General features: G+C 33.5%; 7 protein-coding genes and 1 long non-coding RNA gene across 17 annotated transcripts; 2 read left to right on the top strand and 6 right to left on the bottom strand.

The window, feature by feature from the left end:
- The first annotated feature begins 4,419 nt into the window (after positions 1-4,419).
- LOC123693808 (galectin-4-like) lies at positions 4,420-16,458 on the top strand. 4 transcript variants are annotated; one of them, XM_045639033.1, is made up of 8 exons: positions 4,435-4,537; positions 4,591-4,796; positions 10,568-10,677; positions 10,998-11,144; positions 11,416-11,635; positions 12,883-13,004; positions 14,862-15,066; positions 15,670-16,458. In XM_045639033.1, the coding sequence occupies exons 2-8, from the start codon at positions 4,683-4,685 to the stop codon at positions 15,865-15,867; spliced, it is 1,116 nt and encodes a 371-aa protein (XP_045494989.1). In that variant the 5' UTR covers positions 4,435-4,537; positions 4,591-4,682; the 3' UTR covers positions 15,868-16,458. The 4 variants fall into 4 exon arrangements, with proteins under 4 accessions (XP_045494988.1, XP_045494989.1, XP_045494991.1 ...); XM_045639032.1 differs by having other exon boundaries at positions 4,420-4,796; XM_045639035.1 differs by lacking the exons at positions 4,435-4,537; positions 4,591-4,796 and adding an exon at positions 7,025-7,293.
- Positions 16,459-20,696: 4,238 nt separating this feature from the next.
- On the bottom strand, positions 20,697-22,247 carry LOC123693821 (trypsin, alkaline B-like). The gene is made up of 4 exons (XM_045639057.1): positions 22,089-22,247; positions 21,740-21,908; positions 21,308-21,563; positions 20,697-21,118 (listed from the first exon to the last, which is right to left on the bottom strand). Exons 1-4 carry the CDS (start codon positions 22,132-22,134, stop codon positions 20,792-20,794), a joined length of 798 nt encoding a protein of 265 aa, XP_045495013.1. The 5' UTR covers positions 22,135-22,247; the 3' UTR covers positions 20,697-20,791.
- Positions 22,248-22,483: 236 nt separating this feature from the next.
- LOC123693797 (signal-induced proliferation-associated 1-like protein 1) lies at positions 22,484-36,358 on the bottom strand. Its single transcript, XM_045639015.1, has 15 exons — positions 35,335-36,358; positions 33,385-33,618; positions 32,968-33,253; positions 32,282-32,882; positions 32,007-32,142; positions 31,635-31,753; positions 30,813-30,945; positions 30,269-30,436; positions 29,700-29,869; positions 29,060-29,189; positions 28,590-28,708; positions 28,170-28,349; positions 27,877-27,972; positions 27,179-27,334; positions 22,484-25,641 (listed from the first exon to the last, which is right to left on the bottom strand). The coding sequence occupies exons 1-15, from the start codon at positions 35,978-35,980 to the stop codon at positions 25,531-25,533; spliced, it is 3,285 nt and encodes a 1,094-aa protein (XP_045494971.1). The 5' UTR covers positions 35,981-36,358; the 3' UTR covers positions 22,484-25,530.
- A 1,153-nt stretch (positions 36,359-37,511) lies between these two features.
- LOC123693697 (cilia- and flagella-associated protein 44) lies at positions 37,512-54,871 on the bottom strand. Its single transcript, XM_045638892.1, has 42 exons — positions 54,838-54,871; positions 54,448-54,637; positions 53,554-53,700; positions 53,320-53,483; positions 53,057-53,187; positions 52,704-52,808; positions 52,355-52,504; positions 52,178-52,237; positions 51,845-52,087; positions 51,354-51,530; positions 50,961-51,152; positions 50,749-50,891; positions 50,426-50,559; positions 49,967-50,147; positions 49,557-49,722; positions 49,153-49,256; positions 48,877-48,982; positions 48,629-48,801; positions 48,209-48,418; positions 48,019-48,129; positions 47,886-47,924; positions 47,582-47,750; positions 47,222-47,395; positions 46,941-47,138; positions 46,733-46,865; positions 46,557-46,656; positions 46,384-46,486; positions 45,979-46,098; positions 45,628-45,826; positions 45,201-45,360; positions 44,899-45,037; positions 44,503-44,705; positions 43,772-44,000; positions 43,172-43,276; positions 42,892-42,999; positions 42,566-42,720; positions 42,103-42,249; positions 41,727-41,868; positions 41,256-41,412; positions 40,557-40,670; positions 40,272-40,408; positions 37,512-37,670 (listed from the first exon to the last, which is right to left on the bottom strand). The coding sequence occupies exons 1-42, from the start codon at positions 54,869-54,871 to the stop codon at positions 37,617-37,619; spliced, it is 6,006 nt and encodes a 2,001-aa protein (XP_045494848.1). The 3' UTR covers positions 37,512-37,616.
- A 1,004-nt stretch (positions 54,872-55,875) lies between these two features.
- Positions 55,876-57,341, top strand: LOC123693824 (electron transfer flavoprotein regulatory factor 1). The gene is made up of 2 exons (XM_045639062.1): positions 55,876-56,171; positions 56,275-57,341. Exons 1-2 carry the CDS (start codon positions 56,127-56,129, stop codon positions 56,482-56,484), a joined length of 255 nt encoding a protein of 84 aa, XP_045495018.1. The 5' UTR covers positions 55,876-56,126; the 3' UTR covers positions 56,485-57,341.
- LOC123693806 (synaptotagmin 1-like) lies at positions 57,221-74,228 on the bottom strand. 7 transcript variants are annotated; one of them, XM_045639026.1, is made up of 11 exons: positions 74,093-74,228; positions 68,675-68,758; positions 67,163-67,318; positions 66,935-67,077; positions 66,415-66,513; positions 65,935-66,129; positions 65,634-65,810; positions 62,285-62,402; positions 61,554-61,687; positions 60,010-60,215; positions 57,221-59,656 (listed from the first exon to the last, which is right to left on the bottom strand). In XM_045639026.1, the coding sequence occupies exons 2-10, from the start codon at positions 68,751-68,753 to the stop codon at positions 60,021-60,023; spliced, it is 1,296 nt and encodes a 431-aa protein (XP_045494982.1). In that variant the 5' UTR covers positions 68,754-68,758; positions 74,093-74,228; the 3' UTR covers positions 57,221-59,656; positions 60,010-60,020. The 7 variants fall into 7 exon arrangements, with proteins under 7 accessions (XP_045494982.1, XP_045494983.1, XP_045494981.1 ...); XM_045639027.1 differs by having other exon boundaries at positions 68,675-68,755; XM_045639025.1 differs by lacking the exon at positions 74,093-74,228 and adding an exon at positions 69,937-70,224 and having other exon boundaries at positions 68,675-68,755.
- Positions 74,229-86,462: 12,234 nt separating this feature from the next.
- Positions 86,463-87,575, bottom strand: LOC123693696. The gene has a single exon (XM_045638891.1). It carries the CDS (start codon positions 87,573-87,575, stop codon positions 86,463-86,465), a length of 1,113 nt encoding a protein of 370 aa, XP_045494847.1.
- Positions 87,576-102,356: 14,781 nt separating this feature from the next.
- Positions 102,357-103,200, bottom strand: LOC123693841. The gene is made up of 2 exons (XR_006751722.1): positions 103,003-103,200; positions 102,357-102,751 (listed from the first exon to the last, which is right to left on the bottom strand). It is a non-coding gene; the product is annotated as an uncharacterized LOC123693841 (long non-coding RNA).
- Between the last annotated feature and the right edge of the window lie 18,696 nt (positions 103,201-121,896).

Genomic DNA, 121,896 nt, shown 5'->3' with positions numbered 1-121,896 from the left:
TTTTTCTTTAAAAACGCATGTATATTAAGTATGTATTTCAATAATAGTTTCTCATCTATGAGAACTGTCATTTAATCAACCGTTTAATTTTCACATAGTTGACAATTAAAGTAACTTAGGTGTAAAAAATTTCAAAATAAAAATTCACTTTCTTTAATCAAATGTATTTATTATATACAGAAACAAAAAAAAACGTAAGCGTAAGATTGCACAATTCTTCTAGAGTATCCATCTTGATAACTCGCAGGCTCGAAGTGCAGTGAACACAATATAGCAAATTGTGGCGGCGTCCAATCTACTCATGTCTCATGTTTTATACCCATTTTTTATTTAGCTCTGGAAATCTAAAACAAAATGAATTTATTAATAAGCTAAAAGAGAAATTAATAAACAACAAACTAAAACTAAAACACATAAGTCTAATAAAACAATCACGTGGTATTTTTTATTTTCCTGCGGTAAAAAATTTACATCTATTATTTGCAACAACAACTACATATAAATCTGATATAAGAAACAAAATAAATAAATCAACGTTAATATGAAATAGATTTTTGTCATAAATCGATAATATACGCTAATGTGTTACAACACTACGGTGGTAAACAAAATGCCAAACGTGATATTATTGTGACATTTTTTAAAAATTATTTCATTATTTTGTATTCCACAACCCCATAAAGTGGGTGAATGTTACAGTTACAACATAAAATTACAAAAAAGCGCTTGATAAAACCTTCAAATAGGTTTAAAACATAAATATTTATCAATTTGCTGAAAATCACTTACCGATGGAAAGATATTTTTACATTGTTTTTATCCAAAACTCCCATTCGACTAGTGATAGCCGGTAGCTAAACATACAATAGTTATTTTAGCACACTGACAAATAAAAAGAAACACTGTACACTTTATATTTTCTAAAAATTTCGTTAAAAACACTTGACACACTGAGCCCACCAGCTGGTTGGAAAACATACTGACTGCCGGCGCGCTACGTTTGAAGACAATGCAGATACTCTATCGCTATCTCAATCTGGCTTATGCTGTTATTGACTAAGAGTAAGTAGATTAGAAAATATGTATTTTGTTCTGTCTCAATATAAGAACTCTATAGGTTTATTGCTCTGAGATTAAAATATATTCTGTTTTTTTGTTTACCGGTGCGGGGTGGGTGCGGGAGTTGAGGGGTGCCGCGCCGCAACTATCCGCACACCACGACATAAAGTAAGTTCTTCGTTTTATGAAAGCGATTTAATCACGATTTAATTTATTATATAAAAAAAAAATTTTGTTTGTAAAGTAGGTTTACGATGGAGATGTTTACAATGATCTAAGTTACGTGATAACATAATGCAGTGGCAGCGCTCAAGATGAGACGGGAGGTCGGTCCGTCTCTCTCTCGTTATAACTGCGATCGCGCTCGTGAGGTTTTGGTGTGATACAAGTTTCTGAACATGTCACCCGACTAAAACGATTTTAAAGACGTTATCACGTCAAAAGTCGTGTGGCACTCGGGGACTGCCGCGGCCGCGGTAAAACTATTGCATAGCATGCCTTCAAGCCACACATCCGTGCCCGTCGGAGTGAGGAGCGCGAGGTTTTTTTTCGTTATGGTTCTGGATTCGGTCCCCGCGCTCAATACCCGCGATAGAAGCTATCATGGGCGTAGCTAGCCATGGGCTCAAGGTGGGGCAACAATAAAAAAATAATATTGGCACGGCCGGCGGCTGTGCCGCCGGCATTTGCGAAGGCATTTGCGAAGGCATTTGCGAAGGCATTTGCGAAGGCATTTGCGAAGGCATTTGCGAAGGCATTTGCGATGGCATCTTCTTTACCTTGAAAACTTGTTTATAACACTCACTTTATTCTGTGTAATATTTTCTGAAAGTTTTTTTTTTGTAACATAGAAGCCTCAGCTATTTTCTTTTTTCGTGTGCAATTCGTTATTCGAATTATTCTTATTCAAAACACCTTATTGTTCACCTACCACATCACGAAATAGATCCAAAATGTGTCCCTATCTTCAGCCGTTTGGTCGCTGGGCGTATGACAATTATTTGTTAATCAGTCATTGTAGAGGTAAATAATACTAATGTTTTGGTCTCATTTTCTGTGTCGACTGTCGACTTTCGAGAATCGAGTGTGAATTATTTTCTTACGGATTAGTAGTTAGTACCTGGATAATTCAATTTTTAGATTTGGTTGGGTACCTTCCAGGTCAAAGCCTGGGTGGGGCAAGCGCCCCACCCTGCCCCACCGTGGCTACGCCCATGGAAGCTATTCAATAGCTTAACATAATGTTGTATTGTTGTACAATATTTGCTTCTAAATTTATTAATCTATTGAATAGTAGTATTAAATTTTAAAAAAAAGTTGAATTCCAATTATCTATAATTAATAAATAAATAGAGCATTAGCAAATTAATTCGATTAACCAATTTAAAATAATTTGCGATCGCAAAAGTTTTGCATTTGCTTCGCGATGATTTTGTCGATCGAATAATTTTACGTGAGTCTGGCTAACGAAAGATGACACTGGCTTTTTCACACTAAAACCCACGGAGATATATACATCTAAAACCCACAATCTGTGCTAAGACCTGTAACCTGTGTTGATGATATGCCAAAGTGAAAATTATTTCTGCGATTTTAGTGATTTTTAGTTGAAAACAATATGACGAAAACATAGAAAAGCTACTTACTTCCGCAGCAGATGCGCTTCGATAAAGGCATCTAAAATGATATTCATATGTATATTTCTACTGGAATCTAGGTACCGTCATAATATAAGGAAGTTATTTCTGAATTTCCCTCATCTAAGGGCTTTTTCAATTTATGCGTTTCGTAACGGACCGCTGCCGCACGTTTTCCGTGCCGCTAGTTATAACCCGCTGCCGTGCCGTTGCAGTACGTTAGCAGTCCGTTACCAAACGCTTAAATTGAAAGCGTATCTGACTGCCGTGCATTTGTATGCTAATGCTGTTTTAAATTTATTTGACACCAGTTAAGCCATGGACTCTTGGACAAATACTGGTTTGCCTGATTTATTAAAAGTTAGAAGATCGCTTTTTTGTGTCTGATATGTATGTTGTTTTGTCTAATAAATAATTTACATTTTGTATTAAAATTACAATTGATATTATTGCGCTAGGCTAGCTAAATACACTGTAATTTTAAAACCACAATATTTTTTTAAAATTTTGCCGATATATCGACATATCAATAATTTTTCCGTGATATATCAATGCCAATATAAGTAAAAAAAAAATATTTTATTTAAAAAAAAGCGTGGGGTGCTTCGATATTATCGAAATGATAATCACTCTATGTCTATCTTATGTCTATCATATCTCTCATTATTATCTATAACCATTGACACCATGCACCCCACGCTTTTTTTTTAAATAAAATATATTTTTTTTACTCACACTAAGTATTATTAATTTATATTCATTGAAATTTTTAACACTATTTTCTTAATTTAAATTCATTTAAATTTATTTTCTATTTTTTAGTTCGGTTTTCTATAAAAAGCGTGTTTTTTTGTTTTTTTAAACTATTATTTATTTTAAAATATATCGATGTATCCACGATGTATCGATATATCGATATTAAAGGGAAACTTTTATTAAATCGTCTCAAACTCAGGTCTCAAACTTTTTGGTCTGTGTAGCGCATGTCACGTGACGCACGATACGTACGATAATTATCGTACAAATACGATAATTTTTAGTTAAATGTCTATATCTAGTGTGAAAAAAAGTTTCACTTTTACTGTGGTTTCATAAAACCACAAAACATTTTTTTTTTCATTTTCGACATCCTTAAACTGAACACGTGGGATTTGCGACGTTGCCGTCCTGCTGTCGAGCGTTCGCGGTACGGACGCCGCGCTGTTGCCGCACCGTGCATTTTGTATGAAAACCTTGATGAAAACAAACGACCGGCCGTGCGCCGTACGACAAACGCACCGCTTCGGCACTGTAGCGGTCCGATACGAAACGCATAAATTGAAAGAGCAGGCAATCATCTTATAAATCGTCAAATTTTGATGGCAGTGTTTGTTGGTGAATTTTTAATATTTTACTTGAATTATTATAATTTTACTTAAATCTACTATCTGTTTAGAATTTACGTAATTATACATTTAGGCAATATTATAAGAAAATTTGAAAGTGTAAGTGCATCGTCCACCCATTAAGTTTCATAAAAATTAGAAAATCAGGTTTAAAACACCTTTTTTAATTAGGTTATGTCGCAATTTTTATCAGTGTCATAAATGCCTAAAAATCCCCGTTTTGATAAAATTACAAGTCTGTGTCATGAGGTGTCAAGCAACACTTATTGCAACACTTGGTTACAAGTGACATTTATTGGTGACGTTAATTTGACAGTGACATTCCCTTCAGAAAATAGAAATTAGTGATAATAATAATTATTATTGATATAATGATAACAATACAATACAAATATTGCATGAATAATGAATTCAACCTGTAAATAAAACGATAAAATAATAAGATAAAAATAACGTTAAAATTTGTCAATGTGATATTTCTAAGACTTAAAAAGTACTACTATTACTAGTACTTATTACCGAAGGATTTCTTCGTGCGTCGTACTTTGTAATTTATGTTATAATGTACTCACTATAATTATAAATATAATTTCTTATAAATATGCCGATAGACATAAAATGTGTTAATTGCATAAACATGGACAGTGTAGAGGAAGGACAAGTTCCAAAGGAATTCATTGAGTATGATTTTGCAGAAGACGCTCTCGATTTTGAGGTGAGAATTTAGACTTAAATACAATTAATAGAAGATAAATTGGATACATCTAGTACTGAAATCTTAAACAAATTTAATTTTTTTTAAGTAGTAGGTATAATATACAATGTTTGTTTGTATTATGTAGGAGTGTGCTACATTGCATTCGCCATTTTTCTAATTACGAAAAATTTCCATCGTCCGCCCATTAAAAACTAGCTTTAAAAACGAGTTTTTAACTTTTATTTGCATATTACCTACTATGTAATTTATTTTGACTAGTCATATACTACACAGGCTGCATCATTAGCAATTTTTTTAATAGTTTTGATTATTCTTTATCACTGTCTGTGCAATAAACACCTATTAATAATTCCCATTTTTAACCGACTTCAAAAAAAGGAGGAGGTTATCAATTCGGCCGGTATGTTTTTTTTTTTTTTTACGTGATACGATTTACGTGATTTTTTTTTTGTTTGATGCGGGATGGTGTCGAATTGGTCCCATAAAAATTTTATTCTGATAGGCCCAGTAGTTTTTATTTTATGGGCATTTTTGCAAGTGCAAGTTTGAAGTCAGTTGTTTTTAACGCAGTTATCTCTTGTGTTTAAACTACTTAATGCAGGAAACCTAAATTGCATTGACAGTTAGTAAAACTAAATTATTTATTCTTGTCAATCCTTTTATTTACTCTTATGTAAGTTGTACCAAAATGTTTTTTTATATTAAATTATTAAAAATTGTATTGAGTGTTGAATAATCAATTGAAATTTTTGAAAATGGCAAGAACATAAAATAGTTCATAATATGGAAGTGATGGATTTAATAGAAAGTGCTCTTAAACTGGAAATCTTGTATTAAATAAGCAAGTATATTGACTATTGACCTTGTATAGTTATTTTTTACAAAACATAATATACTGTACAAAGTTGGCACCCCTGTTCACCATTACCTACCCTGACTATATTGAAAAATGTCCACGCATATAAAAAAGTTTCTAAGAAAATCAATTGTTTATTAAAATTTAAAGAAAATTTTCATGATATACCTAATCAATCATAAATTCTCGTAGTCATTACAGAGATTTTGATACTATATGCCTGATTTATTTATTTAAGTTTAGGCATATTATATCATATTATTAAATGGTGTATTTATTCATATACCTATTTACAGGTTGATCAATCTTATTTAGGTTAATGCTATGAGTATTGTAACTGCGTGTAATTCCAAAGTTAATAAATGTGGTTTCAATAATTCAAATTAGATATTTTTCTTGTAAATTTAAATCATGTTCACATATCAATGTTACTGCATGTTATAACAAAATATATTTTTCTGGATATCCATACATATGTACTATATTGTATACATATGTATATTTTCTTAAAACAAAATTATTTTGTATGTTATCTTACATTGTATGGAAACTCATCAAGTGTGTAATAAGAAGAGAAGACCAGGCATTCTTAAATATTTTTTTAAGCCGTAATAAATAACTAAATCTCGTATGTCTCAATTCTTATTTCGCTTATAACTAAAGTAATAATTGATCTAGATAAAAAATATCTTGGGATTGGATAGTAAACTATATTTTCTTACTGTTAACATTTATTTTAGACATAAAGGCCAAGTAAATCTTAAAAGCTACTAAACTTAAAAAAATACTTTTAAAAATGTAATAATCCTTAAAAAAGGCATAATTTTTGAATAAAAAAATGAATCGAGCGGAAATGTTATAATTACGTATCTGTCTTGTACATGGAAAGAAAAAGACCTAATAAATCATATACTAAAGTTCCATTTTGATTGTAAGTGTGACTGTTTTAGAATATTTATGTACACATAAAATTTAGGGAGCCTCCTCTTAAATAGATATCGAAATAATAAAAACTACCTACCTATGAGAAATTTGACAAGACATTTATAATCAATATAATCTATATTTAAAATAAAAAAATCTACCTATGTCTTCAATAAACGATTTGATTATGAAATTGATTATGAAAGTTATTAATTATTTTTTATTATATAAAGATAATTTTGAAGTTAAATGCGTACAAAAAAAATCACTCACATTTCGCTAGTTATGCCCTCTATGTTCCTCATGAACATTAAAAATTATAAAAAAGAATTTTAAGAAGTAAGGGCGTGCCGCGGTGTTTACGTATTTGGTTTACGAGGCAACATAGTTTGGTAAACAGGCGGTAATTCAGGCACCTCGCGTCGTAAACGCTACCTTATACCTATAACAAACTTCAATGATACACTGAATGTCGCGGGCCACGGACGTAACTAGGGCACCAACTAATAGTAGCATCGTCGATCAGATATATTTTCGTACGAATGCGGTGCTCTGATTTATATCGTGATCAGTGGTTTTTGACTACAAGTTTTCGTGTACACCGCCCTCGTCATGGTCTGCTGTGCTAAATGTGGTTGTGGTGCGATTTGCCGTCGATTGTTTTGCCGATCGCGTTCTCCTGATAGTGATGAAGAAAATATACCAGTCTCTCCGGTAATTGTACGATGTTTGTATCCATTGCACTGTCACTGAAATCTTGTATCACCCACTCACTATTAACTTATTGTTTAATGTGTGAGTCGTGTAAAGTTTAGGTACGTAAAAACACGAATAAATAATTTATCTACACACACTACTTATGTACATAATAGTAATATAGCACCTACAACGAAGCAATAAGTTTTTAACATTATTTCTTCTCAATGCTATTTATTTCTAACACTGCTGATGTCATTCATATTTTATAACTCACTGAGCTTTATAAGTCCGTTCGCGTTAAGAAAATAGTGAGTCATCGTTGTCCGCCGGCTGAAAACTGAAGAATCTAGCGATACTGATTAGTGATTTAAGTAATTTTAAGACATTTTTTTTTCCATTAATAATAATTTAATGTTTAAAAAAATGTTTGTACTTTTTCTCCACTGTGAATACACCCTCACCTGTAGTTGCACTGATGACTCACTATTTTCTTAACGCGAACGGACTTATAATATGCACACTATACACATTACACACCACATCACAGAAACACTTCTAACAGATTAACGTTTGCGATATGTATGATATAAATAAAGCAACGTAAACATTGAACAAAATAATAATTACTGTATCAAGGAAACTAATCTTGAACAAGTGCACAATAGATGAGATTTGTTAATTAACTCTGTTCTATATACACTACCTAGTACCTACCTACGTGGAAATACGAAATTTTTGTGTGAAATACTGTACCTAATTAGTACAACTAATGCTACAAGAAAATAAAATAAAATGAGGGTATTTTTCAAAACAGTATCTCTTGCAAACCCGCCTTGCGATCTTGACTTTATTTCATATTAATGATTCGTCCCGCAAATTATCGTTAGTCAATGTACCTTTCGTGTCATGATGTAAACTGGAAGAATTAAAATAGGTAGTTATAATATTTGGATAAGATGTATCATGGCAGTAATTATTTTAGTTGTTACAACGCCGTATCCCGACTTTTCTCAGCACCAGTGAATCCATTGTCAAAGGTATTTCTAAGATATATATATGCATTTCCTTATTTATGAAGTTATATCAATAGGTATGTATCAAGATAAAAGTAAAACACCAAATTCTAAGATCCGGTGATATTCTTCAAACTATTTTTCATATAACTTTCTAGGTAATAAAGCACATACCTACCTACCTAATTAGTAAAAAGTACTAATTCGTCATATTGACCAATTTTTTCGGACGTAGATCTAAAAGGTCAAAAAATGTGATAAAATATATTTTCGGCGCTTTAAGTTCTAAAAGCTCAAAATTATGAATCCACCCATTACAAGCGTCGATAATATGTAGGTACTAGGCACCTAACAACCCCATAGCACGCAATCACGGACCTTGCGAGTTGCGTGTTGACTCCTTGACTGTTTAGTACTTTAGTACAACACAAATATCGACAAATAATTTACCGTAGCATGGAAGTTGAAACAAGGACCAAAAATAGTATTTTAGGGTTTTGGGTTAGGTACTAGAATCGAATGGAGGAAAATTCAGTTGACTTAAATGAGTCTGTAGCTTATTAAAACTTCTATGCGTGTACCTGTATGTTTACAAATGATATTATGTCTTATATTTATTGTGTTTGTATTTATCCAGTCTGAACGTCTTTGTATGATCAAGTTTACTCGATATTTTTCTTTTGTTCCAAGTTTGCATTGCATTGTAAAATATTCACGGGCTACTGAGAACGGCCGCGGCCCCGACATCAATTAATTTCATACTTAGTTTTGATGACCTCATGCTTATGACAAATTTAAAGTCGTCGTTGATACTTACGTGGATTGAATTTAATAAAGGTTAGGAATTGCAAGTACATGACGCGAATGGAACGCCTTATTAGAAACATGCCAAATTAGACGATAGGTTCTTAAAATCTAAAACCTAACTTAGTACGTCCTAGTAATTTAGTAGATAGATGTGATGAATAAATGAAACCCGGTTTTTATCGCTTTGTAATAATATATCTGGGGGCACGGTAGTGCCCCCGCCAAGACGAGCCAAGCGAACAAGCGAAGCGCACGGGCACTACCTACCTTTTCTCGAAGCGCTTCGACGTTTTTTTGAACCCTCATAACTTGGGTTTGGATTATGCTAGATCAACAAAATTTTCGGGATATATTGTTAATAGCGGACTTATTGAACATATTAAGTTTTAATTACATTAGCTTGTATACTTCAGATTTTATTTATATCTAAAAAACGCTAATTTCGTCACTGACTCACTGATGATCATCAAAATTCTTAAGGTATTTCCTAATGTCCTAGAAAGCTGAAATTTTGTATGTAAGCTAGTATTAGCACACAAACAACAAAAAAATTATAAAACTTGTAACTTTCATCGCCCAACCCCTTAAACTAGGGGATGGGAGTTTGTATGAGACCTGTAATTTTAAATTAAATTTTGATGACGCTAGAGGTCTAATCTAATAATCTAAAACTTGGTTCCCCTAGATATATATCTATAGGTACTCCTTGTTAAAAAAAAATAAAATTTAATCGACATATAAAATTTTGTTACAAACAACTTACAAAAAGAAATGAAATCCCACCAAAAACATTTTCATGTAAAATGTTGCCAAGACGAGCCCATATGACTCGCACTGACAAAAAGTTATCAGATCTCATGTAGAGCCAAGCTTCTGACACTACACGCCCTAACTCTACAAGGCCTAACTTCACAAACTCTACACCTTAGACAAAATATGTGGCTTGGCCGTTCGTTACTTCAAGAACTATTGTATAACACAAAAGTAATGAACAGTGAATTAATTTTTCACCTTACGCCGATGTGAATGTAGCGAAATGGCCAAGCCACATATTTTGACTAAGGTGTAGAGTTTGTGAAGTTAGGCCTTGTAGAGTTAGGGCGTGTAGTGTCAGAAGCTTGGCTCTACATGAGATCTGATAACTTTTTGTCAGTGCGAGTCATATGGGCTCGTCTTGGCAACATTTTACATGAAAATGTTTTTGGTGGGATTAAGATTATCTAGAATCAATCAACATAACGGTGATAAAGCGAAGGAGCGTTTGTTATTGCTCGCGATTACCAATTACCATTCTTTATGTTTCTTTGACCATGAAAAAACTATATAGAAGACTGTCTCGTAAACGTCAATACTGGATTTTCTTTATTATCACGGGTAAATGCCTTGGTAAATGCATATATATTTTGCTCAATGTAATTGCAACGAAACACGAATAATGTAGGTATAATGTAAGTAATATTTTGTTACAGATTCAGTTAGCAGAGGCGCGTGAAGTAAAATTTACACACACGTTAGTAGAGCCTTTATCGATTGGATCTCACGTTGTGTGCACGGGCACACCCTCTGACGATTTACCATGGTAGGTAAGACATATTTTGTCTTTACTGAATTTTATACATAAGTCAATTATTATTGGGCTTGACAACATAAATATGATTTTATAATTAAAATAATTTATATACTTAGTTACCTATATTTTATTTATGTTCTGCCGAGTGTAAGATTGTCTCTATTCTTTTTCGTATTTGTTTTGAGTAAAACTATAAAATTACCCAGTCATTAGCAGATAAGAATGCATAGGTATTTCGTGGCAGGTCTTTATCGTAAATTCCATTTAATCCATTTAATCAATGTTATGTTGCTGCGCCCTGTGAATTTATGAAGTAATGTTTGAATAAGGTTTGCCGTGAACATTGGGTGCGGGGATGCCGAATCGGGTCGAGGAGACGTAGCCATCCACTTTAACGTTCGCCTGCCACAATGCTACGTCGTGAGGAACACAAAGCGCCACGACAAGTGGGGACTCGAGGAAACCACTGCTTATCGGTGAATAAACAGTTTTATCGAATGGCTGTTAAACGGTTCTAGCTCAAGCTCTTAAGCACAATGTAATCGTGAATGACTTAAGGGTTTATCCAATGTGGAACACCAAGCGAAAAATAAACAATGAATTATATAGAAAGGAATTTTACCAAAGTTAATTTTAAAGTCATTGTTTTATATTGCTTAATTATTCTAGAAATGTAAAGGTACCTACCTAATTTGCAAAATGTTTCACACGTATTTGAAATCTCATTGGAAACAATTTCATTTTCAGATTATTCCCATTCAAAGCGGACGCGCTATTCACGATCGAGATTCTAGTGGATGAAAAGGAAACATTGTGGGCAGTGAATGGGGAGCATTATTGCAGTTACGAACATAGAAACCCGAGCCCACTTATAGCGAGTTGGGTACAAGTGACGGGCATTAGAGATGCGACGTTAAGCGTCATGAAGACTGATATTTACCCGACGTTAGCGTCGCCGGTGTTAGAAGTGAGTTTAATGTTCTTCAAACTAGCGGCACGCCCTAATTACGTTCGTTTATCGCTTAGTTATTAGTATTCCGGCGAGAGTAGTAAACCTTTCAAATTGGTCTATTCTTGGTGTTTTTCTTACTATATTATAGTGAACAAATTTTATTTTATACTAGCTTCCGCCCGCGACTCCGTCCGCGCGGATGTCGGTCTTCGCGTGGATGGTTTATTTCTCCATTTTGAGTAGGTACCTCTGACAATAAAATCTTATAAATATCTATTGGACCCAATTCCCAAATACGGCTAGGCCTATAATAATACGCAACGTGTGTTCGCGGTTCTACGGAACAACGTCTATGGATAAAACTGAAAAATTAAGATTAATTTTTTTCTACGTATTTTTCCAGGATAAAAAGTATCCTATTTTACGCCCAGGATAATAAGGTATAATTATACCAAGTTTCATCGAAATCGAACCGCTAGTTTTCACGTGATGCCTTCACATACAGACAGACAGACAGACAGACAGACAGACAAAAATTTTTTTAATCACATATTTGGGTTTGGTATCGATCCAGTAACACCCCCTGCTATTTATTTTTTCAATATTTTCAATGTACAGAATTGACCCTTCTACAGATTTATTATATGTATAGATTTTTAATATGCAAGGGAGTGTTAATGACTGATGTATCTACGTTTTTTATTATAATTAAAATTTTATTAAATACTAGCTTTCCGCCAGCTGCTTCGCCCGCGTTGTCAAAGAAAAACCCGCATAGTTCCCGTTCCCGTGGGATTACCGGGATAAAACCTATCCTTTGTCTTTCCTCAGGTCTCAAGCTATCTCTGTACCAAATTTGAAGTAAATCCATGCATTACTTTTTTTTTTAGCCCGGAAGAACAGATAAAAATTCTAAAAACAATTTTTTTTGCTTTGCTATTTTTATAGTAGATAACGCCCCATGTGTTCTTTTTAAAATTATTCAATGTACAGTTTTGACATTACTTCGATTTGATTATATGTATTGATAAAATATACTTAATACATATTCCTTTTATAAAAAACTAGTGGTCCGCCCCGGCTTCGCCCGTGGTACATATTTCGCAATAAAAGGTAGCCTATGTCCTTTCTCGGGTATCAAAATATCTCCATACCAAATTTCATGCAAATTGGTTCAATAGTTTAGGCGTGATTGAGTAACAGACAGACCGACAGACAGACAGAGTTACTTTCGCATTTATAATATTAAGTATGGATTTCAGGTACCAGTAAGAGATTATTTCAAAGGTCCTGCTAAAGGCGAGGAACCAACTTGGCATTCCAATATCATAGCTGCATTACCGTTTGGTATTCCAGATGCTCACCAATTGGTTATTCATGGAAGGTAATATAATATTAATATTATTGAGTACACCATTGCATTATTGAAACAAGGTTTTATATTAAATCAAACCTTCATGGTGATGTTTTGGGTTAATAAGATTAAGATAAGATTGGTTACGCCCTTTACTCTGTACTTCTAAGCGATATACTTTTCCATGCATTCGGTAACCAATTTCAAATGTAGGACACATGCAAATCTAAAGTTGTATTGCCATATTCTTATGTTTATTTTACTCTTTTTGACGTTCATTAACCTGATTTATATTAATAAATTCTTGATTTAGTGTTTATAGGAGAAAATTTACATTAAATGTCAACTGGCGGTTGCCCGCGATTTCGTCCGCATATGCGTTTACATGCGGCATATCACGCGGCGTCTATACGCGCGCGCATTGACAAATGCTTCATTTTTATACCTTAGAATGTCATTGCGTTCAGTTTGTTTATATAATAATGGCCATATCGTAGATTTGCTCACTTCATGAAATGATCGATCATTTCATGAAATGGTTGAATGTCGTGATGTTGTTTAAGCAGATCAATGATAAGAAATCCTTTCTCGATATGGGCAAATAAACGCGCGGTTTTTTCATGAAATGGTCAAAATTATTTTGTTAAAATTATTAATAAAGTAGTTATAGTAATCATTGGTAGAGGCGCTGCAAGCGCTGTGTTTATGTGTGAAGATGGCAGCGGCAGGGAAAATTTTATTTATCGCAGTAAAAAACGTCATAATTCATTCAATTAAAATATGAAGAAAGTCCTAGCAAAAAAAATACGACGAAAATGTTCGAGTACTATGGGAACCGCAGATATTATGTTCAAGAAAAAATGCGTCTAAAGTCTATATATTTATTACTAGATTTCCGCCCGCAGCTTCGCCCGCGCAGTTAAAGAAAAACCCGCATAGTTCCCGTTACCGTGGGATTTCCGGGATTGCGTCATTTTCCCGGGATAAAAAGTAGCCTATGTCCTTTCTCGGGTATCAAAATGTCTCCATACCAAATTTCATGAAAATTGGTTCAGTAGTTAAGGCGTGATTGAGTAACAGACAGACAGACAGACAGACAGACAGAGTTACTTTCGCATTTATAATATTAGTATGTAAGTATGTATTTATTATTTATACATAATATCCTACCTTCGTATGTATATCCTACTAAATTATTATATTTGTTTGTTTTCTAAAAATAGATGACGCGTAACTTGACATGTTTGATACCTATTAAAAATAATATTCAATCTGTGTATTCAATTTTGTTTCAAATAATAGTTTATATGGGTAAAATTATTTGTTTAATTATTATGTTACGTACTACACTTAGTATAAGTTTATTACAAAAATTTGATTAATTCTATTTGTTTCAGCCGCTGACTTAAATGACATTAAACAAGTTCTTAAAATATTCTGAAATTATTAAATACTAGCTTTCCGCCCGCGGCTTTGCCCGCGTTTTGAAAGAAAGGATTTCCGGGATAAAACCTATCCTATGTCCTTTCTCGGGTATCAAAATATCTCTATACCAAATTTTATGCAAATTGGTTCAGTAGTTAAGGCGTGATTGAGTAACAGACAGACAGTACCTTGACTTTTGCATTTATAATATTAGTATGGATTTTATGAATTCCCTATATTTTATATGATCTGGCCAAATGTGGATTGCAAAATCGTGAAACATTGTCGATTTAACGATCTGGTCAAACTAAGTTGGCCACGTCATGAAATGCGCCCATTTCATGAAATGATCAATCATTTCATTCATTTCACAAGCAAAACGCAGCAATTACACTCGTGGCGTTTTAACGCGACGCGATAGAGTGTGTGTCTTTAAATAATATAAAATATAAAAATTGGCAGACTACGTCCAATGCTACACTCGTTCATCCTCGACCTGATGGACTACACGCGCGAGTGGCCGCGCCCCAACATCCAGCTGCACGTGAGCCTGCGCGCGCACGCCGACTCGCACCTCGACCGGCAGCTCGTCGTGCTCAACGCGTGGCTCGGCGCCTGGGGGCCCGAGCGCAGGCAGCGCACCGCCCGGCTCGTGCCCGGCACTAAGGTGTGTGTAGTGTGTGGTCTACACGCCGACTCGCACCTCGACCGGCAGCTCGTCGTGCTCAACGCGTGGCTCGGCGCCTGGGGGCCCGAGCGCAGGCAGCGCACCGCCCGGCTCGTGCCCGGCACTAAGGTGTGTGTAGTGTGTGGTCTACACGCCGACTCGCACCTCGACCGGCAGCTCGTCGTGCTCAACGCGTGGCTCGGCGCCTGGGGGCCCGAGCGCAGGCAGCGCACCGCCCGGCTCGTGCCCGGCACTAAGGTACAACTAAGAATAGGAACGAATGGATGCCATCTTGTGACGTCATGGTTAGAAATTTAAACCAATTGATGATCTTAGTTCAGCTATAACATTTGTTGATGTTAATGTCAGGTAAGCTAAAATAGACCATTCTTGATATTGAGAAGTATTGTTTGACTACAATTAAATTTATAATAACACGATTTATATTTACTGTTCATTAGATTGTTAAAAAATATCAATTTCCAACTTAGTTTTGAAATACGTTTATACATTTAAAAAAAAATACCTGACGAAATACTGACATGCCATGAATTTAACAAACAATTTTGGGCCCTATTTTCATACAAAAAATCTCGTTTTCAGTCAACATTCCGCATAGTCCGAGGGCCGACTGAATGGTCCATATTTGCGGATGACATTCTCATCGGTGAGTTGGAGTATCGAGCAGCGGCGGCTGGTGTCAAAGCGCTAAGAATTCGGGGAGACCTTTACCCAGATGAGATTTATATTTGTCCCTCCACTAACTCTCCCATAGGAGAAGAAAAATGCAACGGTCCATAGATTTAAGGCAGTGATAACCTTAGCCTTGACTGAATGAAATTTTATTAGATGTTTTTTTTAAAGTAAGACGGTCAATTACAGTTGATTATGCTTTTATGTGTTTGTTCAATTAATGAATTAGATCTCTGATAAAAAAGACTATTGACCTTAAGACGACATGCTAAAATTGATATTCGAATATTATATTAAGGTTCTTATGATTGAAATTATATCAAAGATATTTATTCCTGTGTAATTAATGCTGGTGATGTTTTAAAGTCGTTATATATAGATTAATTTATATTTATTGTATCTTATTTATATGAAATGCTTAATTATTATTAGAGATGTGATTACAAGATGTTGCTAATAAAATTAAGGAATTGTGATATTATATTGTTGAAACAGATTTTACAAACTTATAAAGTGCCATTGAAATCGAGTACAGAAAGCATTTATATTGTTGCAAGTTATTTAATGTATTTATTAAGTGATATTTTTTGTTTAAATGACTTTGTATAGACTAAGACGAATGTTAAATTTAAACTTATTATAAGATGTAATCATTGAACTGTTATTAACATGGTCGAAATAAAGGCTATGATTGTAAAATATTTCGTTTTATTTAATAATCCTAGTCCATATCGATGGCTTACAGCCAAAAAGGGATAAGCGCCATTTTTTGGAGAACGGACTTATATATACCGCTGAATTGCTCTTTTTTTTCTGCGTCGTTTGGTCTAGTTCACACATCTCTAGGTTAAACTTTAAGTCGGTTAGGCGGTAGTAAAATCAAAGACTAAGGCCAAATTTCTTCGTCTTAAACGACAGATTTTTTTGTGTGGAATGCATTTTGGTAGTTAATCAAAAATATTTCAATACAAACAACCTTTATACTTTTTGGGCTTTCTGTAAATTTTTAATATTTTAACGTTAAACCATTTTGCCTGAAGGCAAGTATAAAAAAATATGCGTTTAAGATAATTTGCTTCGCTGTAATTTTTTGTTAAATTTCATTTAGTACTTTACGCTCGTGCCTTCAAAAAACAAAATTGTCGTTTGATATAGAAAGGCAACATTTTTGAGACTTAATTTGGTGTTTAGCAGTTTTTTTCCGGTTAGTCTTTAAACACTTAAATGGCGGATACTACATTTGTCCCTATAAATATTTAATAATAGTTTGTCGCTTATACTTTTTTTCCCTCCCGGAACAGAAGAAATTTTGACGCTTAGGATAAAATAGCAGAAATGAAAAATACGTTTATGCTAATTTGTTTTCATCCTATCTGTCGTTTATCTGTCTAAAAACAGTTTGGAATGGTGGTTATCGGTATCGTTTCCCCAAACCTACGAGCCCAAGCGGCTTCGCGATGAGAAGACTGATTTCATTAATCTTAATTAATGTTAAGAAAACTTTGTTTGTTGAAAAGTTGCAGTTCTTTTTTTTAAATTTTTGTAATGTTTTCTATGAGAAATACCTACACAGAACAAAATTAAATATACATAAAAATTACAAAACGTTGAATTCTATTTAAAAAATCTAGTTATATTGGTGCACTTGGCGATAGACTATCGCGACTTCCTTCGGGAACAAGGGCGTTTTGGTCCCTCGCCAAGGCCATCCAAGGTAACTTTTGTCGTTAATCCTTTCCACCTTTGCACAAGGACGAAGACTCTCTGGCCCATTCCGCTAAAGAGAAAGCCGAACTCTTGGGCGCTCTCTTTGCTAGGAACTCGACTCTTGATGACAGGGGAATGACACCGCCGACCATCCCGCGGTGCAACCATTCAATGGCGGATATACGCTTCACACAACGTGGCGTTCGAAACGCTCTCTTTTCCCTTGACATCCATAAGTCGACTGGGCCGGATGGAGTCTCCCCTATTGTGCTTAGGACATGTGCTCCTGAGTTGGCACCGGTTGTAACGCGTCTTTTTCGGCTCTCTTACGCCAAAGGCATTGTCCCGAATTCGTGGAAGACTGCTCTTGTCCACCCAATCCCAAAAAAAGGCGATCGCTCAAATCCGTCTAACTACAGACCGATCGCCATCACTTCTTTACTCTCCAAAATAATGGAATGGATTCCATTATTTTATAATAATGGATTATTAACTGCCAGCTCATGAGGTATCTGGAGGAGAACCAGTTGTTAAGCGACCGGCAATACGGTTTCCGTAGTGGTCGCTCGACTGTTGATCTTTTGGTGTACCTCACTCACAGATGGGCGGAGGCGGTTGAGAGTAAAGGGGAGGCATTGGCTGTAAGTTTGGATGTAGCGAAAGCCTTCGATCGGGTCTGGCACAAGGCACTTCTAGCGAAATTACCATCTTTCGGACTTCCTGCAAGGTTATGCGATTGGGTTGCCAGCTTCCTGGAAGAGAGGAGCATTAAGGTCGTTATCGACGGTTCTTGCTCTAAGCCTCTTCATGTGAACGCTGGTGTCCCACAAGGCTGCGTGCTATCTCCTACACTGTTCCTTCTGCATATCAATGATTTGTTACAAATCAGTAACATTCATTGCTATGCAGACGACAGTACGGGGGATGCTCTTTATCCCGGCCGTGCAAACACCTCAAAGGAAAGCCTCAATGAGAGTCGAAACAAACTTGTGTCTGAAGTCGAGTCTTCTCTCCAAGAAGTCTCGGAGTGGGGCGAACTTAATCTTGTCGAGTTCAATCCCCTAAAGACACAGGTTTGCGCGTTTACCGCTAAAAAGACCCCATTTGTCGTAGAACCTCGGTTTAAGAGTACTCCCCTTAGTATATCGCCGAAAATCGGAATCCTCGGAGTTGAAATCTCGAGTGACGTTCAATTCCGCAGTCATTTGGAAGCGAAAGCTAAATTAGCCTCGAAAAAACTTGGTGTGCTCAGTAGATCGAGACAGTACTTCAAGCCGGCCCACCGACTTCAGCTGTACAAGGCTCAGGTGCGACCGCATATGGAGTACTGTTCTCATCTCTGGGCCGGAGCCCCACAGTATCAACTCCTTCCACTTGACCGTATCCAACGTCGAGCAGCTCGAATTGTCGATGACCGTAGGCTTTCCGATAGGCTCGATCCACTGTCAGTGCGGAGAGACGTTGCGTCTCTCTGTATACTGTACAGAATCTACTACGGGGAGTGCTCTGAGGAATTGTTCCACCTTATACCAGCCGCACAGTTCCACCACCGGACCACACGCCGTAAAAACCAGTTCCATCCGCACCATCTGGATGGTTGGCGCTCCACCACTGTCCGCTTTACCCGTAACTTCCTTCCGCGTACGGTGAAACTGTGGAACGATCTGCCACCTGCGGTGTTCCCGAACAACTACGACATTGGGGCCTTCAAGAAAAGAGCTTATTTGTACATTAAAGGCCGGCAAAGCACCTGTAACACTCCTTGTGTTACAAGTGTTTATGGGCGGTGGTGACCACTTAACATCAGGTGGCCCACCTGCTCCTTTGCATGCTCTGACATAAAAAAAAAAAATTACCTTTGTTATTTTTAAGTTAATTTGAGCTCGGCTATGTAAGAGCTATTCGTCGGAGATGCTTTTTTATTTTGTTTTTGATTTTGTGATGCTTATGTTATGTGCTATTAATACGTCAAATAAAGACTGATTTGATAAATATTGATGTCTTCTAATTATTTACATCCCTAAAGCAAAATTTGGGGCAAAGCAAGTTTCAGTATCTTATGCAAAATATTTCCGTTAAAAAATTTAACTTTATACAGTTTTGCATACTGTTAATTTTTATTCGGTAGCTCCTTACACAGTATTTACCTATATTTTTTCCCTAAAACTTTTGCTTGTGACATTTTTCTTCGATGTATATAACATTTAAATTAGAATTACGTCATTTATGCTCAAGCAAAAAATTCAAGTATTTACACTTATGCCATTTTTCCTGTTTACAAAATAAAAACCATTTGAGGATAAGCGACAGTAAATTGTATTTTGCGCTATATAATGGAAAAATAAAAACTTCATTTAATAAGTACTAAATTCAATGCTATATTGTATACATCTCCAGCTTTTTGGGGTCTATACAATTTTTTTTATGAATTTTTTTTTTGTATTTTTCACTTTAAACCACTCTCATGAACAATTTTATAGGTGGCGGTTATCCTTTATTGGCTGTAAAGCATCGATATTATCCAGTTAAAGCGGTGCATTTACATCAAACGAGCGAATGCTCATACTAACAAGTATGTAACACCGCTATGTAAAATTATTCTAGTGTAAACCGACGTAGAGCATTCTTTCATTGTTCTTAGTGCGTTCGAAAATATTCTATGCTATGTTCCAACTATGTTCTAATCCAAATGTCATAGCGATATCGTATTCATGATGTGGCCTATATAGTTTGAGGAGATCGAATTTTTTAAATATTTATACGATCTGGCCAAATATGGATGGCAAAATCGTGAAACATTGACGATTTAACGATCTGATCAAACTATGTTGGCCACATCATGAAATGCGCAAATCTACGATATGGCCACGACATATAATAAAATCGTAGGAAAGTCAAAACGTTACATTGAATATTTTTTTAAAAGAGTAGGTACTTGGGGCGTAATATACAATAGGTAGATACCAAAGCCAAGAATATACTTTTTAGAATTTTAGTCTGTTTGTCTGTATGTACGTCCGGGCTAATAAGTTTATTAAATATAAAAAATTAAAAGTTTTCGTTTACACTAAAGGATCACGAAAGAATGCCCTCTAGCCTATGATCGTTTGATGTAAATGCACCGTAAGAGATATAGGTAGGTACATAACGAATTTTATTTCGACCTTTATAATAATGTTAAAGACGTGTGTGATAGATCTAATTAGGTAATTAAAATGAAACTCCACAAATGAAAACAACGTATTTATTTTCGCATACACCTTTAACAATTTCACCTATCTTATTGAGTAGGTAGTAATACCTATATAATTGAGGAAAGTTCCATCTATTTAGCGTTCGCGACAATCCAGTCCGTGAATGCAGATACACGAGTATTAACACCAGGGTACTGTGGATGAGCGCAGCCGTATCCCCAAGACGTGATTCCAACAATAACATTTTTATCATGCACCAAAGGCCCTCCCGAGTCTCCTTGACACGCATCTTTACCACCTTCGTCCAGAACGCCGACACACAACATGCCATCTGTAATTACGGGCCAATTTTCGTTCCCCGGCTGTGACTGCAGTGACGCGTACCTTTCAGCACAAATTTCTTGATTAATTACGTTCACATCGACGTGTTGCAGTTCTTCTGCCGGCTCTCCACCGGACTGTGTATTAGAAAAAAAAATTGTGAGCTTGTTTTTTGTATGTGCAATAAACGTACATAATAATTTGTATAGATTTTTATTGTAGAAAGAGCGACATATAAGCTGAGAAAAAATTACTCGTTTACTTGATTTTTTTGCGCATAGAAAATTATTCACTAGCTGGTCTAATATACTCTAGTATTCACTTACCCAAAGAGTACCCCATCCCACGGCATAAGTAACGGTTCCATCAGGAAGATTATAATTAGGACCAGCTATACGCGCTACAGATACTTTACTCGAAAGTATAGAACCGCTCTGTAATTTGACGATCGCTACGTCATTGTCCAGTGATAAACTATCATATTGAGGATGCCATATCAACTCAGCAACTTTGTACGTAGCACCGCCACTTGAAGCCATTGACGTCCCAAGAACAACTCGCCATGACGATGGACTGTCTAAGCTAAAATACATATTTTCAAGTTTTAGCTGGCCCGTGTCACAGATGTGGGAACGCTGATGATGATGTACGACAACTTTAAATGTGTTGTTAATTATAATGTAATGTAATATCAATAAGATACCTATACTTATATTAAAATCTGTAAGGTAATAAGATAAGAAGATTCAACAACATACTAGTAGCAATGCGCAGCAGATAGTATGGCTTTCGTAGTGATCAGCGACCCTCCACAGGACTGGTACCACCAAATACCCCAAAGACCATATTGCATGTTACTCATGAAGGGATATTCTTCAACAGAGGTTGTGTTGCCACCGACGATACGCATTGAACGTCGGGGCACAGCTGAAATATCCAAATTTAATGTTCATTGTTCTTTTTTTACTCTTATTAAATAATCTACATTGAAGTCGAAAATGAAATGTTATCTCAAGGTTATGTAGTAAATTCAACTTGTTAATTTTTGTTAACGAAATGTGAATTATTTCATTTACTAAAGTAAGTGTAACAAAAATAAATCATTACCCACTGCAGCAGCTGCTGTAGACAACAATAATATTGCAACTCGCATTGTAGTGACTTTCAAAATAATGTTGTTGAATGAGAAATGCTTGTTTATATCTAATTACCATATCTTTATAATTGTATTGAAGTGCCACTTGGAATACATTATTTTAAACCGCACTCAAAACTTTAATGTCGTAGAAGACTATCATCTAATCAGTGCTTTGTTATAACAAGTATACTATATTGAATTTTCTGACACTCAATTTCAAGGTAAGGATATTTTATTACATCTGTAAATTATAATGTTGTCGAATTTCAGAGACAAACGGTGAAACTAAGCAGAAATAATTAAAATACAATTTTAAAATATGTGTCTAAAGGAATAAATAGAAGGATTAAAAATGATACGATTCTTTGGTATATACTTTATTAAACTGGAATGTCCTAAAATAAATGTACAAAATACTTATCTAAGGATACCTTGCAGTAACATTAAAATGAAAACTGCCGAGAGTGTGATAAATATAAAGAAAATCCTCAAAAATTATGGCGGTAAACTACACTTTGGTAATTAATCAATTAATAATACGACAATATGCGTACATAAATCATATTTTACAATTTGTTAATGTGGTCAGCTTTGTGACAGGTGGGATATACAATCAAAATACAAATAGTTACAATTTACGATAACAATGTTAAGTTTCACAATTTCTATAAGTATAGGCGACACTGAATATAAAGTTTCGTTGTTTGTCAATTTATAACTAATTTCGCAAACACAAGCCTACATTTAACACGATGTCTCATTATTCAAAATCTAAGTATCTACTTAACATAGCATATTAAGTGCTTTTATTGAAATACTGCTTACAACTAGTTAGCTTTGCTGACGGTCCTAACATTACAAAATTGAAATGAATTTAATATAAATGTCAATGATCAATGACCCGGTGTTTCTTTTTTTTCTGGTTTGTTTTTAATTTGGAAAAAAAAAACATATTATATTGCCTTTATAACTTCATTATGTTCAGTATTAACTGATTATTAAAATTATTTCCTCTAAACGAAGGGTTTATACACAACTCTTGGAATCAGTTTCGAGATGTCTCTTTACAGTTATAATGTATTTTTAAACATTTATTTATTTAAAATCTGTAAATGACACACGTTTAAGAAAACAAAAACAATAAATGTTAATTTTTTAAATACAGAAAAGAAATACGTTATGGCCAATTTTTGAATCTAAGTATAATGGTAATCAATTTGTTAAAGTACGAAATTAATTAAGATTTTCTATTATTTCAAAACATAAACAGGTCTATTTGGTAATAATGTTTAACAATTAGCGAACAAACTTTATAAAAATATTGTAGACAAAATGTCTCATAAACGAAAACTTACTACAACTTAACTAACACTGTTAAATACAGCAATTCGTTCGATAATTCGACAAAAATAAATACGTAATACGGCGGATTGATTAAAATAATTAAAAATAAATATAATAACATATTCACTACTTAAGAATTCATTGTTCATGTGGCTTAAACTAATAAAGCTCTCGTTTTTCTATAAAATCTAAGCTTGAGATTCCTTTATATACAAATTAATAATCAATAAAAATGCTGATTGAAAAAAAAAAATAATTATAAAGTATAAGTTTGCATGTACGCTCATTAAAAATAAATCGTGGATCGGAATTATAACTTGAATAAGTCGCAAATAATTTGATTACTCATCTACGTGAATTAAATAAATAATTGGGACTTTTTAATATTTTTGTAATAAAATGACAAAGGCCCTCGTGTACTTATTGATGTTTCCTGTACGTTATCTTTCGACATTAAACTTAAATAAAGTAAACTTAAAATAGGAAAGTGAATAATTGTGTGCGTCAGTCTGTTTATATTATATTTTATTAGTTGTGTATTAGAGAGTGCATAATAAATTGTCGAACTTCGCCAAATAAATCGTTTCTATAGAACATGACATTAAAGTCGTAACACGTTATACTATCTTATATCTAATAATAATAATGTATATAACCACAGTTATAACACGCGCTAATTAACTTCATTTATTTAACATCATGAATACGTAATGAAACAAAAACAGCAACTATAATCATTAGAATAATATAATGTTTACAATAATTAGGCAATAACAAACTTTATACCTACAATACTATCATAAAATGTTACTTAAAGTACGCCAACACAATCGCTTCGCCAGAAGCCGAAGAAAGGCACAAAATTCATAAGATACAGCGCGAATATCCGTTATTCGTCTTTTCATAAGAAATTATTCTTTGGAAATACCATGTATCACTCATTTTCGCTTTACAGATTAAATCAACTTACTTTTATGAAGGCAACGTTGGATAACAATTAGGTGCAAAAAGCAATTAAATTATAATAATTATACTATTATAGTAAGTCTGTGAATTACACGAATCTGCAGTGATTGAACGTTAAATATTAAGTTTAATTTATGGAACATTATTTTTAACTTCATATGCTTACATGTGTTTTGTATTAACCATTTGATGTATTATGTAATATGTGTATATTGGTGCTGCCAAATGACTACATTATAGAGTAAATGCTAATTTAAATTGCACTATAGATTGATCTTAATTATTGTTAAATGTAAGTATAGTTCTAATAGATTAGCAATGCATTGTAATATTTTAAATTATAATTATAATATGATAATAGAACCTGCCGAATTGAAAATTGTTATTCATAGGAACTTATTGTATATTACGAATAATTATAGTAATCAATTTAGACGAAATAATAATTCATGTGACGAACAATTGTGGAACGCTAAAATACAAATTGACATATTTATGGAGAAAACCAAGTCGTCTTTCCATATATCCTAAAATAATAATTCAAAGTATGGACGGAACGTTGTGCTTCCATGTATCGTTGCCAATGAAATATTCTTATTAATACATACAATATAAGCTGACATAACCTGTTCAATTGATAAGGATAATGGCCCCGATTCTGACAACAAATAATTGACAAAACTTTCGTTGTATTATACGAATCATTTGAAAACTATCTACTTAAATAGATAAATCCAGAAAAGCTGTAAAAAGGGCACATTAAAGGCATAATATATATTAAATACAAATTAAATTACATTTATCACACATAGCGTGATTTCCTTATTGTTGTCAATCACAAGCAAATAAGCAATACATAATAAGCATAACATCACAGATACATGTATATCACAACTTAGTAGTATCAGAATCGGGCACATTGTCATAATTTATCAAAACATCTACATAAAAATGTAAACAAAAGTGTGCAATAAACTGCGAAAACTATGTAAATAGCTGTTAAAATTGTATGACGTATATGTAACTGGCAAAACGGAGTATTTTCTTAATTTTATTCTACTGGTAATAATTACCCGTTATGTGTATATGTTGTTAAGGCTATTATTGTTTATCGACTGTTCGTTTAAGCCATTGTGTAAAGTGCCGCAGTTGCCATACTGCACGCGCCGATTCTTCGCGCAAGCGAGCGTTGTGACGTCGGAGACGTTTGACCTGAAAACGTACAACAATATTATACGAAATTAATTAACACTACGATTTTTGGGTCCAGGGAAGATTGTGTAAGTTAAGCTTGGTAGAACAGTAGTTTACTACACGCACGCACAATATTATATAAATAATTGAGCTTTACAAATGCAATGCAGAAGGATCCGGATTGAAGATCGTACATTTTCTCAATACAAATGTAGAGCAAAATCAATGTAGAGCAGAGTTTGAATAACAGATTAAAACTCGTACATAATATTATCCTTTATAGAAATGTAGAGCAAAGCCGATGTAAAGCGAAGTTTGCATAACAGATCGTTATTTTCGCTATACAAATGTAGAACAAATACTAGAGTTGCGTTCACATCAGCTCTACATAGCGCACGTAACTTTCGCTATACAAATGTAGAACAAATACTAGAGTTGCGTTCACATCTCTACAAAGCGCACGTAACTTTCGCTATACAAATGTAGAACAAATACTAGAGTTGCGTTCACATCTCTACAAAGCGCACGTAACTTTCGCTATACAAATGTAGAGCAAATACTAGAGTTGCGTTCACATCAGCTCTACATAGCGCACGTAACTTTCGCTATACAAATGTAGAACAAATACTAGAGTTGCGTTCACATCTCTACAAAGCGCACGTAACTTTCGCTATACAAATGTAGAGCAAATACTAGAGTTGCGTTCACATCAGCTCTACATAGCGCACGTAACTTTCGCTATACAAATGTAGAACAAATACTAGAGTTGCGTTCACATCTCTACAAAGCGCACGTAACTTTCGCTATACAAATGTAGAGCAAATACTAGAGTTGCGTTCACATCAGCTCTACATAGCGCACGTAACTTTCGCTATACAAATGTAGAACAAATACTAGAGTTGCGTTCACATCTCTACAAAGCGCACGTAACTTTCGCTATACAAATGTAGAGCAAATACTAGAGTTGCGTTCACATCAGCTCTACATAGCGCACGTAACTTTCGCTATACAAATGTAGAACAAATACTAGAGTTGCGTTCACAGCTCTACAAAGCGCACGTAACTTTTGCTATACAAATGTAGAGCAAATACTAGAGTTGCGTTCACATCAGCTCTACATAGCGCACGTAACTTTCGCTATACAAATGTAGAACAAATACTAGAGTTGCGTTCACATCTCTACAAAGCGCACGTAACTTTCACTATACAAATGTAGAGCGAAACCTAGAGTTGCGTTCACATCTCTACATAGCGCACGTAACTTTCGCTATACAAATGTAGAGCGAAACCTAGAGTTGCGTTCACATCTCTACATAGCGCACGTAACTTTCGCTATACAAATGTAGAGCGAAACCTAGAGTTGCGTTCACATCTCTACAAAGCGCACGTAACTTTCACTATACAAATGTAGAGCGAAACCTAGAGTTGCGTTCACATCTCTACATAGCGCACGTAACTTTCGCTATACAAATGTAGAGCGAAACCTAGTAACTTTCACTATACAAATGTAGAGCAATATCTAGAGCCGAGATCAAACATCTCTACATAGAGCTACCTCCTCCTCCAGCTGGTGGTGATGTCGTTGCGCGCACACAGCGTCCGCTTCAAGCGCTGCCACTCGTTCTGCGAGCCCGCAACCACATGTACTCGCTTCGACCGTTGGTTTGGTTGTACTGCTGGTAGCTGCCAAGGGTGTTACACGCTCGTTCGACTGAAAATCATTAAAGGGAAATATTGCAACGAAGTTCCTTATCGCGCGTTGTGAAACGGAAAAAATTCTTACGATAAGTTGTCACGACATTTTTTGCTAGAGTTGTAAGTCGTGCGGCGTACGCGTGGTTCTCTGTCTGTCTCTCTCTAACTTAACACTTCGTTCCATCCGGATGTCCCTTAACATCGCTAAAGTTTTTTTATTATATTGTCTCAAACTTTTTCGTCTGTGTGTTGTAAACGCGTGACGGTCTGTCGCGGAGTAAGGATAAAGTAAATCGGGGCCAATATATCGGCGCCCATACTTGTCTAGTTGAAGAGGCGATAGTAGTGTTTGTTTCAATGAATAAACAAGTCAAGCGATGATATTCTTCATTTTTTTAGAGACAATCATAAACGTTGTTACTCCTGTTGTTTTTTAAGGAATTAACATTTATTTATTAGACCGTTAGATCTGTTATGTCTTCTTACATTGTCAACACAACCATTATTATGCTTTCTATAAATAGTAATATTTGATAAAAATAAATAATGATTACTTACAGGTCTTTCGTTCCACTCCCGCGTTGAATCGTTCGGCAGTGGCTCTAGAGGTGATTCTGAGCTGTCCAAGGATGGGTATTGATGCTCTTCACAAATCTGAAGAATAGATGTATAACATTGATATTATATTGATTTTAATGAAATAGGTTTTTATAGGCATTATGTGCGTTCATAATTTAACTTCACAAACAATTTTAAAAACAGACGTATGCAGCCTACAATTGAATGGTAGGGGATTCCCCCCCCCGCAGCACTACTCGTACGACATTATACACCTATCTATAGCACTATACCTGTAACATGGCTCTAGTGGCGGTGTGTACTAGAGCTGCCCAATCAAGCGCAGACGCATCGGGCAAGGGTAGGGGATTCCCCCCCGCAGCACTACTCGTACGACTTTGTGCCGCGGACGCACTCGCACTGTTCGATTTCGACTCGCCCAACTCGGCGTCCATCAGACGCATTAGTTCTTCCTGAAGAAATAGTAAAATAATATTTATTATAATATAGTAAGATCTGTTTTTACATTACTTCCTTCCTTTTGCTTCTCGAAGTGTTATGGTTAACGTATCTCTCAGTTTAAAATATTTTTTTTTAAATTTAGGTCAAAAAATATCAACTTACTTTCTAAATGTGACATTATCAGTATGTAACTATGTATTGAAGTTATTAAAAATACTAATAATGAAACTATAAAAGCTGTATGTACGTACGGTAAGTGATGACGTGTTAGCAGACGCCCGTGGACGACGCGAATGTCTCGGCGAGTCGTCTTGCGAGCGACGACGCACCGCCTCGCCGCCGGGCGACGCTGCACTGCGACCTGAACCACCTGTAGGAACGATTTTTTATTTAAACTTATGAATAATATAATTTTACTGATATTATTAATCCAACAGTAAGTATCGATTCTTATTGGTTTCAGTATTTTATAAATATTCATGTTAAGTAATTAAAAAAAAAAAAAAAAAAAAAAAATTACACGCTCATCTATTCAGAATAAAATATTACTTATTGAGATTTCAATTAGACAATCAACTATTACTCTATTGGAATTAGCTCTAAGAATTGAACCACGACTCAGATCATAAAATTCCTGTGCTACATTCTCACAGGTTTTTAAAAGAATTCACACCAATTCAATTCAAATAGAAGCATTATAAATAAGTAGTATAAAGCTTACCAGTGCCATAACCCGATGTATCGGAGCGTGGCGGGGAGGCAGCCCGGCGGCGGCCCGGCTGCTGCGCCCACGCCTCGCCCGCGTACGTCTGGCACTCGCACCGACCGCTCGTTGCGAACGTTAGCGTCACCTGGAAGAGCACAATTTCTATATAATATATTTGATTATATTTCTTTTTTTAAGCTATTGCATAGCTTCTATCGAATCGAGAAATTCCGTAACGAAAAAACCTCACGCTCCCCACTCCAACGGGCACGGAGGTGTGGCTTGAAGGCATGCTATGCAACAGCTTTACCGCGGCAGTCCCCGAGTGCCACACGTCTTTTTTAATATCAGTTGAACAATCACGTGTCATTTTAATCTATTTATTTCAAAAATAATTTGTTTATAAACGCGCACGATACGTATAATAAATTCATATACTATTAATGTGCAGTTCAATAAGATATTACGCGTCTTCATTCAAGTCTGGTTACAGGTGGCAATCTAACGTGTAAATGTGGGAAATGTCTGTCTGTCATCTTCAGCGTGTCATCATTAGATCATGCGGCAGAACGAAGCTGCCTTCCACCACTGTGAAAAGACCGTCAAATTGCACGTGGCAACCTGACGTGTAGCAGTATTCTCTGTCTATACTCACGGTAACAGGATCGGACGTCTTCAGCAGGTCCACCAGGTGATCGTGCGGTAGGGCGACGACAGCAGCGCGGCACACTTCGAGCAGACGAGCCCCACGCCTCACCCCAGCACGCGCCGCTGGCCCACCGCCTTCTACCGCTGTTACTAACCCATCCGGTTGCACGTGGAAACCTGAGAGGAAAATGTTTGAGTGACATTATATTCAATTTTTTTATAACTAAACAATCATTTACGCACAATAAACAACTAGATTCAAAAACACTTAAATATTGACCGAAGCCAAATTCTGCCGACTCATTCATCCGGTAGTTTTCAAATGAGCGATACGAGACTTTGAAAACTAGTTTTGTTCCCGCGACTACGAACGCGTAGGTGCGTCATTAATAAAAAGAACGTGTGTGCCAAGCACGCGTGTTAGAAGTGAAACTTCTTTGGAAAGATTCAAGGATGTAACAATCGTCACCTTACTTCATGACGTGACGGTATTCCTATGACACAACCTTGAAATTTCAATTGCGCCTACAGAAATTGCACTTCAAAAATTATTTTAGTAAAATTGTATTCACTCACCAAGTTGCGACGACGCACCCCTCTCAAGCGTGATCTCAGAGAGCGCGTGTGCGTGCGCGGGCGCTACACTGGCGAGTCGCCGCAACAACACATCCGTGCCGTTGCGTACGCGCACGCTTTCCCCGCGGTGGTAGTATATACGCGTCCATTCGCCCGTCACTATCCAACCTGTAATATAAAATTAATTAAATTATTATATATTTTAGTCATTTACATTTTTTACTACAGTTTTAATATCTATTTAATATAATTTATAATCATTGAATATGACGTGTATGTATATATTATGTAATTAAATGTACCTATGCGTAAAAATCACGAAAGTGTCTTTGCCCTGTAATCAACAATACCAGTATATAAAAAAACCCAGTTGTATTTTTAGTATGTATGTAATATTTTAAACCAATTTATAATAATTATAAAGAGAAAAGTTATATAATTGTTTTGATATTTGGAATATAATGTTTATCATGTTTTATAGCAATAATAGACAAATTGTATCAATAATATTAATAATAATATTATATTTAATTACAAAACTTACCCAGCAAAGTATTAGTTGGCACTGCTAAAACAATCTGTCTCGAATGTTCTTCGACAAAGACTATCGTATCAGCCGACACGCCCATTATGCATTCAAGCAACGTGCCACCCGATCCTTCATCTTGTACTTGTACCTAAAAAGTTAAATGGTTCGAATTTTAAATCGACTATTCACATACCAAAATAATAAAAAAAAAAAAACACAAATAAAATTACATGACAATCTTAAATCTTAACTCCTTAAATATAATTTTTTGGTTTAAATTTAAAACAAATAGAAACGCATAATTTTTTTTTAATTTGCACTTTAATTGATAAAATAAAATTATTCGTACGACTTCAGCTGTACAAATCATTATATGTAATTTGTTTGTCCAGTACCCGTATTAATAATTATAAATTACTAGCGGTCCGCCCCGGCTTCGCCCGTGGTACATTTTTACGTTTTCTCTCCATAAGAACCATCCTCGTACTTCAAGAAATGTAATAAAAAAAGAATTAACGAAATCGGTTCAGTTGTTCTCGAGTTATGCGCTTACCAACACATTTTGCGATTCATTTTTATATTATAGACTAGAATGCCGCCCGCGGCTTCCAAGTTACCATCCATACGTGTGCTATATTTCATTGTAATCGGTTCAGTAGTATTTGCGGGAAAGAGTAACAAACACACATCCTCACAAACTTTCGCATTTATAATACATATTAGTAGGATATGTACGGTAACCATATTAATAATTATAAATTGTTTGTACAGTATAGACTCAGCCTCAATACCACTTACAAATTACATCTATGTATTTATAAATAAAGAATGACTTACATGAAAACATAGAGCACCACCAACCAGTACATCATTGGTACAGTCTTCTAGTTTTTGGATTAATGCATTGTTACTGCTTGAATTATTGCTACTCTTCATTAATAGTGATGAAAATATTGCTGAAAAACAAGTTTGAAACATTAATTATAATTAATAACGAAAAAAGGAAAACCCGCATAGTTCCCGTTCCCTTGGGATTTCCGGGATAAAACCAATCCTATGTGTAAATCCAAGTTACACTCTATATGTGTGCTAAATTTCATTGTAATCGGTTCAGTAGAATTTTCATGAAAGAGTAACAAGCACACACACATCCTCACAAACTTTCGCATTTGTAATATTCAGTAGGAAGTAGGATAGGATTTGACTTACAAAATTTTTGACCCGTTTCCACCGTTGTGGCAGTGACGTAATTCTTAGCTAAATCTTTCAGGTACTCTTGTCGCGTCCGTGTTGCCATTGTACTAAACTTAGGTGACTGTATTGCTGCATTTTCACCATTTATTATCTGAAAATGTTGAAAAGTTTTATTTAATGACAAACAATAATAAAAAAGGGTTGTGATAAATAATATCAAATTCAAATTAAATTTGCCTATTCATATTTATTTCTTAATGTTTAGGTTATAGTTACATAAAATATCTCACCTTACTAAGTAACAAATCAGTAAACGCTTCACCCTTCGGGTAAACAGCGCCATCTTTAATCGGCGGTCCAAACAAAGGCACTTCTTTAGCCCGACTCACGGCTATACTATAATGCGTGTTCTCAGAACATGGATCAATTACTCTAACAACAACAAAAACGTGTTGGAATTGAGATCGTATATTGCGCGGTGTGAACGGTGCCGCGCCCGGCTCTTGGAAGACAATAGTAACTATATCGTTGCCTATGTGCCGCTTCCTCAATAACTGCTGCCGGTTATTTGGTGTATATGGAAGCATTGTCGACACATGAAACATTATTTCGCACCCTTGATACGTCGTATAAACAGAATACAGCCCGGTAGAGTCGGTGCGATTATCCAAACCAGCTTTATACTTGTCGAAATCCTTTAATCTCACAGTTTGTCCAAGCATTTGAAGAAATTCTACAAAAGCCGGACCAGCTTCTTGATTGTTATACATTTCTTCCTCTGTGGATTGACCACTTTTGCAGTACATAACACCAACTTTATAATGTCTGGTAACACGTTGTTCATCTAATCGTAACAATTGTTCTTCTGTAGCGGTATTTGTAACACCGAGTCTGAAAGGAAATATTATTTAGGTATTGTATTTTGATTATTAGATAAAGTCAATATGTATAACAAATGTAATTTTAAATTGAATACCTCAAACAATTAAGCTGCATTTCAGGGGCGACATAATCTAAAACTTCTTTCGTATTATAAGTGGCACTGTTATTACTGGGTTTCAGAATAGGTAAAGCATCTTCCAAGACAGATCCTCGCAAGGTTAATAACTCAGATGTTCTAATAATGAGTCTATATTGCCAAGCAAGCTGGGATGCAGGTGCGGACGCATCGCCTCCTCCCCGACGTAATTCAACTCTTTCCTTTTTGATAGAAATAGCAATAGGACCAAGATTTTCATCCATACCAAACCAGTTCTGATGAGCTAAAATTATTGAATGATTTAAAATGTATAATTGTGTTCATTATTTTTAAATTATTGAAAAAGTAAAAATATACTGTTGTACAACAATTATCAGTTGTAGTATATAAACAAATACGAATTAAAATACTTACGTTGAGTGTAGAAATAGTTCCTATAGTACAGTGCACCAAGATCTTGACTTTCGACGGGTAGAGGGGATACGGACTTTGCAAATGGACAACCGTGTCGCCAATGCGTGTGGCCTGGAGGAAACTCTAGCACTGAAAATCCGTATGCGGCTCGAGGTCGATGCCATCCACCATATTGACCGGGAATTCCGCCCCGAGCAGTGCGATGGCATAATGATACACACCTCTCTTCTTCCCCTATAAGTTTAATTTAGTTATTTAAAATTCAAATAAAACAGGTTTTATTTCACACTGATAGAATGAACTTCTTGATTATAAACACTTCATACAAAGAGGAGTGATGAAAGCTTTAAAAATTTAGGGGAAGGCTTTAAAACATATTAACTAATTGCTATACAGACAGAATTCAATTAAAATTTTCTTAGTATCAAGTTGTATAGAGGATCTTTTCATTTGTAATCCCATGATGCGAATACAGTAGAATGCCAATTATTATCCGAATGCCTATTAATAACTCAGGCCCCGGAACCACAGACACAATAGAAAATCTATTGTGTCTGGGACCGATCAGGCCGCTTGGGGCTCAATGGGTTAAGCAAATCACTAAGTATCCGAAATTGTTCCTAAGCTCAATATAAAAAATTTAAAACTAAATAATTGTTATTTTGATTTGTTTTAACATGTCGGCATCCAGATATATTTCAACTGACATGGTTTTTTTCTTACTAATATTGACCTCAGTAAGAGTATTTAGTAGTTATTGTAGAACTTTGTTAAACTTTACGAAGTTTATTCAACATGTGATAGTTAGTTCATTTTTCTTATGTCTTATTATCCGAATTTTTGATTACCGGAATTGAATCTGGTCCCAATTAATACGGATAATCGGCGTTCTACTGTAGGTCTAGGTGTGATGCAATATGATGATGTCCAACTTTGATATTACTGTTACTTCAAATGGATGTGCATATTCATTTTTTACTTTATATTTATTGTACTAGGATTTCGATACTTTATTTAGATTCATATTTATATTAATGTCTACATCACAAATTTATCTGTTTTCAATATTTTAATTACCAGCCCTTATCTTGGGTGATACAACCAAGTATTGAAAGCCAAACTGATAAGATTTTGAAATCAATATAATCTGTAATGTATGTAAGAACTATCTAAGATAGATAGATTTTGATATTGTTTTATTAGACTACTAAATGACGAAGAAAGATTTAATGTATGATGAATAATATTGTGTAAATTGGCTTATTATTAATATGCAATAAACAATCACGACTTAATTTCATATAATAGTTATTAGTTTAATGTAATATATACTTTTAAATGTTTTATTATTAAATTAATAAATTAAAACAAAATCTTTTACTTTATACAAGGCATGTAACAGCGGTGATATTTTATGTGGTAATTTTAAATTGGAATACACTATGATAATTTTTTATGTCAACATAATATTTTGTATGAGAAAATGGTTATATCCAATATTGATTTTATCTTAAGTTGGATGAAGATAATTTCAAAACTAATACAAGAAAAGAAACCTGTATAAAAAAATACTATTTCCTTAGAACATTTTTTAATCTCTAATGTTGTTTGTCTTTATAAACTGATAAAAACTGTCTTATACAAAATATCTTCAATAACAATTTCCTGCTGATTATAATTTCTAAAATAGACTTAATATTATATTACAGATATGAATGACTTGATAAGCGTAGATTAACATTTTCTATGCATGACTAGCTCTCCAACAATTATGTATGCAATAAAAACTGTCATGCAAAGTAATAATTTAAAAATGAAAGTAATGACAACCATTAATAAATTTAACTACTTTTAATTATTGTGTTGTAGCAATGCTGAATGGAAAATGTTTAGACGAGCTAATCTAAATTTAAATTAATTTTTAATGCAAATATTAAGTATAAAACTTACCTCCTAGTTCATTCCTGAAGAATGGACAGCTTTCAAGTAACTCATTGGAACGGCCATCTCCAGTGTCTGGTACAGTGTCTTCACCAGGAGGCAAACCACGGGTGGCCAAGAGGGATGCCGCTGATGCTCCAGTTGTTGTATTTCTCCGTCGACTCAACAAAGCGCCGCGTATTTCCGCTGCATAACTCAAATTTGCCATAAGAGATTGGCAGTCATAATGTGCAAATTGTTTTCTTTTGTTAACCTCAGCAATATTGGAAATAGAGCTATCGTCATTGGAATGGCGAGATATAAGGGGTGCATTTCCGCCCCATAGTTTGTTAAGTTTAAGTCGAGGCTTAGGACTTACACTCGCGCGCGGCGTTGGGCCATCAGCATGATCACTAGTTAAGATCTCTGAGAAACGGTCCGTGACGCGAGTTAGACTCGACGGCTTCTCTCCACTGGATACACCACTGTAGTTGTGCACCATAGTGGGCAACCGTTCGTTTGCACCGCCGATCACATCAATGGAACCGTGGCTCCCGTATTCACGTCGAAGACCATTTCCTGATGGATGTTCAGCGTATATCAAGTCAAGGCTAGAATTACTGCGATACATAACATCCTTAACTTCTTTCCTTCTTTGATGATCCGGAGCGTACATTGCATTCTTTTGATAGTAGCAATCCGTAATATTATATTTTCACCTATTGTCTTATCTCATCGATGAAAATAAATTTTATTTTCATTTATAACCCAAAATGAATTTATAAATAGATGTTTATTTACAAATATATTTAGCTTCGACGAATAACTCTGGCCGTTTTTACAGTTATTTGTAAAGTAGCACAACACACAGATCAAGTAAAGTTTACGTTATTATTGTGAATTGTCCATTAAAGGGTAAAAATGCTTTTGGGACTACAATTCAAATCACTTTATAACCTTTTCCGTACACAAAATAAGTACATTTTTATGGAAACTTATAAAATACATAATGCAGTTAGTGCAGATTTAAAGAAAAATGCACAAGAAAATTGACAATGACTGTATGACTGCAAACTGCAAATGCCAAATACAGGAAATACCACAGATTAATAACACATGACATACATAACAGGTAAATAATATTGCTAGCACATGGCTACCACAGAATATAACAATATTTCATGAAAGTCAAAGTAAAACGGACTGTAAGGCCGCGTTTCCATCTGCAAGAAAACTTCCGCAAGAAATGTCCGACAGTCTGTCTGACAGCAACTTGCAAGTCTAAGGCCGGGTTTCCACTTGCAAGTAGGCTTGCAAATTGCTGTCAGACAGACTGTCGGACAATTCTCGCAGAAGTCTTGCATGAGGTACTTGCAATATCGTTTACATATCCTGCAATTTATTGCTGCAATGTCATGCGAGAAGCTCGCGGATCATGCTATCGCAACTTATCGCGGAGGTGTTTACATACAGATCTTGACAAGTGACGGGATAGGAATTACTGTCACAATTTTTCTATTTTATTTTGTGAAAAAATGTCGTCAAGATGCGCACGTGTAGCAGCTAAATTAACAATTTACTGTCGAAAAAAAAAAGATCAATTTGGGTTCGAGACTGGATTTCTAGGAAACATGAGGCTGGTACTTACCATAATTATTTATTGCGCGAAATACAACTGGAAGATGGTCATTAAAAACAAATATAAGTACCTATTTATATTAAAAAAAAAAATCAACTTGTAATAAATAAAATTGTTATATTGCTATACTATGATTTATAATGTGTATTAGATAATTAATATAAAATGATCTAATGAACTAATGTAAATAATATATTGTTTAAATAATAACTTACGTAAATTAGATAAATTATAAAATTAATTAAGCATAATAAAAATAATCACTATATTCCATCTTAAGATCTCATAAAATCCTATTGACTTTATAGTTTTTCCACAAGAGCATTCATGACTTTGTCATCGACTATTTTAAAATAAACAAAATAAAAGCCGTGCGGGCGATACTTGCAGCTTGCTGCGAGATATACGGAACTATACCGACAGCAGCGAGATTACACTTGCAAGCTGCTGTCAGACAGACTGTCGGACAGTTCTTGCGGAAGTAAGGTTTTTAATCAGTTTGGGGATCTAAGGTTTGGGGTAATAAGAAAACTTTTTTTAAGTAATTGAATTATTTAATGATGCAGACGACTTAATGGATAAAACAATAAGTAGGAAAATGAAATTTTAGCAGTCATTGCTTTCAGCTTTCTCCCATATAATTATATTGAAATCAATTCAGCATAAATTATCCTTATTTTGTATCACTGCGTCCAGTCGACGGATCTTTCGTCGATGCTATAGATTTCTGTAAATGGATAAAAAACTTTAAATGTAGGTATGGTTAAAAAAAAGCGAAGTCTCATGACCCCTATTTGGGTACGGGGCAGATACATTATACATCTGTTTCACTGATCGATTTTCTTTAGGGACAAGTTGGTTAATCAGCCTTCTGTGTCCTGCCAGACCGGCATTTTTTTTTCTTCGTCTCCACCGGGAATCGAACCCAGGGGTGCTTCGCTCACGCGTCAACCACTGTACCAAACAGGCGGTCACAAATGTATGGTTAATTGTCTATGTAATTACATAAACTTACATTATATTATATTACACAACGCAATATTATTCCGTTCATCATATCAACATCACTACGTCATAGTATAAAACAAAGTCGCTTTCTCTGTCCCTATGTCCCTTTGTGTTTAAAACTTTAAAACTAGGTACGCAACGGATTTTGATGCGGTTTTTTTAATAGATAGCTAGTGATTCAAGAAGAAGATTTTGGTATATAATTTATTAGGTTTTAGACAAAGCGGGCGAAGCCGCGGGCGGTAAGCTAGTATATAATAATTTATAAAGACGTACGTTACATATTATAATATAAAAAATATTTTTCTGATATACTCTGTAGAGCTGTGTGTATTTTTTTCACATTTTTGTGTATATTTATACTTTGCTTTTCCTCTTTTAGTTCTCGTAATGCCTTGTTTATGCCTCCTGTTTTCGATATGTGGTGTTTTATACGTTCAAATCTTCTGTCAGCTTTGTCTTGTTTAATTTTACGGTTAACTACGAGTTAATTACGAGAACTAAAAGAGGAAAAGGTTTGGATTCCAAAAATGAAAAACAAATTAAACAAACAAATCACAAAGAGACAACCAGTCCTCAAGATTGCTACAGACTTTTATCGCACTCTATACTCTACCAAAGAGATCCAATTAAATTGTAACTTAAGCCTCGAAGACTGTACAGAAGATATCCCACAAATTCTCGAAAGCGAAGTCCAACAAGCAGTAAAATCCCAGAAAAATGATAAAGCACCAGGATTAGACAACATCACTAACGAAATGATGAAAGCTACACTACCGGAAACGTTAAAAAGACTGACTAAGCTCTTCAATACCATCCTGAACACTGAATTCATCCCCATACAGTGGACAACAACTACCATTACTCTCATTCACAAAAAAGGAGACAGATCCGAAATAGGTAACTATCGCCCAATTAGCCTGATGTCGAACGTATATAAAGTTTTCTCAAAAATACTGCTTAACCGTATCACTAAAAAGCTCGACGAAGAACAACCGAGGGAACAGGCAGGGTTTAGAGCAGGATACTCTACATCGGATCATATTCATGTGGTGAAACAGTTGATTGAGAAAAGCCATGAATACAACTATCGACTTTACATGGCATTTGTAGACTACAACAAGGCATTTGATTCACTGGAACACCAATCTATATGGGAAGCTTTGAAGAATCAAGGAATAAACAATAAATACATAAGGATCATAAAGAATATATACAAAAACAGCACAGGTAGAGTAAAATTGGAAACCGAAGGTGAAGTATTCCCTATAAATCGAGGCGTGAGACAGGGAGACCCACTCTCACCAAAACTTTTTTCCTCAGTATTAGAGGGAATCTTTAGAAAATTAGACTGGGATAACTTCGGCATAAACATTAATGGGACAAATCTGAATCATCTCAGATTTGCTGATGATATAATACTCATATCAGATAACCCTGGAAACCTTCAAACCATGCTTCTTCAACTGGCACAAGAAAGCAAAAAAGTGGGACTATCGATTAACTATGAAAAAACCAAAATCATAGCAAATAGAGCGCGAACCCCAATTAAAATAGAAGATAAGTTAATCGAATATGTCAATTCTTATATTTATTTAGGTCAAATAATAGCTTTCAGCGACCAAATGGAACATGAAATTGAGAGACGGGTTGCCCATTCTTGGAAGAGATACTGGTCGCTGAAAGAAATATTTAAAAATACACAATACAATATCACAATCAAAAGAAGACTATTCAATACCTGCATTTTGCCAATACTCACCTATGGTTGCCAAACTTGGGCTAAAACAAAAAAACATGACACAAAATTGGTAACATGCCAACGAGCTATGGAGAGGAGCATACTAGGTTATACAAAAAAACATAGAAAAAGAGCTTTAGATATAAGAAAAATAACAAAAATAGAAGATGTTGTAAAAAAGACAAGGATTCTTAAATGGAGGTGGGTAGGGCATATGCTCAGAGAAAAGGGAAACCGATGGACAAGGGTCATTACTGAATGGACTCCCAGAGCAGATGCTAAAAGGAAAAGAGGAAGACAAAGAAAAAGGTGGTCAGATGAGATAAGGAGAGTGGCGGGGCCGCTATGGCTACGGAAGGCGAAAGAACGTGGCGAGTGGAAGAAGTTGGAAGAGGCCTTTGTGTCACAAGGACACGCCAGCACCCACATATAAATTTAATTTTAGTTTTAAGTAAAAATGTAACCTGTAATATTGGCAATAAAGGCTATAAATAAAATACTTTGCTTTGTCCTTTTTTGTTCATTGCGTATGTGTTGCATACTTTTTAGTTTATGCGGGTAAGTATTTATTTAGCTTACCGCATCATCCATTGCTTTTTGAACATCCCGTTCTATTTGCTTCGCTTCTTCACTTCCAACTAATTGAGCTTTAAGACAGTCTATTGCAATTTTAACAACATGTTCTAAATCTTCATTCGGCAGGTGAACACCACAGTCTATGCAAAATTAAATTTTTAAGTTTAATGTTCTCAAAAGTTTATAGAGTAATAAATAGGTAATGTAAAAATAAATAAGATAGGTACACATATCCTGCAGCTTTGTTTCATTATAATTATGATAATATTAAGGCAGAACATTTTGTACCTTTTATATCATCAATCACATCAGTAATAATAATGCTGTCGATAGATTCAGTAGACAGAGGATTATCTTCATCAATTAGAGAATTTACGAGCGACGTCATTGTTTCTTCAGTACCTAAAGAAAAAGGTACATTATGGTTTATTTCTTAATTCTGTAGAAGTCATATTTGTGTCAAAAGTAAGGTACTAAAACATTAGTGAAAAGAAAAACAAAATTAAGTTAACGTTAAACCACAACCCGGACACTCCATACAAAATTATCGTTTTGACCTCAGTTTTGACAGTCACACTGTAGAGACTGCAAATGTGTGTGTTAACGCTTTATGGTTGGCACATTTGTGACTAGCGTAAAAAAATTCGCGCTTTTCTGATGAAATACATCCGTAAACAGCACAATATCTAATCATTTTCTACGAAAAACGATAATCACAAATACAAAATAATAAATTTACTTTAAGTCAATTTGATTAATGTTGTCAATCTTCGTTGCGTATCGTCCTTTCAGAAAAATACGGACCATTTTTAGGCTGATCGTGCGGGGTGAGGTATGTGTTTAATTTTGGCGGGTGGCGGAGAGTGTCCGTTCTGTAGCGTTTACCTACTATTATGTATTCTGTGGTTAAACCGCAAGTGCTCTCAAAGTAAGGAATACCTGCGCTGTTTTTTTTTATAATCTAATTAATTATTACTAAGCCTTTACCTAAATCATCAAGTTCTGTAGTATGCAACAAGGCAGCGAGAGCTGGTCCAAGCCGCTCATGTAAGTGCTTTCTCAGTCCCGACACGTCTTTCAAAGCCGCTTCCAAAGATTCCATTATTTTATGAGATTGCTGATCTGTGCCTTCCATGGCTTCGACCTGAGCAAAATATACTTCAAGTATGTAAATGACTAGAAACACCAATAGAAATACACGAAACACCAATTTCAGTCGGGGAGTCTTCCTGGTACTGGTTATAAAATAAACATATTATCCACTTAGGAAAAAAGATCGGGACCAAAGCTAGTCGTAAGAAGTACATAGAGATAAAGTGATGTTTCTAAATTATTATAAAACATCATCGGAAAATACACACTATTCTAAGATTCGTTCAAAATACAGTGAAGTCGTATCATTCACATATTATTGAAAAACATAAAACAATCATATTAAGAATAATATTATTGTCTCACGTGTTGCCGTATCAGTCGATCAGCTAACGCCGCTAAAGCGTCGAAAGCTCTCGTCTGTTTCTTATACATGCTGGGGTCGCCTCCATACTTCAACAACCATTTGCGCACTAAACTATCCACAACTTCGAAACGAGATTTTGCCCTGGATAAAGAAAATTAACTCTTCTCAAACAACACGTTTTTTATATTATGAAAGAGCAAGTTGCTTTGGGAAATAAGAATTAATTAAAGCGTTACAATCATAAATCAATTTCAAGTCTGACAAATTGTTACTATACCACCTAGGTTGGGATGCATTGCTGGTACTTTCCACTTTCCAGGATAAGGGTATACCTATTGTAAACATTATAATAATTATAGCGTAATAAAATTTTACCCAGAAATAACATCAGCCAATTCAGCAGTGAGTTCCCGGAGTAATTCATCAGCATCATCACGGGTTACCCTCATAGAGTCCAAGCAATCGTATAGCAGTTTCATCACATTGACATCGTATACAAGTTGAACTGAGCCTAGTGGAGTACTGCAAGTAATGGTAATATAATATTATGTATTCATTGAGAAGATTATATGGAAAATATTTCAGAAGTCTATGAGTAGGACGTGTCCACGTAAGAATTTACGATACAATTACTGTAAAGGAATTTTCCACCGTTCTGAAATATTTTATTCGATACATAATTTATTATTATCATCTAATTTTATATATCTACTTAGCTACCACAGAACTTTAAAATAATAAATCGTTGTAGAATGAGAAATGAATGTTTTAGAAGTTGTCCTAAGAATTTCATCTTGTAAATTCAACAAATTGTTTCAAAGAAGTTACTAGTATTTACATTGGAAAGTATTTCTTGCGCAGCTGTCTCGATGTATGTGGAACTTGAAATAGATATATTTGTGATCGATCAGAAGGCGGCGGGCTGACTGTCTCCATCGGAGGACGATATGACAGCGGCTTGAGACGAAGACTTTGAATTTCTTCACGTAGTGCCTGTATGTAATGTGTCACTTTAAAAAGTTACACTATTTATATTTTGATTACATAGAAACACAATTTGGAATACGTATGAAACTTTTACAAAGCGACGGAGCGATTTGGTATATGGATTTCAGAAACAATATTATCAAATGTTACAGGATCTCACTATTTAGATCATGTTACCTTAATCTGTTGTTCCTGTTGTGATCTTATAATACGAAGTCGAACTACATCGCGTTGATATTGCTCTTGCTCGTAGCCACCCGCCATTACCGAAGGATCCTTTTGAGGCTTGAATGCAATAAGAAATTCAAGTTATATTTCTCTATATGTAAGTATATTTATTTTATTTTGTAATTATCATTTAAACAACTACATTATCTTCGCTTTGGTCTTCATTTTAAATATTACCTACTTATATATCAGCTTAATAGCTTAATTGATTATACTAAGTTGGAAATACCTTTTGTGGTAAGACATCAGCTTGCAAGGCAGCAGCAAGGCGGAGACGATCTGAATATTTTTCCAATGTAGTGAGATATTTTTTCTCCAATGTACCGTGACGTTCCTAATTAAATAAACCAAACATTCCTTTTAACTATTGAGTAGTAAGTAGGTACCAATAAAGGCATCTATAATTACTTTTATAATTCTAAATCGACTGAGAAGTTAGAACAAAAGGATCATATTGTATTTGACCTTTCTTGTGTTTAAAATAAACAGAATCAAAGAAGACACCAGAAATACGGAGGAAAAATTGCAATCCCGTTTGCAATCCCGTTTGCAATGCAAAGCCTTCATCCATACTAATATTATAAATGCGAAAGTACTATGTCTGTCTGTCTGTTACTCAATCACGCCCTAACTACTGAACCAATTTGAATGAAATTTGGTATATAGATATTTTGATACCCGAGAAAGCTACTTTTTACCCCGGGAAATAGGATAGGTTTTATCCCGGAAATCCCACGGGAACGGGAACTTTGCGGGTTTTTCTTTGACTGCGCCGGCGAAGCTGCGGTTGGAAAGCTAGTAATCAATAAATTTTCTACATTTTTCTTACCCTCCACGACCTAAGTTGCATCATAATCTGTGGCAACGTGCCAAGAGTTGCCGAGAACTTGTGTCTCCTTGCCATTTGTCGCAACAAATCGTCAAGGGTGCGATCCACTCGGCGTGGCTTGCCGAGCTTACGAGTAAGTACGTCACGCATTTTGGCCCGTAACTCCTCCGCTTGCGCCTCCATTTCGCGCAAGTCAATGTTCATGCGGAATAAGTGCGTTTTGTTTACTCTGAATAAGATGTCAAGTTAGTACCTAATAGTTATGTAAGTTGTAGGAAATCGTAGTGAAAATTTTAAGTCTATTAATTCTAACGTAATGGTAAAAAAAAGACGGGTTGTACTCCGGGAGTGCCGGCAGAAGTGAAAACGCGCGTAGTAGAGAGGGGATAGCTGTCTAATCTCCATCCGTCTTACGCTTTTTCGATCAGGTCACGTGTCCTGACGCGAGTTTAAGATTTTATACCCATTACAGAAAAGGTGCTCAACGCCGCAGAAGTTTTCATTTCAAAAATTTAAGAAAATAAAATAATCTTTTATAGTGAAACTTCTTTAGGCGTTGAGAATAAAAGCTCCCGTCATGGCAATACAGTCAGCGTAAGGCGACGATTTAGGTATCTGAGTCTTACCAAAGAAGTTTCACTTCTGACATGTGTGCTAGGCACACACGCTCTTTTTTTAATTGAACGAAATTCTAAATATAAAGTACGTTGTCAAATAAGAAAAATAATTACTTGTGCCTTTGCTTCTGCTGCTTTATTTCATCGTGCAACTCAAGCACTCTTTTGCGCAAACGCGCCAACAATTGTTCGGGGAATACCACAGTTTGTGACAGTCCATCAGGACCGGTACATCCACGTAGAGCAGATGCTCTTATTTGATCGTAACGTAATATCACTACTTGGTCAACTTCATTCATGCAACTTTGTTTTTCCATCTTGAATTTAATAAAATATAAAAAAAAAATACTTTTAGTGACAATAATATCTACTTATGTTGATGAAAAAAATTGTGTTAAATACATGAAAACAACTTTTCCGTATGCGATGATAATTATTTTGGACGTTAATTTCTTAGTTTGCTGTTATGATAACTTAGCTTTGTTTTAGTTGAAAAGAAACTAAACTTACCATAAATTCGCGTAAATCATTTTTCCTTTTCTCAAGCTGAACCGAAAACTTGCGCTTCACTTTATTATGTGCATCAATATCTTTACGTAGAAGATCAACTAAATGGTCTTGTTCAATAATATCTTGTTCATGTTTATGTCTAAAAATAATGACGAAATTTAGTAAGGTAAGTAAATAAATTGCATAATACTGCCTAATTTTTTGAAAATTTTCATTACTTGCATGTTATTGTCATATCAGTCATAGTAGTATCACGATAATTAAATATTTATGTCAAACTATTTCATATCCTTATATTGTACCTAGTATTCCGCAATTCATATGTTTTATTGTACACGTCAACGTCACACCCTTCTGGGCAGATATTGGGATCAAGGCGAATGGGCCCTATGTCCCGACTGTCTAAGCTTCCTTCATCTTCTTCCTCACTTGATGATGACGACGACTCAGATTCCGAGGATTCTGTATATAATAATAAAGCCAAATTATATCTGGAGTAAATATTGCTACCGACTCGGTCTGAATTGCACCAAGGGAAAAACGTTAAAAGTATAACAAGTCTATGTGGAACTTTCTAGAGGCAAAAGTTATTTCAAAATCAATAGTTTCGAATTTAGCACAGACGAACAAAAATCTATTGTATAAATTATACAGTACTGTATTAAGTATAGAATAGTGACCATTACATACATATAACAAGAAGCCATGAAAATAATAGAACAAACTTACCGTCATCGTCCCTTTCACGTGGTGGACGATATTTCTTCTTGAAGATCCTTCGCAAAAAGTCTGCAAACTTATTGTCTTGTACTAGCCTCTTGAATTGCCTTTGTAGATCTTGACAAGCCGCATCCAAACGTTCCTTTTCAGCTTCATGTTCTTCTATCCGGTGTTCACAGTCTGCAATTTGGTCTTGGACACTGCGGACCTAAACATTATAATTAGGTATCGAGTATAATCATAGCATTACCCTATATTGAGTCCAAATCAATTTGTCCAAGGTATACCTATGAACTTTGTGGATGAAATAATATTTTTTTTTATTATTAGCTTATTCATAGAATTAATGTTTTAAATTACCTGCATCAGTTTTGCATAAACACGTTCAGCCAAGCGATCTTCATGTGCCTCAAATCGATTTAATACATTCATCTCTCTGTGCAGTTGATACAAATGCAGTTCCAATAATTGATTCTTTTCCTAAAGATGGCGATGGCAATCATCTTTAATATATATAAATCTCGTGTCACAATGTTTGTCCTCAATTGACTCCTAAACCACTTAACCGATTATAATAAAATTCGCACACCATGTGCAGTTCGATCCAACTTGAGAGATAGGACAGTTTAAAGCACAAAGCGGGCGAAGCCGCGGGCGGAAAGCTAGTAATATAATAAAGACATAAAGAATGAGTATAAAGACTATTTAATTATTTTATGGTTATTCAAATACTAAAATAAATGGAAAAGATTGATACCATCATACCTGAACACGAATCCTTTCTCTTTGCAGTTGTCGTAGTCGAGAGTCAAACTGTTGGACAGAAACTTCTGCATCCGCAAGAAGCATATCTTGTTCATACAGATGGCTGTGGAAAACATATTTCATACAATTATATCTTATTAATAATGTTTAAATGCTATCAGTTTATATCGTACCGTTCTATACGTCTTTCACGTATTTCAGCTTCAATCGGAAAGGACTCTTGATCTGGCCTAGCTTTAAGTATCTCCCAAGATGCAGCAAGCGGACGTGATTCTACAAAATAATTACAGCATTTACATATTAACAGATCTATTAAAATCTATATTTAGAAGTTTACAATCATAGCTACCAGATAATGGAACAAAACGTGGAACACGTGGCGGGCGAATTCTTTGCTGAGGATATAATGTTGATTTTCTCCTTTCACTTGTTTTTCTTGATGGTGCTGTTCTTGGAACTCCTTTTATAGCAACGGGCTTAATCTGTAAGTTTTTTAATTCCACAGAAATTATAAAGAGTTCGTATTCTTAATGCTACCTTTTAACCTTTTTTATTACCTCCAAATTTTTCTCTGGAAACTCCAAATCATCATCTATTTGAGGTATTGGTGGAGGAGGTTTGGCTAATTTCGGTGGGATTTCAACTCTTATTTCAGTTAATCTTTCCCCAATATCTTTCATACGTTTTACAAGTTTTAGTTTGTGCTCTCGCAGTTGTAGTACTTTTTCGTTGAAAGCACGTTTAGTATCGTAGATCTAGGAATAATTATTGTAATTTTATAATTTAAAGGATTGTCTCGTAAATAATATTTATTTTAAATAATCGAGTTTATCCTTACTTCTTTTCTAACAAGACAAACTCGTAATTGAGTGTTGTGTCCAGGTGGTGCTACGTAATCCGGTTGTGTTTTTAGTAAGCGGTTTCCAATTGTCGCTTCAGCTTCTTTGAGAGCTTCTGCTGCTCCAGGTGGCATTGCATTTGGATCCGGTTTTCGAGATAGATGTTCTTGCCACTAATTGTTAAATCAATATTATTTATATAGTAATCATAAAATAAGATTTGTAGTATCTTAATTAAATATAACATTCGTAATTAAATTAAGTATCTGTCTAGGGAAGGATATCAATAGAATTTCATTCCCTAAACGTATAACAAAAATGTGATGTTTAATGGTCACCATATTTAAGTTTATATTTACTTCAATAAATTGAAGATGATGTCTGTTCAGACGGATATGATAATTCCGAAGAGCTTTCTTCAATGGATGAGGTGGTTTTGGCGGAAGGCCAAGCAGAAATGATGCAACCCTTGGTGGACCCCATGATGATTTTCTAGCAGCCGCTCTTCGCGCGGTTGATTCTGCACGACTAAATACAAATTTAACAATTAATAAACTACTAAAAATTTAAGGACAGATAAAGTTTTTTTTAGCAGCGTGAAGTAAAGTTTTAGAACGTAAAGCAATCAAGTCATATGCTCCTAAGTTCTAATAAGATACTTACTTTAAAGTAGCCTCTGCTAATGCTAGTAAATTAATATCCCTTTATGTCAGCATGAAAATAATTAAAAATTATTTGGGAAATAAAATATGTAAAAGTTTAAACATCAAATGTTAAAATTTATATTTCTTATTACCGTCCCCGTAAAGCTGCCTCTGCCATTTTCTGATGAACTTCTTCTAATTGGTTATAGAAGGCTTGCGATAGATTCTTTTGCCTCAACGGCCTGATCATAACTTCTGGATCCCTATGATGGGAAGTATTTGATTTTATTATAAACACAACAGAGATTTAAATAAAATATACGCGAAATTTTGTCCACTTACCTGATACATTTCAGAGTAAAGGGAAATACGTCTAGCTGTATGATATTCCTGGAATACATTTTATGCAATCCAAGATCTGAGGCTTCAAGCTGGTGCGCTAACTTTCGTTTAGTTAACGCCTTACACTCATCTAACTCTTGTTCTTGTACTTGTAATGGCCGAGGATCTAGGGTTACGTCGATTTGTTGCGAGTATGGGAGCGCTCGGTTTCTGTATTATGTATATAGAAATCATTAAAAAAATATATTATCTAATTATATAAAACTCATTGACTGATGGACAAAGTGATCTATCAACGCACAACCCAAACCACTGAACGGATCGGGCTGAAATTTGACAATTATAAGATTCCAAATCATAGTTATAGTAAAAACATTAAATTCGATTTCAATTTTTTTTATAAAAATATTTAATACAAACGCTTTTATTATTTTGCTATATTCAGCAGAAATTTCCGCAAGTTGGTCACGCACTCTCTTCTTATGCGCATTAGCAATAGCCATCATTTTATCATATTCTTCCTTTTGTTTCAATTGTTCATGAGACATAAGTTCTCCATCTAGTGTACTAGGTTCTCGAACTCTTTCCACTTTCTACAATCAAAACACATCTTATTTAATACCGTTCATATTTAACCTAAAAATATTTATTTAAAAAAAGTATTTTACTGGTATTTCCGAAAGTTTACGTCGTGGAGACGACGGAACGAGATTCTCTTCAAAATTAACAATATACGAGAAAATATTTCCATCTGCACCGCTTGTATAAAATCGCCTGAAAATTAACAATATACGAGAAAATATTTCCATCTGCACCGCTTGTATAAAATCGCCTGAGAATTTTATAAAACGCAACATATTATACATTTAAAGTTTATTAAAAAAAGACAAAGTAATTTTGTACAATTTTAATAAAATGTATACGTTTAAATTAAATACGCTTACTTTCCATCTGAACTGAATTCTAAGCATGTAACAGCTCCTGTATAACGGTCATGCATCGGTAAATAATAACAGTCATGAAAATCAATGCGAGGCGTAGGTTGAGGCTGAAATAGTTTAATTAATACTTTAATGAAAATATATTAAACAGCAAAAAAACGATAAGAAAAACACCAATTTATAATTTGCCAATTTGAATGTGTGCGATAGGTTTTTTACTATAAGGCTCATACTACTGAAATTAGTTTTGTAAGTAGGTAAGCGCTAGAGGCGTTGCAGTAATTTTTCATACAATGTTTTTACGACTGTGACGAATAAGATCACTGTAAACTCATGTTAGGCCTTCAGGAAGCATCATTGAAAGTAAAAAGATCTTCATCCGAAACATATATTTTTAATGATATTACCTCTTCTTTCGCTAAACGCCTGCCTTTCAGTTTTTTCAATAATTTCTGTTGCGCCATTATCCATATCATGTGATGTTGTTCAGGAGAATCCTCCTCTTCGGTGGGCATTCGGACAACTCTTATATAGCCAGTGTTAGTACCCACAATCAAATAACGATTATCGCAACTGTAAAGTTAATTTATATCCGTTTATTTTATTTATTTATTTATGTGTGTGTAAATTTGTGTGAACAAAAATAATGTAAATTATTGTTCCAACGGAAAGCAACATAATTAGTGACATATTGACTTTAATATATTTTGTTTTTCTCTCGGCTCAAACCGAGCCGAAAACCAGCGAAAATGCAAGTAGAATTCTGTTAAAAAGTTATTTTTGTTTTCGAATAAAATTTATCAATACAGCAACTTACACAAACTTTAGAGACGTCAAATCATCACACCATGCACCAGGAAAAGGGCCGTATTTCAAAATTTTATTATTTCCAGGTTTAACCAAAAACAGTGCCCCGGTACCACGCTGCACAACCCAGATACCTTCCTCACAGTACTGCGCCCATGTGATCGTAGTTCCTAACATGCTTTCACTTTCCACTATAAATAAGGAGTTATTTTAAAATATACCGAGAAATAGATTTTTCAATTATTGTATATACTTAAGAAATTGACAATATTCTGATGCCATCCTTGCTCAATCTTTACATTAATCTGATTTAATTTACAGTTCTTCAAATATATGAATCTGCGTATTGCGCACCTACATTACTTGAAAAGAAAGAACAAGAGCCTATACTTTATAAATCTTTCTCAGTTTTATGAAAAAGTTAGCATCCTAAATAATATTATCTACTATACATATGCAATATGCATACTTAATTGTATCTCTCCCAGCCACTCTTCTTCTTCATCGTCGTCTTTCTCTTTTTCAGCTTCTTCCTTAGCTTTAATTGCTTCTTCATCGATACTTGCTAAATCTTCTTCCGTTGGAAAAGGTCGATTTCGCATACTGATGATTGAACAAAAATACTTATGTAGTTAAGTCACGTCTGTTTTATAGAAAATTACCTTTATAAGTAATGTATGTAATTACTAATTTTCTATTGATTCGGAATGTCGAGACGAATCGACAATAAATTCAGTATAGCTGTTATTGTTGTCTTAATTCGCAACTGAATAGATACAAGCTTCAACTTACAAATGTTTCTTCACGAGTATCTCTTTGTATGACACGAAATCCAATTTGAATGTTGTTATCTGTGAATAATCACGAATAGGTACGTCCGGTAATAATGCTTCCATAATAAATCCTACTTGTCCACACAAAAGTATCACACGTTCCTGTAAAAGTAGATAAAATTACAATACAAGAACATAAAATTTATCGAGTGATGCTATTTTATATCTTACTTCCTCTGGTTTCCATGTCATATAAGCAATATTGTTCGGAGTTTCAATAAATCCCAATCTATGTAGTCTGAAGGGAGTATCGATCACCAGTCTATAAATGAATATAGTACTATCTTCACCGCAAGTAACTAATAGTGTACGTTGTTCATTTATTGTTATTTGTGTAAGAGATTTAGAGTGAGGCTTCAGCAACTGCAAATGGAAATAAACGATTATTTGTTTTTCTGCGGTTTGTTTTCTACTATTCTGGGCTCAAATCTATCTGTGCCAATCTTTGACTGTCATTAAATATAAACCGTCTTTTTATTCAAGATATATTGGCAAATAGGTAGGTATTCGCTAAATTTTCAGTAACAAATAAATATTACGGTGCAAAATAAAAATGAAACTTACGCATATTAAATCAAGAACATCCGCGTGAATTGAGTCTTCGCTATGAATAGTGAGTGCAGAATGTACTCGAACTTCGACCAATGTCGTCTGAGCCAGGAGACGATCGGGATGAATGAATAACGTACGCATTATCCCATCCGCAAAACCGACTATTATAATGCAAGATGTCTCATCTACCTGTAAGCATTGGCCATAAAAATAATCTTCTTTGTCTGCGATTCGCATAAAATTTAAGAAGACTACCACAAGATCAGTTTCTGCTATAATATCATTTCAAGACTTCGAGCTTTGTTCTTCGAATTTCGTTGACGTGTGTGTATGATCTGTTTTATATTTATGAATTAAATAAATCAGCCGTCTCAATGGTGAGTTGTGAAAACCAGACATAATTCTGATTATCGTAGTTTTAAAACGGTGTTTTTTTTATTATGTTTATCACATGTGTTACACTAGTATCATACGGATGAATAATTATTCAAGGTAAAACTTACATCAACCGGTGGATACAGCATGCACGTAACACCGGCTTGAAACTGGTATCTAGCAAGCAGTGCATGGGTTTCAGTATTGTATGCTTGCAGAGCGCCATCTTGTCCCGCCGTGACCAGGATCGGATGTGAGCGAAGAGCAGCCATAGCGACGATCGCACCAGCGTGACAAGTCAACACTTTCCGGTGATTGCATTCTATTTTGTCTATTTCTAATTCCACCGTCCAGAGGCCTCCGTTGCCATCCTTATAGAAATTCAGAAAAATATATTATACTAAAACATTTCAACCAATACGCATCCAGGTAATTACGAAGATCAAGTTATCCATACTTACTTGTGCATACCAAAACATATCTTTCTGATGTTTCAAACACATAATTTGGCAGTCTGGCACCTAAAATAACAACTCTTTTAACCCATTAAAAAAATTGTCATGAGAAAGAATACAGGTAGCAAAACGCTCCAAATGTTATTTAATTTTTACTTTAATAACGTAGTATGACTAAATTACACAAGTTTCAGCGACGGGGTTGAGTTCGACGTAAGGGTCGTCTTCAGGCGGGTCAGCTTGTTCCACAGTATCCCAATACCAGGCTCGCACGCAACCGTCTCGAGCTATTGTTGTCACTTCATCACCAGCTGGACTCAGCATGAATTGAATCTACATAAGGTATTAGAATATACTAAATACTTTCAAAGAGTTTAAATACACTTCTATCTGATGAACAAACTGGGAACAAATAATTGTTTCAAAATTAATGTTACTATTTAATTGTTTATTCTGGTATAATATTATGATCGGAATCTTAGATTATAGTTTAAAAAAATATATGAATCTATATAGTTTAGGTAATACGGACCACGGGAGCTTTATGGCAAGTTTTCCGTCCCCGCTGTGTAACTTCCAGTTTGACAAGACCAGCTTCCCAGACTAAGACATTACCCCATTCACATCCAGATAATACCTAGAAAAGAAATTACGTATACCTACTACCTACCCATGTACTTGCAAATTGAACGAAACACAACAAAAATAGAAGAAAGGTCGACGAATAATTAATTAGGTTGGTACACCTGTGGTTAAGTGTGAATTTAATAAAGTTTTAACAGATGTATTGCTGAAGTAGTAGCTCGTGATGATATATATTAAGTTATAAGATTCGGTATATTACGATCTACAGTAGAAGCTAGTTAAAAATAACAATATATCTACCTTTTCATCAGGCATTGGGTAAACACCCAACACGTCACAAATTTCCGTTTTACCGAATCTTCCAAGTTCTCCTTTTAATTTAAGACCCGTAAACGTATTAGCCATTTTCCAAAATTTTATATGTGCAGCTCCTAAAATTTTTCATTCATATTGTTTAACCGGTCAAGTTCTTGTAAGTAATACGGCAAAAATACGTATAAACGTTTGAATTTTTCTTATGAGTTTTTTCTAACAAGTTTTGAGTATCTATGAAGAATATTTACCCGCAGTTGTAAGCTGGCCAGGACAATACGGTGAAAACATAACCGTATTTACGTCAAATGTAAAGGCACTAGTACGTAGGAGAATCCTATGCTTTTTCCAGTTCCATATTGTTAAGTTATAATCTGGTTCCTTTCCTACAGATGCAAGTAGCTCCCCATCAGGGCTAATAAAAATAACTCAATATAATAAAAGTAGCGTAATGACTAAAAATACCACAACGCTTAAGTACAGACCTAAAGTCCAGAATTGAATAGGCATTGGCTGTTCCATCGCGCAATACTGCGTCTATGTCCATTTGTGGCCAAGTATAAAGTAATATTATTGGATCTCTGGGACCTTCTCTACCTTCTGCTATTGCAATTCTATAGTTCGGATCTTTTCTGTATGACTAATAAAAATAATTGTTAGATAAATTTTTCAGGTAGGAAATTAGCATGGCGTTGATATTCCTGTGTAAATCATACGAATGTAATATAACTTACCAATAATATTGTTCAGTTCTAGAGAGTAATTCTAATTATTCTGTGATTTTAACAATGTGAAAGACGGACAGACAGAAAAAATTATACAGTATATTTTTTGTATCGTCACTTTTGTAGTACTTACGTGCCTTAGAACATATTAATTTTTATTTCTTAGTCTCATTTTACAGAAATCATTTATATAAATAATACTGTTAGTGTATATGATATAGATATGGATGATTATTTATGTTACCGTGATATTGCCGACTGATCCACCAGTAGTGCTTCTACGAAACCATGTTTGTTTAGTATTCACGTCCATAAAAGTTATAATGCTTCCTGAAGACCAACAGACTACACTGTCGTCGCACGCACAAAGATTGAAATATCTGTGGCAGTTATACCCGTAGGAATGTCTTACAGAAAGTTAAGGAATATATTTAGTTAATGCTTTAGTATTATTTTATTATAGGTAAGTACTTACATCGATATTTAATTTTAATGAGTCAAAGAAATGTTTTAGAGCCATTGTTTAAAAAAACATTTAGTAAAACCTAGCTTTCGCTTTGTCTAAAACCTAAAAAGCTATTTAAGGAAACATATGAAAATGAATAGCATATGAAAATGCATAGCAGAAACAGTAGTGATAATGTAAGTAGGTACTTAGGGTTCTGATTGAAAGGATACTCAAATTCAAATAAATCATCAGGAATCGTAGCATCTAAGCTAGTTACGGCCCCAGACAAAAATTCATCTGGGTCATATTCAGTTAAAACAGATTCTTCTTCGACTGTCTCTTCTTCCTCCACCAAGGGTTCTTCAACTTTTTCCTGTTCTTCTTCTTCTTCGCATTCTAAAATAGTTATTACGTATTTGGTATGTTTATTTTTGTATAAAGCATTCAAAAGGATTTCTGTTTCCTTCAGAACATTTTGTCATTTTGTAGCATTTTTTTTTTGTAGACTCATAATAAATTCAACTTGTTTAATTCTGGACATACATATTACAATCAACAAAAACAAAAACATCTGTAATAATGCTTATAATCATTACCTTCGCCGTGCCCGCCAGGCTCTTCGTCTGCCATTTTAAATATTTATATTTTTAAGGCAACTTAACTATTAGTCCTGTGTGGGGACTTTTTAAATTACTCCTGTTTTAAAAATGATAATAACCACAATAATAACCTACAGTAATAATAATATTATTAAAGTATGTTGCTAGGATACAAGATGATAAGTAGCCGTCTTGGTTACTACCTTGGTTACCTACTACGTGTGGTAATCCATGATCAAAATCGGCATAGAGGCTACTCTATGCCGATTTTGATCATGGATTCGTAATCTGTTGTACATACACACTGTGTACACAATTTATTATTATAGTATAATAATATGAAAGTTGCTTACTATCGTCGTCATAACTGGTGTTATAGCGTTGTCGTCGTACCACATGAGTAAATAAATAGTAGTAGTACCTACAGTGCTCCCGTGATGTTACCCGTTGCCTCCTCCACACTACTCGCGAAGTTCCTCGGCGAAGTACTCGGCCGAAGTTGACTGAAGTCCGCGGTGCTACACTACGCACTCGTTCAACTTCGCGAGGAACGCATACGTTCATATTCAGAACGAACTTCAGGTAACTTCGTGCCCTTTGACTCGGGCGCAAAAACCGACAACAAACGGAAGTCGGCCGAGGCGAGGTAAAGTTGGACGAAGTAAGCCGAAGTGCCTCTCTACATTATTCTATTCGTCTAACCTCGTTCAACTTCGCGAGTAGTGTGGAGGAGGCATCATTTGGCGGGAGTGGGAAATATCGACATGACCACAGAATAAGTATTAGTGAGCCATGACTGAGCGCCATGATAACGCGATCATCTTGTAAAATCTCATTTGTCGCCGATCGTTGAATAAGTTATTTGTTGCGGTTATAATAATTATTCTCTTTTTAATATTTCCATTTTAAATATTCAAACAGTGACATCCAACGGTCAAAAAATCCCGGGATTACATAGATGTGCTATAATCTGTGCTTGTCATTGTGACGTTGACATAGTAATAGGTATGAAATGACTTTGACACTTTAAAGTACCTACTTTGGAACGAGTTGGAAGAACGATTAAACAGTGGTACCTAGGTACCTATTTTGTAAATATTGTATTTAGTATTATTATCGATTTGCCAGTTTTTCAGATTTTCAAGGAATACAAATATCAGTTGTATCATTTATCTTAAGTGATTACATCAGCTATATAGCAGTGAGTTTTCTACTTACACTGAGTACACATTATAAGTTTTTAATTTGGACTTTAGACTGAAATTTATATACAACAAATAGTTATTATGTCTCAACCACACAGAAAAGCTGTACTCAATCTTTACAAGACGGTAACTTTCATTCTATTTCATTATTTATTTATTTGTAATTTATTGCTTTATTGTTTACTTATTTGTATTGACCTTTTTGGTTAATTAATATCCTCTTTTGCAGTTATTATACTTAGGGAGAGATTGGCCTCAGGGTTATGACCTCTTTAGAAAACGATTGCATAAAGTGTTTACGAAGAATAGTGAAGAGACTGATCCAAAAAAAGTTGAAATGATGATAAAACATGGTGAATTTGTCACTAAAGAAATTGAAGCCCTGTATAAATTGAAAAAGTATAGGACATTAAAACGTAGGTATTACGACGACAATTAAAATATTTTTTTAAATTGATGCTGCATAATGTAAATATCTCAATAACAAACCATTGTAGCAATGTTATCTGGATTAAATTCCAACTGTTAAAGTTTTTAGGTTTTGTTACATAGATGCAAATATAATTGGATTAATATAATTTTTAATACAGTTTCGTTTTTGAATTGAAACTTTACTTCACACAACATCAAAATATACCTATGAAGAAAATAATATGAAATTGTCATCACTATAATAGTTAATATATATTTTAGAATATTATTCTTTATATTGTTGTGCTTAAGTAATCCAAAAAAGACAGACAATCATTGAAAAAAATAATTAAATTTAAACAATAATCGAATATGAATTCTTTTATGGTGTGTTACAATATTTACTTAATATTTTGAACAAAGTTTGCAGTATCTTTGTATCATATCCCACCCTCCGAATGTTAGGTTCTGATACAATTTAAATACTCAAGTCAAATTTTATTTAACCAATTCAAATAATATAAATGTACTTAATAAAGGAAATATAAACGTCATGTATAAACACATCCTGAAATGTAATTTCAGGCTGATATTATTTCCAGTAACTATAATCTTGAAAAACTATATTACATAAGTCTTTGATAATATATTTATAATTTTTTAATATAGGTTTTATTAAGAACATGGCCTTATGTCGTATAAGGAGTTCAAGGAACAATTATACATACTGTTAATATTTTTTTATAAAGAAATAAAACACTAACTTCTATGCTATTATTGTATTATAGACACTTTAAATTGTTACATATTGTCAAATCTACATACCTTTATAGTGATATTTTTAAATGATACCTTATTTTGATTAATAAACTATGTTTAATTTAATTTTGTTGTATGATTCTTATCTATTATGATCCTTCATGATATTTAGAATGTTAACAATCGCAGTCACATATTTAACACTTGAAATAATACTAAATAGGGAATTTTAAGAGTAAAATTGAAGCATGGTTTAGGTAGAAGAAGATTCAAATTTAGCCTTTTAAATTGAACTACAAACTGTTAATTTGATTGAGCTTAGTATATTATTTTTGAATATATATTATTCTTATTCCATCATAGAAAATGTATGTATTAACAGTATGTGACAAAACCCTTGTATTATTTCGATGTACTCAGTATTTATATTTTATAATGAGATGCAGTCACAAAACCAATTATGCCATAACTTCCCACATTCCCAAACACGCATGTAGCATTTATGTATTAAAGAAAAAAATAATTTATCGCGCACGTTTTTGTGGCGGTGATCATAATATCGATAAATGCATATCGTTTTTTTTTTATTAAAAATAAGCTATCAACAATTCGTAAATTCTGTGTTCAGCTCAATAAAATGTGATAAAATGTACTACTCTTGGTAATATTAATTTTGAATAAAATTTTATTCAAAGGAAGCGAAATATAACTTTTCACTGATAAAAAGTATTGTTCATGTGTAACATGTGGATACATTACATTTGAAAGCTAAATAAGGTAGGCTCCAACAAGCGACTGTCTAATTTTGTACTAAGTAAGTTCTACTTAGTACGAGTATTTTCAGGATAGTCATTGCAAATGCTAGAAGTACAAACTATGTTTTATTAACATAACTATATTTATTGGTAAATACAGAACTCGAACCACATGTCTACATATTTCGTGTTGGTGCTCTTCTACATACTTAAAGCCCGACTTCATTCCTACTCCTATGTAATATAATACGTGATCGTAATTTTTAACATGTGATTACATTATATACACAATAACACAAAATTGAGATCAACAACAGTCAAGCTTTAGCTAATCAGGTATATTTTCAATAGAATAATTTATAATTAATGTTTCATAAATAGTTACGGTTTATTTATCTATCATTAACCAACTATAATGAAATATAAATGAAAATAGAACAATGTATTTATGAAATAAAAGAAGCGAGCTTTTTACATGCAATACGTACGTATTTTCTTAAAAACATTTTCTAAGAAAAATCACAAAAATAATTTAACAGTCATTACAACATTAAATAAATAGATACATTATAATTTTAAATATAAAGGTGTAGTGGTACAATGAAAACGTTTTTGATTATATTAATGCTGATGATATAAATTTTTGTAGCAGTAATATATTAAAAATTGTTTTTACAAACTCTACTTCGATAAATAATTCATTCAATATGTAATATATTTGTATAATACATTTTCCTTAACACTATTTATTTGGAACTAGTTTCAACTAAATAAATAATAATTAAATAATAATTCTTAACATTGTAATCGAAAACAATAAGAAGGACTTATCTACGACTGAAACCTTTGAAAACAAATGTCATGTTAAATAATCAAAGCACACATAGGCCTTCGTTCCTCACAAGAAGGAGTCTGAGGAATAAAATGAATCGGAGAAACATTAATATTATTAACTCTCAACATGAAGCAATTTCTACATAGATACATCGTTACATTAATACTCTCTTCTCAAGAGGAACACGTCGATTACGATTTAAAGGTTTATACATAATTACTAATAACACTTATCATAGTAAAATAGAATGTAATAAATTTAACAGGATTCAACTTATTTACATTGTTTTCAAGTGTATGTAGTTAAATAGGTATTTTAACATACGAGGGTACTTTATGGTACCTACCGTTGAAAACATAGAATGACAAGCACATTTAACCGAAAGAATAGAGAGATATTTCATTTTATTTATAAATATAACATCTAAGGATATTAAACATGAGGTATTGTGTTAAATATGAAATGGTAAGATCAATATAATTATTGCACTAAACCAACATGTCTTCCATAAAATTAAATTTTCTAGAGGATATATATTATAATTTTAATAAATTATTTATATAAATTATTTCTTGAAATATATTAAAATTCTACTTGTTGATTCCTGTTTTGTCATAGCTTATTTATCACAAAATATTAGGTATGTCTACCATTTTAAAAGGCTTTTTTTGCGACAACCTAATCATATTGAAAAACGAGAAAAATTCAAGGAAATGATGGCGTACAGGTATTATTGCAATTTGGTTCAAATTGGAAATACTAAAATAAATGTCGAATATTCTAATCCACATCGCCCGCGCCATTCACGTTCTTTATTCGTTTTGCTCCGACAAGCTGCTAGGGTTATCGGCCTGAAAAATATTTTATTGAAATTAACTTCAGCCCGATATTTTGCCTTTGTGAAGGTAGCACATCTTACGCACGACCGAGATGTTATCAAAACAAGATTGATTTAATGGCTCTACCATTTCACTACAATTTAAAATTTACTGCATTATTATCAACTCATCAATACGCTTTTCTTCGTACTGTTAAACTGTAGATATTCTGAGTTTTAATACTATGTTTTTTTTAATAAAATTATGCTTGGATGGATTAACCTGGGTGGTAATATCTATTTATGCTTTTGCAATTTATTTGTATTGTTATATTATGTAATAGTTATGTTCAGCTAAGGATCAAAACGTGAGGTGATTCTGATTACCTTGAATCCGCTTAATCTTTCTTCTCTCCGTCTTCGGGGTCTTTGAGAGTGTGCCACTGCGCAATCGGACGTCGCGGGCTGGCCAGCATGTCCGACCAATGACGCAGTTCAGTTCCCGACGCGTTGTAGCCGAGCACCACCTTCCCGATGGGCTCAGAAGTGCCGATACGATCGTAGTCAACCACAGTTACCACTAGGTTTACTTTCTGTAGTACAATATGGAACCAGACATTGATTAGTAGTAAAAAGAATTGCTCGTATTCGTTATGTTGTTACATAGTTACTATATTTAGCAGACGTTGCTAACAAATGTTTAAGTAATTAATTTTGCCTACTCTAACGTTAATTATTTAATTATTAATCGACTGAGTAAACCTTTGAAGTAATTTAATTACAATATTGCGTTAATTGAGACTTCGTTATTAATGTTTCTGTATTATTTATCGATTTATATTTCGCTCGTTTCAGTAGTCATCGTGGTAATAAAAAACAGTGATGTACTTACTTGATATAGTTTTGACCTAAGGAATTTATTGGGGATAGTGTAAGGGGTAATTGCGTCTTCATTGATATGCACTCACTCGAAAATGAATGTAAATCAATGTATTTGCCTTTGAAGTACCTACTGAAATAGTTGTAATGTATATGTTTTATGTATTATTCGTTTGTAATGATGTACCTATGTTACGCTATCGATATGAGAAGCTTAATATTAACAGTTTTCATTAAATTTAAATATTAATAAACTAGACAACCTTACACCAATTGATTCATTTGTTAATAAAGTCATTAATATATCTAATGAAGCATTTTTGTACTTACCTCCAATGTACCAGTGTACAACGAATTAAATGACAAACAAGGCACATAGATGATGGCAAATAAATGCAAAATAAAATGGACATGATTCGACGAAATTTGTAATGCAGTTACGAGGGGAGATTACAAACACCACTTATCAAGTATAATATTAAGCAAAGCAAACTATCTATAAGATATCTCTTATAAATGAATACCTAAAACAGTAACAAGATATCACTGTTGAAGGTAAACATTTAAATCTGAATATATCTAAAGGGTTTGCTTTGAAAAATATTAAGGTAAGGTAGAGGCAACATTGGGGAAAAATAAAAGAACATAGAAGTACTTAGTTGCAAAATAATAATTAGGGCTAGAAGACATACAGAAAAGTTACAAACAACCAAGCAAGATCCGGTTCAGATATTTGAGGAGATATAATAATCTACAGGAGGGAATGCATTCAGTTTAAAGCTAACAATCAATTTTGACAACAAACAGGACACGGAGTTCAGAGACACGATGCAGGTTTGGGAAAGGAAACCAAGGAAAGCCAGTGGTGTAGACATTTATCACAACACCAATACTTTGCATATTATCAAGACTATTTCTTGGAGATCTAAATAATTCGTTATTACTTGTGTGAAAAACTCCAAATTTCATCAAGTAACAAAGAATGTTCTCCAAAAAGAATAAGTCTTGTGATATGCCACAACATCAAATTTTGTATCAATCTCGGCTCGTACCTGTATTTGCTCGAATGGTACTTCAAAAGTAAATGACTCGTTGTAATAAGGATTCAATGTACACTTCTTGATGCTCGTTTTCTTCTTCTTAAGGCGTTTGCCGTTTTGCATAAGAGCTATCTTTACGTACGGATCTGTTGCCGGACACCCACGAGATCAGATATGAAAAAAGAAAACACAATTTTAACATTTTCAAATATTCCACTATTCGGTATGAAGGATATAATGCACAAACATATGGTTATGGTCTCTCTTGGTCTCTACATTATTCTCTACGTCATATTAGATACTTATTTTATTCTATATCTATTACTACTAAAATCGTTTCCCGATACTTTGCCTAGGGATTTATATTATAATGATTCATAAGCCTAATTTAATACATTTGATAAAACATGAATAGCTGGAATGGTTGCTCTATAATTTTAATTAAATATGAACTAAAATTAAATAATATAATATATGCAATATGTCTGACGGAAATACAAGAAATTTTCAGATGTTTAGTCGCGTATCATAGATGGCATATTGTTATGTAGCTTATCGGATAATACAATGATAACAAAAATCTAATGTTTATTAGAAGTAAATAAGCATTTGGAATATAGTGAATGATTTCAAGTGCATAAGAAAAAGGTATGAAAAAAGTTACATTTACCGAGAGAACCTGAAAGATTAGAGGAGAATTAGAGAAAACAGTTTTGAATTTAACCAAAACTCCCCATGCTCACCTGAGAGGCCACCAACGTCCATTTTCTTAAGGTTCTTAGCCTCGAGGATAACGACGGTCAGTTTTCCAGCTGTTGGTACATAACGTAACGAGAAACATATGTCTCCCAACTTGTTGTCCTGTAACCCACATTATTTACTTCCAATAATTGCAATAAACAGTTAGTATCTAGTCAACGCACACATTTAATTAAAAGTAGATATTATGAACTAACAAAATACTTATTTTTATAATGCCTGTACCTCATATAAATACAAGTACATAAATTGTCGGTATATTAATAATGTTTTTTTTGTGAAAATTGTTGCTTTGTTGTTATGTTTGTGTACCGATTGTCAATTTTTAAGGGTATTTGGTAAGTGATCAATATGGAATTTAGTCAGGACAATTTTGTGTAAGGAACATAATTATTGATACGGATTTGAAAAGCTTTGAAATATAAATAATATATGGGCTTTAAACGCGGCTTAGGGCGGATAAGGGTTTTCAAACATTTCTTCAACGAAACAAAAATGAAACAAAACATTAGCTCCGTGTGGTCCTAGAAGCAATTTATGGTTTGGGGTAAACTGACAGAGTTCATCAGGTATTCAGTGTTAATACTAAAATTCCTCATGAGAGGTTAATGTAAATTTGAAATTCACGTATACCTGATTAACTGAGTCTCTAGTGCATAATACGCCATAGCCCAGAAGAGTTAATAAAGGTAGGCACAAACAGTCGGAGTTTGCAACTATAAGGTATAGGATGTACATCATTTATTTGGCAATTGATGTCATTGCGTTACATATAACGTTTTAGCACATAAAACCATCTAAAACATTGAATACAATATCAACCTTTTAACATAATTATATCTATAGGACAAACAAAAACAACGTTCACATCAAACCTAAGTTTATTAAGCAGACAACCCGCTGGAACATATTATACTTTGTTGGTATATATTACGATCTGTTGCCGAAATGAAGCCAATTTCTATTACGTGACACCCAGCTCAAATCATCAAGCACATACCTTCTCAGACCGTAGGCCTTATTATAGAGTTTATGTATATTCCTTCTATGATGACGTATATGCAGCTTACAAAGCTCATAATATTATGTACAAGTAACCTGTTACAAATCTATGCTTTGTACCATTTTAGAAACAGATCGCAATCGGATAGGTAAATCCAAAATACATAAATACATAGACAGGTACTAAATAAAACCACAAAAGAAAGGATCATTCATAAAATGCACCAATAGCGATGAAGTGTACTTTTCTTTAGTGGTGAGGTGTTGAAAAGGTATACAAATAGTACATATACTTACAGACTTCACACATAAGGCAAGGACAACATAGAACATCACACTATAAACAGATTACAATTATAAGTACAAGTCTCTACGTGTAAACTATTCTAATAAGCCATATTATAAGTAGCTAAATATAATTCAGAGCCAAGTTTAAAGGAGTGATGATAATTTTATTTATATTTAAAAAGTAACGTCATGAATTTTATTTTATATATAAATAGTTTATAAACTATGTAAGTTATTTTAGTTTTTATTAAATTATTTTTAACGGGAAAAATATTTAAAATTTTATTTATTAAAGATTCAAATTTATTCTTATTCAATCAGTATTAGGACACTTACGTCGTAATGAATGGTAATAAAACACACACGGGGTGTTCAGTTTGAACTATTGTTTAGAAGATGATAAGCCTCAAATAACATGTGCACATATAGATATACCTACACAACACGTGCTCAGTTTAACGGGAAGCTGATACGTACAACGGAGTGGTTTATATATGAAATTCCATTTTGTAACAACGATTATGTAATATGAATAATAAAATGTACAAATTAAAGACCATTTAGGTTGTTACAAAATGAAAATCCACAGAAAAGTATGACATTCATGCAACATTCCCCAGCCGCAATACAAAATAAAACAACGTGTTGGATGGATTAAATAAAATATAAATTGGTAAATAAAATATGGTTTGATGGATGATATAAGGTAAAGGTGATGATATTTTATAAAATATTATATTTTCACAATATATAGTTAACTCGAATTCCCTAATCGAAATATTAGATATCCATAAGTTAAAAATAAACGATTTTGAACTTTAATTACTTGTAAATAATTTCTTATTATGAACTTAAGTGTACTTTCATAAACCACAATGAAACGTGTTTTTATCTTTTCAATATACATCTCGATGTGTCTCAAAATAATACTTACGTGAATGATCATTTCGTTTTGAAGCGGCATGCAAGATTGTCAGGACACAATCAAACACAGCCAAGCAGAGCAGAGAAAATATGGAGAAAAAGAGAAAAAACCAAGTAAATACATTTGTTGCTGTCCAAATTAATTTATCGAAAAATAAATGACGACTTCATCCACGTTGAGGGCCCTTGACTCGGAATTCCACATTAGGCCAATTATTATTAGCAATACATTAATTATAAACAATGTTCGCAATGTGAATGTTTCCCTATCAAAGGTCCTCAAAAAAGTAAGAGTGCAGTAAGTTGAAAATAATTTTATTCAATCCTTTTAATAGATGTAACATCGATCCATTAATCAATTAAATTAAAAGAAAACAGATTTATTTAATTATTCTTTATTAAAAGGATGGAATAGTATTGAAATAACGCTGTACGAGCAAAACACATCCATAAATTAAATTTGTAAGACGAACTTGTACTTGGATGTGGTCTGCAAGTGTAGCCTAAAGCTAAGAAAAAAAGATAAAATAGTATCCTTGTTCAAGTTTGCGTACCTAGTCATCTCGTTTGTTACCTTATGGCTATTCAGTGCAATGAATGTTATGTACGAATGTACCTCCATACATAGTACCTACATGGCAGATGTGTGTAAGCCAAAATGAACTGTTGATGTGACCTGGGTGTAACTCAAAGTCTACATATTCCCTGACATTTTAGCAATTTTAACATACCTTTGTATCATACTGCCACACTCTTTATGGTACATTAACGTTAGTATAAACTTACGAAATATAATAAGTCTTTTCCATCTTGATTAATATGAACTTATAATTATTCATAATTTATATAGTGCTTTATTAAAAGTATAAGTTCATTAAATACCTGCTTCGTATCGGAAATAGCCACAGTGGCGTAACAAATAGTCGTCGTCGTAGTAAATAGTAAAAACCGTCACATTTATTACAGAGGCCATGCAGTGAAGTCGAAAATTAATTAAGTAGGAAGGTGAAGCGGCATTTTTTCCCCTCGTCGTCTACAACTGTTCCCGAATATTTTATCGTTATTGTTACGCCACTGGCATTGAACGTAGTAGCGTATTCTTATATAACATAACCGCACCTGACCACCCTCGCCTTCCACGCTTTGCAGCTCACGCCATTCCTCGATAGTCTGGGCGAGGTCCACCTGGCAGAGAGGTACCTTCACCTCACCGATTTGGTCATGCTTTGAGAAACGATCGAAGTCGAAGATCGCAAACACGAGCGTTTTGTTCATGGCATCCGCATATGGCACGTTCTGTATACAAACGTTAATCAAATATGCTCATATCATATACGAAAATAATTTTATAAAGCTCATTATAAATTTTCACAAATAGCAATTTCTAATATTCAATTGTATGATGCTTTTCACTTCTTACCTTAAAAACGAAGGTTTCGTTGAATACTGGACTGAGCGTTTTTCGATGGACTTTTGTTTCGAACTTCTTCTTCTTATCAGGCAAAAGGTAGACTTTCACATAAGGATCTGATGTTCCGCCCATATCAAGAGCAGGTAATTCTTCCGCTTGGATCACCGTCACTGACAAGCTGTTGCTGTTAAAGTCATACTCCAACTGGAAAGCAATTCAATTGTCAAATAGGTTTTGGACACTTTAAAGTTTTGCATGAAATGGATCAACAATGAATAAATAAAATAAAGTCTACATTTATTGAATGTAACTATTCTAAACTATGAAAATAAAATAAAAGTTTGAGAAAATGAAACTCGATTAAGTCTACTTGAATTTTCTAAGCTGATATATGATAGGTTGATTGTATGATTTGTAGTTGCAAATTGTAGCTTCGAGACCATTAAGTTTCATCCTCCGCGCAGACATCTCGGTAACCTTATTGCCTACCTTATATTGGAGTTTGCCAAGTTTTTGTTCCTCTTTCTTTTCCTCTCCATCGTCAGGTTCCTCAGCATTCTCCGTTAGCTCCTCCATGTCCGGCTGCACCTACATGCACGTCCCGCGGCAAATTTCACATGAATATTGGATTTCTTATGAAATAGGAGAGAGTTATCAAAATAGCCGCTTGTGTTACAACAAAGATAGAAAAAAAAATAAATAAGAATAAAGAATAAATAATAATAATATAAATAAGAATAAAGGTTTTTTTTTTACTTTTGTAGATATTAATATTTCATAGAAAGAATTAGTTAAGTCAACTCAGAAAGAGAGATTAAATGGGTATCAAGATTTTCAAGATTATTGACAATTTATTGCAAAATTACTAGGTATAGTTTTGATTGAAAACAATTCAGAGCAAAGGACGATAAATGCGAACAATTAAAATAATATTGTTACTAAACCTCAGTTTAACAACAATACGAAAGCGAGCGTCACCTGCATACTGGGGCTACAGGAAGCACATTACCTTTTCCTTATATGCTGAACCGAGCAACTGGACGGACTTGAAGTCGACTCCTTTCATCCCCTTTTTGCCATCCTTGGATCGTCTCTTGCGGAAACACCGCCGTATGCAGCAGAAGCATATTCCCAGGACAACCACTCCTACACCTATTTACCAATTCATGAATAATCGCTTGTTCTTTTGGATATCTATATATATATTCAATTAGATTTTTATCATTAATTTACTTACCCACAAGAATAGCTACGAGCTGCCATGGTTCCATGTTCATTTTTCGAGCTAAATCTTCAGTTTTCTCAACAAAACTTTCCTGGGTGGTAGTTGATGATGGTGGCCCTGGCTCCGTCGATAATGCCGGTGGTAACGTCGAGTTGGAATTTGACGTACCTTTAAGTTTTTAATTGTAAGTATTCCCATAAGATAAAATTATTTATAATCATCATAAACATTTAATGTTGTAAGATATTTTTTAGGAGTTATGCTTTATTGCCGCATTTAAATCTCCATTTTCAGTTAGGTTATTAAGAGCCTATCAGCAAGACCTTTTTCGTGATAGGTCCATTTACGAATATAGAGTGCGAATTTATTTGAAAACAGCACAAATTTAAAATCAACGTAGTACATGATTAAACATTTGATTTAAATCTATAATCAAAATATACACAATATATATAATTAAAATTGATTGTTTATCTTTACATAATCACATTATACAACGAGGTAACATTAATTTTTAACTATTAATTTCTAAAGGGCTTCACATAAAATCAGGAATACATTATTGTGATAGGTCAGAAGGCCGCTATTATAGAGCTGCTTTTCCGTATTTTCTAGTGCTACCTACATATTACGCAGTTGGTCCAAGTTTAGATGCACTTAAATTAACAGGTTACAGCAGAGTGAAGACTCATAATTCGTGAAGTGTTGTGAATAAAAGATTAACACACTATCATTGGCTTCAATCTATAAAAATAAGCTCTTCCTATATTTACAGTACCTACTATTGCTGTAGTTTCCTATTTATAAAAATACTTAGTAGTTAGGTATCTACGTTTCTTACGTTTTGAAAATCTTAAAAAAATATCATATAAAAGTGGTAAAATAATTTAAATTAGATCAATGACCAAATAGTATTTTTGTATGAAATGTATTCTTAGGTCTAAATTGAGCTAGAATATTTAATGGTTAGTACAGTATAAGCGCGTCTAATTAGTTTAAGAATTCATTGTCTAAGAAAAGCTTCGTCTTTAACCGTTGTGTGATGATTGGTATTTAGAGAAATACCCGATTAGTTCAATTGTAATGTAATGATCTACTATTTTAATTTTACTAACTATTTTATTAATTCGTGCATGCTTGTTATTACTATGAAATTGTACGAATTACTACTAAAGTTATTTCAGAAACTTACGAAACGCTCATTAGATAATAATAAAAAGCTCAAATTATACAAGTAGCTCTAAAATAAAGAAAAAATAAAACAAATACTAATAATAATTAGATTCATATCTATCAAAAGTAAATATAAATCCTCATTAGATAGGAATAAATAATTAGGATTTTTCTGTAAGTGCGGGAGTTGAACTTTTAAACGACCATAACGAATCTCAAATATTATTTTCCGTTAGGCAACCGTTGTATTAATAGCAATGACTTATGATTTATAAAGCTATTATCGTATCCTGTGATCGTATCCTATAAATTCCCGATCCACGCCCACGTAAAGATATTTATAGACCAAACCTGGAGGCAGTATAGTGGTGGTGATGTTCGCCTCCTTCGGCACCTCTGCCTCGCGGCGCCATCGCAGATGAGGCGACATGTCTGCTAAAATGAAACAATCAAATTATTAAAACATGTATTTATTAGAACAATATGTTAATAAATGTATCGTCGTAGTAACAGTACAACTTCATCTGAAATGATTGTATTGAAAACTGTTGGAAATTTCCATTAAAAATCCTGCTTGAAATATAATTAGGTTAGTGTAAAATAGTGTTAATTTTCAATAATTACAATTAGATTCATAGCTATAAGTAATAGTAATAACATAAATATGGAACGATGGAAGCAAAATCGCAATTAGGAATTTTAATAGATAGTTCATAATATTATGTTTGAGCATAAAATAATTGGTAAATTTACAAGTTGAGAGAGATGAGAGAGACACATTTTACGCGTTAACTAATTCCATATACTTAATCTAAAAAAAAGCATTAATATTGTAACTTCGATGCTTATAAGTATCAACGTTATTTTCCCAAGTTGATTAAAGCAAATCTCACACGCTCTATCTCCGCGACCCTGACCTTAGTCATGAAATCTCATCGTAGTCATTTGTTATACATGCTGAAAAGTGATGCCTTTCTATTGTTTAATACCTCCCTTGAGCTCTCTCCCGTTTAGAAGTGATGGCAAAACATATGGCAAAAGGGCGGTTTCCTATGTACCTAGGTAACAACATTATTTGATTTGTTAACCGTGTCAAGATTACTGTACCTTTTATAATGTCTGATTGTATAATGTATTCTTGCCCGAAATAAGTACAATTTAAATTATATTATAATTGCAGAGTAAAGATTAATAATTTAACAAATAATTTCTAATGTCAAAGCTTTTGAAGAAATATTCAGTAAGCTAACGATGATATGACATTTCGATTAAAAATTATACATAGGTACACCGAAAATATTTATAATTTACTTAAATAGATCAGTTCTAAGATATTATATAATGCAGCTGCTTAACCATTAAGAAACAGTAGGTAATATAAAAATCCCACATATTTTACAAATAATCGATTGCTGCCTACGCCTTTTCTACTCAGCAAAAAATTGCAACTTTAAACCTAGATTAGCGGTACGAGAAAACAGTTGCAATTTCTGTCTTAATTACCAAGATAGACACTAAAGGCGTAAGACAGAATATGAAAATTGGAACACGACAAGTACGTAGGGCACGATCACTTAACATAATATAATGGGAACGTTAGTTGCAGAACTGACCTCTCTGATATCCTAACCGAATGTCCAATGTCCACGAGTGTTTATTCTTGATGAGGATCACTAGGCACTATTTAGTTTCATTTCCATCGAATTTGCTATTCGAATGGATGTGCTACTGTGCCAGAGCTGGGATGGCGGTGGTGCGCGCGCACCCGATCGATGCCGCTGCGCGCTGCGATGCCCAACCGTTCTGTGGCTCACTCAACTCACATCGTTTACGTCACACATTGCGTACATTGGACAGTTCATATCAAATTGTACATTGAATGAACCACTACTTTTTACCCATAAAATACTTCAGCGTTCCCCTCGCTGAACTAGTCATTAATAGCGTTGCGGCAACAATTGATGTGTATTAATTATACGATAAAATGAATTGTTTAATTACGACTGATAATGAGATACCGTATGCAAATAATAGAAGTCACTTCAAGCACTATATCTCATTTTACTTGAAATAGATTGAGGATGCTAGAATTAAAAAAATAAAAGACAAAATATTAGCTCTTAATTAATAGAAATATTTTCGTTATTAGTTGCATGCACCTATGTTCATTATCTATCTGTTATACAGCGTTAGATCTTATTGTAAATATACTTGGTATTAAGTGATATGATATAAATGTTTGTATGTTTACGAAACTTATTTAAAATACTATTTTATTAAAATACTTCGTTTAAACATACCTACTCCCGTGATGAAAAACAACAGCGTCCTGTATCTATTGTCTACGGGAACTCAATTCCTTCGAGAATTGAGGTCATTGAATAAATATTCTTATCTGATATTCATCTTGGTTAAGCTAAAAATACCGATAGCCCTTCCGATGGCCACATTAAAAATCCAACATTTTTAGAAAGGCTGTATTTTTAACGGAGCACAATGGTAACCGGAATTACGTCACGACAAATAATCCTACACCATAATATTATATAGGAAAAAATTCCCGATCTATTTATAAAATTTTCCATTTCTATATTAATATTGGAACTCTTCACCGCCCACTTAGGTACGTTCAATACATTCCATTTACTTCTAGCGGTATTCATGAAAATTGCACACGAGCTCAGCTATTATACAAACAATGGTGTGTTCGTTTTGTATATTATATATTTTTCATTTAATATTTATGTCTATCTATGTAAAAAATAAGTTATACTTTTAGAGATGCGAAGTTAGCGTCTTTTAAAATATTTTGTAATAAAGTAGGTACTCTTGAAAGAGCTTTTGCCTATATTAATGAAATGTTCGACTTGGAGTTGATTTTTTAGGTTATCACCACTGTATAGTCACATCATATAATAATAATCTTTTGTCACGTTGGACAATCAGTACTATAGTATAGGGTAAAGTTAGGTTTCCTGATTTTTGGGTTAACTCAAAAATGGGAAGTTCTTCAATCTTCAATCTGTCGGTTTATGTTAATTATTTTCATATAAGTTTACTAATTTTCGTTTAATTAATAATTAAATAATAGAAAAGGGGTTTTTTGTTCCATAATCGTGATAGTTTTATTATCTACCTACATGAAAATGATAAATGGCAAAACGTGAATGCGAAATATGCTGTCGAAAAACTTCTTAGCATTGCATAGGTACATTTTGTTTAACTTATTACAAAATTACCAAGATTCTTAAATAAATAAAGAACGCCCAAACCTAGTTTGAGCAAGTTAGCAAGTTAGCAATTGTTGTTGAGAAAACTACATTTACAGTTGTCTCGTATTTTTCACCATTATCTAACAAATTTCTTATGAATTAATAATGTGTGCATTTGTATACTTATTAAATTATAATGTTCTTCATTTTACTTTACCACAGTTGGATAAACATGTAGGCTTAGCATGTTATGTTAGCATAGTTATGTTAGCATGTAGGTATGTCACATAAATGGGAAATTAGCATTGATAATTATTGTTACTCATGTCAGAAGATCCGGGTAAAATAGCACAGAGATAAAAATTATCTGTAATAACGCATTTAATTTTCATTCAAGACAACTTTTTCATTAGAAAAATGCTACGGCCTGAAACTAGCGTCAATCAAGTTTATTTATCATAAAAATCCTTTACTGTATTTTTACAAATGCCATAAATAATCGTATGCTCGGATGTTGGTTTTCTTACTAACCTAACGTCAACCGCATTTTACAAGCGACATTGTTCAAAAAGTTGGAATGAGGCCAAAATATTCTCAACATCATCTCGAGATTACTTTATGTTCCCTTTAGCTTTAAACTTTCTAGACACTTCTTAGTAAACCACTTTTAGTGACGGTATTAACCGCAAATGATGTTTGAAATATTTAATGTCTAATTAGCTGTCTACAATTATTATGTTGGTACAGATGTTACCAACCAACAAATTGTGTGAAAATATTTTCACAAAAATATACTCAAGTACTTGCTTACTCAAGTAAAATTTTATAAATATTCGAGATTTCTAGTAAAATTGTATAAATACACTAGCTTTCCGCCAGCCGCTTCGCCCGCGTAGTTCAAGAAAAACCCGCATAATTATAAGACACGATACGTAGAGCCACTGCTCTACAAATCGTGTCTGATAATAATTAAACCCCACTTTCAAATAAATATCATTAAAACCCCTCTGAATGGGTTCTTGGTTCCATTTTCACGTAATTGCAACGGCCTTGGTTCCGCGTTGATGAAGAAATATACATATTATAAAACAGTACATTTCTTCAAATCTATACAAAATTCTGAAATTAGATGAGGCAAGGTAGACTAAATGGACGTATAATTTTACGATATTATTACGATTAACGTACGTAGTACCTAATATTTGTCGCACAATAAAAAATTATCTTATAGTATGTGTTTTATTACAAAAAGTATCTATTCATTTTGGAAGACCTACTTACCTATTTGAAAAATAGAGATATGGGATTTTTTGAAAATATTAATAAAAATTGTACTTTTAATGAAATTGTTATGTCAATTATTACACAAGAGGAAAGAGGTAACTTTATATGTTTGATAACTTAACCTTCAAGAACCAGGCGCAGCCGCGGCGGTATTTGACAAACATTGTGACGTCCAACCTGTTTCGGTATTATTCTCTCATATTGTGTGCTTTATTGTGGCTTATACTGCTAATGACTGCAATTTACGAGTGTATCGAATGAAACGTGATGTAAACAATAGATCTTTGTAAATAGCAATACGATCGTAAAATACCTATTAGGTAAGTTGGTATTTAACAAACATACCGATATGAATGTTAATATGTTATTGAATATCATTTTAAATTTAAGCTTATAAAAACTTTCGACTTTGAAAAACTAAGCTTTTTTTTAAATTCGTTTTTATTTTAATGATTATTTTATCGTTTTACGAATAGAAAATAAAAAAAGTTAACAACACGATAACAAGATTATTTTATACAGTCCTTATTATCCTCCATTTCATTTAAAACACTTCCAGCAAGCAACCCACAAAATAAATATAACAACGACCGTGAAGTTATTAAACCAAGGATGTACCTACTTACTTCACAAGAACAAAACCGGTATTATTTAAATTGAAATACGTTGAAATAAACGTAAAAGAGAGATATCTCAATTGTTTTCGTCTCTCAATTATATAATATTATGTAGATTCAGACTGTTTTTTTACATCTTGACCTGCGCAAAGAGGTTGCGCGTGAAAAATCTAGAATATTTTTCAATAGAAATATTTTAAGGCGTGAATTCATTTCCAAATTAAAATTATTAAAATTGTGAATGAATATGTTCACAATATTACAATATTACACACAATGAATATTAAACGCAAGAGATAAACAAAACAGAAGTTTCGATGATAACTGCGTACTTTTTTATCAATAGCGGTAAATATTATATTCATATTTAAATGCAGATTAAAAACTTTGGTACTTAAATAATACAAATTAAACTGACAAAGATATAAATATTTTGTTTATAGTACATTTTTATATTTAGAATAGATAGTACGAACGTGACAATTTTAATCAAATTATTCAGTAAGTACTTCATTATAATCTATTCTAATGGGACTCTTCTTTTAGGGACCTTATAGTAAGCAAAAATGGGGTTGATTTTCATTCTAAGAATTTTCTAATACGCTTTTAATATAGAAGTTTGATGACTATCATAATAAACTATACAGCAGGCTTACCTATTATTTTATGTAAGTATCCTCTGGAATCAAGCGACGTTTAGCGCTTGTGTTGGTATTCCATATTGCCTACACACATTCGCGAGTATTTACCGCTGGTAGCGAGGTGCAGCCGCGTGGGAACGTTTTGCTCCTGAAACTAAACTTCAGCGGCGCTGTCATCGTTTTCCCGTATCACCAACTCGGTGAGCGCTTGAAGCGCTGCTTTAATTATAATATTATATCAATGTTTTTCTTAACTTAGATAACTGTTGTAATTGTAATATTATTTGTTACTTCAGCATGTTTTTAATTCTATGATAACTGATGCGATAATAGAAACTCTCCAAATAAGAGATTTAACAGAAAAAGGCCTTATTAAATGTATGTAGGTGGTATTTATTAAACTTACAATACTATGGCATATACTTACCTACAATAAAATTATAAGTAAATGAATGATAATAAATAACATACAACAGTATCTACATAGTAACAGTAGAAAATTAAAAAAAAATCGTTACTTACATATTTTGTTTAATAATAACAAATTAATTTAATTCTTTAAGGATAACTTAATTTCTGAAATGAAATAAAATACATACAGCTATCTATTATCTACTCATAGAAACTATTTGTTACAGTAAGCAACTTTTTACCGTCCGCAATAAAAATTGTGTGAAAATATGAGAGTTAAATAAGGATAGGTATTAGGTACCTTTTTATACAAAATAAACATTTTTGTTCAATTTACTATAGATGGCGTTTCGCAGTATAAAAATGTCACTCAAATTAAAAGCGCTGTAAGCGCTGTATCGTAACAACATTATTCCGTGTTGCCAAACTTCATTGATTTTTGTGCGCCTTTAAAGTATTTGAGATCACTTAAATGTTCTATTAAACCAGTGTAGGGCACTGTGCTGGCAGTACTGGCATTTCGCCATTTTATTTATCTAGGCCACCATTTTTATGGTGCAGAAAATCCTACTGGAACGTGTAATTGAAGATATAGTTGATTTTAAAACTTAACACATATATTTGAAATGAGATGATATGAGAATGCAGTTTGAATAAATTAGCTTAAGCCTACTTATGAACAAATTAATTATTAATTTATTATTTAAACCTTTTATCGATCGATTATCGTTTTGTTTCAATACTTTGATAGGTACAATATCAATGCTCTACATTTAAGTTATAACATTTGTATAGTACCTAATTTACAATTAAAAAAAGGTGATGCTGCAGGTGGAATTCCTTTTGGGTCGTGGAAGAATTCCAACCAATACCCGCGGCCCCATCATTAAAGCGGCTCGACGGAACACAGTGGGGTTTTAGTCGGTAGGAATCCGACATAACCCACGGCTCCTTCCCCGGGGGCAGTGGGTATCTTTGGAAGATTTCCCGACTATAAAAAAAAAAGGTGGAATTCCTTTTACCTATTTTAGCTCCACCCCTTACCATACCGATGTTAAAAAGGAATCGTATTAACTAAATGTATTTATGGGAAATAAATAACTATTTATTTTTCTTAATTTATTTGCATTACAACGGTTAGGTGACCAATATGATCTGAGTTTATAAATTTTAAGCAATGATATTTATTTTCGCCTTTGAAAACACCAAAAATACTACATATCTAGAGACTTGGAAAATAATATAGAGTTCAGTTGAAATATTATACAAGTGGTAATAATTTTACTAACGAAAACTCTACATTTGAAAGTGAGCCATATGTATTATATTTGTAGAGTAATTTTTCTTAAATTATCCACCAATGAAGTTTAATTTTATGATTGAAGCCATCTATGGACAATACAAGGAATCATGTAAAAGAGACATATTCAGCTGGAGCCTGGAGTTTCAGTTATTCAGTGCGAGTGGGAAATTCCAAGTAAGCTCACTAGGTGGCACTGTATTTTTTGTGTAAAAATATATTTTAGGCTCTGTATTTAAACGATATTATCATTTCATTATACATAATGAGTTGAAATGTTATAATTATATTCGTATTATGTAGTACATTTTTTACATTCTATGGACACAAAGGTTATGTTTAATATAGCTTACATTTCAATTAGGATGAATCCACTCTGTTAAATCATACTAGACGATTTCATTGTACTTAATGCTTATAATAAAGAGTAATATTATACTCTTTCGAATAGGATGTAATGCTTAGATATTTCTAGCACTTGGAGTAGTAGATTCTTACTAATACGTAATAAAAATTTTGTTTTAAGAAAGAAATTCAAACAAACCAACTCAATGTTAATAATACTACTTATTAGTTATATTATAAATGCGAAAGTTTGTGACGATGTGTGTGTGTGTGTTTGTTACTCTTTCACGTAAATACTACTGAACCGATTACAATGAAAGTTAGCACACATATAGAGAGTAACTAGGATTAACGCATAAGATAGGTTTTATCCCGGAAATCCCACGGGAACGGGAACTATGCGGGTTTTTATTTAAAAACGTGGGCGAAGCCGCGGGCGGAAAGCTAGTGCTATCTAATTGTTACATTCTAAACTTTTAGAGCATATAATACAGAAGACATTCCTAAAAATAATATCGAAGACAATTTAAAAAACTATACAATAACTATCTACTTCCAAAACATTCTAAAACATTGTATATTTTTTTGATAGATTATAATTATATATTGGAATGCAGATTTATAATCAATACATAAAATATGAATCTCGCAAGTTTTTAATAGCATTCGATATACATGAATCTAAATTTTTCATTTTATTTATTATTCGTATTTACACTTTATTATGTTATAAAAAGCTTTATGATTTTCCATTAACTTTTGAGGCTTTGTTCTAATCTTCAGTTTTAATAAGCATCATTAGGAGTTTTATTAATTTCGGACATTTTTCTAGTCTCAAGAGGCCTAATATAATTCCAAATTACTTTATATTCTGAAAATCCTAGATAAAGATAGCAAATAGCAAATCAATAACTTTATGCAAATGTCTCAGTTATGCTGCAAAATGTAGTATAATTATAAGATTTTGAATTTATTAAGATATTATACATGTGTGTGCGTTTTGAATTCTTAATTTGTCGTTCCGGAATTTGTAAAGCACGTGCAGGCACGCACATTTAATTTGTTGATCGATGTAAAAATCAGAATAAGCAATGAAATTGTATGATTCAGATACTGAATTAACATTCTGAATTAAAAGATGTACCTATTAGGTAACGGGGGCAGGCCTTAATATGTCTAGCTTAATATTTTGAAACTTCAGCCTTACATCAATTGAAAATTAATCGTAATTAATATTTACTAGCGCGTGAAAGTGCACCAACAACTTTACAGTTTATTTTATTATTGACTTTCAATTTCATTTTCAATATTCTATAATAAATATGTTCAATGCATCTGTAAATTTATTATAAGTAAAGCAGCGTCGTATTTTTGAAAGTAATAACGTTCGTTATATACGAGATATATTTTTTCCTTATTGGTTTTTTAGCTTTATTCCTTACCCTCGATCAGAGGCAGTGATTGTAACGTAGGAATAAGATTTGTGCCAGGAAAAATAAATAGTGACGGCGATCAATCCTCGACAATTCCAACACGAATCTTTGATTCTTTTCTTACGAGTGTTCATAAAATGCCGACAGCCGGGCTCTGTGTGCCAACTCCGCTTTTATGGAACTTTTTCTATAGAGGGATCGCATTTTTTTGGTTAATAATATTCCGAGTGTATCATATTTAATGAGACTAGTACTGTTATTGCAGATTTTTTGTTTAGTTATCCAATGTTTAAGAAATATTGCAGTTCTTATTATTTGCTTACGGTTCATATATTTTTATAGCTTTCATCTTTATTATTATTATATCATATTATTATAAAGAGGTAAACTTACAAGATTTTAAGTTTTTTTTACAAGTTATCTTTACAGCTGTCGAAATACCTAATTTTGAAAATTAATTCATCAGTAAAAAATTATTTGGTTCCCCTACCTAGTAGAAAGGAGCTGGGATGAGCATCAAAAAAATAATGAAAAACAAACAAAGGATTTATTTACAAATTATCGGGGAAGGTCTAGACGAGCTGGAATTTTGTTATTTTTATAAACTTTACCTAAGCTTTACCTACTTACTTACAACTAGTTAATACTTATGCCATTCTAAATTCAATTACCAAAATTAGTAAGGTCCTCGCAGAGAAATAAAACAAAAGTAAAAAAAAAAAATCGTATTCTAGAATGCCAGAAACAAAAGACTCAATAAAATTCACAACGCCATTTCTATTAGAAGTCAATCTCAACTACATATAACTTTTATGTTAGACTTTCAGTCACATTACACGCTTCGACGCGTACGAAAATTCGTACTACCTCGAAAATCGATGCAATGTTGATGGATTAACTGTAATGTGAAAGTCGTGTTCTTTTGTATTAAAGATCGCCGAAATTATTTAATGCTGAGGTCTAATAGCATTATTTTGCGACAACATTGTAATGTAATTAATACCACTTTATTATATTTAAAGTTGGGTACTTACTTTCGTAGCAATACCTACCAAGGTTGGATGATGTATGACTAATCTCTTTAAAAAAAAAAAGACGTGTGGCACTCGGGGACTGCCGCGGTAAAGCTATTGCATATCATGCCTTCAAGCCACACCTCCTTGCCCGTCGGAGTGGGGAGCGTGAGGTTTTTCGTTACGGAATTTCTGGATTCGGTTCTCGCGCTCAAGGCCCGCGATAGAAGCTATGCAATAGCTTAAAAAATCTGGAAAGGGAGCTGTCGCAGTCATTATTTCTGCTAAAACTTTCTTGATTGGTAAAGCTTCATTGTACCTTTCATATATTTTGCTATGTGTATTTACACTATATAAATTTTTCTTCGTAACACAGCCATAAATTATATGTACGTATAACGTATAATATATTTATTTAATAATAGGCAATGGTAATTCTGTGAAAAATCTATAAGCATTTTAATTTGCCATTATCTCTCACACTGAACGGCTTTTGTGATAATCATAATTCAAGCTTTAAGTGTAATATATAACATGAGTTGAAAATATTTTCCATTCTAAATTAAAACTTTTAATATAAGAATCATCAAACGAACATTAACATAATTTATCCAGCATGCCATTGTTTAGCATTTCATTTTATATTTTAAATACGGTTTAGCGACCCTATAAAGGAAGATTAATGTTTGCAAATAAACTTCAGCATGTATCTCAATTTTATAGATAATAAAATATTTAAGTACACGAGCGCACTTTTAAGATTAAGAGAGGAGATTAATTGTGATCCTCTCCTCGGGGCCACAACCAGAACTTAATTTTGCATCTTAAACTTGCTTCAAGCTAAATGCCGGATTAAACATCTTATAAAGTTATCCTTTAATCGTAACTTTTGCAACAAATGATGTTATGTAGGTATGTTTGTTTAATTACTTACACACGGTAGACAACTTCATTAAGAATTTTGTTATAATGTTATTTACTATTTATTCTTTAGGTAAGAGTAGCCGTGTTACGATCTAGGAGTATTGGGTCCAATTAGTCCTCAAAAATTTCCAACAAGTACCCCGTATAAGGATAATCTGCAAGCCACTACACGAATAATCAATAAATGAAACATGTGAAATGCATCTGGCTCATACTGAATTAAGGAAAACAGATATTTTCTTTTTTTAAACTACAAAATTGAAAGTACATATTTAATATTTTAAGAAAGTGAATTCAAAATTCATATCCCTTTTTAGAGAGATCAAATAATTTTGCATGATTCATTTTTATAATAGAGGGATAATAATATGGTGCTAAACGTGGTTAAATCTCCATGTAAAATTATGCGCCTGAATGTAAATTGTAACAAATTGGCATGTGAAATATACGCAATCAAGCTCTCTTCAAATACGAACCGATTGAAAAGCTGCCCTTAACGAGCTCCACCTTGTGGGTCTGTAAGCTGTCTACATCCTTTTAGATTGAAACGTAGGTGATAATTACACATTCTTTCTATTTTACGTAGAAATCCAAATCCCATTTCAATAATTAAATTAGTTTTGCAAAAAGATTTCAGCAAAATAATTCCGCGTATCTCTTTACAAAACTTGATGGGTATAGTTTAACTTTATACTTGCTATTCCCAACAAATAAGAACGGTAAATCTTACTTTGCAAATATCATTCTTGTGTTGCTTAGAACGATACGTACCTAATAATGTTTCTATGTGTAAGCACGTATTGTGCTACGAAGAGTGCTCTGAGATTTCACGTCAAAAATATCTTAGCAGACTCATCACGAACAAGCCGTTGAAGATTCAAAGCCATGATTTACCACAGTCCTTTTCTTTGTTCCTGTTTGAAGGAAAACTTTGAAACTTTTGGAACAAACATTTTAAACAAGACCTTTATTTACGGTACGAGCCTAACTCAAAAGAAAATATTATAACATAAATTCATACGTTGAAGTTTATGTTTCACATCCCGCTAACCTGCTCAAAGTGATGTATATGAAACCCGTATAAATCTTAAACAGCTCGCAAGTTGAACAACTCCCAGCTGAATCGCCGTATCTTAATCTTGAAGTATACATCCGGGATGTTTACAACCTACATCCAGGCTGAACTTGATTGTATAACTAATAGAGTTACGAACTTCCCGACGGCGGGCGTTATGAACAAAATGTAAGTGAATTTGTCAAACGTGACTATATAATGAGCTCCCGGTAATGTACTTAACAGTTGCCGGTGGCAATCTAATTGCTGTTACGTTTTCTCCATTCACCATTGACGGTGGAAACGTGCTGTGTTAGTTTATTTCAAACAGACTTTCCGCTTCTTTGAATGTGACTGAAAAGCGGCCCATTCAAGCACAAATTACGATTGCATTTGTTTTGGTTTGTAATTACATCAAAGTTAATTGGATTATTATATCTTATTAGTCAAAGCAAACGTTTCTAATATTGGCTTCCTAAAGTTTGCCGATGACGCGATTTCCCTGAGGGTTTGAACCAGTTTGAACACACGTTACCTATGCTCAGTTTTGTCATTATTCGATGTTCTATTCCCCCGATTGCGCATATAATGTAATTGTAAAGCAAATTGTTTTCACTTTTGTTCACACTTGCGAGTTGTTTACACTTTTTGTTATAAAGCACTATTATGCTTTTTTCTTTTCACCTTTAAGAAAATATATTCCATTATTAAGAGAAAATCAGGCAGATGTTTAAATAAAACCGCACATAACAATCAGACAACATATTGTAAAAAAGAAATCGATATCAGATACACGTTTATCAAGGACGCAATTAAAAATACCTTTATTTACCAGCTCAGAAAACATGTTACTAATTGTTTTAATTCGGACTTTATTCAGTCATTGACTTTATTAATTAGGGATATACGCAGGACTGACGTCGTGCAACCGAAAAGCGTGACGTATGTAAATAATTAACATGAAATATAAATTGAATCATAGTACCGGCGACTGCTTTGCAAACGCGACATCATTTTATTAAAAGAGGTAGAAATTTTCGTTGAAAGCCGCTATCCGATTACCAACTGTATTCTGAAAGTGATGTCATCTGGCACCAGTTATGAGATGCGAGCGAGTTCTTAATTACAGATGTTATTTTGAGTAAATAGGCTCAGTAAAACTAGTCCTAGATTATGCTAAAAATCTTAAAGTTTAAAATTATCTTTTCAATTACGGGTTAAAATTTTTCGTTACTGATACTGAGAATAAATTTTATACACTTTAAGTACCTACTCATAAGTCATAATTTGCACAATTAACTTATGTTTTATTGAGAATGTATACAGTTTTATTGTATGTCCAAGAAATACCTTATAGCAATAATTTTGTGAAAACAAATTAGTATTCAATCTTAATACCCAATTATAGTGTGGATGTTAATATATTATGTTCAATGTTCATATTACATTTGCAAATAACAAAGAAGAATAATAAACAAACATAATATTTTGTTTACCAAATGAAGATTTGTTTACAGAAGTCGCTTTTGCTTTAAAATTGTTTCCGCGGCGAGATCATAATAATATTATATTTTATGTACTTTTACATATCAAGCTCTTGCTGTTAAGGACGCTATAACGTATTTTTACAAAAACACGCTGTTTTTCGGTACCATTTTAACTTAAAGCAATTACACGTGAGAACATAGTAATATCTTAATTTAAAGATAATATATTCAGCTCTACGTTCATCTTATAAAAATTGTACGACGTCATACAAAATTGTCGCTGAAATACGTTTTTTCCATCACAATAAACGCATAAAATGCAAAAAAATGGGGTCTAAACCGGTACCATTTTAGGAAAATTAAGAGCCTAATCTATCTTCTTAACTATATCTTATTGAGGGATATATAGTCCTTTATATATGGTGTAATTTTTATGAATCTAAATCAAAATTTTATTTCAATAATGAGCTAAATTAAAAATACTTGTCGATTTCTTCATACATTTTGTTCTCGCGGTTCGTCAGACCGCGCTCAGAAGCGCTCTTGGAAGGACGGGTGTATCGCTCCTCGTGCCAAAAATAAAAACGAAATAAAAAAGATTATTGTGCGTGCACTGTCTTTTTCGTGATTTGAAATATTTGATACTTTATATGAGTAAAGTTCTGTATAATAATAATAATAATAAAGGCGTAGGGATGTGACGACCCCATCGCCCACGGTTGGGATATCTATTGTTTACGTGATAATAGATATTCCACCCGTGCAATCAGTCAACCCGCAGGACACCTTGTGGCGGGGTGTCGGGGAGTAGCGACCCCGCGGGAACCGAGTGCTCCCGGGGGAGGCCCCTGTCTTCATCTCCGGCTTGCCTTCACCGGCCGGTCGGAGTGAAGCCTGACGAGGACAGGACCCCCACCTCTGGCTTGCCTTAACCGGCCGGCCAGAGTGGAGTCGCGAGAGCTTTTAGCTCGAAGGGTGGATGCGAAGCGTAAGTGGCGAGTGGGCACGTGATGCTGGACCCTCAGGGAGCGCGTGATCGTAGTTTAAAGTCCAGGGACGCCTCTCCACCCTTAGCTGCTCACGACATGTTGCCCTCTTGTTGCTAAGTTACAGCGTTTTTAGAGGGCCCATCTGTGAGAGGGCGAGTCACCGTCTGCCAATATATTTTTACAAACTTTGTTGTAGAAAGGCAGACGCTATAGTTCCTATAGTCCCAGTAACCTGTCCACATAGCACCCCTTTCCATAGTCCAGTTATTTTTTTTCCACTTTCTGTAATAGTCCTACATCGGCCGCGGACTGCCCAGGGCTGTATCTCTATATAGTGCAGTCATGGGCAGGCTGCGGCTGGTGTCCCATAACACATTAAAACTCTCAAAAGGGCCTCTGCGTGTTGGATCCGTGTCCCCACGTAAGCCTTCCAAAAGACCGGGTACCGTCCTTCTGGTGGTACCCGAGTATTATGGAGATGAGAAACATAATAATAATAATAGATCTTTATTTCAGATATCTGGTATCCATATTTATATAATTAAAATTACATTTAAGATTTTGAGTATTTTAGGAACACTTATAAAAACTGTTACATTTTAAAAACAAAAAGAAAATAACATTAAAATACAACTACTTACGGTTCTTATTCAGATGGACACATAACCAATACTTAAGAATGGGACTGTTCAAGTACTCGGACAGCGTATATATAATTTTGTTATTAGAGGAGCGTATACGCGACCAAAAAGATGCTATTCGCAATCTAATAATTGCGAAGAAGTCATTGATGCCGCCATCTGCAAACATGCTAGACGCACTGCAGTACCTAGGCAATTTCATTAGGATGCGGTATGCATCATTATACTGCACCCTAATGGTGCTTAAAGCTTTTCTAGAGAAATTTGACCATAATTGACAGGTATACAAATTTTGACAATATGTTTTGAATAGAATAGATTTTACCTCTTCATTACATTTAGAAAATCTGCGTGCTAGCATGTTGCATCTGACGGCAAGCGCTCGACGCTCACGTTCAATATCCTCGTCATCATTCAGATTTTCTGTGAGAAAGTGTCCCAAGTACTTGAACCGTCCCACCCGTTCAACGGGTGTGCTATTCAAGCAAACGTTAGGAACCATATCCGGCCCGCGACCTGCCTTAAAAACCATCACTTGTGATTTCCCAACATTATACTTCAGACCATGCTCAAGCGCATAGCGCTCACAGATTGAGAGCATGCGCCTCAGACCATTGATTGAGGGACTGAGAAGAACCATGTCGTCGGCGTAGCTGAGGTTGTTAACACAAGTACTGCCAATATGACAACCTACCTTCGTTTTACTCAGTTCCTCAATCAGGTCATTCATATACAAGTTGAACAAATCTGGTGAGGTAAGCCCACCTTGGCGCACTCCGCAGTTTAATCTATATTCATTAGACAACGAGTCGCCCCATCGCACACAATTGGTTTGGTTCTCGTACCAGTATCTCAACAAATCAACAATATTTGATGGAACTGAGCTATTGGACAGTTTATTCCAAAGTAGTTTATAATCCACAAGATCAAAAGCGCGACTGAGGTCCAAAAAACATGCGTACACGGACGTATCTCGAGATTTATAATAATTTATAACACTTTTTAAGCTAAAAATTGCAGAATCTGTTGAGAGCCCGGGACGAAAACCAAACTGAGCATCGTGTATAACAACATTCTTCGACAATTCTGGGTAAATAAGTCTTTCAAGAATTTTACCCAGAATTGTGCCCAGTGAGATAGGTCTGTAATTGTTTAAACTCGAAAGTTCACCCGTTTTATTTTTAGGAACTGGCACCACAACGGTCCTCATAAGATCAGGAGGAAGATAAGAAAGGTTCAGACATAAATTATACAAGTCTGCCAAAACGCGAAAGATTTCTGGCCCTGCGTGCAATATATGCTCTAAACTAAGTCCGTCAATGCCTGGGGACTTACCACGTGACATGCCCTTTACGATCTTAGCGATATCCTTAGCCGTATATTTACATGGGTTTTCACTCTTATTCATAACTTTATCACTCTTGGCATTAGTAACTGAGCTTGAGTTTATTATTGGTTCAACTTGAAAATGCATAGCAAACAAATCAGCAATTTCTTTTGGTTTCTGAACATTATTTATACAAGCGGGCGCAGATGTTTTGCCTTGTAACTTTTTTGTTGATTCCCAGAATTTTATGAAATTGTTGTTTCGCTTATGCATTGCCAAGATGTCCATTTTTATCTGCTCCTGATTGTCCTGACACCATTTAAGTTTGTTCTTAAAAATCTTTTTACTGTTGACCATATCACTAAATAAGTCCCCAGTCATTGGCTTACTTGCAGCTACCCAATTTTTATAATTCAATCTCTCTCTCTGGTGTAATTCTCGAACGTGGTAATTCCATCCAGTTATATTCATCCTCCCGACCCTACGACGACATCCAGAACTTACAATTGCTGCGTTCTGTAATGTTTGAACAATTTTGTCATAATATTCATTAATTAAAAATAAATGGTTTGTACAATTAACCGTATCACAGATCTTACATTGACTAGAATATTTTAATTTACTTAAATTATCACAGCATTCCTTACTATAAACGTTAACTTGATTTAGGTCTCTATTACCCCAAATGACGCCTCTATTTAATCCCTTACTACTGCATTGTACCTTACACTGAACAACTTCAATGTCACACTGCACTATAAGCGGAAGGTGGTCCGACCAGTACACATCGTGAAGTACATTTATCAGTGTTATACAAGGAAAAGCCGCTTTGGTCACAACACAATGGTCCAGCCAAGATCTCGTATAATAGACATCACTTACGTACGTGTATTCATTGGAGTCTTTACCTAATATTTCTAGGTCTGCACAAACAAGATCGTGTTCGTTACAAAAATTCATTAATTGGCGTCCAAATCTTCCATTAGGATCAGCATTAAAATCGCCAAGACAAAAGGCCGCCTCAACGTCGCTATCCTCTATTATTGCAGACATTTGTGCTAACGTTGACGTAAAATCTATAAGATTCTCTTCTTTGTCTGTCGGTAAATATACGCTCATCACCAAAAAGTGACGGTCATCCACAGCGATACGGATCGCAGCTAGCCTATCATTTATACATTCCACTGAGACAACGCTAGAAAATAATGACTTTCTCCACAAGATAGCTATTCCTCCATAAGGACGCCCGCGTAGGATGCCCACAGAGGTATCCACGGATGATTTAGCGAAGGCACTAAATTGAGAGTCAATTTCATTTACTAAGTTTAAGTCATGTGGAAGAAGCCACGTCTCCTGCAATGCAATAATGTCGTTTGTTTTGCACAACGACCGTACTTGGTCAAGAGATCGTTTTAATGATCTACAATTAAATGAAGCCATTGTTAACTTTTTACCCATATTTTAATTATTGTTGTTTCTACGTTCGGCGGGCGTCTTTGTGAAACGTTCACGAAATCGACGAAACACTAATCCTGTGGGCCAGAAACTAGGGTCCAAAAATCTATTCAAACGGTCGGCTGCAACAACCACTTTAAATGAATTAAATGTCGTTTCAACATTCTGTTGTAGCAGTTCGACGGATACGAATTCCTCACCCATATCCTGAATATGCGCTATGATATCTGCTTCATTTACAGTCTTTTTTGTTCGAGAAACATATACAGACGCCTGGGAAAGCATCACTTGTATTCGTCCTTTATTAGTCAAAGTTCCACGCATGTTAGTTTTGTGTTTACGTTTTTTATATTCGACTAGACGAAATTCGTTATTTATACCTTGATTGTCCAGTTTCTTTGTCATTGGTAATGATTGCGTCGTCACAATGTCTCTGTATGTAGGAGTTACTACTGAGTCTATTTCTAGTGAGAGGTTAGATGTAGATAGGTTGTCGTCGGGTTCGTGAAGTCCTGCACAAGACGCTGCGGACTCCGCTGATTCGGTAATGGTTCGTGACGCTGGTTGGGATGCTTTACTTGTTATTTTGTCTCTGAGCCGTTTTGTTTTTTGCGTATGAATTGTACGCGTCAATTTATTACTATCATTCGTATTTGACATATCCACATCACGAGGGCGCAACTGAGTCAATTCACTACGTAATGAGGTTTCAAAATGGGTCAATTCGGACTTCGTGATACATTCAGTTCGTATACAGTTTATTTCATTTTTAAGAAATGTCAAGTCTTTCAATAGTCGAGTAACATCGACATAGTCAAATGTAATAGGAGGTAATCGATTGAGATCCCTAGCTACAAATATTGGCTGGTCGTCAGGGTCAGTCTCCTTTAACACCTTTATTATATCTTTTATATTTTTCTTTATTTTGTCATCACCCTTACGCCGTATAATATGTTGACTACAACTCAAAGTAGAATATAATTCTATTTTTGCAGTTTCAACTTCCAAGTCTGTGAAGTTCGAGGCACATATTTGAAGAACACTCAATTCGTCCAACACGTCAATTTTATTTTGAATAAATGTTAAAAGTTCATTTATAATAACTTTACGTTCCGTCATGATTAGTATTGCGGATAATACGCAAACAATTTACACAGCATAATGTTACCTATCGCATTGAATACAACGCGCGACAGCGAGCACTCGCTAAACCGGTTCCGCGACGACTGAACTGACTGACTGACTGAACTGTATAAGTTTCATATTCCAATTATTTGTAATTTAAAATTATGTTTTTAAAATTACCTTGCCTGAGATCCTCTTTTTTATGGGTTGTTGAATAGATTGGTGGGGTAAAACAATTCAAGATGGCGTCGACGAAAATTTGGCTTTTTTTCGTGATGGGTGTCATTTTCATAGTTTTTGGGGTAGCTATTACCGAATATGAGGTCAAAACTGAAATCCAAGATGGCGCCGACGAAAATTTTACATCTTTTCGTCATAGGTGTCATTTTCATGGTTTTTGGGGTAGCTATTAACGAATATGAGGTCAAAACTATAATCCAAGATGGCGCCGACAAAAATTTTACATCTTTTCGTCATGGGTGTCATTTTCATGGTTTTTGGGGTAGCTATTAACCAATATGAGGTCAAAACTGAAATCCAAGATGGCGCCGACGAAAATTTTACATCTTTTCGTCATGGGTGTCATTTTCATGGTTTTTGGGGTAGCTATTAACGAATATGAGGTCAAAACTATAATCCAAGATGGCGCCGACGAAAATTTTACATCTTTTCGTCATGGGTGTCATTTTCATGGTTTTTGGGGTAGCTATTAACGAATATGAGGTCAAAACTATAATCCAAGATGGCGCCGACAAAAATTTTACATCTTTTCGTCATGGGTGTCATTTTCATGGTTTTTGGGGTAGCTATTAACCAATTTGAAGTCAAAACTAAAATCCAAGATGGCGCCGACGAAAAATTTGACATCTTTTCATCATGGGTGTCATTTTCATGGTTTTTGGGATAGCTATTAACGAATATGAGGTCAAAACTATAATCCAAGATGGCGCTGACGAAAATTTGACATTTTTCGTGATGGGTGTCATTTTCATGGTTTTTGGGGTAGCTATTAACGAATATGAGGTCAAAACTAAAATCCAAGATGGTCGTCGAATTTCAAGATGGCGTCATGGTAATACTGTCGCGTTATGAAGCAAGGCGGCGATTTTGGTATCTATGAATCTCGCCCAAGAAGTTTCACTCCTGACACGTTTTCTCGGCACACACGTTCTTTTTTATTTTATTCTCTTTGTTTAAATGTTTTAGATAAACTTTTTTTTAAATAAAGTTTAGCGAATATATTTAAAGAATATATTTAAAGTTAATAATATCTGTCAGAATATTAACATTATTGCCACAGAGTTGCGTTTTATATTAAATTTCTAAATATGCATTTCAATGTTCTTTAAAATTGTTTTTTTTTTAAGACTTTCTACAAAACTGTGGTTGTTAACGTTTTTGTTATTTTATTTAAGTTTACTTTAAAGGAGTAAGAAAAATATACCTAATTATCGACAGTTACATTGGGGATTTGGTAATAGCTGTCTCAAAAACTTTGAAAATGACACCCATGCCGAAAAGATGTAAAGTTTCGTCGACACCATCTTCGATTTTAGTTTTGACCTCATGTTGGTTAATAGATACCCCAAAAACCATGAAAATGACACCAGTGTCGAAAAGATGTAAAATTTTCGTCGGCGCCATCTTGGATTTTAGTTTTGACCTCATATTGGTTAATAGATACCCCAATAACCATGAAAATGACACCCATGACGAAAATATGTAAAATTTTCGTCGGCGCCATCTTGGATTTTAGTTTTGACCTCATATTCGTTAATAGTTACCCCAATAACCATAAAAATGACACCCATGAAGAAAATATATAAAATTTTTGTCGGCGCCATCTTGGATTTTAGTTTTGACCTCATATTGGTTAATAGCTACCCCAAAAACCATGAAAATGACACCCGTGACGAAATGATGTCAAATTGTCGTCGGCGCCATTTTGGATTTTAGATTTGACCTCATATTGATTAATAGCGACTCCAACTCCTTGAAAATGACACCCATGACGAAAAGATTTCAAATTTTCGTCGGCGCCATCTTGGATTTTAGTTTTGACCTCATATTGGTTAATAGCTACCCCAAAAACCACCCACATTTGCAAATGTGTTTGCTACTTAGGAAAAGTTCAGATTTAAAGATATAGGTAATGTGAATGTGTGGTAACGAATTTAATTTATTTCATTCCGACTGTTTCTCGAAATAACATACATTTACTAAGAATTGCATACAATGCCGGGTTTAAAATATTGCCGGTAACATAATATTATGTATGATAATAATTCTTAAAAAAGTATTTTATACATTTCTTAAAAAGCTTCGATATTGTATACAATAATACAATTCATATTCAAATTGTTGTAAAATAGTCACACTTTTTTAAGTTGGTTGAATACACTAAAATACTTATAAGGATCGTACCTACTAATAATAGTAACAAAATGAATTTTTAAAGTTCCCAGTAATCTTCTGGAATCAATTTCAATAAAAATATAGAAAAAAATAATAATATCAAGTATGAAGATGGTCTATAAAATGGAATGCGCTATGTTTACGTCTTTTACGTGAGCGTGATGTTCCCGCGAACCACGTGGCGACGTTAGATACCTAAATTTGAGTAACGCAGATTTGTGACAGCGTCCTTAATATTACAATAAATCCATGGGCATTTTTAATAACTGTCGTATAAGTTATGTTTACGCAATATAATAATGTTCATATAAAAATAAGAACTTATTGAAGGTTAATAACCGTTTTTCTTTTTTCAAACAATTATAAAACTATAATAGATACTTATGTGCGCCTCCATCCCATAGATAGAACAGGTTACAGGCTAGTTTCATTTCGCATAGGGATCATTATTTCTTTAATTTATAACGTGGTTCATGCTTCATCGATTGTTACAATTATATTGTTTTCACGCGAATAAAATATCTGTTGTTACGGAGCACTTCGATCGCTATCTTTTGTCATCTGTGAATGAAAGCAGACGGGGATCGTTTCCCGAGCGATAATCGACAGGCGACAGCGATTGCGACGGCCTAGATTTATGATGTAATATTTGAGACGCGTTATGTCATAGGGCTGCCACTACAGAGTTATCTGGATCGTGTAATGTAAAGGTGTGCTGTCACAAGGGAATTGTTTATTCGTGATAAATATGGTGCAGAACATAGACTAATTTGAAATATCTACTTATTAAATAGATATAGGTAAAAAATTTACTTATGTAATTTGCAGAATTCATATTTTGGTATTCTGATTGCAATGTTATTATGAAAAAATAAATACTTTAGTAATACAAAAAACCGGCCAAGTGCGAGTCGGGCTCGCGCACAAAGGGTTCCGTAGCAGCAAATATAATAAATTACAGTTAAATCAACCTATCTCAAAAACTATAAGAGATACTTTGATCAAACCAAAAATCGTTGAAAGAGTTAATTAGCATGCATCACCTCTATTTTTTTTAGAATTTTATACCCCGTAGTTATAAAAATAGAGGGGGGGGGACATACTTTTTACGACTTTGAGAGCTGATATCTCAAAAACCGTTCACTTTAAGAAAAATGTTTTTTAGAAAACTTTATATCATTTTAAAAGACCTTTCCATTGATACCCCACACGGGTATGTACATCGAAAAAAAAAATTTCATCCCTCAGTTACATGTATGGGGGGCCCCACCCCCAATTCTTTTTTTTACTATTTAGTGTCATATTTTTGTAGCGGTTCATACAACACATATTCCCATCAAATTTCATCACTGTAGTACTTATAGTTTCCGAGTAAATCGGCTGTGACAGACGGACAGACGGACAGACGGACAGACGGACATGACGAAACTATAAGGGTTCCGTTTTTGCCATTTTGGCTACGGAACCCTAAAAATGTACAGCTTAAATATCGAATTGAAACAATGTTTTGATTTTAAAATTAAACTATTTAAGTATATTATTTTGTAAAATAAATATGTGGTAATTATTATTACTGGAATTTAAAAACAATATTCAATGACATTCATTTTTTCTTACAAAGCGGTTCTTTGCAATTACCCTTTTTTAAAATCCTTATTTTACCTGCATAATAATTATTAAACTATTTAATTCTGAAAACAAAAACATCCGTTGGAGGTCTGTAAAAGGCAAGTGGGTCAAGAAACTAATTTAAAATTAGGCCAGTTATGCATTAACAATCCTTTATAAGTACCAACTTCAACTATGGATGAGGGTCATCACTTTTTAAGTTGTCTGTTTTATTTTGGCGATGATTTTAATATCAACGGAATATGTGCAATAAGACTTATAAGTTCTAATAAAGTAATTCAGTTTTTGTGATAATTTTAATATAGATTTTAGTAACAAGATATGGGGGGGCCATACTATATACATACATATAACATACAGGTAAGATACAGTCGTATTTTTATGAAGCTTATGAGCCAGTATAAGCTAGCTCACTACAAGATTTAAACTTAAAAGACATAGGTTTCTTTTTTGTTTTAGAGACCAACAGGGGATGAACCAAAAGCATCTCGATTATAGAGTATGTATTTTACATATAATATACTATGTTAAAATGTATAAAAAAGAAAGAATTAGTGGCAACCCTTCACTAGTGAGTGAGCAATTTTGAACACCGCGGTAGTCTCGCCATAGCTTCCTTCCTGTTTATCTATGGTTTATTCACTATATTACGGCCTTGCTCCGATAATGTTTGATCAATATACGGTATTTTCTCTCATGTTTTTAATGAAAAGCTATTTATTCTAAGAAGATAATATACGCTGAAATTCTATACTTCACTCTTGTAAGATTTCTCATAACAAAATATATTAAGTGGAGTAAAAAATATGTATAGGTAGGTACTTATAGCTGTATTGTTAAAAAATTACGTTTATTTAAAAAAAATAGTTTTGATTAATAAAGTTTGTATCTCTATCTAGAGCTCACATAATGCAGTCTAAAAACAACAACTGCTGTTGAATTTGCGTATATAACGGAACTTTCAATATTAATGATTTCTCAATAAGCACCTAATAGCGAGTTTTGAATTTTCAGTGTATATAAAGCAATAAAATATTCACTTTTATTTACTATCGTTGCAAACATTGTATAATTTTACAACCAACTGTACGTTCAGCGTGGTTGTTAATATAACGTTTCACGTTTGAGAATTAAATAAATGTGGATGTGAAAATAATGATTGATATTATTTCTGTGTCTACATAATGAAGCTCGTATGTACATTAAGTAGTTAGTTTCGATTAAAACAATTTTTTGAAAACATCTCGTGCATTTATTTTATTATTCTTCGTACATTTTTATACCAACGCAAAATCAACTAAAACATCGTGAGAATCCTATAAACAAAGTATTGACTTATTATTTCATGAGATATGTTATTTATAAGGATAGTTCAGAGTTCTCCAAATGTGGCACCGTCATTATTTATTTTAAAGAGGGTTGCCTAACGAAATTCACCGAATGATATCTAAACGACGTGATATGCAGTTTTTGCTGCCCACACACGCTTTTAATTTGTCATTTGGACAGTAGGAAAGTCATGGTTTTGCCTCGCTTTTTTCACATTGAGCAATAATAATGTCACATTTGAAACCCTCGTCTACCCTTTTTACAGCATGTCACTAATTAAAGAACCTGATTTAATGTGACCCCCAATCTTACAGCCACGTTAAACAAAATTAAAATGCCAGAGCTTCATTAGACCTCAATTATTTTGTTAAATGTCAGTTTAACACAATAAATTGTTATTCAGGATATTATGTTCCCTATCTTTGCGCGAAAGACTGGATTTTGTTGCCTGTAGAGTTAGTTTAACAAGTTGCAAATAATGTTTATGAGAAGATTTGTTCTTCATATAACTTATGAGCATGAAAAGATTCAGTTACATGCGTGGAAGTTCCTTTCTAAAATATTATATAAGCGAAATATTCTTCTGTGTAGTAAATATCTCACTTTCACAAATAAAAATTTACAATGTTATGGGTTTCTTTTTTAGTTTCTTTTTCATATGCATGGTTACAATTTCAAGATTCGTATTTTTGTATCGTGCGTATTGAAGGTTCGACAAATACATAGAAAGGAAAGAATACAAATAAATATAGAATCGAAATATTCACCAGAGAATTTTCCTCCCTTGCAACCTTTATTTGCATTGGAGCGAAAATATTTAATCAGGCGTATAATCTTAGCGTTCCCTACGCTTTTGTGGTATCAATGTATACGTTTTCGTCAAGGCTACAAGTATTTTATGTTGCTCCGGCACATAAAGCCAGGTTATTTTAACATATGAATACAAACTCTCAGAGAAAATATAAACTTAAAAAAAATATAAACATATTTGTTATTTCGTGAAAATTTATGAACCCATGGAATAACCTTTTTTTATTTTTTTATTTGTGAAAATAAAATGAACACACAAAACTGAAATAAAACTATGTAAGTACTATGTATTTGTAATTACTGACTCTTGACAATCGATCACTCTGACAAGTAATGCGATCCTACGAACCTAGCCAGATGGGAACCTTATAAAACAAAGTTTGCGGCGTTTAGCATTTAGTTATTTACAAAGTATATAATCATAGATCATGTAGAAAACGAATCTTTAGTGATTCTTTTCACCTTCTTACTCAATCTACGAGTGAAGTCTTCGATTAAAAGAAAATTATAATGCATTGCAAGATATTTTCCCGAGAAATGTAGAGTTTTGTGAACTGATTTACAACCCCAATTTGTTCCCTTAATTATTATCATTAATTTCAAAAAAATATCTGTTTTCTTCCGCCAAAGCATTACTTAACTGTCCATGATTAGCAGGTTTAGATAATGGTACCTAAGTAAAAGGCTTTCATTTTTATTGTCGCCAGTTATATAAATAATGCATCACGTTCAAAACTTATTGATTTATAATATTAAAGCGTGGTGGCAATTAGATATATATCACTATCACTATATAGTATAAAACAAAGTCGCTTTCTCTGTCCCTATGTCCCTTTGTATGCTTAAATCTTTAAAACTACGCAACGGATTTTGATGCGGTTTTTTTTAATAGATAAAGTGATTCAAGAGGAAGGTTTTAGTATATAATTTATTAAGTTTTCGACAAAGCGGGCGAAGCCGCGGGCGGTAAGTTAGTTTAACGATAAAACATCCTACGGAAAGTTTTTCATTTCTTAATATTAATAATAATAGAAGCACATCGATAAAACCACATACAAGTTACAACCCTACTATGTACAGTCAAACACAAGATGATATACATAATATAAGATACAATAAGGATGACACGTAATAAATGTGTCAAACCAATGTACAAAAGTACTACAGATTTATAAATGTCGCGTCACTTTAAATTTGCGTAATAGAAAAATTTGGTCTATCGATAACGTTCTTTAGTTGCAAAGCGGGTGCGATTTTCCACACCATTAGTGATGTGACAAACGGTGGATTGTACTCACAATGTCGTTTTTACAAATTACCGGCTTTAGAGATGGATCAGCTTTTAACTTATCACCCGTTATGAGCAGACACTTTTTATTCACAATATCTCATAAAAATGTTATTTTAGAGTAATGGAATATTACGTTTATTTAGATAAAAATATAAAAATTATTTTAGCATGTCAATACTGAGTTAGAGCAGTGGTGGCTCAGTGGTGAGACCTCGGACTTCGAATCGATAAGTCCGGGGTTCGAGACCAGGCGAGCGCGCAGGAATTAAATTGATTTTTCAATTTATCTGCGCATGTTGTAACATCACCACTGCTCGAACGGTGAAGGAAAACATCGTGAGGAAACCGACATGTCGAAGAATTTAAAAGTTCGACGACATGTGTCATCCGCCAACACGCACTTGGCCAACGCGGTGGATTATGGCCTGTACCCTCATAGGAGGCCCGTGTCCCAGCAGTGGGAACGTATATGGGCTGATGATGATGATGATGATGAATACTGAGTTACGTCTAAATATTAAAACGGCGAAAAATGAAAATGAAAAAACACAGGCTACTTATTTCTAGTTTATTTATTTATTTAGAAAAAGGCTTACCAACTAGATACATAATTTTTAGTTCAAACAATTACCTAATAGTTAACATTAAAAATATGTTATTCTGAAAACGTTATAAATATCACGCTTGTGCAATTGTTAAGCTGTTTAGAGAAAACTCCATAAGCCTGAACGTGAACTAACTTTTGTGCTTTAAAGTAATAAACTGCTTAAATTTTATGAGCATCCCCCGGGTAATACCCGGCGGGGTATGGAGCACACGTTGCATATCGTTTCGTTCCGTGGCGCTTTCAATTGAATGAAACTTGAGTTCAATAATATGATCCCTAATAATATTTCCGTTTCACATATTAATTATATGTGCTGGAATTATGGTTTGGTCCCAACCCCATGTAAAATCCCATGTAATTATTTTGCATGTAAAACATTTATCTACACAGGCTTATCCGTAATCTGCACGTTGTTTCTTCTTCTTAAAACAAATGTGTGATATTTTGAGAAAGCTCTTCAGTGGATAAATCTTAAGGAAGCTTTCATTTGAATTAGAGTCGCGCTAAGAAAAACTTAGATGGGAAAGCCGGAACGTTGCTACGACGGCCCCACTTCCGCTTCGAGTTTCTGGCTCTGGACACATTTGAACTAAAAAGATTTCTAAAGACACGATACGGGAAAATATCTACGAAAATTACATTAACGGCTTGTGATGCAGCGACTTTGAAATACGTTTTTTTCCAATAGCATCCCAGTAACGTTCAAAGAGAAATATTTTTATAGCGAGATATTTGAATTCACAATATTCATCTCCACATGTTCGGAATATGAATATTGAGTTTTTGAAGTGAAACATATTACACACTAGATTAGGGATATTTTAAATGATTTGAAAGGATTTTTTCTGTATCTACCGTACGTTACATTTTTTATTTCGAATTTTTTGATATATTTTTACAGTCTTCCTTGCGTAATATGGCAAATAATGTGTTTACATTTAAGACATATAGAATGTTCTTGGCTGCATCGACCGCAAGTGTACAAATAATTTTCAGTTTCAATTCCAAATTAAATTCTCGAGTGTAGTCAAAGTTACAGTAACACATACATGAACCAATTAACTTTCCACTCTTTGTTCTATTTTTCATTTCGCAAATGAATTTTATAAAATGGTAGCGATGTGAGCTCATAATAATACGTGGTCTGAATTTATTAGTTATCTAGAGGGTTTATTCATTTGTTTAGGCCAAATTTTTTTGTATGAATATTAATAATATGTTTTGTTTATAGTGCTTTGTACATTTTTATAACATACATACACGTAGAGAATTTATAAATTAAATACGTATTTCAAATAAATAATCGGATTTTCATATAAGATCAATGTATTTACAGACTGAGAAGCATCAGTGGCGATTTACTCTATAAAAATATATTATAATCTGTTCATTAGCGTTGGAAAATTCTTGAGTTTCAACGTAGACCATTAAAATTGTAGATCGTAGTTTTATCACAAATATAACGAAAACTTATTATTTGAAAATGTAACAATATTTTTCCTATAACTAGTAACTACCCGTTTCGTTGGTTTGGTATTGATCGCAAATGATGAAGATGACAAAAACAACGACTTTTTTGCTTTGATAATAATTAATTGTTGTTTATAATATGTGATGTATTACCGTTTTGTTACATAATATCCATGTTATTTAAAAAGTTCTTGTATTATATAACTAAAATGTTTAGTGGTTAATAAGATTTTTCAATACAAATTTGAACTAAGATTTTGTTCTACGAATTCTAAAGGAGAAGGAGTGACTGAAATTCCTTTCACTTAGTTGATTACCTATATACAGTTGGGTATAGAACGTGTGATTAGCTCAAAGTTTTGTATAGAATCGTCGCATTTCATACATTCATGAAAAACTATCACGTACGGGTAACACGGCATCGTCTAAACGGCTACGTACAACAGCCACGCAATAAATAAAAAAGACGATTTAGGAAATCCCAACATGACTCTGCGGATATATACAGAGTGTTCAGACTCAAACTTTTCCTCTAGGTCATCAAAATTCTCCCCTCGCACCGACGATTGAATGTTATGGGCCGCGAGTTTCGAGTTCTAAATTACTTATGGGCTGGTTAGCTACTTGCTTAGTGACCACTAAAATACTTTACGTTCTATTTATCTTCGTTATGGATTGAATTTGCGGGGCCATTTGCGGAGTGAAGGTGGACTTAGGAAGCCATCTAGGACGTAGATCCATTTTGTATTATTTTTTCTTGAAACTATTTCATAAAATGTTGTGAATTTAGCTATTACAAATATCAAAATATGACATATTGTTATTAAAATTGTTGGTAGCCACTTCATGTTGATTATTTGGAAAGTGCACTATTTATTTAGACGTGTAGGTAGACGAGTACTATAGTCTATATTTTCGGACGTGTCGCTAATGATAGGTATAATTGTATAAAACGAAAGAGGATACTACAAAATAATAAGCCACTATGACACCAATTTTGAGAGCGTAACTTTTCTGACCCATTTCATGAAACATGCTCTAATTCAGCATGGAAGAGTAACATAGTTACCATCTATACAGGGCAAACTTTTATATTTAAAGCACTAGTTCATAGTAAATAAAATATTTACATGAGCACTTCACTTTTTAATAAAACTAGAAATTTATTCGACGACTGTCTTTATTTAGATTCGAAAATTAGAAGCAATTTAGTAATATTGTCCGTAATTAATTTAGATTAGAATTTTCACTCAATTTAACCCCTTTTAGCCTGTACCTTGCCCTTTACTGGGCGATAGTCCTTCTCCTTTGCCGATTTCAAAATGAACGTTTTCATGAGGAAATCAGTTTTTGCACGTTTGAGTTATTCGTATAAATATTAAATTCAAGTTTTTTTCAACCTTTGTCTTATATTGAAAATGAAAATAATATTTTACAATTTAATATTGCAATAATTCCACACGTAATTTATTACCTATTTAGCATATAGAAGTGTTGAAAATCCCGCGTTGATTCAATTTGCATTAATAAAAGCAAACGTCAACCATTTAACAATTTATCAAATATTGTCGTATTTTGAGTTACTGGGGCGCAATTACGAAGTTGTGTAATTTAATAGAGTTCGAATGTAAAAGCCACAGAAGCACGTAATGGTCCGATGTCGGACGATATTATGAAGGCTTCTGCTTATAAATGCGAAACGTATCGCGTGATTTGGTTTGCTAACCGCCAGGGTGAGACACGAGCGGCTGTCAGCCAACACTGAATGTATGTAACTCTCATTACACGGCGAGATAACGCCGATTTATTTACTATCCTGCGAGGACATGTCATGATATTCCATCTGAATTCGGAATGAATCGGACAAATTGAACTTTAAATTGTAGATTATGTCATTTAAAACCATATATTTAAAAGCAGTTAGTACCTAAAGGTTATTTTCAAACGTTTTTAATATTCAATACAGCGTAACGAATTTCACAAAATGGACACGTAATTGCAAATATCCATAATTTACGTTAATCATAATTGCAGCTTGAAATACCTAGCTGTCATAACAATAAATAATTTAACACTCCAATCGCCACTTAACAATACACAATTACAGATTCATATTAGAATTCAATCAGATCAGCACGGGGGGAGGCAAAATGATAATGTACAATATGTGAACAATTACCATGCAGGTCTAAATTAATAGGCGTTTGTGCAATAATTCAAATTTAATTTAACGTCAAGCGCCGCGATCGGGGCAATTACAATGTAATCTACTTGCCAATATTCAATTCGTAATCGGATGATTTATTTCACGGCACACAACCGATTATATCAAAAACATTAATTAATATATTATGTTTATGTACTTGATTGCAAATAGCTTTTGGCGAATTGCTTCGACTAAGTTAAACGAATCGAATGCGCTTCTGTGAGGTAAGCGCGATTCGATAACTGCAATGGATTGGATGTTTTCACATCATCTCTACACTAATTGTATGCATATTTCTCTGATAATAATGTGGTAAATGGCAAATGGTTTGGACGATTCAAAAGTGCTTCTAGAAATTAATGATAAACTCTATATTTATTTGAAAAAACTCAATATCTTTACTTTTCTATAATCGGCCAAAAAGGTGAAACTACGTAGGTATCTCGGTATATTTGCGTTTAACGAAAATTCATTATGATAGAAAATGTAGTTTATTCCAAGTTGAAACTTGGCAAGCCTGAGCTGTCGCTTAGTAGGTAATTAATATTATGTCGTAAAGTTAAGGTCTCGGAAATGGAAACATCTTTTTCTAAGATATTGCTGCGAATCAAACATTTTTTATATTTATTATAACATTTAAGAAAATTTTTAGGATTAATACTCTGAATATAGTGGAGTCGCGTCAGTAAATCTTAACACAACGAAGGTGGCAAATAAAAAATCTAAGGCTTTGATTGGATTATTTTGTACTGGTCAGTCTTAAATTTATGAAGGAAAACATACTTCAAACGCAATCTCTACCATATTTATTCGTGCTCCTAATTTTTATGTCAAGCGTTGGAATATAAAAATGAGAATGCAACTTTATTAGATTTTAAAGAGTTTTGTGAAAGCGAACGGCACATCCGCTCTAAATTGCATGTGAACTGAACTTACATTGCATTCAAAGAATTATAATGTTTTCGCGTAATTTGAACCATTGCAATATTGGATTTTATGTTTTGAGAGTAAAGAGGGGTTTATTTACGAATCTATCGAACACACAACAGTAATGTTAGTGAATATGCTATGAAAACGTGATTGCTTTTAAATGATATTCATGATTTATTAAGAACCTACTTTATCAGCGAATATTATTGTAATAGAAGCTAATAAAGTTCCATCATGTAAAGCAAATTTCCCAAGATAACAATTTAACATAGAACTGTTGAGTTTTTAAATTTTACTTCCGTAATCAATTCTTTTACGAACAGAGAGATTTTTATTAACTCGAAGGTAATAAATAATATTAATGAAGATAAAAAAGCTTTATCATAAAATAAAATAGCACTTGTTGTTGCGACGCATGTATGTATAAACCTATTTCATACAATTTAATTTTATTTCTTGTAATACTTTCATAAAACATTTCACAAGCACCGTATTAAAATGTAAATTAAATAAAATGGAGGAAAGAAATAAATTATTATGTTATAACTTCATGGAAACTTCTAGATAGTCTTAATGCACTTTTGAATACAAATACGGACAAACTTTTGTTAAGTTAGCACAATGCGATTGCTGGCGAGTTGATTTTATGAAACTAATTAACACATTAATTTATATTTGAACATTTTCAAAGTTGGTTGAGATTAAATACAGTATGAATGTGCATAAAATGTTGTAATGACTTTTGGACTTTTCATTATGATATAATGAAAAATTGTATGTGAATAAATGTGTCACTAATGCAGTATTTGGAAGACATTTGAGCTTCACAATATAATATGATCTACGTACTACAAAAATAGTTTACTGTACATATCTAAGCTCCAAAATATTTTTAAATGTTACATTTTAACCGTCTCTTACATTAAATTTCTTGTAAGTAAATTTTAGCTAACAGCGAACTTTAATATTTTAAGTTCTCTTTCTTGTAAAATGGTAAGAATTATTGTTATTCATATCCTGTTGAATATGCAAGAATATTCATGACTGGCTCGTTAGCGAGAGGGTCGGCCGCATTTATGTAAAGTATCGCATTAAGTAGTATTTTTTATAACGGACCGAAACTTCTATGAAATGTGATTATAGAAGGGCCGAATCAAATTCCATCCATGTTTATTTTATGCAGAGCTACTAGCCATAAGGTTATAACGTATAGATGAAGACTTTATGACGAAGAAAGTGAGTATTATTCGTACCTTAATATTTTTTTTCAATATTTCATGTAGCTACATTTAAACATTGCTTTCTCGATATGCATTTCATTAATTCATGTAGTTAGGTGATACACACAAAAAGACAGGAAATGATAATTTTTTCACAACTAGTCTACATCAATACATATAATAAAATTCTAGAAAAGCGGTGTCTGTACAATAAATATATGGAAAAAAAAATTAGCAGGTGTTATTACTAAATCGATCACAAACCCAAAACTGTAGTTAAAAAAATTTTTGTCTGTTTGTCTGTTTGTCTGTTTGTCTGTATGTTCGTGCACGCTAATCTCAGAAACGGCTTATCCGATTTAGATGCGGTTTTCACTAATATATTGGAGTAATCTTCATTTAACATTTAGTGTTTATTTCATGTCAATCGGTTCGTAAACAAAAAAGTTATGACCATTTAACCTCCTGAGACCCAGGATTTTTTTTTCTTTCTTTTTTAATAAAAATTAGCTGTATCTGTTCTAATGCAATTATAGATATTAAAAAAAATGGAAAAAAAAATCTTTCGTGGAAAACTTGGGTTTTCTCTATGTCATATATATATTACAAGGGGTCCCAGTTCCGAGTGTAATAAGTTTATGAAAATGAAGAAAAACTACATGGTTTTTTAGTTATTATATATTTTTAAACTTGAATCTAAATATTTATTATTCTATCCATTGTTCTGTGTCTATTTTATGTACCTAGGTTCAAAGATAGGTATTTTTAAGGGTGAGAAACGACCAGTACAAGTATTTTGCACCGGCGCGGCGGTGTATTTATATTGTCACGTCCACCCCTAGGTCTTATTTCTAATCCATCCTCTCGGTCAGCCTCCTCTAATGCTTGGTCCACGTCATGTGCGTCCCCGAGATGGTCTGCCAACAACTGAAGATGACATACATAGTGACGATTCTATTCTGACATGACTCATACTCATTGGACGAATGGAAGAAGAATCATTTTTTGTTATTTGGGCGGCTTCATCGGTATCATTTGGGGGATTATCTTCATCTCAAATATTTATTTATTCAATTAGACTTCTTCCAAAAGCACTTTTGAATCGTCATAACAGTATTAACATTTACCACCGATTCGGAAAGCAGTATCTATGGAGAAAAACCGGCAAGAAACTCCATAGGTCCATCATATAGGTCAATATTTGACTCATCCAGGTGTTGGTAGATCTCAGTATCTTATAATCCTTGAAAATTATAATAAAATCTGTAACATAAACTAAAGAATGTCATATAGGTAATACATGGGGCCCTTGTAACCAATACCAATTTGGCAAGAATTGAGACCGAATGTCTTACCAGTATGACATAATAGAAAAAAATCATATTTTTCACAAGTTTTAGATTTATCTTACAAAATAACTATTGTGGTTGCAGAAATAATATCTATTATAATTAGATATACAAAGATATACTGCAATATACTAATGGTTCCACTAGAAATGTAAGATTACCGACCACGTGTTTGCCGTCGCACAGCCACCGTCAACTTCGAAATGAGAATACTTCAAATCACTGTCACTTATAAAACCAAAAACCGTTTAGTATAGCGGATGACATACCACTACATCGATTTGAGGTATTATTCCCGCATATACGCAAAAGATGGCGTTGAAATATTTTTTTATTGTCTATGTAATATATATATGACCGCAGGCCCCAGGAGGTTAAGTATTCACGGCGAACATTTGCTAAGGCATTCTATTTATTGTACACTGTACAGTGTACGATATAAGTTATCTGTTACAGTTATTCCTATAAATGTCCAGGTGATCATATCGAAAGTCCCCAAGGGTGGGGGGGAGAGGGGTAAGCTGAAGTAGTAGGGGGGAAGGGGTCAAATTAGAATTATGTTTTTTCTAGGTAAATTTTATACATAAAATGTCCTTTAAATTATGTCGATTGTCGTATTATATTTTTAACTCCCGACGCAAAAAGATGGGTGATGAGTGTTTGACAACTATATGTGTATAATACATGTTTGTGCTACCGTAGCTCGCTAACAGGTAATCCGAATTTGGTGCGGTTTTTTTTGTTAGGCAGCATATTTTCATACGCTGGTTCTTAGATAAAGTGTACTTATCAAAATAGGTTCATCCATTTATTATATCTAGGTATATAGGGGTAAAAGTGAAATGAAAGTGAACGACCAAATGAAAGTAACAATAAGTCAAATTTTATCAAAATCGGTTCATCCATTTATTTGATATAGGTATAAAAGTGGTAATAAAAAATGAATTTTGTCAAATATACTCAAGTGACATATCAAATGAAAGTGCATGACGTGTAAAGTATAATTAGAAATATTTAATCAAAATCGGTTCATCAATTTATTATACCTATATATGGGTAAAAGTGGGAATGAAAAAAACTAATATTGTCAAATATCAAAGTGCATAACGGGTGAAGTACAGTTAGTTATATTTTTATCCAATTCGGTTAATTCATTTATTAGATTACAGCGGTAAAAGTGGAAATGAACAATAATCGAATGTGGTCAAATAATATACTCAAGCGGGGCATATGAAAGGGCAAAGTGTGAATTACAATTAGTCATATTTTATCGAAATCGGTTCATCCGTTTATTACATTTAGGGCACTTTAGGGGCGACAGTGGGTATAAATAAACCAAATGGAGCATCAAACGACAGGATATGACGTGTACAATGTACATATAGGTACAATTACGTATAGATATGGTTTACATCAAAATCGGTTCTGCCATTTACTAGGGGTGGAAAGGAAAGGGTTAAAAATCTGTGAAAGAAGAGGAGATATGGGAGCGAGAGGATAGCCACACCCTGGAAATTTTGAACTCTACTCAAAGCCACATAGGCCTGGCCCTTGGAATTTTTTTTTCCTAAATATACCACTTCTTTTGCCACTGTGGTCCATTACAATTTGGGCACGGTTACGGCCCAAATCAATATGATGTAGGAATGTAGTATGGAGGTACATTTGATAGTTCGGTCTCGCTCACTTGAAAATATTACATGAAAATAAGAAACAGAAGTTTAAAAATTTAAAATTTAAAAAAAAAAAATCCCAAAGCAACGAAGATAAAGGAATAAATCATTTTTCAAACTTCCCGACGATCTTAAAAATTAAGTACCATTATAAAAAAAAAAAAATATTTATAGAGGTATATATGATATTATATTATGATAATGTTGGCATGGCAGCCCCGACGACTTTGTTTTTTTTATAAATATTTAAAATGGTATTTATTTTTAAAGATCGTCGGGAAGTTTGTGAAATTATTTATTCCTTTTTCTATGCACTTTTCTTCGTTGCGTTGGGTTTTTTTTTTATTTAATTTTTATTGCACGGTCTAAACGGTTTAGTTACTACAGGCGTGAGACAGGAAAGATCTGATTTGGATTTGGTGCTGGATTTGATAAGAACTGAGTATCGATTAAGCTGATCAGTTGCTGCACGATACATTGTTAATAACATCCATACAAGGAAGGAAGAAATTTGCTCGCCTCCCCCCTGGTGCTTAAAAATAATATGACATAGGTAATGTAAAAGAAATACATAGAAAATTAATAAGGCATTTATTTTTTTTATTTTTTAGCACAGTTCGGTAATAAATTTTACTATCAGTTCTTTTAATTATTTATGGTAGTACGTGTTTACTCAATAATTAAGTTAATTAGTAACTACTATGCAGTCAACTTCGTCCACGCGGACGAAGTCGCGGGCACAGCTAGTTACTGAATATACGTATTTCTAAAGCCTAACCCAAAATAAAAAGCAAATCAAATTTAATGATATCAGCTCTCCACAATAATGTCCACATTTCAGTGATTCAAAAGGCGACGTAAAGCGCAGAGATATATCTCCATCAAAGTTATTTGTAGGGATAAGTTGCCCTTACATTTTTAGCCTGTGAAATGTTACTCGAGGATTTGAAAAATACTTTCATATATTCCTTTTACGATTGCGAAGGTCTGTGATGTTAGATCTAATACCCTAATCAACTCTTTCTTATGTGGCAAAGATATACGAGGATCATATACGTAAACCATTTGGGTCACGGGAATGGCTTCAAAATATTTACAAAATATTTTACTTGCAGAGGTCTAAAACATTACGAATGTGGACAGATTCGAGCACTTTTTGATAGGCACATGCATATTTTTTTATTAATTATGTTTCATCAAAAGTCGATCTTAATTCTCGTACTATATTTATTTTTCATTATTTTCGACAAATAATTCATAATATTTAAACATTTATGTGTACGCTCCTTAAAAATAATACGTGAAATGGACGTGTATTCTGAATGCTCTATTTTAGTGTTCTTGAAAAGCTACGTAGTCTATTGGTAACGGTTAATGTTTCTGGTACAGCGAGAAGTGGAAGAAATAAATACAAAAAGAAACTGAGATACACAGTCAAATGCTTGATTTGGTAAACACAACCATATGTTAAGGCTTATAAGAATATATGCGGTTGCAAAATAAATTTGCCAGAAATGTTCATGGGCTTATTTGGGCAAAGGGAGGTCAAACACTTAAACTCCAGAGATACAAGATTGCAGTCGAGTTGAGGCAAACGAAGCGAGCCATATGAATCGCTTTTATATATGGAAGAGGAATTTTTATAAGCATCCATATTCATCACTGGGTATGCATTTACATTAAAAATAAACCCAATTAAAATGAAGGCTAATATTTGAATAGAGCTTTCTAAAACTAGCTGAGTTGAGTATTAAATGTATATATATAAAATGAGTTCAAATAAATAGATGAATATGTTTATTCTGGGAAAATTGCAATGCCAGAAATGTACAAGAGACCTTGTTGAAAATGTATTTCTTTTGAATTTTGACACCATTTTTCATCTATGCTTCAGCGACCATAGTTCTACGAAGACGTGAATTATTATTATTAACGGTCAACAAAGCGAGTTTAAGAGGAAGAAGAAATAGCTGTGATGTTTGTTTGAAGGAAGACACATTGTGTGTATGAGGAAAACGTGTCAAGAAAGGGTAGGGCTGGGTTATTTCTCGAGCGACAAGGCGTGAACGTCACATCACCTACTTGTAAAGAAACGTAAATAAACGCACATTTAAGAGTGCGTTTGAATCGACATATACATCAGTACCTATCTTTTTGAGTAAACAGGATCTGAACGGACGGATGGAACTATTCTGGTGCACATTAATGATTTTGACGTCATAGATAAAAAAACGCGTGCGTGTACACGTGTTATCGCAACATCACTATACAGAATATAAATGTTTTAAATTTAATCATATTTTGATTAAATTTATATGAAAAAAAACGATGAGACAAAATAAGTATTTATAACCGATGAAAAAATTCGTAGTCTTGTAGTTTCGTAGACCCAGCGTAGACCTCGCGTAGCACCTGATCTATACGGAAAACAACAATCTCCTTTAATTTCATTTACACTTTATTCAAAGTTCAATTCTGTGCCTCCAGTGAATAAGGGAATAACTCAAAAACAGCACTTTTCAGGAGAGACAAAAAACTATATATCAACACTAAATCTTTATAACTTCAAATTTTTAAGCTTGTATGGGTAAGATATGATGTAAGACTTTAGTTTTACATATGAACAGATATTGTAACAACCCCATAAATATACTTTTTTCGTGTTTTTTTGTAGTTGTGGCCTTATGAACGAGTACTTCATGGAATAACTCAATGTATTCACATAATTTTTTTTTGCTCTTTGCAATATAACGACTTATGCCCTAATGCACTATGTTCATAATCACATAACACGACTTATATTATTGCCAGCTTTGGTTTTATAGAAATGATGCGACTTATTATGCTTGAAATTTTTGTACTTTATGACTCAATTGAGGCCTTTTAGTGGAACAACCATGCACATAGCTTGAAAAACGAATAAAATCAACGGATTTTTTATCGTTATTAGATATAATAAAAACAAAATAACATTTAGGTGTTTATATGCATTTAACCCTAGAAGTCCAATCTACGTAAATTTGACGTACACCGCGGCGAAATATCTTTGTCTTTTCTATATTTACCATCGAATCGCTTCGAAATCCAGAACCAACTCATTAGCCGTCGAGACCTAGCAGTACATAGTTGGCTCATCCCGGTAAATTCCCCTATTTTGTAGTAAAGAGGATGTTGTACGTCATTTTGACGTATAATTGGGCTTTTCGTATTTTTTACGATTGTTTCAAATTTTTTATTTTGTGATTTATTTGAATTTTTTTTTCCAAGTCACGTTTTACATGATATAGTATTATATACTATATATTGAGTATAAAATAGGATCCAGAAAACTTTAATACTAGGACGAAAAACATTCAATTTTAGTAAATGACGATTATTGTCCTCCGCTGGATATTTGGATTCCAAGCAAGAGAATTGGGTGGCTGAAGATGTTGTCCGGAGAAAAACCGAATATGTATGTCATGGTGGTTATACATTGAGGATACAAGCACTATAAAGAGATAAGAGAAGCTCGAAAACCATATATTCCTGTATGTTCAGTTACCTTACAGGGAAAGTTATAAGTGGTCAGTGGCGATATTTTACGGCATGATATTATGGAATTTCAACAATTTCTATATCATATAATATCAAAATAATATAGATAAATAAAGAAAATACAATGAGCCGCAAAGATTTTATGAAAAAATTAAGCACAGATTTGAAGGTGCCTTGGATCAATACGAGTGCAAGTGGCACGCACTTTGAAGTATCTTGACAAATACAAGACTAGAATTTTGACAATATCCCAATTTTTTCAAAATATGTGGTACCAGAGTATCCATATTATGTTAACGATAATGCAGGGCCAAAAAAGTATCGATATTGCGGATTTTTTTTCCTATAAAAAAGGCAAATCACCAAATTACAATGGCTAAAACGCAAAATTCATAATAATTGTCAAGACCGGTTATAAAATTTTTTTCTATACGACTATAATTATATTATTATTGTAGTTTGATTACATTAAAAAAAAAGATTAAAGACTAGTTATATTTTATAAAACTTACCCAAATATAAGAAGAAAATGTAAGTTTAACATTTTTGTTGGCTTTTTTTAGATGATTCAATTATCGTTCTGTATTTATATAAACAAAGAGTATAATATTAGCACTTAATGTGTTAATTAAAACTGTATTTTTAATATCTATTGCAAAAAATAGTTAATTTCCATAGAAATATTATTAGTATCCCAAGATAACTGATAAATAAAAAAAGATTGAAAAATATTATTAAGCAAAAAGGAATAGTGTCCGTTGTTTCCGTGCAGTATTCAAATAGACCAATAGCAACACGGCCTTAATGCGAAACAGTCTCATGTCGTCACTTGAACCAATGACACTAAGAGTTGTTCCTTTATGCTCATGTTAGAAAAATGACACATCTGCGTTTATACTAAAATAGTGTTAGCACGGATGGAACAAAATGAATTAAGTCTTTATTCAAAAAGTATAACTACACATATGTCTTTGTGTTCGTGGGTTATTTTGACTCGAGACGAATAGTTCCTTTGCGATTGCCTAAAATGATGGATAAGGTAACTTATACCGTTTATCACACCCTACTTATACCGTTTGGGTCATTCGAAAAACTGGGTTAGGATGCAGCTAGAGATATGACCTTTTGATATGTTGTGTATTTTGACAAGCTGAATCCAATGGTGCAATAAAAACCAAAGGGAATAACTCGTCTTACTCCCTTATTCACTGGAGGCACAGAATTACTTGTGGATGTATTTAAAGAACAAAAAAACGAATCGAAGTAAAAAAAACAGAATACCTCCACATGTAAAGATTACCCTCGCGCCATTTCTAATTACCTCAAGTCGGTGACGGTAGTGACACATCATCAAAGGTACATTCCACACAAGAGCCTTAGGCGTGCTCGCTTCTATTTTTTCTTTTGAACGGACCCCAGTGATTTTATCTATAACTGAAGAAGCGCATTGCCCGCGGCGAACATCGAATGAATACCAGACGACATGCACGATAAGTGAATGACATTTAATACTTCTTATTCTAAGCTTCTTATCGTTTAAATGATGCTTGTATCTAAAACGAAATGTTCTTGATAAATGCAATAAATTAAAATACAGATAGAGTACAGTAAGCGTAGAAAAATTATTAGGTATTTGTTTAGAAATCACAATGTTTTCGTAATATTCTGCTACTTTGTTAGCATTTGTAATATTGAATATGTTACCGGAAATGTATGAAATCAAGGAATTGTATATAATTCCTAGGAAATGTGTACAATTCCGATACCATTTAGGAAATGTATAAAATATTGTTTAAAAAACTATTTAATGCATGCATATCCTAGGAAATGTATAATCTTCCTAGGAATTGTATACAATTCCTATATCGTATTAGGAAATGTGTAAAGTAAATGCTTTCTGTAATAAAACACGTTGTTATTTTTTTTTATTATAGTTCTTATTGATACAGTCGGGTAACAGTCATACCGTAAAAATGTAATAATATTATGTTCATAATTATCTTCGATCGTTCGATCTTCGTCGACGGAGCCCCGCTTCGCGGGGCTCCTATTACTGTGTAGTTTTTTTTTAACAAACCTAACCTAACCTAACCTAACCTAACCTAACCTAACTTTGAGGGCGAATATCTCGGCTATTTTTTATTTTAGGTAAGTTGTTCCTATAAAACATGCTTATATAAGCGTAATCTTTACGATAAAACAATAATAAATAGGTGTTATAATGACACCAACTCCATCAAAAAATTTTTAAATCCTGCGCCCCCTTTGCTTTAGTCCAACCCTTGCCTGCGACATATCAATATCTTAAATGTTTTACATTTCCGATAGCTATTTAGGAAATGTATAGATTTCCTAGGAAATGTGTGTAAAATAATTTATTTCACACATTTCCGTACGATTTTAGGAATTGTATACATTTCCTAGGAATTGTATACAATGACGGATTACATACATTTCCTGTAACAAATATACAAAAAAAAAAACTTTGATATATTTTGTGACTCCAAGATAAACAGTGGCAACTTCATTCAAAAATTACATTCAAAGAACGAAATCGGGGGAACACGTGCGTTTCTAACGGTGTGTGTTTGATGTCAATACTAATTTTTCCTTTCCCTTCTACATCTGTCTTTATACTTCTTATTGCGGTGGAAGCTGATGTGGCAATATTTGGTACTTATCGTTAAATAAAAGTATCAATATTTTGCCTTCATTGCGGAAAAAGAACATGAGCTTTTTCTTTGATTAGCTAGTTGATTAAAATATAGCATTAATTTGATATTAACATATAGAGCTATTAAATAAAGTATAAAAAATATTCTAACGACAAAATACTACAAACATACAATAAAAAACGTCAAAATGCTATAAAGTTCCTAGCCCCATTTCTATTCCGGAGCTTTAAAACAATCTCTACACGAAATCGTCACACCATAAAGGGAATATCTCACTGCGATATCAAATAGATATGCAGCATCAATATCACACAGCGATCAGATGAAAAGTGTGTTATTGAAAAGGTAACACCTGCCGTGGGGGCACCGGCTGACCACGCGCTCGATTCACAAACATCGCACACAAATAATACGTTTTCAATTTACGTTACACGCTTTCATTTGGACACTATTCTATCACAATAGCCCCCAGTTCGATATGAACGGCAGAACAAATAGATTCGGCCTCTATTGTACGTATACTGATTATGATTTGACTTTATTAGTTTGCCGTTTGGTGCTTCGTTTTCTATTGGATTTATTGGTTAGGATGTTTAATAGATAACCAGAAACCCGATGGGTGTATGTCAGTATATTTCGAAGAAATAGAAGGAAGAAGAGTATTTTTCTGTTGGAGTAGAAGCATGCATTTCACAAGGTTCGATTTTTTATGCGTAGTATCACGTAGCAAGTCGATCCTAAAATATTTAGGATGTAAAAGCTTACTATCGTATCTCAAAGTGCTTCTAAGAATTTGTTATATTTGATAAATCCACCAGGCATATAAATTTTGAAACTTTCATCTAGACTTTACACCAAAGAGGATATTTTCAAAGACAGGACGTATAGATAAATATATTGTCCATTGTACAAAGACCGATGAAGTCGGTGCTTTTTAAATTTCACTAAGCATTCGGCAAGAATTCGATTTAGAAATACTTTTATTCTCGGTACGGGTGTGTTCGTCTGATGTAGGAAATAAGAGTTATTATTATTTTATTTCAATTTATATATTATTTTTAATTCTTATTTTCATACTGTCTACTATTATTCTTTTGAAAGGAACCTTTATTAAATTTTATAAAGTATTTTATAAAGTAAGTAGTAAAGACTCATAGAAATCCTTATTTCTATGAGTCTTGAAGTAGTCTGAAAGTAGGTATGTTCGTTCAATTCACTTTAGAAAATATTGATAAGTTTCTACAAATGCTTGTGACTATAACTTTCTTCTTTAATCCGTATTGTGTTCAATTGCAGACTAAGAAATTTCATTAAGTTCTGAAAGATATTGTTCAGCTACATTAGACATATAGAGCAAGATATCGTAAAATAATTACCGACAACAAAAGGTTTCTAATAGTATTACGGATAAAGCAATCGGAAGTGATTGTATAAATCACTAACGGGCAAAGTTCACAGAGCCTCATATAAATCCAGAACTAACATTAATCGCCACTTCTATAATTATTTCCTAGAGCAACTTCGTCTATTTTGTCTCCTATATTGTTTTGCCCGAGTAACTTTACTCCATAACTGTAATGGAAACTTTGAAAACACTGTTGACAATTTCTTCACAATACGCGTTAAATTTTTGATTCATTTTTTGTCTATTGTATTAAAAATTTCTTGCTGATTGGTGTGAAATGAAATTCACGTTGCATCTCGAAATTCGTTTGTTATATTTTATTAATGACGTGTCCGATATAAACATATTTTTATAAGTTTTCATTAATGTTGTTTATGTGGGCGCCAAAAAAGGTAGATTTCTTAACAATACGCTGCGAGAAGCAGTTAGCAGAACAAGCATGTGTTTGTGTCAGGAATTCATGAATGTATAGCATGTGTATTTAAAGCGCTCGAAATTACGCCGAATGTTGAAACGTAAACAGCAGCGAGGCAAGTGATACATTCGACGATATAAGAGAACAAGTAACTCCTGCAATCACGGCTACTATTTGCTCTAGGACCGTGATATTTATTTGCAAAACTCTCGAGGGGTCGTCTCGTAATGCCAGCCTAATTTCCGAACGAAAGCTGAATAAGCATTCGATGGGAGATTGGATAAACGTCGCAATTAATGACGACGCGACAAGGTGAAAACAGATGGATTGAATTATTTATTCTTGTACGCAAATATATTCTAACGCGGGCTTAGATTTAGCATTAGTATTAAGCGTTTAAGCCTTAGGGTAAGTATGTATGAATTCTGATTAACTTATGGAGCTTAAAAAAAATTATCTGAATATTGTAGTAACTAAATAACAATAGTCATAATTATTTCCTTTCATAAGCATGTAGACTGTGGAGCTACACTAAATGTCAGGAAAATTACGATTTCTATTATTGAATATCGAATTCGCTGTATAGCGATATAGTTTGCTTTACGCTCATGAAAGTAATAAACTTGAATATTTCGTTACATTTTTAAAGCCAGTGCAACAACAAATTACTTAATTATTTATGAGTTCTTGAAACACAAATTAGTAACGTTACACGCTCCGCTTTACGTACTCGTATGTGACGCTAAAATTGTTTCTCATTTAGTTAATATCGATCACAGTTTAATTATAACAGTTCAAAGAGAAATTAATTATCTCGAATCCAAGAATTTTGCCATACCTAAAGGGTTTAGAGGTAAAATAAAAATATTCTTTAGTGCGACTGATAAATCTGAATTTTATTCCTTTAAAATTCGTTTCTATAGCACTTTTCAATCGTCAACGTTTGCAACCTTGTCGACTTTTATTCAAAAAGATTTATATTATGAATATTATATTTTTCGCTTAGGTGTTGCTTTAAGTAGTTTATGATTTGATATTCGTAAAATGTACTATGGTAACGTTGATAATAATTTATACCACTTCTCCAATCCTCAATTAATTTGTTTAAAGACACCTAAACGATAGACATTATATAGATAATATTATAGATAGCTATCTAAGCATTAATTTCTTGTAATATTGATTGAATTGTACTATCCCTCACCAGACACTCAGCAGTGAAATATCTCATAAAAACTATCGATTTTACAGCTGGTAATAAACGGAACGTAAAATTATGTAGAAAAGTCCCGTGTCAATACGAGCTTCACTTGATATTCGGATCATAGAGTGATATTGGCACGATAATGTATGTTATTTATGTATATACCTACGTTCGTTATTTGTGATGTCGAGTGGGGAGCAGTATATCTTGAAGTTTACCCAAAACTGGTTAGCGATATTAATGCTTCGTACGTGGTAATCTTACTGATGTCGATTGTGTATCATGCTTGTTATGAACTATTGTTTTCGGAACCAATATCCAATTATCCTATTTACTTAATACGATGTCCATGTTATTTATTAAAGATGTTGTCCATTTAGTTTGTGAATGTTCTTTTGGGCAAAATAAGCGTTAATTTAGATTAAATTTCGATTATAGAGTTAGAAATATCGATCGTTTAAATATGATAGAGTAATTTTGTCGCGTCTGCGGAAGTCGGTACGTGCGGTGGCGTGATTGGTGGCGTGGTTTAAAATTTCTCACACTTTGTCATAATATATTCGCATAGAATAATAATAACACAACCCTGGAACAGGTAGACATTGGGAAAATACTGTCATTCTTGGTAAGTATTTAATTATGACCTATCTGTTAGAACTTCTGTGTAATAAAATTAAAAAATATACCTATGATAAAATGTGTACAAAAGATTGATCATTTTTACACAACACAATCAGCCTTAATTGAATTATTTAATTTTTAAGGGCTAACAACCAAGTAAACAATGTACAATATGTTACAAGTCAATGTGGTAAAAAAAATATATTCGACAGGCATTCAATAGAATACCGCCGACAGAAAAATGACGTGTACACATTTTTATCCCGCCCATCATAACCGCTCAAAACAAATTGTGTTGGAGAAACTTGTGGCGTGACATCTAAATTGTATAAATCTACGTTTTATATAATATACATATGCGGAATTAAAAATGATACTGTATTAAAATAAAAAAGAAGAAGCGTGTGTGCCGAGCACACGTGTCAGAAGTGAAACTTCTTTGATTTAAAGATACCAAAATCGTCGCCTTACTCTATTACCTACGTGACGGTATTCCCATGACGCGACCTTGAAATTTTACTCTCAATGCACATAAATAAGTTTCACTTCAAAAACAAAAAGAACAGCTACATTAATTTGTCTATACTTTGCATTCAATCTTCCGTGAAAGCACAAAAATAAGATGAATACGATTTGTACTTATCATATTTCGCATTACGTGGAATAGCGTCCGGATAGGAGAAATGGAGAAGAATTTCATGAATTACATTAATTATACTTAGACATTTGATGGAACGTCTATCAGGAGAGCTAATTAATAATGAAAACTAAGCCTCGGATTTACTTGTCTATTCTTAGCACAGTGAGAGAGTTGCTTCAAGTGTGAATTGATTAAAACAATTTGTACCTCTATAACGTTATTTTAAAGTTAACATTATAAAAAATAAAATCAATAATGGTTCTATAGAGCTTCCTTAGAATTAGACTAAGATTTACGAATTTATTTATTTCTTATTAGATTGCGAGCGCTTTTAACTCATATATTACTTGCTCACTTATATTCACATGCGATAGCTGTTTCCAAATAGATATTTCATGAAAAGATAGATTAGTTTGTGTCTATATATCAAAACTCATCCAAATCCTGCATACTACTTCGAGCGTGAAAACGAACCTAACAAGCAGAATCACAATCGTACCTATTTACAAAATAAATATAGATGTAGGTATGTACTCGTATTTGAATAAGATTTATTTATTCTTATTTTATGGATGTTTTTCCAACATTGATGATCAAACAGCTGAGAAAAATGGCAAACTGCTAAAACTTTGGAAGGTTATGGCCGGTCTTACTATTAGATCATAAATTGTCTGTAAAGTTCTTCTTGAATCCCTCATAAAATGTGAAAAAACCTCTTTTATATAGTTTGTAAAAATACGAACTAACCAGAAGATGTAAAGGTACGTAAATAGTGACACAATTACATTCTATACTCATTGGGAAACACAAATCACTAGTAGTTTACACACATGTGGGGAATTCTACATAATGTTATCTTGTATCTTGTATTTGTTGTTGTCTAAATTCAAGTCTTAGCACAACATAATATGGGCGCACACAATTATTTTTAATAAACGACGCAGAAAAGTTATTTGCAGAAAGTAGTTTGAATATACGAAAGGGGAAGCTTCGCTATTCACGAGTAAGTAGTGTTTAAAATGTCTTTTTCTAGTCCATGTATTTTATTCGTCCACTGACCGCGAGAGGACGTGTGCGGAATAATATTACTGAAACGGATTTATACATCTTTGTAACATTGTAAATTGTGTTACTTTTGCGCCACTCACTCTGAGTTACGACTAAACTTTATTCGCTACGAGTTTTCATGAGCTGTATCAATAAAAATCAACGATTTTGATGACACTGTAAAAATAGCAGATACGTCTTCTGTTTTTTACGAATGCGCCTTTGATGGCATTTTCGGTTCGCATTAGGGAAATTGTCACTTTAATGTGATTTTAACGCTACTCCAATAAAGATGTTAAGAACTGGATATATAAGCAAATTATATGTTTAATAGAAATGGATGATAAGATCGATATCTACACAGATGTGTTTTAATAAAAGTATTATTATTAATCTATATTCCGATTTATTTTATGAGAATAGGTGAATATTCCATAGTGAACCATATAAACAGACAGAAATATAAAGGTTCATTACGAAGCGACGTTCATGAATAGAGCAGCAAGTTATCTCGTTATAACTAATTGCCCCTTATAGAACTCGAATGAAAGTAATAAATAAGACGAATGACCCGCTACAACGATATATTCATCACGATAAGCGCATCATCAATCTTTTTCTTACGTTGTACCTTGCCTGCACACGACCGCTACCTCGCTCTGGAAAATCATTAAACATTAAATATTGATAGTAATAACTAATAATATTCCTGAATGAATTTGCGATAGATCTTTTTTATATAAGGCTAGCAAATTGCACAAGTCAGGAGAATACGAAACACCACTTTGTGTTACTGTATTTTTTTATTATGAAGAAGTATGAATATCAAAACTATACCTACTTCCTTGATTTGTGACGTCAAAACCATAAAATCTGTATATAGCTCACAAATATAATTTCTAAATCAATGAAGCAATAAACTATAAATTAAATTAAAAATTATTATCGCGAAACTTTCAGTACTAAATTTTTTCATGATATTAATATTTGCACTGCGGCCAATCCTGTGGGAATACGATTCATTTTCTTTAAATATATTAACGGTGCAACTTACCTACATTTTCGCAGCCTATATTGAATTGATTTTTCAGCGTTGATGTGATAATAGTTAGTATTATTTACAGTATGAGATCGAAGAGTAATAACCATCATTTTCATTATATTCTTCCTGATATAACGAAAATTTAACTGCATATTGTTAATTACAAACATAAAAGCTTGCCTTTTATACGTTCTACATATCTAGTTAATGAACGTCAGCTTTGCGGTTACACTAGAAAGAAATAAGAGCACAAACGTTCTTATCCGATAGAAAACATCTACAAAACGATAAAAACAGCAAACTAGCATACTTGAGTTCGAGTTACACGTACTGTGGAATTTGTCATTAGTTCCCTGAAAAAATAAAATGTTTCCTCGAAAAAAACATGTAACTTTCAAGCAACAAAAACACTTTTTTTTTCTAAAAACTTTGGGGAGTGGGTTCAAAATTAAGTGCAGTGTGGAATAAAACCCAATTCTATTACAATTGATTTATTGCGGCTAAAAGGCGATCTTTGATTTCTTGAAATTGAATTTAACAGAGACTTACCTATACCGTACTTATTTCAAATACTTCAAGGCTCTATGATTTTATCAATTCATTGTATTGAAATACATAATATATTGTTTACAAAGTACTATTTATGAAAATTACATTTGTTTGTTTTTTATGTGTTTTTTGTATTTATATTTAACTCAATATTACAATATTATCTAATTAATATCAGCAATAACGTAGAAAAGTAATAACCTAATAAGACCAATAATTTCCCTCAAGAAGGTCTTCTTCGTGTTAATATTAAGCGTCCAAACCTGCCTTTTTACGATATTTTTTTCTTATTTCACCGTAATTACCTTGGTAACCTACAAAATAAATAATTTAAAAAGTTTAATCACCAATATTAACAAGGATAGAATACCATTGAATAGAAGGTATTTAAAGTAGTCTTGCAATAGTAAATGCAGTGAACTAAATAAATTTATACTTTATTCTATTACATGCGATGTTGCGCGGACGGAATAACTTTCACAATTTCAATGGATCGTGTAGCAGCGCTAGAGATATCATAACAATATCAGTTATAACAGAGTTTAACCATGAATAGGAACTTTGAATTATTTTGACAATTAGTAATAATATGAATCTCAAAACGCTAGGTTCGTTTCTCATTTAGACTTGCAGAATTGCATTTTCTAACTACGGATCCCTTCTGTATTTGATGAGTTGTTTTTAGTCCCCGACATACTTTGAGATAAATAATTTTTATTCACCAACGAATTGTTAACCTACGGATTTCAAAGTGCTTTGAGCTTTAGCTCCATTTTTGGAAGATGTATCCTTAATATAATCTACAACATATAGTAATGAATTGACGAAAGTTTAATAAAATACGTTCTTCGTATATTTTGGGTACGGTCGAGTGTTTATCGAGAATTCCTCGATTTCTCACTTTAAACTACACATGGTTGTGTCGGTTCTTATTAAACTTTTGATCGCGTAGAAACTGGTCACCGAGGACTAACATAACTACTTTGTATATTACAAAAGCGTACACAAAGAATTTCCAAGAACGTTCTACTATACACATTCTTGGAATATCGCGTCTTATGAACTAGAGAGTCTCGTTGGTGCATTGACAGACGTATATATAATTTCATAGCAAGTCAGTATATCTGTTACCAATCAAAGTAATTCACATGTAAATTGCTTCCCTCAACTGCGCAAGCCAATATCCTAGCATGGTTTAGTAGTAATAAACCCAGTTAGCAAACTAGTGTACCATACTGATGAACTAATGACGTTCTGTTAACTCCCCGACCAGTCGCTTCGACACAGTTATCGAAATTGTGTTAAACACTTCGACATGTGCTCAAGTGCACAGATATTTCTACGGCACGCGTTACCTTCCTTTTTACTCGTCACCTTACCTTCAGTTTTTGAGCGATCTAATTTTAATAGGTAGCTATGTCATTCTTTTGACAATAATAAATTATTCTCATATTGCTTATTTATTAAATTTTCCTTGTAGAGATCTAAAACAAATTTAACTGCAACGCAACAGATTCCTCAAAACAGCTGTATTTCAATTTTTGCGCAATCGTGCCGAAATTGAATTTGTGGAGTTTAATCAATTTTTTCAATATAAAAAATGGTTATTTCTGTAATCGCTTTCGATACCATTCGAACGGATATGAACCTTGTACTTATGTAATAAAACCACGGCGCGCGCCCCAGAGCTTATCTCTGTGGAGCAGCCTCACGAATATAAATCTAAAAAATTGATAGCAATTTATATGTTAAACATCGGCCTGAGTGAGATATTTCTTCTTGTATATATGTGTATGCATTCGGTACACGGAACGCTGGAAACCTCATAAACCCTGCAATACCTTTTATAATATTATTAAGTGTTCACTTACTCTATTGCCAGTAAAACTGAAGCTCATTGTTTAAATGCTGGCTGTTATTATAATTAAGGTGAAAAATAAAAGATATACATAATATTTTTATTAAAATTAAAGCACAGAAAAATAATTAAAATGCGACACGGTGTCTCACCTGATATGTTGAAATCACAGAGGCTTGCGACATGTTTTATATTCCATTTCATTTTTCGATCCCTTTACACACGATACCACGGCAAAGCGTATTCACATCTTCCTGTAATGTAATGCAACCCCAGATACCCTCGCCAAATGATAATATGAAATTATTCAAGTTATACCTTATTTCATATAAATGGTTTCCCTTCCATTTACGTTTCTCGCTGTTTGCCTGCTTTCTAGACTATTAACTAATGTCGTAAACGGTAACACAGTTGTTTTTCTTTCATAAAAGAGGTTAGTACTTTCATATTTATATTTTATATCTATAAATTTAATCAAACGCTCTCGAATTGAAAAGGAATAAAAAAAGTAAAAATTGTGCGTATTGATTTCTTTGTAGGAACCTTCGAAAGCCCGTTTAATCCGTTCGCCAGAATGAAACCATCCATTCAACAATAAAAATAATGAACTGCATTCGACAGATCTATCGGAGTCGAATGATTTAACCGTTTTTTCATGAAAACAATTTTTTTCAGATTTAAATACAAATGAACAGATTACAATGTTACAGTTATAAATTTACGTTCATTTAAACAAGTCTTCATACTTGCACGAAATAATTATAGCGGTATACTAAAATGAAATGATTAAACGGGGACCGAAACTCAATCTAAAATTACATGCAATTTACTTCATGTTGTAGTGTAGTTAGCTTCTAACTTTATCAATTTACATAAACACTACTAAATTTAAGCAATAGTAGACAAGATTTCTAACCAGGAAACGTTGTCAGTGCAACATCCACAAAATTATAGCCAAAGTTTAGTTTTACGTGTTTCGCTGGAGGTTCGCTCACCTCGCGTTCTTCATAAATGTGCACGGCAGGTATAAACAACGGAAACTTTTGCTACCCCTTGTTTTTCTCGAACTTGTTTACCGTCCTATAGTAACTTCATTTAACACCAATCTTAGTTATATTTGATGGATCTTGTTCGATGAGAAAATTAAATTCTTCGTTAACAAATTCCTTGAATAATATTCCCTATTAATTATTGTAATATTATTATTTCTTACTGTGGTAAATGATTGAACAAAGATGCCTGTGGCGATGTGAACTTTGTCGGCCTTTTACCGAGTCACATTTTATTCTGTTAATTTTAAAATGGATTCTATAAATAGCGGTTAAAAGCACCTGCAGACGATTGCAATAGACAGGTCATTAAATGCCTGAATCTATGAGAGAATGTTGTACGATATAGTATGTAAAAGGGTATTACAACTTGTTTATATCTTTGCATTAGTTTTCTTTTGTTTTTTATTCAGAAAATTGGGTATATTTTAATTGGTTATCAGATACACTTCACCACAAAGCAATTTAAGCTTAGACAAAAGCTTCAAATTTAATAAAATACGGTAAGGTTTTTATTTATATGCATTATTTTCTACATGTTATATGTCTTGATACAAATATTCAATGTACAGAAGTCCGTGGAAATTGCCCAATCTGGTGCTCCCAAATAGACAAGTGCATTCAAACAGACGGCACATGTATCACGGAATTCAATGTACAATATATTTTGGTTCACACAATGACAATTGCACACATTGTTTTAGTCAGTAAGCAATAAGTGCAACCAGAGAAGACAATTTGCGCCATTATGCCAGTATTAATATCGTCTAAGAAATAGTTCTAATAATAAATCAAAAAACAAGTTCTTCAAGGTAACTTAACTTATAATTTTTTCTCCCTTGTTATATATAAAGAAAATTTGAATAAAAATTTTGTGCCCAGAATGTGCCATTTTAATTATTTAGAATTTTGATATGCATTATGATTTCTTTCAACTAATACCGCTAATCAAGTCTTTTACTCTTCAAAACGTGCCAAAGATACACCCTTATTCTTCTTTCGGTTACAAACTATTCATAATTGCAATGTAACAACAAATGTTTATAGTGCTACTGATATTTACGGTATGCTAAAGGTTTCGAATATTACAAGTGTTCAAGATCCGTGACCCACTGCTAACCCTATTTCTATTTCCACAGGCACTCGACATTACGATGGTAATTGCTGTGAAACGACTGACATATATTATAACATAACTATTCAAAATTCACCAGCATGATATAAATGTAAGCAATTATAAACCTTGTCGTGTTCCGTGGAGGTAGGCTAAAGCGACCTAAATTATATCTTGAACAATGACGTAAATAGTCACATTTGCAGTTGCACTGCTAACTTGCATTGTTG

The sequence above is a fragment of the Colias croceus genome, chromosome 8 (genome assembly GCF_905220415.1).
Source record: "Colias croceus chromosome 8, ilColCroc2.1".
Lineage (NCBI taxonomy): Eukaryota > Metazoa > Arthropoda > Insecta > Lepidoptera > Pieridae > Colias > Colias croceus.
Note: the sequence above shows the minus strand (reverse complement) of the source record. Positions and strands in the feature narration are given on the sequence as shown.

Excerpts from the sequence above, each read along its gene's own strand:
- LOC123693808 (XM_045639032.1), top strand. The coding sequence starts at position 4,683 with ATGCCGATAGACATAAAATGTGTTAATTGCATAAACATGGACAGTGTA. Across the intron at positions 10,678-10,997 it reads CCCTCTGACGATTTACCATG|GTTTGCCGTGAACATTGGGT; the intron begins GTAGGTAAGACA and ends TGTTTGAATAAG. Across the intron at positions 11,636-12,882 it reads TAGCGTCGCCGGTGTTAGAA|GTACCAGTAAGAGATTATTT; the intron begins GTGAGTTTAATG and ends TATGGATTTCAG.
- LOC123693821 (XM_045639057.1), bottom strand. The coding sequence starts at position 22,134 with ATGCGAGTTGCAATATTATTGTTGTCTACAGCAGCTGCTGCAGTGG. Across the intron at positions 21,564-21,739 it reads TCTGCTGCGCATTGCTACTA|CTTAGACAGTCCATCGTCAT; the intron begins GTATGTTGTTGA and ends TATGTATTTTAG. Across the intron at positions 21,119-21,307 it reads TGGGATGGGGTACTCTTTGG|TCCGGTGGAGAGCCGGCAGA; the intron begins GTAAGTGAATAC and ends TCTAATACACAG.
- LOC123693797 (XM_045639015.1), bottom strand. The coding sequence starts at position 35,980 with ATGTACGCTCCGGATCATCAAAGAAGGAAAGAAGTTAAGGATGTTATG. Across the intron at positions 33,254-33,384 it reads GAACTATTTCTACACTCAAC|CTCATCAGAACTGGTTTGGT; the intron begins GTAAGTATTTTA and ends CAATAATTTTAG. Across the intron at positions 30,946-31,634 it reads GTGGTGCTCTATGTTTTCAT|GTACAAGTACAAGATGAAGG; the intron begins GTAAGTCATTCT and ends TTAACTTTTTAG.
- LOC123693697 (XM_045638892.1), bottom strand. The coding sequence starts at position 54,871 with ATGGCAGACGAAGAGCCTGGCGGGCACGGCGAAG. Across the intron at positions 54,638-54,837 it reads GCCTGGCGGGCACGGCGAAG|AATGCGAAGAAGAAGAAGAA; the intron begins GTAATGATTATA and ends TAACTATTTTAG. Across the intron at positions 43,277-43,771 it reads TGCAACTTAGGTCGTGGAGG|GAACGTCACGGTACATTGGA; the intron begins GTAAGAAAAATG and ends TTATTTAATTAG.
- LOC123693824 (XM_045639062.1), top strand. The coding sequence starts at position 56,127 with ATGTCTCAACCACACAGAAAAGCTGTACTCAATCTTTACAAGACG. Across the intron at positions 56,172-56,274 it reads TACTCAATCTTTACAAGACG|TTATTATACTTAGGGAGAGA; the intron begins GTAACTTTCATT and ends CCTCTTTTGCAG.
- LOC123693806 (XM_045639026.1), bottom strand. The coding sequence starts at position 68,753 with ATGTCGCCTCATCTGCGATGGCGCCGCGAGGCAGAGGTGCCGAAGGAG. Across the intron at positions 61,688-62,284 it reads GGACGTTGGTGGCCTCTCAG|ATCCGTACGTAAAGATAGCT; the intron begins GTGAGCATGGGG and ends GTCCGGCAACAG. Across the intron at positions 60,216-61,553 it reads TACCATTCGAGCAAATACAG|AAAGTAAACCTAGTGGTAAC; the intron begins GTACGAGCCGAG and ends ATTGTACTACAG.
- LOC123693696 (XM_045638891.1), bottom strand. The coding sequence starts at position 87,575 with ATGACGGAACGTAAAGTTATTATAAATGAACTTTTAACATTTATTCAA.